At 45.5% G+C, this 144,179-nt stretch overlaps 3 protein-coding genes across 7 annotated transcripts; 2 read left to right on the top strand and 1 right to left on the bottom strand.

The window, feature by feature from the left end:
- Positions 1 to 32,864: 32,864 nt before the first annotated feature.
- NFE2 (nuclear factor, erythroid 2) lies at positions 32,865 to 62,899 on the top strand. 3 transcript variants are annotated; one of them, XM_073546264.1, is made up of 3 exons: positions 32,865 to 33,115; positions 51,520 to 51,680; positions 59,142 to 62,899. In XM_073546264.1, the coding sequence occupies exons 2-3, from the start codon at positions 51,609 to 51,611 to the stop codon at positions 60,177 to 60,179; spliced, it is 1,110 nt and encodes a 369-aa protein (XP_073402365.1). In that variant the 5' UTR covers positions 32,865 to 33,115; positions 51,520 to 51,608; the 3' UTR covers positions 60,180 to 62,899. The 3 variants fall into 3 exon arrangements, with proteins under 3 accessions (XP_073402365.1, XP_073402363.1, XP_073402364.1); XM_073546262.1 differs by lacking the exon at positions 32,865 to 33,115 and adding an exon at positions 39,706 to 39,929; XM_073546263.1 differs by lacking the exon at positions 32,865 to 33,115 and adding an exon at positions 39,706 to 40,040.
- Positions 62,900 to 88,584: 25,685 nt separating this feature from the next.
- On the bottom strand, positions 88,585 to 106,278 carry LOC141049638 (heterogeneous nuclear ribonucleoprotein A1-like). Its single transcript, XM_073546258.1, has 9 exons — positions 106,061 to 106,278; positions 105,740 to 105,856; positions 104,696 to 104,842; positions 104,408 to 104,618; positions 104,202 to 104,300; positions 103,426 to 103,644; positions 103,201 to 103,344; positions 90,441 to 90,522; positions 88,585 to 90,325 (listed from the first exon to the last, which is right to left on the bottom strand). Exons 1-8 carry the CDS (start codon positions 106,067 to 106,069, stop codon positions 90,446 to 90,448), a joined length of 1,023 nt encoding a protein of 340 aa, XP_073402359.1. The 5' UTR covers positions 106,070 to 106,278; the 3' UTR covers positions 88,585 to 90,325; positions 90,441 to 90,445.
- Positions 106,279 to 106,284: 6 nt separating this feature from the next.
- CBX5 (chromobox 5) lies at positions 106,285 to 143,811 on the top strand. 3 transcript variants are annotated; one of them, XM_073546261.1, is made up of 6 exons: positions 106,285 to 106,306; positions 117,400 to 117,456; positions 129,787 to 129,949; positions 140,551 to 140,716; positions 142,227 to 142,324; positions 142,636 to 143,811. In XM_073546261.1, exons 2-6 carry the CDS (start codon positions 117,432 to 117,434, stop codon positions 142,784 to 142,786), a joined length of 603 nt encoding a protein of 200 aa, XP_073402362.1. In that variant the 5' UTR covers positions 106,285 to 106,306; positions 117,400 to 117,431; the 3' UTR covers positions 142,787 to 143,811. The 3 variants fall into 3 exon arrangements, with proteins under 3 accessions (XP_073402362.1, XP_073402360.1, XP_073402361.1); XM_073546259.1 differs by lacking the exon at positions 106,285 to 106,306 and adding an exon at positions 106,318 to 106,457; XM_073546260.1 differs by lacking the exon at positions 106,285 to 106,306 and adding an exon at positions 106,464 to 106,617.
- Positions 143,812 to 144,179: the final 368 nt, after the last annotated feature.

The raw sequence follows: 144,179 nt of genomic DNA, 5'->3' as shown, positions 1-144,179 counted from the left end.
TACACAGGCTCTCTTTACCCTGGGCAGTGGCACCACATGTGGGGGTACACAGGCTCTCTTTACCCTGGGCAGTGGCACCACATGTGGGGGTACACAGGCTCTCTTTACCCTGGGCAGTGGCACCACGTGTGCGGGTACACAGGCTCTCTTTACCCTTGGCAGTGGCACCACGTGTGCGGGTACACAGGCTCTCTTTACCCTGGGCAGTGGCACCACATGTGGGGGTACACAGACTCTCTTTACCCTGGGCAGTGGCACCACATGTGGGGGTACACAGGCTCTCTTTACCCTGGGCAGTGGCACCACATGTGGGGGTACACAGGCTCTCTTTACCCTGGGCAGTGGCACCACATGTGGGGGTACACAGGCTCTCTTTACCCTTGGCAGTGGCACCACGTGTGCGGGTACACAGACTCTCTTTACCCTTGGCAGTGGCACCACATGTGGGGGTACACAGGCTCTCTTTACCCTTGGCAGTGGCACCACGTGTGCGGGTACACAGGCTCTCTTTACCCTGGGCAGTGGCACCACGTGTGCGGGTACACAGGCTCTCTTTACCCTTGGCAGTGGCACCACGTGTGCGGGTACACAGGCTCTCTTTACCCTGGGCAGTGGCACCACGTGTGCGGGTACACAGGCTCTCTTTACCCTGGGCAGTGGCACCACATGTGGGGGTACACAGGCTCTCTTTACCCTTGGCAGTGGCACCACGTGTGCGGGTACACAGGCTCTCTTTACCCTTGGCAGTGGCACCACATGTGGGGGTACACAGACTCTCTTTACCCTGGGCAGTGGCACCACATGTGGGGGTACACAGGCTCTCTTTACCCTTGGCAGTGGCACCACGTGTGCGGGTACACAGGCTCTCTTTACCCTGGGCAGTGGCACCACATGTGGGGGTACACAGGCTCTCTTTACCCTTGGCAGTGGCACCACGTGTGCGGGTACACAGGCTCTCTTTACCCTGGGCAGTGGCACCACGTGTGCGGGTACACAGGCTCTCTTTACCCTGGGCAGTGGCACCACATGTGGGGGTACACAGGCTCTCTTTACCCTTGGCAGTGGCACCACGTGTGCGGGTACACAGGCTCTCTTTACCCTTGGCAGTGGCACCACATGTGGGGGTACACAGACTCTCTTTACCCTGGGCAGTGGCACCACATGTGGGGGTACACAGGCTCTCTTTACCCTTGGCAGTGGCACCACGTGTGCGGGTACACAGGCTCTCTTTACCCTGGGCAGTGGCACCACATGTGGGGGTACACAGGCTCTCTTTACCCTTGGCAGTGGCACCACGTGTGCGGGTACACAGGCTCTCTTTACCCTTGGCAGTGGCACCACATGTGGGGGTACACAGACTCTCTTTACCCTGGGCAGTGGCACCACATGTGGGGGTACACAGACTCTCTTTACCCTTGGCAGTGGCACCACATGTGGGGGTACACAGACTCTCTTTACCCTGGGCAGTGGCACCACATGTGGGGGTACACAGACTCTCTTTACCCTGGGCAGTGGCACCACATGTGGGGGTACACAGGCTCTCTTTACCCTTGGCAGTGGCACCACGTGTGCGGGTACACAGGCTCTCTTTACCCTGGGCAGTGGCACCACGTGTGCGGGTACACAGGCTCTCTTTACCCTTGGCAGTGGCACCACGTGTGCGGGTACACAGGCTCTCTTTACCCTGGGCAGTGGCACCACGTGTGCGGGTACACAGGCTCTCTTTACCCTGGGCAGTGGCACCACATGTGGGGGTACACAGGCTCTCTTTACCCTTGGCAGTGGCACCACGTGTGCGGGTACACAGGCTCTCTTTACCCTTGGCAGTGGCACCACATGTGGGGGTACACAGACTCTCTTTACCCTGGGCAGTGGCACCACATGTGGGGGTACACAGGCTCTCTTTACCCTTGGCAGTGGCACCACGTGTGCGGGTACACAGGCTCTCTTTACCCTGGGCAGTGGCACCACATGTGGGGGTACACAGGCTCTCTTTACCCTTGGCAGTGGCACCACGTGTGCGGGTACACAGGCTCTCTTTACCCTGGGCAGTGGCACCACGTGTGCGGGTACACAGGCTCTCTTTACCCTGGGCAGTGGCACCACATGTGGGGGTACACAGGCTCTCTTTACCCTTGGCAGTGGCACCACGTGTGCGGGTACACAGGCTCTCTTTACCCTTGGCAGTGGCACCACATGTGGGGGTACACAGACTCTCTTTACCCTGGGCAGTGGCACCACATGTGGGGGTACACAGGCTCTCTTTACCCTTGGCAGTGGCACCACGTGTGCGGGTACACAGGCTCTCTTTACCCTGGGCAGTGGCACCACATGTGGGGGTACACAGGCTCTCTTTACCCTTGGCAGTGGCACCACGTGTGCGGGTACACAGGCTCTCTTTACCCTTGGCAGTGGCACCACATGTGGGGGTACACAGACTCTCTTTACCCTGGGCAGTGGCACCACATGTGGGGGTACACAGACTCTCTTTACCCTTGGCAGTGGCACCACATGTGGGGGTACACAGACTCTCTTTACCCTGGCCAGTGGCACCACATGTGGGGGTACACAGACTCTCTTTACCCTGGGCAGTGGCACCACATGTGGGGGTACACAGACTCTCTTTACCCTGGGCAGTGGCACCACATGTGGGGGTACACAGGCTCTGTCTCTGCCCCTGACTGGGTGCTCGGTGCCTGGGGTTGTTTAGGTGCCGGTGTCTTAAGATGTCTGGCCCGAGTCCCAGTGCAGTCACTCTGTAACATGGAGGACAGCCATGCCATGGGATGGAGTGATGTCAGAACACCCCCATATATACCGGGCAATGGCCAGGCCACCGATGCCACCCACACAACACCTTGCCAGGAGCTGGCTCTCACCTGCATCCCGGGGGGGAGAGGGAGTGGAAGGTGGAGAGAAAACATCTCAGCTCGATCCGCCATCTTCAGCCAGAGAGGAGCTGGAGTGAGAGCGGCTCATACACAGACACACCCAGGGGACGGGGAGCAGGAGAGGACGGCAGAGGCCAGAGGATGACGAGCAGGGACAACGCCCAGTGACCGCTCTGCGGAGGAGTCACAGCACAGGCGCCCACATCTCCCTCACAGGGGACCCGCGCTCCCTCCTGCCACCCCGCAGGCTCTGCTCCGGAGGATGGACGTCTCTTCGCCTCTCAGATCGCGATGGCTTCGCTGCGGATTGATGGTCACTGGGCTTGTAGGGAGGCAGACACAGACAGCTAGGCACTAGGCAGGTGTGCCCTGGCTTGGGTGGTGCCCCGGGCGATCGCACCCCCCATCCTCCCCTGAAAACGGCCCTGGCAGGAGCCATCAGACTCTGCGGTCTTCTGGCTCTGTTCTGTCGCAGTAACCCCGTGACAGTCCCATTAGGTGCAAACTAAATGGAAAGGAATGTTGTTGCAGAATGTGGTGGATACTATTATAGGTAAATGTGTCTTGAATTTGGAATAAATCGCCAACAGTATCACCAGCAAGACAGGCCTGCACCATCACACATCCCCCTCAATTCTTCATGGTGGGCACCAGGTATATTCAAAACCATCCACTAACCCTTTCTACATATCACAAAAACATGATGGTTGGTACCAAAAAAATCTCAAACTTTGACTTCCACTAATCTAATGTCCACTCTTGGGCTGCTTGGCCCAATCAACTCTATTTTTCTTGTTTGTGAGTCTCAGTGGAAGCTTTTTTTGCAGCAATCCAACCATTAAGGCTGACTTTTTGCAGTGCTTTATACACAGATGATGATAGGTGTCTTCTACTTGTCTGTGAATCATTTATGAGGGCTGCTAGCTAAGGTGCTGTTATTTAGCTGTCTCGGAGGATGGTAGCTCTGATGAACTTATCCTCTGCAGTAGAGACAATTCTTGTTCTTCCTGTACTGGGATGGTCCATATGAGAGTCACTTTCATTATAGTTGTTGTTAGTTTTAATTTATGCACTTGAGTATACCTTTAAGGTTCTAGCAATTTTCTGGATTGACTGACATTCATTTGTTAAAGTAATCATGGAAATTCATTGCTTTTTACTTTATTGAGTGATTATTGCTGTATTCTAAAGAACAGGAAAAAAAATGACGATCTGAAAGTGTTGTCTCACCAGATATAGTATAAAATTCTGCTTTATTAATAGAAACAGAATTTTATACTATAGCTGGTGAGACTGCACCTTCAGATCGTCATTTTCCTCTTACCTGTTGTTTGAATTTTTTATCCCTGTTGGGATAGACAACAAGTACTGTAGTCTGCCTTTACTAGAGTTGTGCCTGCGAGTGCACAACTCATCCAGGTGGGCCTGTCCATCACTTGGTTTATGTGACGTAGTTATGACACATGAGTTTTGCACTCAATCATAGAATCATAGAATCGTAGAGTTGGAAAGGACCTCCTGGGCCATCTGGTCCAACCCCCTGCACAAAGCCGGATTCGCTAAATCATCCCAGACAGATGTCTGTCCAGCCTCTGTTTGAAGACTTCTATTGAAGGAGAACTCACCACTTCTCGTGGCAGCCTGTTCCACTCATTGATCACTCTGTCAAAAAGTTTTTTCTAATATCTAATCTGTATCTCCTCCCATTCAGTTTCATCCCATTGCTTCTAGTCTTTCCTTGTGCAAATGAGAATAAAGATGATCCTTCTACAATGTGACAGCCCTTGAGATATTTGTAGACAGCTATTAAGTCTCCTCTCAGTCTTCTCTTTATTATTATTATTATTATAATGCATTTATATAGCGCCATTTATTCCATGGTGCTTTACATGTGAAAAGGGGAAATATAGACAAGTATAGTAAACATGTTTAAGACAAGGGACACACAAGTACATAAGGAGAGGGGACCCTGCCCGCGAGAGCTCACAGTCTACAGGGGTGGGTGAGGATACAGTAGGAGAGGGTAGAGCAGGTCTTGCTGTGGTTCAGTAGACCGAGGATCATTGCAGGCTGTAGGCTTGTCGGAACAGGTGGGTCTTCAGGTTCTTCTTGAAGGTTTCCGTTGATAGTGAGAGTCTGATGTGTTGCGGCAGGGAGTTCCAGAGTATGGGAGAAGCACGGGAGAAGTCTTGTATGCGGTTGTGGGAAGAAGAGATAAGGGGGGAGTAGAGAAGGAGATCTTGAGATGATCGAAGGTTGCGTGCGGGTAGGTATCTAGAGACCATGTCACAGATGTATAGAGGAGACAGGTTGTGGATGGCTTTGTATGTCATGGTTAGGGTTTTGAATTGGAGCCTCTGGGCGATAGGAAGCCAGTGAAAGGCCTGTCATAGGGGGGAAGGCTGGGGAATAGCGGGGAGACAGGTGGATTAGTTGGGCAGCAGAGTGTAGGATGGACTGAAGCGGAGCCAGAGTGCTAGAGGGGAGGCCAGAGAGTAGGAGGTTGCAGTAGTCGAGGCGGGAGATAAGAGCATGCACTAGTGTTTTTGTGGTTTCATGGTTGAGAAATGAGCGGATCCAGGAAATATTTTTGAGTTTGAGGCGGCAGAAGGAGGCGAGGGCTTGGATATGTGGTTTGAAAGTGAGCGCAGAGTCGAGGATTACCCCAAGGCACCGAGCGTACGGGACTGGGGAAAGAGAGCAGCCGTTGACATTGATGGATAGGTCTGGTGGAGGGGTAGAGTGAGATGGGGGAAAGATGATAAATTCATGTTCAGTTTGAGAAAGCGAGCAGAGAAGAAGGCTGAGATAGCAGACAGACATTGTGGGATTTTAGTCAGTAAGGAGGCGAGGTCGGGTCCAGATAGGTAGATCTGCGTGTCATTGGCATAGAGGTGATACTGCAAACCGTGGGATTCTATCAGCTGTCCCAAGCCAAAGGTATAGATGGAGAATAGTAGGGGTCCTAGGACAGAGCCTTGGGGAACACCGACAGACAGGGGGCGGGGTGAGGAGGTGGTGTGTGAGAGGGAGTATGATGAGATCCAGGATAGGGCCAGGTCCGTGATGCCAAGAGATGAGAGAGTCTGTAGCAGGAGGGAATGGTCTACGGTGTCGAAGGCAGAGGACAGGTCCAGGAGAAGGAGGACAGAGTAGCGTCGCTTGCTCTTGGCGGTTAGTAAGCCGTTAGTAACTTTAGTTAGGGCAGTTTCAGTTGAGTGATGCGGTCGGAAGCCAGATTGTAACAGGTCAAAGAGGGTTCTTTGACTGGTTTAGCTTCTGCAAGCTAAACATTCCCAAATCCTGCAACCTTTCCTCATAAAACAGGGTTTGCAGACCGGTCACCATTCTGATCGCTCTTTTCTGAACTTGCTCCAGTTTGTTGACGTCTTTTTTAAAATGTGGTGCCCAAAACTGGACACAGTATTCCAGATGATGTCTGACCAAAGAGGAGTAGAGGGCAATCAGCTTCGCTCTGCCCTACTTTGGACGTGTACATAATCAATAGGGAGTAAGAGTGGTGACTGACCATCACTCCTCTTGATTACTAATACTTCTGAAGGCGGGGACACTGACGCCAGCGCTGATTTGGCACAGGAATCACATGATGTAACAACCTCACTTGAGCGCTGGGAACAGTGAGTGCTGACACCACTGGAATGGCGCCGGCACGGATGGTGAGTATAACCTTTTTTCTTTTCACTGGGGCAAACATTCAGATTAAGAAGGGGTTGTCCTTGTACTGGACAACCCCTTTAAAGAACTACAATTCAATAAAACAGGCAAAAGCCTCCAACATGCAGGTTTTCAAGGGGCGTTATCTAAAGCACCAAACACTTTTGGAAATTGGTTGTATTTAACATTTATTTATTTTAGGATTTTAAGCCACTGTGCTATGAATGATATTGTGTGAATAACCATTTAACAATTTAGACACTGCTGCTTTTTTTTGGGTGGGGGGGTGTTTTGCTTAAATGTGTGCTTCACATTATACACTCACTGGCCACTTTATTAGGTACACCTGTCCAACTGTGTGTTAAGACTTAATTTCTAATCAGCCAATCACATGGCGGCAACTCAGTGCATTTAGGCATGTAGACATGGTCAAGACAATCTCCTGCAGTTCAAACCGAGCATCAGTATGGGGAAGAAAGGTGATTTGAGTGCCTTTGAACGTGGCATGATTGTTGGTGCCAGAAGGGCTGGTCTGAGAATTTCAGAAACTGCTGATCTACTGGGATTTTCACGCACAACCATCTCTAGGGTTTACAGAGAATGGTCCGAAAAAGAAAAAAAATCCAGTGAGCGGCAGTTCTGTGGCCGGAAATGCCATGTTGATGCCAGAGGTCAGAGGAGAATGGGCAGACTGGTTCGAGCTGATAGAAAGGCAACAGTGACTCAAATTGCCACCCGTTACAACCAAGGTAGGCAGAAGAGCATCTCTGAACGCACAGTGCGTCGAACTTTGAGGCAGATGGGCTACAGCAGCAGAAGACCACACTGGGTACCACTCCTCTCAGCTAAGAACAGGAAACTGAGGCTACAATTTGCACAAGCTCATCGAAATTGGACAGTAGAAGATTGGAAAAACGTTGCCTGGTCTGATGAGTCTCGATTTCTGCTGCGACATTCGGATGGTAGGGTCAGAATTTGGCGTAAACAACATGAAAGCATGGATCCATCCTGCTTTGTATCAACGGTTCAGGCTGGTGGTGGTGGTGTCATGGTGTGGGGAATTTTTTCTGGGCATTCTTTGGGCCCCTTGGTACCAATTGAGCATCGTTGCAACGCCACAGCCTACCTGAGTATTGTTGCTGACCATGTCCATCCCTTTATGACCACAATGTACCCAACATCTGATGGCTACTTTCAGCAGGATAATGCGCCATGTCATAAAGCTCGAATCATCTCAGATTGGTTTCTTGAACATGACAATGAGTTTACTGTACTCAAATGGCCTCCTCAGTCACCAGATCTCAATCCAATAGAGCATCTTTGGGATGTGGTGGAACAGGAGATTCGCATCAGGGATGTGCAGCCGACAAATCTGCGCCAACTGTGTGATGCCATCATGTCAATATGGTCCAAAATCTCTGAGGAATGCTTCCAGCACCTTGTTGAATCTCTGCCACGAAGAATTGAGGCAGTTCTGAAGGCAAAAGGGGGTCCAACCCCTAACTAGCATGGTGTACCTAATAAAGTGGCCAGTGAGTGTATATCACTGAGTACTTACAATTGCTCATTTTGCCTTTTAAACTCAGCTAATTCTTCCCTTTTCTCTGCTCTATGTAGAAAATTGACATCCTGTTTCTACATAGAGCTTAGAAGTATTCAGCTCATCATTTTTTAACCCCTTCACCCCCAAGGGTGGTTTGCACGTTCATGACCGGGCCAATTTTTACAATTCTGACCACTGTACCTTTATGAGGTCATAACTCTGGAACGCTTCCATGGATCCCGGTGATTCTGACATTGTTTTCTCGTGACATATTGTACTTCATGTTAGTGGTAAAATTTCTTTCAAATAACTTGCGTTTATTTGTGAGAAAAACGGAAATTTGGCGAAAATTTTGAAAATTTCGCAATTTTCCAACTTTGAATTTTTATGCCCTTAAATCACAGAGATACGGCACACAAAAAACTTGATAACTAACATTTCCCACATGTTTACTTTACATCAGCACAATTTTGGAACCAAAATTTTTTTTTGTTAGGAAGTTATAAGGGTTAAAAGTTGACCAGCGATTTCTCATTGTTACAACACCATTTTATTTTTAGGACCACATCACATTTGAAGCCACTTTGAGGGGTCTATATGATAGAAAATACCCAAAAGTGACACCATTCTAAAAACTGCACCCCTTAAGGTGCTCAAAACCACATTCAAGAAGTTTATTAACCCTTTAGGTGCGTCACAGGAATTTTTTTGAATATTTTAAAAAAAATGAACATCTAACTTTTTTTCATAAAAAAAAATACTTCAGGTTCAATTTTTTTTATTTTACCAAGGGTAACAGGAGAAATTGAACTGCAAAAGTTATTGTGCAATTTGTCCTGAGTACGCAGATACCTGATATGTGGGGGGGAACGACTGTTTCGGCGCATGGCAGAGCTCAGAATGGAAGGAGCGCCGTTTGACTTTTTCAATGCAAAATTGGCTGGAATTCAGATTGGACGCCATGTCACGTTTGGAGAGTCCCTGATGTACCTAAACAGTGGAAACCCCCTACAAGTGACCCCATTTTGGAAACTAGACCCCCCAAGGAACTTATCTAGATATGTGGTGAGAACTTTGAACCCACAAGGGCTTTACAGAAGTTTATAACGTACAGCTGTACAATTAAAAAATCATATTTTTTACACAAAAATGATCTTTTCACCCCAATTTTTATTTTCCCAAGGGTAACAGGACCCTAAAAGTTATTGTGCAATTTGTCCTGAGTACACTGATACCCACATGTGGGGGTAAACCACTATTTGGGCGCATGGCAGAGCTCGGAAGGGAAGCAGCGCCATTTGACGTTTTTTGGCTGGAATTGAGATCGGACACGATGTCGCGTTTGGAAAACCCCTGATGTACCAAAACAGTGGAAACCCCCAACAAATGACACCATTTTGGAAACTAGACCCCCTAAGGAACTTATCTAGATGTGTGGTGAGAACTTTGAACCCACATGGGCTTCACAGAAGTTTATAACATAAAGCCATACAATTAAAAAATCATATTTTTTCCACAAAAATGATCTTTTCACCCTCAATTCTTATTTTTCCAAGGGTAACAGGACCCTAAAAGTTATTGTGCAATTTGTCCTGAGTACGCTGATACCCCACATGTGGGGGTAAACCACTATTTGGGCGCATGGCAGAGCTTGGAAGGGAAGCAGCGCCATTTGACGTTTTGGGCTGGAATTGAGATTGGACACCATGTCGCGTTTGGAAAACTCCTGATGTACCAAAACAGTGGAACCCCCCCACAAATGACACCATTTTGGAAACTAGACCCCCTAAGGAACTTATCTAGATGTGTGGTGAGCACTTTGACCCCCCCAGTGCTTCACAGAAGTTTATAACACCCGGGCGTGAAAATAAAAAATTCATATTTTTTCCACAAACATGAACTTTTAGTCACCATTTTTTTATTTTCCCAAGGGTACCAGGAGAAATTGGACCCCAAAAGTTGTTGTCCAATTTGTCCTGAGTATGCAGATACCCCATATATGGGAGAAAACTACTGTATGGGCACACGTCGGGGCTCGGAAGGGAAGTAGTGACGTTTTGGAATGCAGACTTTGATGGAATGGTCTGCGGGTGTCATGTTGCCTTTGGAGAGCCCCTAATGTACCTAAACAGTGGAAACCCCCCACAAATGACACCATTTTGTATACTAGACCCCCCAAGGAACTTATCTAGATGTGTGGTGAGCACTTTGAACCCCCCAGTGCTTCACAGAAGTTTACAACGCCCAGGCGTGAAAATAAAAGATTCGTATTTTTTCCACAATCATGATCTTTTAGTCACCATTTTTTTATTTTCCCAGGGGTACCAGGAGAAATTGGACCCCAAAACTTGTTGTCCAATTTGTCCTGAGTATGCTGATACCCCATATGTGGGAGAAAACTACTGTATGGGCACACGTCGGGGCTCGGAAGGGAAGTAGTGACGTTTTGGAATGCAGACTTTGATGGAATGGTCTGCGGGTGTCATGTTGCCTTTGGAGAGCCCCTAATGTACCTAAACAGTGGAAACCCTCCACAAATGACCTCATTTTGAAAACTAGACCCACTAAGGAACGTATCTAGATGTGAGGTGAGCACTTTGAACCCCCAAGGGCTTCACAGAAGTTTATAATGCCAGGGCATGAAAATGAAAAAATCGTATTTTTTCCACAAACATGATCAATTAGTCCCCAATTTTTTCATTTTCCCAAGGGTAACAGGAGAAATTGGACCCCAAAAGTTGTTGTCCAATTTGTCCTGAGTACGCTGACACCCCATATGTGGGAGAAAACTACTGTATGGACACACGTCGGGGCTCGGAAGGGAAGCAGTGACGTTTTGGAATGCAGACTTTGATGGAATGGTCTGCGGGTGTCATGTGCGTTTGGAGAGCCCCTGATGTACCTAAACTATTGAAACTCCCCACAAGTGACCCCATTTTGGACACTAGACCCCCCACGGAACTTATCTAGATGTGTGGTGAGCACTTTGAACCCCCAAGTGCTTCACAGAAGTTTATAACACTCGAACGTGAAAATAAAAAAATCATTTTTTTCCACAAAAATGATATTTTTGCCCCCAATTTTTTATTTTCCTAAGGGTAACAGGAGAAATTGGACCCCAAAAATTGTTTTGCAATTTGTCCTGAGTAGGCTGATACCCTACATGTGGGGGTAAAACACTGTTTGGGCGCATAGCAGAGCTTGGAAGGGAAGGAGCACCATTTGACTTTTTCAACTCAGAATTGGCTGGAATTGAGATCAGACGCCATGTTGCATTTGGAGAGCCCCTGATGTGCCCAAACAGTGGAAACCCCCAATTCTAACTCCAACCCGAACCCCAACACGCCCCTAACCCTAGCCCTAACCCTAACCCTAGCCCTAACCCTAACCCTACCCTAACCCAACACACCCCTAACCCTAGCCCTAACCCTAATGGAAAAATGGAAATAAATACATTTTTTTTATTTTATTATTTTTCCCTAACTAAGGGGGTGATAACGGGGGGTTTGATTTACTATTTATGGCGGTTTTTATGTTTGGCGGCTGTCGCACGCTAAAAGACGCTTTTTATTGTAAAAATAGTTTTTGCATCACCACATATTGAGAGCTATAATTTTTCCGTATTTTGACCCACCGAGTCATGTGAGGTCTTATTTTTTGCGGGACGAGTTGACGTTTTTATTGGTACCATTTTCGGGCACGTGAAATTTTTTGATCGCTTTTTATTCCGATTTTTGGGACGCAGAATGAACAAAAACCAGCATTTCATGAATTTCTTTTGGGGGGTTGCGTTTACACCGTTCCGCGTGCGGTAAAATTGATAAAGCGGTTTTATTCTTCGGGTCAGTACGGTTACAGCGATACCTCATTTAGGTCGTTTTTTATGTTTTTGTCGGTTTTATGCAATAAAAACTATTTTATATAAAAAATAATTATTTTTACATCGCTTTATTCAGCGAGCTATAACTTTTTTATTTTTTCGCTGATGATGCTGTGTGGCGGCTCGTTTTTTGCGGGACAAGATGACGTTTTCAGCGGTACCATGGATATTTATATGCGTCTTTTTGATCGCGCGTTATTACACTTTTTGTTTGGCGGTATGATAATAAATCATTATTTTTTGCTTCGTTTTTTATTTTTATTTTTTAAGGGGTTCACTAAAGGGGTTAACTAATGGGACAGTTTTATAGGGCGGGTCGTTACGGACGTGGCGATACCTAATATGTGTACTTTTATTGTTTTTTTTTTATTATTTCCAAAAAATGGATTTATTGGGGGAATATTTTTTTTTTTTTCTAATTTATTTGGCGATTTTTTTTTAATTATTTTTACACTTTTTTTTATTTTTTTTTTTACTTTATTAAATAGTCCCAGGTGGGACATCACTGTCCTGTGACAGATCGCTGATCTGTCACATCACAGATCACTGTGACAGATCAGCGATCTGACACAGGCAGTGCAGAAGGCTTCCTCATGCCTGCGCTTTGCAGGCACTGAGGAAGCCAGCTTCCGCAGGCCCCCGTCGCCATCTTGGATTCGGGGGCCTGGAGGAAGGGAGTCCCCCGCAGCAGCGCTGCACATTGCGCTGCCGTGGGGGGCTCAGGGAAGCACGGAGGGAGCCCCCTCCCTGCCGATGTTTCCCTTTAACCCCCGGTACACCGCGATCGTGTTTGATCGCGGTGTGCAAGGGGTTAACGTGTCGGGGGCGGTCCGTGACCGCCCCTGACACATTGTGCCGGGTGTCAGCTGTGATAATCAGCTGACACCCGGCCGCGATCAGCGGTGCTCACCACGTGGGCGCCGCTGATCGCGCCGACGTACTATCCCGTCCCCGGTCATACGGGCCCGGGTACCGTGGACGGGATAGTACGTCGGATGGCAGAAAGGGGTTAATCTTGTGATGTCAGAGCTAATGGAAAAGAAAAGAATTAGCTGGGTAGAAAGGCAAAATGAGCAATTGAGCAATTGTAAGTACACAGTGCTCTATAGTATGACTGCAATATTTGAAGAGAATAAAAACTTTGATGGGAGGAATTCTTCTTTAATTCAAACACCAAACTAAACCATAACATTAATTCAGACACCAGACCCCTAAATTACCATGATTCAGACCTAGAACATACATTAATCAATGAAGACACCAGAACAGACCTCTTAAGCAATGCAGATTTCAAGCTAGATCCTTTAAGGGTTGCAGCCCCCATACCTGGTCCCTAAATTCCTTCCCCAGACCAGATTCTCTATATTCAAGTTGCGTGTGTTGCCAAACACTGCATCTAGGTTGTGGATAGAGTCTGCACCCAATGTAGTTCCTAGGTTGGACTGAAGTCCAGGAAGGTAAGTATTATCGGGTAGTATCTTCTGGTTAAATCTGATAACAATCAACTTAGAAAAAAGCAGTATAGGGGGCTGATTGCCCTTCACTGTCACTTCAAAGGCGTACGATGAGCTTTTGGTGAGTTTTTGACGCTGCATATTTTCACTGCGTCAAATATGCAGGGTCTTAGTTATATTTTAACACAATCTCATAGTTTTGTGGGGCAAAAAGTCCACCAATTAATATATATAGCACACAACCTCAGGTAAATAACATGAAGTGGAGGCGGTTAAATTGCAAACATTTGCAATTTAACCGCCTCCTCCTCATGTTATTTACCTGAGGTTGTGTGGTATATAGTGTCTTAAAGTTGCAGCAAAGTGGATGGGATTTATATAAATCTTATGCCCACTGTGCTTTTTTTTTTTTACTCAGAATGAACTGACCTGACAAATCCATAACAAGCCAATTTCTCTTGTGATTACGCAGATTTCCCCCATAGACTTGAATTAGATGCGGAAAATCCACAGGTAAAAAGTGCACATGAATTTTTAGTGCATTTCCAAGGCAGAAATGCATCAAAAGCGCATGTAATCCACATATGATTATATCAATAAAGTTTTGTCAAAGCCAAATACTAGGAAGCAACAAAAAACAGCTTTATTTAAAATATGACATACCAACAAGAGACAAAAACTCACCGTCCAAAACGCAATAAAAAAATGCAAGTAACCTAGTTTATATAACAAGTGCAGAAATTCTCCGACATCAAACACTCACCAAGAGTTCATGGTGGGAACGTAGCCTCAATTTTATTGAATATTGTGGTAATAATTACCACAAGTGCCTGGATACCAGCTTTATGAAACATACAGAACCTTCCAAAATGAAACGCTGGCACCAAGCAGTGGACAATCTTTGATTCTTGGAAGACCTGAGATCTGAGGTCTCAGTTGTACAACCATCATGATATCTTCCTTAGTAAGTGCCATTATTGGTTAGAAAAGCAACACTCAGCTAAATATAAATCATCTTTGACTGGCTAGCCTTCTCATTACACAATGATGGATACTTGCAGGGGGGAATAGGGATGGGATAATTCGCCCCTGATTCTCTATCAATACGCTAAATTGTATTATACATGTACATGTGCAAGGGGACAGACTATCTTAATCTTTATTTGTCATCAATTTTCTTCATTTAGAACTTTATATAATGGAAAATTACATGTCCAATATATATGCAAGTGTATAGTGGCAAAAAGTACGACACGCTAACACACAGACCTACAGGAAAATTCTTGACTCCCGTGAGGCTCAGATAAGCATGCTCCAAACTAATGGGCTTCAACTGTGCTGATAATGTAGCTTTATCTATGCCTAGCAGTGTGAAAATGCCACTCGTCTGACAGCTCTAAAGCCATAGGCTAATATACCGAATTGGAAGCAGCTAATCCCTGAGTATTATTTCTAACAGTCCATTAACACCATACCATAATAGTTCAAACCTGAAACACTACAAGTATACCTAGTGTGTGTCATATCCATGAGTAAAACATTCAGCAAATCGGCAGGTATCATGTAGTATGACAGGCACACGATACTTGCCGATCGTACAATGTGTCCCGGCACGTTTGTGTATACAGAGCATCATCTGTCTTGCTCATTTCCCAATGTGAAAGTCAACGAGGCCTGACAACCCTTTTAACAAACAGCAAAACATGTGACAAAAAGACAATTTTGCTTTCATCTGACTGATAATACCTTATATGAACAACAGACATATATATCAGGAAAATATTTTCTTGTATAGAAACCAAAGAGGCAAATCACCATGTTATCCTTGCTGATCAATATAGTCGTCCATTAAGTGGCAATATTAATTTGTTCTAGGACTAACACTGTAAGTAGAAACATTGGGCTCGATTCATCATAGCTTTCATTCCAGAAATCTGGCCTAAAAGCATTGAAAAGTCTCAAAAGTTAAAGAGGTTGTCCATTACTTTTACATTGATAGCCAATCCTTAGGATAGGTCATCAATGTTTGATCGTCCGGGGTCCGCCCCCTTGCCAAGCTGTTATTCGTAGCGGCGGCTGCTGGCCAGATGTAGTCACTTGCCGAACTGCACCGTCTACTTTCAGTGGCTGCTACTGGGTACTGCAAATCCACCTATTGATTTGAATCGGAGCAGGAGGAGGAGCAGCTCAGCAAGTGAGCACATCCAGCCAGCGACCGCCAACATCGATAGCAGCTGATCGACAAGGGGCTGGGTGTCAGACCCAGGCCGATCAGACATTGATGACCTATCCTACTGATAAAGCATCAATGTAAAAGTAGTGGACGACCTCTTTAAGCACTATTTGGAGTTACATCTGAATTTTGCAACGTTTGGCGTCTACACTCCAGTTTCTTCCAGCTCTGCTAAAATGGGGCTAGAGTAGGATTTGTGGGGAGATGCACACAGAGGTGTACGCTTCTCATTCATGAAGAGGATCTCAGAAAAATAACTTGGTGTCATAAAGAAGACTGCTCCAGAACTCTAATATAACAATGAGAGGCTACTAGACAGCCAGTGTGTGCATTTCTGTAATATTGGTGCTTAACCAGTGAAATGTCCATGCAGAGTCACTGGACTGTGGGACTGAATTGAATTACTACGGCTCAATAAATATTAATGAATGTAGTTAACATTGTAATGTGAGGGACCATTGTATTTGTATTTATAAAAAGTTCTTGGGTCAGCACTGGGGGTTAAGAAATGTCAGTGTGCCTTTTTGGTAATACTGTTTTGTGAACATAAAGTAAAAAAGGGGAGAAGCCAGCGCTGCTCGTGGGCAGAACGCAATACATAAAGTGCATATGCACATATTAATTTCTAACTGTATTTCAAAATGAGACATCTAGCAAAAAATTGATCAGTCATTTGAGTTACCCCGCCACACCAAGGCAATCTCATATGGGGCAGTCCTACTCTACGTTTTTATATTCGCTGCGCCATTGCAGCCTCCTAAATGTATTAATTCAAGACCATATTAAATGCACACTATACCTGAAGCGTTTCTGAATCACTCCCATGGAGCCAGAAAAGGTGAGTGCAGATAAAGGCCAACCAGGTCCAGACAGACATTTCAGTTTAACCTCCACACTCTCCTGGCCAGCAATCACAGATGAAGGGCTCACCTTTTCTGGCTCCATGGATTCAGAAACGCTTCAGGTATAGTGTGCATTTAATATGGTTTTGCTTTTAATACATTTAGGAGGCCGTAATGGCACAGCGAATATAAAAAAATGTAAAGTAGGACTGACCCATATGAGAATGCCTTGGCGTGGCGGGGTAGCTCAAATGAGTGATCAATTTTTTGCTAAATGTCTCATTTTGAAATACAGTTGGAAATTAATATATGCATATGCACGTTATGTATTGCGATCTGACCACAAGCAGCGCTGGCTTCTCCCCTTTTTTACTTGATGTTATGTGAGCATAATATGGACATATTGGAGCTACTGATTGTATATTATTGATGCTATATAATACTATACAGAAGTGGTAAAATGTTGTTAAGGACCAGCTCCAAATAATCATCATATTATCAGTGAACATTAGACAAAGTTGTTCTTACTTTTTGTACGTTTTTTGCCCGCTCCAATGCCATTGGTACCATATAAAGAGAATTTTTATCGCCGCCACTCTTTTCCAACAGCTTTATTATTAGAAGTTATTTACAATGGAACAGTTGCGACTTTAAGGCTATGTGCCCACATAGCGTTTTATTCCGGACACTAAAAACCTGACTCCTTCCCAGAAATCGCGCGGTTTTACCGCGATTTTACCACGATTATGATCACGATTTTGCCACGATTTTCGCGTGCGCTATTCAAGCACTTTCCAAGCGATTTGAAGCATCGCTTGGAAAGTGACAGGTTGGTCACACTCGTCAAACATAGTGTTTGACAAGTGTGACCAGCTTTTTACTATTGAGGCCGCCTATGCGGCATCAATAGTAAAAGATAAAATGTTAAAATGCTAAAAAAAAATAAAAAATCGGGGTATATTTACCTTCCAGCGTGCAGCATTCCCAGGCCTCAGCGTTCCCAGTAATGCCTTGCGAGACCTGTGATTACGTTGGTCTCGCGTTGCTATAGCGATCTCGCGAGACCGCTAGAGTCACGCGAGACTACATCATCACAGGACCTTGTCGCAAGGCATTACTGGGAACGATTAGGCCGGGAATGCAGCGCGGGACGCCGGAAGGTAAATATACCCCGATTTTTTATTCTGTTTTTTACAGGGGTATGGTGCTCAGGGCCTGGAGGACAGTCTCCTCTCCTCCACACCGTGGGTACTAACCGCACATGAGACGCTTAACTTCGCGCATGGTGGGCATAGCCACATGCGGGAAGCGATTCTCATGCATTCCTATGGGTGCGGAATCGCGGCAATTCTTTGTGATTCCGCACAAAAGAAAGAGCATGCTGCGATTTTTTCCGCGAAGTGATTCCGCCACGGAAAAAAGCGCAGCATTAGCACAGCATGAGCGGAATGCCATAGGAATGCATGGGGTGAGTTCTGTACACGATTCTTAAACGTTTTCGCAGCGTTTTCGCGCCGAAAATCGCGGCAAAAATGCTTAAAAATCGCTACGTGGGCACACAGCATAAGGCTACGTTCCCCCGATGAGCTTTTGGAAAATTTATGAAGCTGCATATTTTAGCAAAAAAAACTATTTTACTTAATTGGTGCAGAAAATTTGCAATATCAAAAATTCACCTAAAGCCCATAGTCAGAACATAGCCTTAAAGAGTATTCTAACCCCATCCCCCAGCTTCTTGGTTACTGGGGGCGGTGCATTCCTAAAGATCAATAAATTGGAGCAGCGACATGGCTGCGTTCCTGGTCCAAACTGAACTCTCACCAATGTTGCTGGCAGAGGTAGTTTGCCTCTGTAGCACCAGAGAACCTTTTTTTTGGTTAGACCTATATGTACAAGAGAACGAGAGACACCAGAAAAGGCAAAATATATTAGGGTATCAAGATACAAGTGTATGTTGGTGTCAATATGGACCAAAGAATGGAAGAACCACTCGGAGAACAAGGAAAACAAAAAAGAGGGGATACCGAGACACAGGTTACTTATTACAGGAATAGAGTATCTGGACAAAGAGGTGTCCATAAAGTAAAAATACCTTTATTAACTAGTACGGTAAGTGGTGGCACAGAAGGCACTCACAAATAACATGAATGGGTAAAAAATATATACAAAGTGGTAATCAATTATCATGGAAACATAGCATCAGAGAAGCATGGGGAGGCTGAAGCTGGCCGAATCCAGTAGCGTGGCCAACTTCAGAGCAGCGCTTACATACTCTTATGCAGGGGCCCCAACCTGTGGCTCGTGGGCTCATGATGTGTGGCTCGTGACTGTCTGCTAGCTTAGTGCATTAGCACCAAGTCGAGCAAACAGCTATGAAAAGCACCTCTCCAGATGGAGATGGGTCGCCCTCCCAGGGCTGTGGGGTACTCGGTACCAGGCCGGTGTCAGGGGAATGTGTCACAGCAGTGGTGACCCGGTCCATGTCCCTGGGCGCCCAAGTAATGGGGAAATGTATATGTAGTTAATGGAATGGAATAGTTTGTGACGCCACCTGTGGTGCTCGGCAAGGGAGGTGTTAAGCCGACGCTGCAGACAGATCCTCTGGGACAGATGGTAGGATGCAGCAGTGGTGGTATAGCCCTCCACAGGCAGGCCTGATGTCCCAGGGCAGTGTAGTTGTAATGGTTGTGGAAAGGCGCAGGCAGTGTAAAGAATGGTACCCAGATGTAGCGGTGCTGAGCAGGTTGGCGCATGAATGAATGGAGGACACCGAGGCTTGCAGTTCCAAAGCTTTACTCACAGTCTGCGGTACACAAGGGTGCCTGCCTCCGGGCCCTGTCCTCCGGGTCAGAGACTCAGCCAACTTCCAGGCCAGATGGAAAGCTCCTCTCCAACACTCCACCAACATGTACCTTTCCTGAACGACTCCTATATTGCGCCTTAAAGTGTGAAGATCTCCAGTACCGTGTTACTCTGGAATTCCTCCTGTCAGATGTTCCTAACAACTCTACTCGTATGGCAGACATCTGTAGCCTCTCTCGGGGACCCCTTTCTCAGGAGTCCTGGCTCTTTATTCAATTGCTGTTGCGCCCCAAGTCTTAGTTGGGAGTAGTGCACTTACAGCCAACTCCTCCACCGGTGTCTGCCGCAGAACCATAAGTGTCCATACAACCTCAGGGACCGGGCCCCGGCCTTGCGCTGAGAACCTATAGGCAGGGTTCCTCTTCCAATCCACGTCTCCTCTCTGTTCTCCTACTCCTTCATTCCGTACTGATCCTTCTCTCTCCTATGGAAGCTTAGGTTGCAGTTCTACGTCTTTCACCTTCTGTTCCTTTCCCGTGCCAGCTGGCTCAGATCACTGAGGCTGCTGCAGCACTCCTTCCTCCATCCCTTCTCCCAGGGATCCCCACTCCTCTCGAGTGGCTTCCTTCCTCACTGACCTTCTGTCAGACTGAACTCGTAATCCTACACTTTCCCACTCTTTTATGTCTCTAAACTCCACCCACCTCCCAACACATCCAGTGTTCCATGCAGGGAACCACAGGAGGTGCTCTGCTACTCTCTAAGCACTGAGCCGCAATGTGGTTGTGCAGAACTACCCTGTTGTGTGGGGTGCGAGTGTTGAAGCGTGGAAAGGAGTTCCCACCTTACCTGGACGGTGGGGCACTACACCTTAGGAGAAGGTGCAGTACCTCTGTGGCGACTGAGCCTCAGGGGCGCCACAGAGACTTTTCTTAGTAGCTCTGTACAGAAGAGCAGAACTGGATGCGCATATATTCGCCATGCAGGTGGAGAGATAAATATTGCAAGCTGAAAAATAGGATGGTAGCATCAGTTGAAGAGTTTAAAGCTAGATGCTATAGTGTAGTAGGGGTGCATGGAGCGAGAATACTGAATGGGAGTAAGATGGGAACACCTGGTTGTAAGTAAGCTGCCTATAAGGGTGTGCGCACACGCCGCGGATTCTGCTGCGGATCCGCAGCGGATTTGACCCTGCGGGTCCGCAGCTGTTTCTGTTGTGTTGTACAGTACCTTTATTTTCTATGCAAAATGAAAACCGCAGTGCAGATGCTGCAGTATTTTCAGCGCGGATTTGCGGCGGTTTTAAATCCGCATAAAGAATTGACATGTCAATTCTTTCTGCGGATTCCGCTGCGGTTTGCCATCTGCTCCATTGTAGAGATGATAAACCACAGGGCAAACCCGCAGGCTAATCCGCAAATAAACTGCAGGTCTTCTGACCTGCGGATTTACCTGCGGATTTTACTAAATCCGCGTAGAAAAATCAGCAGAGCATTCCGCAGCGTGTGCACACACCCTTAGGCGTGTGGCATAAGGTCTCAGTGTGAATTTTGAGGGGAAGCGTTAGCTGTCATTATACCGGTAATGGGGGCAACCTGTGGAGGTTGTGGGATTTCACTACCTGAAGATCTCTGGAAGTGACTCGTGACCATCAGTCAGAGCTGAATTTTGCTGCTAGGGTAAGAAAGGTTGAGGATCACTCCTCTAAAGCATAAAGCCTTTAAGCAGTGCACACTTCCTGCCTAGGTAACCAGCCACTCCTACATGGTGGCCAGTAACCTAAGAAACGAGCTGTATATTATAAAATTAAAAATCCCTCCGGTTATGAGAAAGGAGATTTTTAATAACAGGGACATTGCTAAGTTTCTTGTTTTTACCAGGACTTTACAACTTCAGTCAGTTAAATTTTATTCTGAAATTCTGTGGCATTCCAAAGAAAATATAGATTCAAAAGCTGGGTAGGGACCATGCTGCTCAGGTGACTGGTAAAAAAATAAAGCCCTTGCTGGCTTGAACCCGCTCTGGTCCCCTTGAATGACAGGGATCTCCCTATACACACATAGAGACCTGTCAATCAAGTGAGATAAATCTCCTGGCACCGGTTTCTCGTATTTGTCACCTAAGTGGAATGGTCCCTGGATGGATTTTAAATGTATGCTGATCTCAAAACGCTGCAGACTCCATCATACTGCCTCCTGCTTTGTATAATGAGAGTGACCACTGAGCAGCACATAATACCTAATAGTGACCACAGATATTGTATCTGGTTTTCTTCATAGCAGCATCCATTACCATTTCTGGTGCATTTGACAGAAAAATAGTACAGAAAACTGAGTTTCCACTTAAATGACAGCATGACAGAACCCAACAAACCCCATTATAAGTCACTTTGGACCATCAAATCACATCGGTGTCCATTATTTTTTTAGTTTGCTTAAATTCCAGTTTTCTTCTCCTATGATAAAAAAAAAGAATTCCTGATGCATTCAGGAGGCACGGGGGACATGAAAAGGAATGGTCTGAGGGATGAACACTTAGTAACAACGGTAATTCAGTTATTAGTTTTAAATGATGGAAAACTGCTTTTACAAGAAGAATTAGGATGTAACCAGTAGCTCCCCTAGAATAGTAAGATTTTAGGTACTGATCTTATGTAACACTAGGAAATTACAAATATTAAGTGGTGAAACAAGTGTGCCTGTTGCTGCACCACACTGAAATATTCCAGTAGTTAGGTAGGAATCCTTCTTACCAGATGACAGTAGTTTTTGCATTTTGTTTTTAGAAACTTTCCTTTCTTCATTTTTTCCTGTGTGTCATATATCCAACTGGACCTGTTCCTGGGAAGTCTGCATCAGTCACCTGGTGCCGCCATATTCACTCTGCAGGTGGTGCTGGAAGAGAAATCATGGCCAGTGCTCGGGATTAGTCTAGCTGGTACCTGTGGTGCTGCCCAGCAAAACTAATAGGTATGTGTGCTGTCCAGAAGCCCTGCAGGTATAATCAGCTCCCTGCTACTGGCAAAGTGGAAGTACCACTCTCTCCTTAAACTCCCAGCATATTACTGGGAGTTGCCAGATACTGTACCTGCTTTACTTCTTCAAGTCTGGTATTTTTTCTTGCACTGAAATGCTCGAGTGTTTGGTACTCGAACAGAGCATGTCTGATGCTTGGACCTGCTCAACTCGTGTAACAAGCATAATGGAAGTGTTTGGGAAACGCGAGCATTTTTATGGAGGATGGAAAAAATTTCTCCTTTTCTCTCTCGAGTCTCTACACTCCCAGCATGAGCATTCCCCGCTTTGGCTCAGAAAATTCAATTTAGCTTCTTACATGGACCCGAGCACTCGAGCACCACTCGATACTCTACACTGCTTGATAGTAGATCAAATGCCCTATTGCTTGATCGAGTATCGAGTGATGTCCATGAGCCTCGCCCATCACTAATATTGGTCACATAGACATGTGCCTGAGACCTTTCAGTTATTAATTGAGGACTGTATAGACAACTCTTCTTGCCCAAACCATTTTGGGCAACAAAACATAAAATCTATAAAATAAACTCATAACACAGGTCAACGAAAAAAATTTTTTTTTCTGGTGTCCAAAATATTTTAATGAATTTGGGGTATTTTTGGGGTGCTGATTCTGAATATGTCATCAGTTTTGCCAGATTGGCTCAAGTTTTTGAGATTTTTGGTATCTTATTTATAGCACTTGTTGGTAAATGCGACGCATCATCTCATTAATTTCTTTGGATTAGTACTTGAACTGAGCAGTTCTCAATATAGTTTTGTGTTAATTAGTGTTCTAAAAGTTTGTTCATAGCTTGATTTTTGCACTAACTTTATGTTGTTGTCTGTTTTCCAGTGAAAAGCATGAACTCATCATGAAGAAGTTGTCTTAACGATCCAGACTCATTCTGTTACATTTGTGGTGAATATACACTGCCAAAACATAGAAGAAACATAACACACTTCGTAAAAAAAGTGTATTTTGCCTATTTTGGGGTTATGCTTGGGGACCAAGACAAGTTTTGGGCACCACACATAGTGTGCAAAGCATGTATCGAATTATTACGAAAATGGAGCAAAGGACAAAGAAAAAGCTTCAAATTTGGTGTTCCAATGGTGTGGAGAGAGCCAAAAAATCATCATGATGACTGTTATTTCTGTGCAGTGCAAGTGCAAGGATTCAATAAGCATAAGAAACGAAAATGGGAGTAACATGGAATCTGCAAGAAGGCCTGTCCCTCATTGTGAAGATGTGCCTGTACCTGTGTTTACCATAAATAACAGTCATCATGATGATTTTTTGGCTCTCTCCACACCATTGGAACACCAAATTTGAAGCTTTTTCTTTGTCCTTTGCTCCATTTTCGTAATAATTCGATACATGCTTTGCACACTATGTGTGGTGCCCAAAACTTGTCTTGGTCCCCAAGCATAACCCCAAAATAGGCAAAATACACTTTTTTTACGAAGTCTGTTATGTTTCTTCTATGTTTTGGCAGTGTATATTCACCACAAATGTAACAGAATGAGTCTGGATCGTTAAGACAACTTCTTCATGATGAGTTCATGCTTTTCACTGGAAAACAGACAACAACATAAAGTTAGTGCAAAAATCAAGCTATGAACAAACTTTTAGAACACTAATTAACACAAAACTATATTGAGAACTGCTCAGTTCAAGTACTAATCCAAAGAAATTAATGAGATGATGCGTCGCATTTACCAACAAGTGCTATAAATAAGATACCAAAAATCTCAAAAACTTGAGCCAATCTGGCAAAACTGATGACATATTCAGAATCAGCACCCCAAAAATACCCTAAATTCGATGAAATATCTTTGGCACCAAAAATGCTGTTGACCAGTGTAATAATACACTGGCCAGTAATAATACCGCATAAGTGGTGATCAAGATGTCTTGCACCTATTTAAGGGTGCAAAATATTTTCTTCTCTATACATATCTAAAGCTAAATTCAGATTTCTGCTGGTTTTCTGTGGCCAGTTTAAATTGTACTGAAGGCACTCAGAAAGGATTTATATGGCTAACCTGGCCGTACACTTCAGAGAACTAATCTACCCTAGTCCCTTTGTAAGGGGTTGGTAGTGCTATGGACAGTAGAGACAAGCTGCCCCTTTAAGAGACAGCACCCCCTTGGTTAGAGCAGTGGGACATTCTGCACTTCCCTGCTGAAAAGGCTGTTTGGTTTCATCTGCCAGACTACAGAGGGGAGGGGCTGCTTTTCTGTGTGTTGAAGAGACCCAAGATTATTGCAGGAAGCAGGTGTGCCTGCCTGAGCTGTGAGGAAAAGAACGTTTAGGCTGTGTGCACACGCTGCGGATTTTGCTGCGGTTCCGCAGTGGTTTTGGCCGCTGCGGACCCGCAGCAGTTTTTGCTGCGGTGTACAGTACAATGATTCCCTATGGGAATCAAAAACCGCAATGCAGACGGTGCGGAATTTTCCGCGTGGATTATCTGCGGTTTTCAATCTGCAGAAAGAATTGACATGTCAATTCTTTCTGCGGATTCCCCTGCGGTTTGCCATCTCCTCCATTGAGGAGATGAAAAACCGCAGGGCCAAACCGCAGAGCAATCCGCAGGTAAAACCGCAGGTCTTTTGACCTGCGGTTTCACCTGCGGATTTTAGAAAATCCGCGCGGATGAATCCGCACGTAATCCGCAGCGTGTGCACACAGCCTTAGTCTGCAACTGTGACTTTGTAAACTATTCTGGGGATAACAAGATGGCTTTCCTGTCTTGCCGTGAGAAGCCACGAAGAAAGGGCAATAAAGGAACCCAGAGGAGGAATCCATCATTCCTAGGAGCGTCATTGAACTTGCACACAAGGAGAACAGAGCTTCCAGGAAGAAGTGTGCACCATCATGCAAAGCTTCAGGGGCCCCCGGGAATGGACTGAGATACCAACTACTGTGAGTGTTAACCCCGTGTGTGCACATGTTTAGGGCTTAGGATAGGCTGCAATAGACAGAGCACGGAAGCCGTGCGGCCGAAGTAGCAGCGGCCAGATAGATTATAGTTAGAGTAGCAGCATACTGTACTTTATTGTATTGTTTTGCCTTTTGCAAAATACACTGTTCTGTAATAGTTGGTGAACTGTGCCATTTGTATGGCCCAGCTAGAGAATATCACTTTTGTAAATTGTTTTATGTCATTGCATACCCGTGTTTACACTTTCCTAACACTGCATTCCTTGCCCGTAAATAAATTAACCCTTTGTTGCTTGCACCTCATCTTGTGTACCGTAGTCTCCCTGCATTGTGGTGGTCCCCCGGCCATCACAGCACCTTCATACACATGTACATTTAGCTCCCAGAACATACATGCAGTCTCAGTATGGTGAAGAGATAAAAACCACTGTCAGAAAGCTTTGGATGTATCTTCTTACCCTTAGGCTGAGTTCACACGTGGCGTTATTTTTGCGTTTCCGCGGCGGTTTTAACCGCGCGATTTTGCCGCGAAAACGCGAAAAATAAGCATCCCATGCATTCCTATGGGATTCCGCAATGCTGTACTAATGCTGCGGTTTTTACCGCGGCGGAATCGCTTCGCGGTAAAAACCGCAGCATGCTCATTAATTTGCGGAATCGTGGCGATCCCGCACCCATAGGAATGCATTGTTCCGCTTACTTCCCGCATGTGGCTGTGCACACCATGCGGAAAGTAAGCAGAACATTTGCGGATGGTACCCACGGTCCGGAGGAGAGGAGACTGTCCTCCGGGCTGTGGGTACCATATCCCTGTAAAAAATAGAATTTAAAAATAAAAAATATTGTTATTCTCACCCTCCGACGTCCCGCGCAGCCTTCCCGCTTCTCTTCACGCTCTCGTTCCCAGTAGTCCTTTGCGAAAATGCCCGCGATGGCGTCCGTTCTCGCGGGATCGCGAAGTCTCGCGGTCATTCGCGCGACGTCATCGCGAATTACCGCGAGACGTCGCGATCCCGCGAGAACTGACGTCATCGCGGGCATTTTCGCAAAGGATTACTGGGAACGGATGCGCGGGACGTCGGAGGGTGAGAATAACACCATTTTTTATTTTTTTTTTACATTCTATCTTTTACTATTGATGCCGCATAGGCGGCCTCAGTAGTAAAAAGTTGGTCACACTTGTCAAACACTATGTTTGACGAGTGTGACCAACCTGTCAATCAGTTCTCCAAGCGATGCTACAGATCGCATGGAGAACGCTAGCATTTTGCAAGCTAAATACGCTTGCAAAATGCTAGTTTTTCCGCGGGAAAATCGCGGGAATTTAAAATGCGATTTTCCCGCGGACTGGAATTCCGGAATTCTCGCGGTAATTTCCGCGAGAGTTCCGGTACGTGTGCACTTAGCCTTACAAGGATTTTCCCACAATCAACATTTATTATTTATCCAAAGAATACACAAAACTGTATAATCGTTGGGGGGAAGATTTTCAAAATGGAGACCCAAAGTCTCCCATATGAATGCGATAGTGAGCATGTAAGACCAACACTCCTAGAAACAGTTAATGGAGCATTGGTCACACATAATCACTTGTCTGAATGGATCAGTAGTGAATATTGGGCACCATCATGCACATTAGATAGTCTTCTGGTCCTTGCAAAATAGGACGTTTCAGCCAACATTCATTTAGAGATCCAAGATTCTGTTCTCATCGCTTAAAAGGTATAAAATGTGTTCATTAAAGGGGAATTTCGTTAGGTGGAAGCTATTATCTTTTCACAGCATAAGTGATAACTTGTAGATCAGTGGATGCCTGATTGTAGGTGCCCCACTGAACATGCTGTATTATACTTAATACAGCAGGGTGGCAATGTACATGCTCGATCACCATTCTTTCTCTATGTGAACGATGAAGTGCTGCACTTGGTTTCTTCGGCAGTTCCTTACAAACTGAAAGGAGAGGTGGTCAAGCATACGGAATGCTATTCCATTCTAACAGGGATAAAAGTGGCCCTTTCTCTCAGTCAGTGCGGGCCCCAGTGGTTATACCCTGCTGGTCTTTAAGGTATCATCTATCTTATGGATTGATGATGACATCTGCCTACTGGAATATCCCTTTAACATTAGAAATCTTACTGTAAAAAAGCATGTTATACATTTGGATTGGTTTAAATTGCCACTGAGTTTAGTTTCCATGATCATGCTGTAGAACAGCTACATGTGGCTTTCAGGCCCATGTTTTGAGACTCTCCGCTGTCTGCCAGCTTGGTGCATTGGCACAAGGTCTAGCAATCAGCTCTGAAGAGCAGCTTTCTAAATGGTGACTTTTGTGTGTAGCCCTGCACTGAAGAGCACACCTGGATGTGCATTTACTTTCTTTGCGGGTTAAGAAATAATTTAAGTATTGGTGGGAGTGCTTTATGAGAGAATACTGAATGGGGGTATTGTGGGAACCCCTGGATCTTGGTATACTGTCTCAGCCTGAGCTGGATGTGGTTCGTGACCTCTCTCAGAGCTGGATGTGGTTCGCGGGACCGCCATCAGGACATTACTGCCCTGACTGGCGTATGGGGCCCAATCAGCAGAGGGGGCCCGCATCGGTCCCCGTCACTTCTACCCATCGGGCCCCACTGCCCTGCCCTCAGTGGCAGGATTCTGCCGACCAAGTAACTGAACCTGTTTCCAGGATGCAGGTTCAGTTACTCTATTGCCGTGCGGACCCGCATGGCAATAGTTAAAGCCGCTAGCCAATCGGAGGCTGGCTGATGACTTCAGATTGCACGTCACCGGCGTCTGACGTCATTGTCAGTCGCCGGCGAGTGTGCACTTTCAGGTTGGGGTGAAGATTGCTCGCCGTTGGAGCGCGGCAAGGTAAGGAGAAAGGTGTTTTTTGTTTTTTTAATTACTATTGAAAGTGGCAAGCCAGCAGGATGGAGACGGGGCAAGATTGCATTGGAGACATTGGCGGCAGGATTGGAGACACTGGGGGCAGGATTGGAGACACAGGGGGCATGATTAGCGACACGGGGCATGATTGGAGACAAGGGGCATGATTGGAGACACAGGGCATGACTGGATACAGATGGGGCAGGATGAAAGACATGGAACAGGATTGCCGACACAGGGGGCAGAATGGAGCCACAGGGGGCAGGATGAAAGACATGGGGAAGGATTGCAGACACAGGAGGCAGGATGAAAGACACAAGGGGCATGATTGGAGACACTAGGGGCATGATTGGAGACACTGGGGGCATGACTGGAGACACGGGTGCAGGATTGGAGACATGGGTGCAGGAATGGAGACACAGGTGCAGGATTGGAGACACGGGGGCAGGATTGGAGACACAGGGGGCAGGATTGGAGACATGAGGGCAGGATGAAAGACATTGGGGCAGGATTGGAGACATGGGGCAGGATGGAGACATGGTGCGGGATGGAGACAGATGGGGCAGGATCATGGGGCAAGATTGGAGACACGGGGACAGGATTGGAGACATGGGGGCAGGATGAGAGACATGGGGGCAGGATTGGAGACACAGGGAGCAGGATGGAGACATGGTGCGGGATGGAGAAAGATGGGGCAGGATCATGGAGCAGGATTGGAGACATGGGAGCAGGATGAAAGCCATGGGAGCAACATTGGAGACACAGGGGGCAGGATTGGAGACAGATGGGGCAGGGCTGGAGACAGATGGGGCAAGATTGGAGACAGATGGGGCAAGATTGGAGACAGATGGGGCAGGATTGGAGACAGATGCGGCAGGATGGAGACAGATGGGGCAGGATCATGGGGTAGGATGGAGACAGATGGGGCAGGATGGAGACTGATCATGCAAGATCATGGGGCAGGATGAATACAATGAACACAGATGGGGCAGGATGGGGAGATGGGGAGATCATATGGGGCAGAATAGATACTCATGAGGGCAGGATGGGAGAACATATGGCTGAAGCCAGGAATGAGACACACGGGGGGTCAGGATGGGGGATATTACCACCATAGGGGCTAATAAGGGATATTATTATTGCAGTGATGTATTTATTTTATTTTTTGAGTATACTGTTTTAAATGGTGAGGTGGTCCTGTTACTGTGAAGAGTGATACTATGTTGCCTTTTTTTCTTCATGTGGTGTAATGTAGAAGTTGGGAAAAAAATAAGTAATGTGTTCTGCAAGGGGAGCTCTAGATAACTGTGTTATTTCCTGCAGAGATGAGGCCTGGCTGGAAGAAGTGATGGCGGTCTGTGCTGGATGAAAGATGAAAAGCGAAAATGAAGGACTTCACCTAGAGATGTCACTGGTGAGTCAGTGTGTTACCTGTACACTGACACTATACACTGTATACTATATACAGAGGTCCTGTGTATAATGTCACCAGTGATCACTGTATTACCTATACATTATATTCAGCGTCCTGTGTATAATGTCATTGATCACTGTATTACCTGTACACAGACACTGCATACTAAGTACAGATCTCCTGTGTATAATGGCACTTATGGTGATAGTATTGTGTTTTTTTTATTACTGATCAGTATTGCAGTATTCAGTCACTATGTGGTGGTAATATGTGGTCTGGACATGGTGTGGCGGTATTTGTTCCTTGTATGTGATATAATTTGGTCACTGTGGTGGTAATATGTGGTCTGGACATGGTGTGACGGTATTTGTTCCTTGTATGTGGTATTATAGGTCACTATGTGGTGGTAATTTTGTGTCTGGTCATGGTGCGGTATTTGTCCCTTGTATGTAATATTATTGGTCATTTTAAAAATTGAAAAATAAATAAAGATACAGTGGGGCAAAAAAGTATTTAGTCAGTCAGCAATAGTGCAAGTTCCACCACTTAAAAAGATGAGAGGCGTCTGTAATTTACATCATAGGTAGACCTCAACTATGGGAGACAAACTGAGAAAAAAAAATCCAGAAAATCATATTGTCTGTTTTTTTTTAATTTTATTTGCATATTATGGTGGAAAATAAGTATTTGGTCAGAAACAAAATTTCATCTCAATACTTTGTGATATATCCTTTGTTGGCAATGACAGAGGTCAAACGTTTTCTGTAAGTCTTCACAAGGTTGCCACACACTGTTGTTGGTATGTTGGCCCATTCCTCCATGCAGATCTCCTCTAGAGCAGTGATGTTTTTGGCTTTTCGCTTGGCAACACAGACTTTCAACTCCCTCCAAAGGTTTTCTATAGGGTTGAGATCTGGAGACTGGCTAGGCCACTCCAGGACCTTGAAATGCTTCTTACGAAGCCACTCCTTCGTTGCCCTGGCGGTGTGCTTTGGATCATTGTCATGTTGAAAGACCCAGCCACGTTTCATCTTCAATGCCCTTGCTGATGGAAGGAGGTTTGCACTCAAAATCTCACGATACATGGCCCCATTCATTCTTTCATGTACCCGGATCAGTCGTCCTGGCCCCTTTGCAGAGAAACAGCCCCAAAGCATGATGTTTCCACCACCATGCTTTACAGTAGGTATGGTGTTTGATGGATGCAACTCAGTATTCTTTTTCCTCCAAACACGACAAGTTGTGTTTCTACCAAACAGTTCCAGTTTGGTTTCATCAGACCATAGGACATTCTCCCAAAACTCCTCTGGATCATCCAAATGCTCTCTAGCAAACTTCAGACGGGCCCGGACATGTACAGGCTTAAGCAGTGGGACACGTCTGGCACTGCAGGATCTGAGTCCATGGTGGCGTAGTGTGTTACTTATGGTAGGCCTTGTTACATTGGTCCCAGCTCTCTGCAGTTCATTCACTAGGTCCCCCCGCGTGGTTCTGGGATTTTTGCTCACCGTTCTTGTGATCATTCTGACCCCACGGGGTGGGATTTTGCGTGGAGCACCAGATCGAGGGAGATTATCAGTGGTCTTGTATGTCTTCCATTTTCTAATTATTGCTCCCACAGTTGATTTCTTCACCCCAAGCTGGTTGGCTATTGCAGATTCAGTCTTCCCAGCCTGGTGCAGATCTACAATTTTGTTTCTGGTGTCCTTTGACAGCTCTTTGGTCTTCACCATAGTGGAGTTTGGAGTCAGACTGTTTGAGGGTGTGCACAGGTGTCTTTTTATACTGATAACAAGTTTAAACAGGTGCCATTACTACAGGTAATGAGTGGAGGAAAGAGGAGACTCTTAAAGAAGAAGTTACAGGTCTGTGAGAGCCAGAAATCTTGATTGCTTGTTTCTGACCAAATACTTATTTTCCACCATAATATGCAAATAAAATGAAAAAAAAAACAGACAATGTGATTTTCTGGATTTTTTTTTCTCAGTTTGTCTCCCATAGTTGAGGTCTACCTATGATGTAAATTACAGACGCCTCTCATCTTTTTAAGTGGTGGAACTTGCACTATTGCTGACTGACTAAATACTTTTTTGCCCCACTGTATACCTAAATTGTAGTGCATATTTTAATAAGTATTTCATAGGTTACAGTAGAGTAGAGCTCGGCCAAAAGTGTCTACCGTGTTGTGGCGGCCTAAAAAATCTTTTTGCTAAAACAAAAGCTGCCAGCTATATGTGTGATCTGGTGATGGGAACTGTTAATGTGTGATTGGTGAGAAGTGGAGTTTTTCCAAGAGAGAGTGGTGGGGCTGTGAACAGTTTGAGCGGTGGAGGCGGGGCTGGGGTGGAGCCTGGGTGGAGTCTCAAGGGGGCCCCAAAAATTTTGCTAGTATGGGGCCCCAAAATTCATAGTGGCAGCCTTGGTGGTTTGTGACCCTCTCTCAGAGCTGAATGTGGTTTGTGACCCTCTCTCAGAGCTAGATGTGGTTCGTGAGCCTCTCTCAGAGCTGAATGTGGTCCGTGACCCTCTCTCAGAGAAGGATGTGGTTCGTGACCCTGTCTCAGAGCTAGATGTGGTTTGTGACCTTTTCTGAGCTGGATGTGGTTTGTGACCCTCTCTCAGTGCTGGATGTGGTTCGTGACCCTCTCTCAGAGCTAGATGTGGTTTGTGACCCCCTCTCAGAGCTGGATGTGGTCCGTGACCCTTTGTCAGAGCTGGATTTGGTTCGTGACCCTTTCTCAGAGCTGGATGCAGTTTGTGACCCTCTCTCAGAGCTGGATGTGGTTTGTGACCCTCTAACAGAGCTGGATGTGGCTCTCAAGGTCAGTAAGGTTTGGGACCACTGCTGTAGAATAACATTGAAATATAACTCTTATCCATCACTATTTAGTGTAACCTATAAGCACAATGCCTTAATATCAGTCAAATAAAGTTAATAATTTTAAGCATTTCTGTTGCTATGAACTACATAGAAGAGGTAACATACAAGTTGTTTTTTATCTGACTTTAACAACTGTCCCTAATCTTTACCCATGGCCCTCAGTTACAGCAAAGAAGGTGGCTGCGATCAGGAGGGTGGGGAAAAGAGGGTGGGGAGAGGATGCCACTGTCTCAAGTTTGTGGTTTAGCAGCAGCAAGTGTGGATAAACAGGGTAGACTATATGCCGAGGCCACTTCCAGTGATAGGACAGGATGGGGACTAGAAGGTAAGAAAAGGCGTACGGCAATGTGAGGGGGCACAAGTGACAGAGACTGAGACGTGAGGCTGTGACTATTGGGTTTAGTGTTAGATGACAGGTCTTCAGACTCAGGTTATTAAAATTAGTAAGAAAAGAGTGAAGAACCGATGGGATGGGACAGGAGAACCTCAAATGGCCAAATGTAATAGACAGCTCAGAGGAGTAGACCTTACTGAAGGCAGCTGACTGATGAGATCCGCTTCAGATCAAGAAACATCATAATTATCTATCAACAGGTTGGACTCCACCAAATTCCACATCAAACTATGAATGGTCAAGTAAGGAGAACTTCAGGTAAGACCAAGGCGTTAGCACATTGTGTTTTCTTGAATCTGGCCATTGAAAGACCAAACAGTTGGTAAAGCAATAATGCAAAACACGGTGGCATTAGTACAGCCTTAAACTGGCAAGAGGTTTGTGCCCACCATACACTTCTTCAAGTGATTTAAGTGGTTTGGTGCACCCCCTGTGTAAGTCACAAGATCCATAGTCATCTTGATGTCTGATTATTTTTCTGTTGATATTAGCATAATTGCATAAATTACCCTAATACTCAAAATGCAGAAAGGCTAAGTTCACATGAGCATACTTTATACAAAAATTGTGTCACTTTCATCCAGAGATAAAGGTGTTTTTTTCATTTGTACTGTCACCCATATAGCTCCTGTTTTTACACATCAGCAGTGACTTAAGTGTACAAGACCAAAAAAGTTTCTTATGTTAATAATAGTATTTATAAAAATCGTATGCTCTATGGCTGATCCTTATAGCATCTGATTATTTTTGTGCACTCATAGACTTGAACGGCCAAGTCTCATCCAAAATACGAAGAAACTAATGCATGCTGCAGTTTTTTTCACATGACTTTTGGTCTGTGGAAAAAAAAAGCAAAAGACCTCAACGTGCCTACTAATTACAATTGGTCCAAGTGCTGTCTGTGTCAGTTTTTTCCATGGACAACACTCGGGTAGAATATATGATCATGTGAATGTAGCCAAAGAATGAAGGACAGCTTACTCCCACATTTCCACAGTAATCCATTACTTGCTGGTACAGTAGTTCTGACACTTTCAAAACAAGAGGAGCAGGTGCTATGTGATGACATTTGCATGACTTTCTTCAAGTTTTGATTGTTCCAAAAGATCTAGTCTTGGTTTACACCTATGCTACAGGGCAATATGGGAAGACATGGCGGTATTCCAGATCTGTCGTATTTAAGATCTCAACAGCATCTCATAGACCAGTGATGGCAAACCTTTCTGAGACCGAGTGCCCAAACTGCAACCTAAAACCCAATTATTTATGACGAAGTGCCAATGCCCCATCATGATCCCCTTCATGTAGAAATATGCCCCATCATGATCCCCTTCATGCAGAAATATGCACCATCATGATCCCATTCATGCAGAAATATGCCCCATCATGATCACATTCATGCAGAAATATGCCCCATCATGATCCCATTTATGCAGAAATATGCCCCATCATGATCCCCTTCATGCAGAAATATGCCCCATCATTATCCCATTCATGCAGAAATATGCCCCATCATGATCCCATTCATGCAGAAATATGCCCCATCATGATCCCATTCATGCAGAAATATGCCCCATCATGATCCCCTTCATGCAGAAATATGCCCCATCATGATCCCATTCATGCAGAAATATGCCCCACCATGATCCCCTACATGCAGAAATATGCCCCATAATGATCGCCTTCATGCAGAAATATGCCCCATCATGATCTCCTTCATGCAGAAATATGCCCAATCATGATCCCCTTCTTGTAGCAATATGCCCCATCATTGTCCCTTTCTTATAGTAATATGCCCCATCATGATCTCCTTCTTGTAGTAATATGCCCCATCATGATCCCCTTCTTTTAGTAATATGCCCCATCATGATCCTATTCATGTAGAATTGCCCCATTATGATCCCCTTCATGCAGAAATATGCCCCATCATGATCCCCTTCATGTAGAAATTGCCCATTCCACCACCTCCATCATTTCCTCCTCCCCATCACTGCCCTGTCCCCCACTCCCATCATTGGCCCTCTCCCCATCACTCCCATCATTGGCCCTCTCTCCATCATTTGCCCTCTCCTCATCACTCCCATCATTGGCCCTCTCCCCATTATTGGTCCTCTCCCCATCACCCCCATCATTGGCCCTCTCCCCATCATTGGCCCTCTCCCCATCACTCCCATCATTGGTCCTCTCCCCATCACAATCATCATTGGCCCTCTACCCATTATTGGCCCTCTCCCCATCACTCCCATCATTGGCCCTCTCCCTATCATTGGTCTTCTCCCCATCACTCCCATCATTGGCCCTCTCCCCATCATTGGCCCTCTACCCATCACGCCCATCATTGACCCTCTCCCCATCATTGGTCCTCTCATCATCACTCCCATCATTGGCTCTCTCCCCATCATTGGCCCTCTCCCTATCAATCCCATCATTGGCCCTCTCCATCATTGGCCCTCTCCATCATTGGCCCTCTCCCCATCATTGGCCCTCTCCTCATCATTGGTCCTCTCCCCATCATTCCCATCATTGGCTCTCTCCCCATCATTGGTCCTCTCCCCATCAATCCCATCATTGGCCCTCTCCCCATCATTGGCCCTCTCCCCATCATTGGCCCTCTCCCCATCACTCTCGTCATTGGCCCTCTCCCCATCATTGGCACTCTCCCCATCACTCCCATCATTGACCCTCTACCCATCATTAGCCCTCTTCCCATCACTCCCATCATTGACCCTCTCCCCATCATTGGCCCTCTCCCCATCATTGGTCCTCTCCCCATCACTCCCATCATTGGCCCTCTCCCCATCACTCCCATCATTGACCCTCTCCCCATCATTGGCCCTCTCCCCATCATTGGCCATCTCCTCATCACTCCCATAATTGGCCCTCTCCCCATCACTCCCATCATTGGCCCTCTCCCCATCATTGGCCCTCTCCCCATCATTCCCATCATTGGCCCTCTCCCCATCATTGGCCCTCTCCCCATCATTGACACACTGTCATGATCCATGCTGGATCATGACAGATAAAATGCACTAGTAACCTTTTTTTTTTCCTTAAGCTGTGGTGCTTAAGTTTGGTTTTGCCCCTGGTGGCCATTAGGGTCTCTGCCGTCTCTCTACAATCGTCCCCTTCCTCTCCCGTGAGACCAGCAGAGGGGCTGCAGGAGAGCACGGGCAAGGCTCAACCCTCACCATTGGCCAACCCTGAGAGGCACAGACCTCGTAATAGGAGGGGTTGGAGGGTGGTGTTTCCCTTGGTGAATTGCGGGGGTGTGAGTGTGGTGACACAGGGGGACGCCTCTGTTGTCAGTTCAAGAAAGAGTTCACCCTATTTTGACAAACGAATGTGTGGCAATAAACGTTCAGGTCCGGACCTGTGTGTGAACGAGCATGTATGGGTGGCCACCAAAAACATCCAGTGGAAGTGTGTTGCGGGGGTCTGGAATTCTCAGGTGATCGGGCCGTATTTGGTGTCGGCTATCCAGGGCTCGGAGATTTACCAGCTGGAGTTAACCACATACTTGCCCATACACCTCTCGTTCCCCAGATCGGTGCTTTGGAGATGGGTGTTGCCTCCGGAACATACATTGCCAATGCCAGCGGTGCTCGTTTGTCATAAACCTGAAGTAGTTGCTGGGGTGAACTCTGGACCTGGGCGTCCCCGCTGTAGGTGGTTCCCTGATGAGGAGCGGTCTTGAGGGTCCAGAGGCCCTTCATTAAGGGGAGGGTACTGTCATGATCCATGCTGGATCATGACCGATAAAATGCACCAGTAACCTTTTTTTTCCTTAAGCTGTGGTGCTTAAGTTTAGTTTTGCCCCCGGTGGCCATTAGGGTCATTGCACAGTGGTGTCTTTTGTTCTAGTTTGCCCCCGGTGGTGGTTAGCGTTATTACACGGGAATCACTAACAGGTGTGATTGCTCTGGCTTTGCTATAAAAGAGTGCCAGGTGTTGCAATCACTGTTGGTGATAGTGTTCATTTCCAACCATCCTTGGTGGAGAAAGGAGCTAGAGAGAGAGTTCCTTGCAGCACAGTCAAAGTCCTGGTGTGAAAGGAGTCACAGGGGATTTCCTTGCTGCTCTGACAGAGCTTGGTGGCAGCTATTCAGGAGGAAAGCTGCATTCTGGTGGTGGACTCTGTTGCTGGGAGCAAGAGCAACAGAGCAAAGCTAAGTGGTGTTTCCATTTGCATTTTTCCCTGGTGTGTATTAGTACAGCGGTGGGGCCAGTGCCTGCACCAAACAGCTCCCTAGCAAGGGATAGGTGTAGGGTGTGCTAGGGGTCACAGGTTCCGGCTCGGTGACAGGTGAGGAGCCTGTATAGGGAACGTTAGGAGAGTTAGGGACACTGACTCAGGGGAGTGCAGGAGGTCTCCATGTCCCCGTTCCCTATCGCAGGGCCCACCATTGTAACTGTTTCCCCTTCCCCCGGGTCTTGTTGTTTTAGTTACCGGCCTGTGGGTCGTGTCACACAGGACAGTTACACGTGCCGTGTCTTGTTGTTTCAGTTACCGGCCTGCGGGTTGTGTCACACAGGATGGGTCCACGTGACACACACACCACAGCAGCTTCACTGGCACAGCTGCCACACTCACCTCTCCACGCGCCGGCAGCTTCCTTCCTCTCACTTCCTCTCACACATTGAGCAGCGCGGCAGGATGACATCATCATTCAGCTCCGCGGCCGCACCGCTCAATGTGTGTGAGGCAGGAAGCTGCAGCTCCTGAAGGATGAGGCGTTTTCGTGCGTGCCAGCTGAGAGGGCTCTGCGTGCCCTCTCTGGCACGCGTGCCATAGGTTCGCCATCAGTGTCATAGACCCTATAGCCTTATAATGCAGATGTGAGCATAGCCTTATAATATAGATGTGAGCATAGTCTTATAATACAGATATGAGCATAGCCTTATAATACAGATGTGAGCATCTCTCACTGAATGTGTGTGTGTGTGTGTGTGTATCACCAACCAATCACGAAGCATCTTTCATTTCAACACAGCTGTTCAAAAGAAGCTGAGCTGTGATTGGTTGCTATGAGCAAGTTTTCCCACTTGACAACACCTCAGCAGACACTGACATGGTGGGAGAAATCTAGCATCCAGGGGAACATAAGCTCCCAGCCATTGTCTGCCCCCCAAAAAGGAGCACATAGCACATGACAGAAATGAATCCCCCTTCCTATGCCCATATAGACATCACACATCCTCCATCATATAGGCACATCTTCCCTCTTAAAGGGGGATCATTGGTATGGAAGTCAGAGCAAATCCATCCAGCGCTTTGGTTTTAACCCCAGGCCTCTCTTAAAGGGATCTCCGGTATGGAAGTTCCACTCAGCTCTGTGGTTCTGACCCCAGTTTCTCTTAAAGGGATCATTGATATGGAATTTAGGGCAAATCCACTCTGCGCTTTGGTACTGACCCCAGGCCTTTCTTAAAGGGATCTCCAGTATGGAAGTCAGGGCAATTACCTTCAAATGCTCTGGTACGGACCCCAGGCTCTCTTAAAGGGATGTCCTGTATGGAAGTTAGGGCAAATCCCTCAGCGCTCTGATTCTGACCACAGGGTTCTATTAAAGGGATCACTGGTATGCAAGTCAGGGCAAATCCAGTCTGCGCTCTGGTTCTGATCCCAGGCTCTCTTAAAGGGATCCCCTATATGGAAGTTAGGGCAAATACACTCAACGCTCTGGTTCTGACCCAAGGCCCCTCTTAAAGGGATCCCCGGTATGGAAGTTAGGACCGTTCTACTTAGCGCTCTGGTTCTGACACTAGGCTGACGTGATGATGTGGGATATTAGGGGTAGTAGTCCGGTGGCTCTGGTTGACGGTATGATGTGGGATATTAGGGGTAGTAGTCCGGTGGCTCTGGCTGATGGGACGATGTGGGATATTAGGGGTTGTTGTCCGGTAGCTCTGGCTGACGGGATGATGTTGGATATTATAGCGAATGTGGCTATGCGGAGTGGGCGGGGCTCTACACTCAGCTTGATATATATATATATATATAATATATATATATATATAGATATAATCATTATAATTTGTTATAACTAACCATAGTTAGTTACTATGCCCGGGCAGCGCCAGGCTCTTCAGCTAGTAGCCTTATAATACAGATGTGAGCATAGCTTTATAATAAGGATGTGAGCATAGCTTTATAATGCAGATGTGAAGATAGCCTTATAATGCAGATGTGAGCATAGCTTTATAATGCAGATGTGAACATAGCCTTTAGTCTTTAATGTATTTGATTATTTCATCTAACAATAGGTTTAAGTTAAACAAAGCAATAAAATGAAAAGTACTAAATATTTAAAAAAAAAGAAAAAAAAGTCCCTTATCCCCATCTGCACAGTTTATGTTTGAGTAAATGTTCAATTTCCAGCACCATCAAGATATATTGAATAGACTTACTTTTTGTTGCTTTTACCTGGTGTCAGGCAGAGACCCCTGTTACAGCTCGGGGCGCTGTGTGTTTCCCCTAGGATACGTACGGAGGCGTAATGAGGCTATGAGGATGCATTGCGGTCATAGGCGTAGCTGGGATTGCAATGGGGAAGCAATGACCGATGTCACAGGTAGGGGTCGCTGTGTAGTCTCCTCAGGGTATGCACAGAGGTGTATGAAAGACATAGGTGTGCATGGCAGTCATGTGCGTAGCTGTGACTGCAATGCAAACTGATAATAAAAGTAAGCGTTAGACAGAGACAGAGGTAGGGAAAACCTGCTTTGGATATTGTGTTTGAAACAAATTGCAGTATGATAGTGTTGCGGTCTGTTCCATTCCCAAGACCCAGGTTTTTCATGTGGCTGAAAGCCACAGGTTTCTGTGATAAAAGCCCTCCAGGAAAGGGTTAGTGAGATCTGAGCAGGTCTGAGTGAGTCTCAGGTGTGGCAGGGCCAGAGTGAGGCCTGGCAACCCGCAGCATACACAAAGATGCAAGTCGCCCACGGTGACTGGTCTCGGATGTGGACAGTCCTGTGCCCGAAAGAAGACTGGCATCTGTAATGGTTGCAAAACAGGTGGATATGGTGCCCGGCTGCCATTCGGAGGGTATCCTGGACTGTGTACGGCCGTGTGAGTAAAGAGACTGTGATACAAGCGGTGCAAGACACCCACGGGAACTAGTCAGAGGAGGACTAACGTGCGTAGTGCCTGCAACATGTAATGCTGTGTGAAGAGTCTTGGGTACGGCACATAGACACCCACGGGAACTAGTCAGAGGAAGACTGGCATGTTTAGTGTCTGTAAAATGAAGGATGCCATATAATATATTCTGCAAATGGTGAAATGGATACTAGTTATTCACACTGAAGTTATATGCACTTGTGTGGATTGGACTTTTAATACTGTGAGGAAACACATTAAAGAGACTTTTGTGTTTGAACTTTGTGGGTCACTGCCTCTTCACTGAATACGGTACTATCGCTGTCTTACACTGGACATTACCTGCTGGAATGGCAACAAGTGTATGGGTGATATTATACCCGGCATTCAGAGGGGAGAGAAAATTGTGCTGCTGGTTTATGCTGAATCTGGCCATAATAAAAATTACAGTTACTTAATGGGTTGTTCCCAGCATTTGAAATGATCTCCTATTCATATGTTGTCTATGGAATTGTCGCAAATAGCTGAGTACAGCATTTTGCTTATTCCTACAGTCGCATACACAATAAATGATAGAGCCCTTTCTCGTGATTGCTGGAGGACCCATATGTTATATCCCCAGTTATCAGTAATTTATCCACTATTCTGTGGATTGAGGATAGCTTGAAACTCAGTGATAACCCTTTAAAGTGAACGTTTACCATTGAACCCCATTTTGTTTTTTTTAAATGGATGCAAAGTACATTTTTCAACACCAGTCCAAGCTGTGGTTTCCTAAAACAAAGCTTTGAATTCCCTTTTATAGACATTCTGTTCATTTACTGTTCGATACAGCGTTCATCAGCCCCCACAGACAGCTACACCGAACTGGTTTGCCCGAAATACTAACATTCTGGACAGCAGCGTTTGCCACTAGAGGGAGCTGAAGAACTGATTGTATATTGTTATAATAACGCATTATGCTCCCGCTAGTGTCACCTGCAGGGGCATGAGATGCCCATTAGGAATAACTAGACCAGACTCAAAGGCAGATTATTACCTATTTACAGGAGAGCTAATAACTTGTTGATCAGTGGGGGGTCCGACTGATGGAACCTGCACCGGTGGGTAGAATGGGGAACTTTTATACCTGTTAGAATGTAGCGTAAGTGCAGATGCTCACCTGCTACTCCAGTCATTGCCTATGGGACTGCCAAGCACTGAGCTTTTTGTAACTGTTTCATAGAGACTGAGTAGAGCAGTGTTCAAGCGCCTGACCTGTCACGCATTTCGTTACAAGGACCAACGTTCCCCATAGCTGATAGAAAAAGGTATTTTTATCGATCGGATCCCACCAATGGGACACCCACTGATCAGTAATTTATTACCTATTCTGCAGATAACTTGCTTTCACTTGCCTTTTTCTGTATCTACTGTATTTCTCTGCCATACATTGTCCCTATCACAAGCACACTTGCATCCTCCTTAGCCAAGTCTTCACAGTGTCACAATTTTGCTAGAAAGTTATGTAATAACTGAAACGCTTGTATTTCCAGTACAGACAGCATTACAATATAAACTACATTGTGTCTTATCCAACAAACCACATATAAAAGCAGTAAAGACAATAGAAAAATCAGTAACTGAACATCAATCACATGGTATAGAAGCCATTGGGTCACCGTGGTGATAGAAGCGCAGTATTGGCTTGTAGACATGTATCCTGAATGTGCGAGGATTTCGCAGGTCTTCCAACCTACTTTAGTCTAATATTCTGGTGTTATCTACTTAAGCAGTATTTTCAGAAAATGGAGAAACTTTAGCATGTGCTGGGCCAGCTACAAATACAAACTATGCAATTTCTTGAATCAGCTAGAAGCAATCCTATTATCTGAGCCATCTATGTTAGGAGTCTGATTTCTTCCTTCTCTATGATGAAATCTAGACCCTTACATGCTGCAGTCTCCTGCGTTTCATGTGCGATAGAGGAGATTGCAGAGGAGAGTGCCTTGCGGCAACTCTCTCCAGAGGCTAAGTCCTCTGTTCCCTCCACTGAGCATGCTCATGGGACGAGCTCCCATTGGAGTTCGGGAGTCACATGCTCAGGTCCTGTGTCTAATCCTATTGGCTCCTCCTGGAGCCTTGGAGACTTCCGGAAGGTCCCGTTTGGTATAAAAAGCGCGCATGGCTGTTCCGCCATGCGCTAGTATTTCATATTTGCTGCTGTATGTATGGTGATGGATGCTTGGACTGGTGACTGACTTATTAAGAAACCCCTTCCCTCTGATAATACGATTGTGTGTTTGGGTTCAGCCAGTAGCAGCGCCAGCGCGCATATACTCCATCGTACTCAGCAGCTTAGCGTCTGCATTGCGCCAGCATTATTGCAGCGCCTTGCCAGCGGCTCAGTTCTTGCCGCGCTGCAGTTGCAGCTTTGTCTGTGTCCGCGGTTGCGACGCTTCGCACCTTATTTGACGGTAGGTCTAGATGGTGTAGTCCTGCTAAGGCTACTCCTGTGACCGCAAATACCGCGACTATATCGCTGTGTGTCTGACTCTGAACAGACTCAGCGTTTAATCTGAGCTTATTTGCCTGCAGCTCTGTGAGTATAACAGAGCTTGCTTTTGTGCACTGGGTGGCGTCTAACCCTTGTGCACATTACCGCCTTGTGCTCTGCCTCTCTAGCAGCGGTTTTTCCATCCACCGTTCGGTGGACCCTGGGTGGCGAAGGCACTTTATTTTTTATTGTCTTCCGCCACTCCTAACAATCTACAGCCATCATTTGCCGACAAAGGCGCGGGCTCAGGTTGTGAGCCTGCATCACAGGCAGGGAGACAGCATATGCAAACAACATATGTCGTTAAGGGGTAACTACAACTGGACTCTCTGATATGGGTAAAGGAACTCTGATACTGAGGAGTGCTGCCTTTTTTTATATTATTGGAGGACTTTGAGTTGGGACTGGATCAACACTTACCACAGTGCTACTTGTTTTGTTTTTTTTTGTTTTTATATTTGACTACAGTGTTGTATAATATTATTATCAATCTGTGCTGCTATTGAGAGTATAATCACTAATGAAAGTATAGTGGACACATAATTACACTGTGTGCAGAAATATTAGGAAAGTATTTTGACATTCATCATTTTATGCAGATTTTTCCAGCTCCGAGCTGTATAAATTTGGAAGAAACAGATTAAGTAATGTGTATTTGTACAATAATGGGGATGAGGCCTAAGTATACAACACCCAATATCAAGGTGTGCATAATTATTAGGCAACTTATTTTCCTCAGGCAAAATGGACCAAAAAATAGATTTAAACAAATTTGAAATATAAAAAATTGTTACAGAGAGATGCAGTGCTCTTGAAATTCCTAAGATATTGGGCCGTGTTCACAGAACCATCAAAAGATTTGCTGCAAATATTAACAGGGCCGCAAAAGAGAACATTTTGAGAAAAAAGGACCCACATTAACTGCCAAAGGTTCGAAAAGAATCAAATGTGAAGCGTCCAAGAATCCATTATCCTCCAGTGCTGTCATATTCCAGAACTACAACCTCTCTGGAGACCCAGAAGTACAAGGTACTCGGTGCTCAGACGTGGTCAAAGTAAGGGAGGCTGAAACCCGACCATCCCTGACCAAGACGCATAAGTGGAAATGTCAACACCGGGGCAAGAACGTTCTGAAAACAGATTTTTCAAAGGTCTTGCGTACAGATGAAATGAGTGACTCTAGAAAGACTAGATAGATGGGCCCATAGCTGGATCAGTAATGGGCACAGACCTGCACTTTGTACGAGCAAGATGGAGGTGGGCACTGCTATGGGCTGATATTAAAAATGAGCTAGTTGGACTTCTTTGGTTTGAAGATGGAATCAAAATCAACTCCCAAATCTACTGACAGTTTTTAGAAAATACTTTCTTCACGCAGTGGTTCAGGAAAAAGTCTGCATCCTTCAAGAAAATTATGATTTTTATGCAGGACAATGCTCCATTTCACGCATCAACGTCTCCACTCCTTGGCTGCCAATAAATGCCTTACAGATGGAAGAAAAATGACACAGCCCCTTCCTCACCAGACCTAAACCCTATTGAGAATTTGTGGGCCTTCTTAAATGGGAAATTTACGGAGAAGGAAAACAGTCACCACTCTGAACAGTGTCGGGGAAGCTGTGGTTGGCATTGCTCAATAATTGCTCGCCAACACATAAAGAAACTGACAGACTCCATGGATGGAGCTTATGACTTATTGAAAATAAGAGTCTACAGGGTGGGCCATTTATATGGATACACCTAAATAAAATGGGAATGGTTGGTGATCTCAACTTCCTATTTGTGGCACATTAGTATATGGGAGGGGGGAAACTTTTTTCAAGATGGGTGGTGACCATGACGGCCATTTTGAAGTTGGCCATTTTGGATTCAATGTTATTTTTTTTTTTCAATGGGAAGATGGTCATGTGACACATCAAACAGCACTCAATAAATCACCAGAGCACTTCAGCTGGATCATTTCTTCTTTTATTACTGCTGTGCGGCCAGGGCAGGGCCGGATCCGAGTCTGAGGTGCGGTGAGGTCAGACGTGGGTGAGCTGGTCTTTCAAACCAATTTACACATCAAACTTATTGAGAATTTCACAAGAAAAACAATGGTTGCTTGGTTTTAATGTAACTTTATTATTTCATGAGTTATTTACAAGTTTATGACCGCTTATAAAATGTGTTCAAAGTGCTGCCCATTGTGTTGGATTGTCAATGCAACCCTCTTCTCCCACTCTTGACACACTGATAGCAACACCACAGAAGAAAGGCTAGCACAGGCTTCCAGTATCCATAGTTTCAGATGCTGCACATCTCGTATCTTCACAGCATAGACAATTGCCTTCAGATGACCCCAAAGATAAGTCTAAGGGGGTCAGATCGGGAGACCTTGGTGACCATTCAACTGGCCCACAATGATCAATCCACTTTCCAGGAAACTGTTCATGTAGGAATGCTCGGACCTGACACCCATAGTTGATGGTATGGTGTGGTATATGGGGTACACAGATAGTGGGGCCATTCTTCATCAATGGAAACCTCAATGCCACTGGATATCTGAAATTGCTAGATGATGTGTCGCCCTCTTTATGCACTGAAGATGGCACGTTCCCTGAGTTTTTTTCCAGCAAGATGGTGCATCACCACACTATGGGTGTCAGGTCCGAGCATTCTTACAAGGAAACTGACCCCCCCTTAGATTAGCATTTCTTCTGCATTACGAACAAAGGATTTCTGAGAACCAGTCAACAAGTCTATGATTCTTATACTCAGATGCGGAAAAATACAGGGGCATCCTCTATTCAAAGGAATCAGCTTCATCTGGTTAAAGGAATTATATCAGTCTTGCTGGAGCCAGTGGTCAGTAATGACTATTGAGGTTCGCATTGATCTGATATTTATGGGAGATATATTTTTGGTGTCATAGTGAAGGTACAAACATAATGCAGTCGAACACATCCAACTTAATATCACCCAATTAAAACAGCTTCTGCCCATTCCACAATGTATCTTTTTTACTCTAGATGTTCATAGAATGTTAGATACTGCCCGAACACAATCAACTTAATATCAGCAGATGGATGATGCTATCTATGCCATGTTTCATCTCTATACTAGAGAAAGGTAACGTAGCTACCAAATGAATTCACCAAGGGGAGGCATGTCGGCATAACCTTGATCTAATAAAAATCAGAGTTTGAGGTTCTGTAACTTGTCAGTCCTGGAAGTACAGCATTCTGTAGTTCTTTGGTCCATTTTTTTTGTAAAACAAGTACCTCCCTCTGCTAAGCTCTGAGCCATTTCAGCCACCTGTGACTCAAGTTTAGTACTTTATTTTGTTATTCTTTTTAATCTGTGATTGGATGGATCGTATTGTTTTGTTCCCATTTTGTACCATCTTTGGATATTTTTTTTTTATAAGCACTGACTACCTTTCCAGATTAATAATATACTCCATTCCTCTTGCTCTGTAAACCGCACCCCTGAAGCCATACGATACCTGTAACAGGTGTCCAATCGGCCTGTGTAAACGAATGGTGGTGGCAGTTAGTAGTTCTTTTATGTTATTGTGGAGTTGACAGTGGTCATATCGGGGTATATACAGTGCTTCTCAGAAAATTAGAATATCATCAAAAAGTTAATTTATTTCAGTTCTTCAATACAAAAAGTGAAACTCATACCGTATATTATATAGTCATTACAAACAGAGTGATCTATTTCAAGTGTTTCTGGTTATGTTGGTTGATTATGGCTTACAGCCAATGAAAACCCAAAAGTTATTATCTCAGTAAATTAGAATAATTAACAAAAACACCTGCAAAGGATTACTTGGCATTTAAAAAGGTCCCTTTTGTCAGTTTCAGTAGGCTCCTCAATCATGGGGAAGACTGCTGATTTGACAATGTCCAGTAGGCAGTCATTGACACACCCCACAAGGAGGGTAAGCCACAAAAGGTCATTGCTAAAGTAGCTGGCTGCTCAGAGTGCTGTATCCAAGCATAATAATGGAAAGTTGAGTGGAAGGAAAAAGTGTGGTAGAAAAAGGTGCACAAGCAACTGGGATAACCGCAGCCTTGAAAGGATAATTAAGGAAAGGCCATTCAAAAATTTGGGGAAGGAGTGGACTGCTGCTGGAGTCATTGCTTCAAGAGCCACCACACACAGAGGCATCCATTACATGAGCTACAAGTGTCACATTCCTTGTGACAAGCCACTCATGACCCATAGACAATGCCAGAAGCATTTTACCTGGGCCAATGAGAAAATTAACTGGACTGTTGCTCAGTGGTCTAAGGTGTCGTTTTCAGATTAAAGTAAATTTTGCATGTAATTTCGAAGTTAAGGTCCCAGAGTCTGGAGGAAGAATGGAGAGACCACAATCCAAGCTGCTTGAGGTCTAGTGCGAAGTTTCCGCAATCTGTGATGGTTTTGGGAGCCATGTCATCAGCTGGTGGAGGCCCAGTGTGTCTTATCAAGACCAAAGTCAGCGCACTTCATGCTTCCCTCTGCCGACAAAACTTTTTGGAGATGGAAATTTCATTCTCCAGCAGGACTTGGCACCTGTCCACACTGCCAAATATCCAATACCAATACCTGGTTTACAAACAACAGTATCGCTGTGCTTGATTGGCCAGCAAACTTGCCTGACCTTAACCCCATTGAGAATCAATGGAGTATTGTTAAGAGGAAGATGAGATACCAGACCCAACAATGCAGGTGAGCTGAAGGCTGCTATCAAAGCAACCTGGGCTTCTATAACACCTCAGCAGTGCCATGCTGCATTGATGCAAATGGAGCCCCGACCAAGTATTGAGTGCATTTACTGAACATACATTTCAGGAGGCCAACATTTCGGATTTTAAAATCATTTTTCAAGCTGTTGTTATAAAGTATTCTAATTTACTAAGATAATGACTTTTGGGTGTTCATTGGCTGTAAGCCATAATCATCAGCATTAACAGAAATAACCACTCTGTTTGTAATGACTACATAATATGAGTTTCACTTTTTGCAATGAAGAAGTGAATTAAATTAACTTTTTCATGATATTCTAATTTTGTGAGAAGCACTTATATGTTTTGGCTTGAGCATGCCATTATTTACTCCTCTGATTATACTCCACATGGACATACCTAGCTGTGTTACTGTTTATACACTACTTCTACCTTGATTATTTGTGTAGATGTCTTTTTCCCCTGCTCCTATCATTGTATGATTATATGGTATTCTTGTAGCCTTCGTGTATACATCATATGTCTGGGTTAGTCTACCATTGTTCTGCATCTGTGGTCTTTCCTTGTTTTTGTACCTGTTTGTTATGTTACTGCTTAAAGCAAACCTGTCATCAGGTTTGGCCGATATGAGTTATGGCCGCTGCCTTTCAGGGCTTATCTACAGCATTCTATAATGCTGTAGATAAGTCCCCGATCTGACCTGTAAGAAGAAAATGTTTTATTTTACTCACCAGGGGACGGTCCAGTCCGATGGGTGTCACAGGTACTGGTCTGGTGCCTCTCATCTAGCGTTGCCACCCTCCTACTTGCTTCATGGCTCTGTGGCATCGCACTCCTGCGCAAGCATACTTATCTGCCCTGTTGAGGGCAGAGGAAAGTACTGCAGTGCGCAGTTTCTGGGAAAGGTCAGAGGCCCAGCGCCTGCTCACTACAGTACTTTGCCCTCTATCTGGCAGATAAGTATGCACAGGAGGAGCGCGATACTGGGGAGCCATGAAGCAAGCAGAAGGGCAGCATCACAAGAAGATGGGAGGCACCGGATCAGAACCTGCGACACCCATCGGACCTGACCGCCAACCCCCCCCCCCCCCCGAGTGAGTATAATAAAACTTTTTTTTCCTCTCTAGCAGGTCGGATCGGGGCTTATCGACAGCATTATAGAATGCTGTAGATAAGACCTGAAAGGTGGTGGCCATAACTCGTAGCGGCCAAACCTGGTGGCAGGTTCCCTTTAATATTCTACTTTTTTGTTTTTTTTTAATAAAAACTTTTTTTTCATATCATACTTGGTTCATTTATAAAGTGTTCTTTTGTTTTGATGGTTCTGTATGATTTTCACTTTATGGCCTTAATTACAGGATGAAATTATAGGTGTTTCTGTTTATAAATCATAACAAAATTAACCCTACTAATTTATATTTCATTCATTAAATATGCTAAGATCCTGCCATTTCTGATGTGTTGGACCTGGCAGCTTTACTTCTTTGTCTGTTTCCATACAGATTGGGGACATTATGCAGAGAGCTGGATACTGATTAAATAATCGAGACAGCCAACCCTTCAAGCACATCATGGGGTGCTGCAAACAGTGTGAGGTAGCTAGAAATCTTAGGGCTCGCTCACACGACTAAATTTTTAGTCCAAGTGAGGTCTTTAAAAAATGGAAAGCAGTAGGACCAAAGTTATTCACTATGGCAGTGCAGATGAGCGACTTTTTTCACTGACCAGATCTGCGTATGAAAAAAAAAAAATTGCTGCATGTACTGGTTTCTTCCATGTGTTGGACGAGATTCATCCAATCAAGTCTATGGGTGCGCAAAATAAAAAAATTGGGTGCCATACCGAGCCGCAGTATAGGATCTGATTTTTATGGATACATTGCAGTTCTGTAGCATAGGAAACTGCAAATGGTCCTGTAAAATATTAATAGCTGAGTAAAGAAACGGATTATATACAGACTGGACACGGATGACAAATGAGAAACAAAATTGAATGAAACTCTGACAATTTTTTTTTTTTTTCATATGGTCGCGTGAACCTGGTCTTATTGTGTTAGATAAAACGTGGAAGACGAGCTGCCAAAGCAAGGAGAGGTGACTGGAATGGTGCAATCCGAGCAGAGTTGATCAATAAAGCATATTAATACTTTCAATTTTTAGGGTTTAAGATATTTTACTCCTTCAGCCATAAAATAATAATGGTAATTGATGCCTATTAATGATCAGTAGTGTCATTGATCTCATAGATCTCCTGTAGTGCCTGACTGGTATGCTGAGCCTGTGTGTACGGCACACCTGAGCTGAGCAGAATATTTTATTTTTGTTTCAGCTATTACACATCACATATAGTACATGCGGTTCTATTTCCAACATTTTGGAAACTGCATGACTCCTGATAAGCTTTATCTACTCTGTGCAGTACATGCGGAGGAAGACATGGAAGGAAAAGGGCCTTGCAGGGGAAAGTAATTACCATAATCCGCTGCTTCAAATGGAAAACTGTCTATTTTAGAATGCAAATATTACATGTAATTTTCTTAAATATGCCTCTAACCAGGAGGCTTGTGATGACTGACCTCCATCCTCAAAAAAAGTCACATCCAAAGGGTCGTAATAAGTGCAAGGAGTTTTGGATCGTTTCCCCGTGTTTGAGTGGGTTTCCTTCCACACTACAATGACATATTGAACTTAGATTGTGAACCACAATGGAGACAGTGAGGACAATATCTGTAAAGTGCGGTGGAACTAATGGCGCTATATACGTGAGTAAACTAAGTTCTCATCATGAGTATCTGGTTTGGCAGATTTTCTGAAGCATTTCTGCACCAATTATGTATATTAAGTGCATTGTCCACTGCGTCTTTTTTGTCTTATTTCGTCTCCTTTTGCTGTCATGTTTTTAATGAGCTTCTGAAGTAGAAAAGCAATCCAAGCACGTGTGGTTTCAGCTGTGAATTTTTCTTATCTCATTGAAAGCACCACTCCAGCTGGGGGGTTTTCAGCACTGGAGTGGTGCTTTAATGTAAGCCCACTGACCCTGGTCTTATACTCGCCCTCCGGCGTCTTCCCCACTTTTTGGTGCTGCCCCGGTCCTGCAATGCCAACTTGTGTGCACAGATTTTGAATGGCTGTAAGTCAGAAGTTATGTGATAACCTCTCAATGCAAGTCTATAAGAGCCAGAACAAGGCTCTCATAGACTTGTATTGAAAGTTACCTCAGCGCCGCTCCGTGAAATACTTGAGTTGCCTACAGATCAGTTTTCAACGGCAACCGACGGAAGTGACGCTGGAAAGCGGAGGCAGGTGAGTATGAAACAGTACATTTAAAGCACTACTCAAGTGGTGCAATAAAAAAAACGCTGGAGTGGTGCATGAAGCCCATGAAGAAAATCTGCAAATAAAACACATATTTACATAAAAAGAGATTGATGTATTGCAAATTTCAAAATTGCACCACAGGTCACTGTCTGCAGAATAACAAAAAAGAAACAGTGTGCATGAGTATTATATAAATCCTAAACACTTTGCCGGAACTGTAAGACGCTGCCTTTTTTTTTTTTTTTTGCGCACTAAAATATGCAGCCAAAAAATGCTTGGTTTTGACCAATAGCATTTGTCCCCATGTTGTTCTATGGTGCTGTGTATGTTTGATTATTTTCCTCGGGCCGAATCAGTTAGAAAAAAATATTGCAGCATGCAAGATTTGCCTTCGATAATCGGATAGCACTTTCCCAGTCATGTCTAAGGGTCTTTGGATAACATTGAACCGCAGTCGGATGACATCCGAATGCCAGATGCGGTCCGATTTTGCCAGACAGGCTAAATGGAGAAACTTTTTTTCCAATCTCCACATCCGATAAAGTTGGATCACACTATGATCAGAATGTAATTAGCATAAGCTGACCTACAGTATTTTTTACGGATGTGGAGAAAACTGTCGTCTGCACCTGCCGTAACTGTTCCTAACAAAGATTGGTGATAGAGATGCTCTCTGTTACAGTCTTGGGCAGATACTAAACAGCCAAGACAGCATGCAGTGAACATTCAGTGGATATGTCCATACATGACTGGCATGTGTGCAGAATCATACCATAGAACAGTGTCCAACAAGCAACGTTATCATTCTGTGATCCTATTTGTTCTAAAATTCCACAAATCTACAGGTCTTGCAGTGTCACAGTGTGCCATAAACCATTATATGCAACGAATGTATTGCTAATGTGTTTCTTTTCTCAAGCTTCATTACATAATATAATAAACTTGGAAAAAGCTCAAAACATATTTGTTCATTAATTGTTTTTCAGCATTACACAGAACTAAGATGAGCCCGTCCTGCAGATTAATGCCTGGTTTCCTCAATGTAGAGCCTAGCTTTGGATCACTCCTTTCATAAATGGGACAACCGTGTGAACAAGGAGACATGGATCTCACTTGGCAAGAGATCTTCTCTATCAACGAGCTACAGGTTAGTCCAAGTTTCTATTAGTTCTCATTGTATAATATGCAACCAGGTGACTTCCATACTTTATAAAAGAAATAATTGAGTGATGTAATTTAATGATGTTGGTGGCAATATTTAACCCCTTTAGCGAACTTCTTAAAAAAAACGCAAAAAACAATGCTTTATCATCATACCGCCGAACAAAGTGCATTAACGCGCGATCAAAAAGACGGATATAAATAAACATGGTACCGTTAAAAATGGCAACTTGTCCTGGAAAAAACGAGCCACCATACAGCGTCATCAGCGAAAAATTAAAAGATTATAGCTCACAGAATAAAGCGATGCAAAAATAATTTTTTTTATATAAAATTGTATATAAGCGCCAAAACCTAAAAAATCATATAAATGAGGTATCGCTGTAATCGTACTGGCCCGAAGAATAAAACTGCTTTATCAATTTTACCACACGCAGAACGGTGTAAACGCCCCCCCTCCCCACCAAAAAAGAAATTCATGAATTGATGGTTATTGTTCATTGTGCATCCCAAAAATCGGAATAAAAAGCGATCAAAAAATGTCAGGTGCCCGAAAACAATACCAATAAAAAACGTCAACTCGTCTCACAAAAAATAAGACCTCACATGACTCGGTGGATCAAAATAAGGAAAAATTATAGCTCTCAAAATGTGGTGATGCAAAAACTATTTTTTGCAATAAAGCGTCTTTTAGCGTGTGACAGCTGCCAAAAATAAAAACCCGCTATAAATAGTAAATCAAGCCCTCCTTTATCACCAAAAATAATAAAATAAAAATGTATTTATTTCCATTTTCCCGTTAGGTTAAGGTTGGGATTAGGGGTGTGTTAGAATTGGGGAGTTTCCACTGTTTTGGCACATCAGGGTCTCTCCAAACATGACATGGCGTCTGATCTCAACTCCAGCCAATTCTGCTTTGAAAAAGTCAAACGGTGCTCCTTCCCTTCCAAGCTCTGCCATGCGCTCAAGCAGTGGTTTACTCCCACATATGGAGTATCAGCCTACTCAGGACAAATTGCACAACAACTTTTGGGGTCCAATTTCTCCTGTTATCCTTGGGAAAATAAAAAAACTGGGGACTAAAATCATGTTTGTGGAAAAAATGATTTTTTTTAATTTTACGGCTGTATGTTATAAACTTCTGTGAAGCCCTTTGGGGTTCAAAGTTCTCACCACACATCTAGATGAGTTCCATGGGGGGGTCTAGTTTCCAAAATGGTGTCATTTGTGGGGGGATTCCACTGTTTAGGCACATCAGGGGCTCTCCAAACGTGACATGGCATCCGATCTCAATTCCAGCCAATTTTGCGTTGGAAAAAGTCAAACGGCGCTCCTTCCCTTCCGAGCTCTGCCAATCGCCGAAACAGTGGTTCCCCCCACTGGACAAATTGCACAATAACTTTTGTGGTCCAACTTCTCCTGTTACCCTTGGTAAAATAGAAAAAATTGAAAAAATTGGACCTGAAATTTTTTCTGAAAAAAAAGTTAAATGTTTTATTTTAAACATTCAAAAAATTCCTGTGAAGCACCTGAAGGGTTAATAAACTTCTTGAATGTGGTTTTGAGCAACTTAAGGCTAAGTTCACATGTAGCGGAATTCCCGCGGAAGTTACCGCGAGAATTCCGGAATTCCATTTCACGGGAAAATCTCATTTTAAATTCCCGCTATTTTCCAGCAGAAAAACTAGCGATTTGCAAGCCTAATTAGCTTGCAGAATGCTAGTGTTTTCCAAGCGATATGGAGCATCGCTTGGAGAACTGATTGACAAGTTGGTCACACTTGTCAAACACAGTGTTGACCAACTTTTTACTACTGATGCTGCCTATGCAGCATCAGTAGTAAAAGGATGTAAAAAATATTGTTGTTCTCACCTTCCGGCGTCTCACGCAGCCTTCCCGCCTCTCTCCACGCTTCCGGCATCTTCCGGTCCCAGTAATCCTTTGCACGAATGACCGCGACATCATCGCGGTCATTCTCGCAAAGGATTACTGGGACTGGAAGATGCCAGGAGCGTGGAGAGAGGCGGGAAGGCTGCGTGAGACGCCGGAAGGTGAGAATAACAATATTTTTTTATTTTAATTCTATTTTTCACAGGGATATGGTACCCAGAGCCCGGAGGACAGTCTCCTCTCTTCCGGACCGTGGGTACCATCCGCAAATGTTCTTACTTTTCGCATGGTGGGCACAGCCACATGCAGAACAAGGCTTTCCTATGTGGGCGGAATCGCCGTGATTCCGCTAAATTTATGAGCATGCTGCGTTTTTTACCGCAAAGCGATTCAGCCGCGGAAAAAACCACAGCATTAGCACAGCATTGTGGAATCCCATGGGATTGCATGGGATGCTTATTTTTCGCGGCAAAATCGTGCCTTTAAAACCGCCGCGAAAACGTGAAAAAAAAATGCGACGTGTGAACGCAGCCTAAGGGGTGCAGTTTTTAGAATGGTGTCACTTTTGGGTATTTTGTATCATATAGACCCCTCAAAGTGACTTCAAATGTGATGTGGTCCCTAAAAAAAAAAAATGGTGTTGTAAAAATAAAAAAATCGCTGGTCAACTTTTAACCCTTAACTTCCTAACAAACTATTTTGGTTCCAAAATTGTGCTGATATAAAAGTAAACATTTGGGAAATGTTAATTATTAAGAGATTTGTGTGCCATATCTCTGATTTAAGGGCATGAAAATTCAAAGTTGGAAAATTGTGAAATTTTCACTATTTTCACCAAATTTCTGTATTTTTCATAAATAAACGCAAGTTATATCAATGAAATTTACCACTAACATGAAGTACAATATGTCATGAGAAAACAATGTCAGAATCACCGGGATCCATGGAAGCGTTCCAGAGTTATTACCTCATATAGGGGCAGAGGTCAGAATTGTAAAAATTGTCCCGGTAACTAACATGCAAACCACCCTTGGGGGTAAAGCGGTTAAAAAGGATTTAGTGCCATAAACCAAAAATGAAATCTTTGTTTAAAAAAAATGGAAGTTTCAGTCTAATTTATGAAGGAGGTAAGAACTGACAAAAATTTTGATAAGAGGGACACAGATACACAGACATAAGGAGGGCATCATATACATTCTGTTCAAATTGTCAATAGGTTGTACTCCTAAACTCATAAAGGCTTTGCACAAAGTGCAAAGCCTGACAAAAATTACAAGCAGTGTAACCCATAAATTCTTGAAGGCACCAAATGTAGTGCTTCATGAAAAAATTATGAAAGTGTAGTTGTGGAACTTCTACACTCATAAAGGCTTTGCACACAGTGCAAATCCAGGAAAAAAGGTTAGGGTTTTGAACTGGAGCCTCTGGGCAATAGGAAGCTAGTGAAGGGCCTGGCATAGGGAGGAGGCTGGGGAATAGCGGGGAGACAGGTGGATTAGTGGGGCAGCAGAGTGTAGGATGGACTGGAGTGGTGCTAGAGGGGAGGCCAGAGAGTAGGAGGTTGCACTAGTCGAGGCGGGAGGTAAGGGTGTGCGCTAGTGTTTTTGTGGATTCATGGTTGAGGATCCAGGAAATATTTTTGAGTTTGAGGCGGCAGGAGGAGGCAAGGGCTTGTAGATGTGGTTTGAAGGAGAGGGCAGAGTTGAGGATCACTCCAAGTCACCGAGTGTGCAGGACTGGGGAAGGCGAGCAGCCATTTACATTGATGGATAGGTTTGGTGGACGGGTAGAGTGAGATGGGGAAAGATGATGAATTCTCTTTTGTCCATGTTCAGTTTGACAAAGCGAGCAGAAAAGAAGGCTGAGATAGCAGACAGGCATTGTGAACATTAAATGTTCGGTCTATTAGGCATGATGAGGATAGGGCCAAGTTTGTGATGCCAAGAGATGAGAGAATCTTTAGCAGGAGGGAATGGTCCACGGTGTCGAAGGCAGAAGACCGGTCCAAGAGAAGGAGGAAACAGTAATGTCGCTTGCTCTTGGCGGATAGTAGGTCGTTGGTGACTTAGTCAGGGCAGTTTCAGTTGAGTGATGCGGTCGGAAGCCAGATTGTAGCCGGTCAAAGAAGGAACAGGAGGAGAGGTGGGAGGACAGTTCAAGATATACATGCTGTTCCAGTAGTATTGAGGCATAAGGGAGAAGAGATATTGGGAGATAGTTATACACAGAGGATGGGTGTGATTGAGGCATGTTTGAAGGGTGAGGGAAATACACCATTTGTAAGTGAAAGGTTGAAGGGGTGTGTTAGAGTTGGGATGAACACTGTGGCAAAGTTAGGGATGAGGTGGGACGGGAGCGGGCAAGTGTGCTATTGGTGAGGTGTGATCTTGACAGGAGGGTGGAGAGCTGGTTTTCTGTCATGGTGGTGAAGCTGGTTTTGGAAGAACAGGGCTGAGGGGCATTGGGGGCTGCGGGCCAAAGCTTTCTCTGATCGTATCAATCTTCTGCTTAGTGAAGGAGGCAAAGTCTTTAGCAGAAATGAGAAGAGGAGGTGCTGTGGGACGGAGTAGAGAATTGAAAGTGTTGAAAAGCTGTTTAGGGTTGTGAGACAGGGAGGATATGAGAGATGTGAAGTAAAATTGTTTTGCGGCAGAGAGCGTGGACTTGAAGCTGACAAGGGACTGCTTGTATGCACTGAAGTGCTCAGTAGAATGGGTTCTCTTCCATCTTCGCTCAGCGGCCCTGGAAACCCGGCTCAGTTCTTTGGTCAGCCAGGGCTGCCTCTTGATTGTACGAGTTTTGCTCTGCGTGAGGGGGGCGGCCGAATCAAGTGTTGCTGTTATTGTGGTGTTATAAAAAGTGGCAGCAGCATCTGTGTCATGTAAGGAAGCTATGTCTGTAAGAGGGAGAAGAGACTCAGAGTGATTGTAAATTAAGGTATTTGAGATTCCTTCGAGGGTGAGCGAGTTTGTGGAGTGGGGATTGTGCAGTCAGAGGAGAGGGAAGAGAATGTCAGTAGGTTGTGGTCAGACAGGGGGAGGGATGAGTTGGTGAGATTTGTGAGGGAACAGTGAGACGGGTGAAGATAAGGTCCAGCATGTGACCATCTTTGTGAGTGGCCGCAGAGGACCATTGAGTGAGACCAAGGGAAGCAGTGAGCGATAGAAGTTTAGAAGCAGCCGGGGTGGAGTGTAAATTTGGATGTTGAAATCGCCCATGATGATGGTAGGGATGTCAGCAGAGAGGAAATGGAGTAGCCAGGTGGTGAAGTGGTGAGAAAGGTGGAAATGGCTAGTTCTGGGGGGCGGTAGATCACAGCCAGTTGGAGGTTGGATGCGGGCGGAGTGCACCTCAAACGAGGAAAGAGTAGCGGAGGGTGGGAGTGGAATAGGGGAGGGTAAAGAAGCAGGTATCAGACAGGAGCAAGCCAACTCCTCCACCATGTTTGTTGCTGAGGCAAGGGGTGTGAGAGATGGAATCCGCCATAGGAAAGCGCAGCTGGAGAGGCTGTGTCAGAGGGAGCGAGCCAGGTTTCAGTGATGGCAAGGAAGGAGAGTTTGTTGGTGATAATGAGGTCATGGATAAACGGCTAGTCAGACAGTCATTCCACAGAGCTCCAGGTAGGGGGACTCGGGAGTGGGGGCTGGATGAATAGGTATGAAGTTGTCATGGTTGCAAAAACATGTAGAGGATTGTAGCAGGATGTTAGAAATGAGTGTGGGGATGTGTTGAGGAGGGCCAGGATTTGGGGATACGTCGCCAGCAATGAGGAGTAGCAGAGCGTTAGATGGTGAGAGCAGGATAGGACATGATGTGGCCGTGTGTGTCTGGAGAAAAAGGATTGTGTGTGGAGGATCAGTTCAGAGGAAGAGGTGAGATGGCTGGGGAGGATGGAGGGGGGAAATGACTAGTTCCTTACAAGGTGGGGGGATTACAGGAGTTAGGGAAAAATAGAGTAGTATGGGGGTGATAATAAAAAGCTGAAACATTGTAGTGGTGTTATAGTCCATTACCTTAGTCAATTCCAGTCCAATTCTAGTCTAATTCAGAGCAGTGTAATTAGAAATCTGTAATTTTAAAATATGGAATTTGGCTATGTGCACATGTTGCGGTTTGTAAGCGGTTTTGCCACAAACGCTTACACAATGCAACCCATTGAATTCAATGGCATTCCACAATGCTGTGCTAATGCTGCGTTTTTTTTTCCGCGGCGGAATCACCAATGCGGAAATATATGCAGCATACTCATTCTTTGTGTGGAATCACGGCGATTCCGCACACATAGGAATACACTGATCCGCTTACTTTCCGCATGTGGCTAGGCCCACCATGCACAAATTAAGCGGATCATGTGAGCATGGTACCCAGGGTCTGGAGGAGAGGAGACTCTCCTCCAGGCCCTGAGTACCATATCCCTGTTAAAAAAAAATTAAAATAAAAAATTGTGATATTCTCACCTTCCGGCAGCCCTCGCATCCTTCCCGCCTCTCAGCCACGCTGCCAGCATCTTCCGGTCCTAGTGATGCCTTGCAACAATGACCTGTGATGACGTAGCAGTCTCGCGTGATGCTACGTCATCTGGGGGTCATTGTCGCAAGGCATCGCTGGGAACGGGAGTTGCAGGGAGCATAGCAAGGATTCGGAAGGCTGCGATGGCCCCCTGAAGGTTAGAATATCATGATTTTTTTATTATTATTTTTAACATTATATCTTTTTACTATTGATGCTCCATAGGCCGCTTCAATAGTAAAAAGTTGGTCACACTTGTCAAATACTATGTTTGACAAGTGTGACCAACCTGTCAATCAGTTTTCGAAGCGATGCTACAGATCGCTTGGAAAACGCTAGCATTCTGCAAGCTAATTACACTTACAAAACGCTAGTGTTTAGCAGGAATCCGCATGCGTATTTCATGCTGCAGGGAGTTGCGGAATTGCTGCCAAAATTTCCGTGGCAATTCCTAACGTGTGCACATAGCCTTAAACCTTTGAATGCAGCATGTTGTAAAATATGGAGTTTGCATTAAGTTTATTTCTTCTTGAATATAATAACTACATGTACAATATGCACCTTAAATGCTTTATCAACTACTTGAACAACCCCTTTTTAAATCCCCGAGGCCCACAAATAAAGTAACAAAAGCTGATACTCACCTTTTGAACCGACACGGTTGCAGCGATGCCATTCTTGCGCCATCTGAGCACTGCAGCCAATCAGTGGATGTTGATTGGCTGCTGCTCATCAAAATTCCTTCAGAATGAATGTCCACCCTGACAAAATAGAAAAGGTTGCAACCGGTTAGCAACCACTGATTGACTCATGTGACATATCAAGCAAATGCCTAGGAGATCAGGCGCCGACATCGCTGGAACAGCACCTGTGCCAGAAGTTAGTATAAGCTTTTTCTATTTTACTTGGGGTAATGTGGGATTTCAGAAGGGGTTGTCTAAGTAGTGAAAACACTTACCGTTAAGTATTTTTAGCAAAATGTTACTTTTGGTAAATCACATAATTATCCAATGACACCATTAATTATTTAATTTCTTTGGTCATTCAGGGCTTGGATTTACACCCAGATTCTTCATACGATGTTCAGAATGGATATCAAACACCCATGTTGCCTAATCCAGGATGCGGTTTCGGTAGTGTTCCAAGAGATGGCATGGAACCAACAACAAACAATAATATATCAATCTGTAACCGATTTTATATGGACTGTCAAGCACAGAATGCAGCAACAATCCCTATGACTTCTGGATATATTCCTACATCATATACAGGAATGTTAATCTCATCAAGTATCTCTCAGATGGGGGCAATAAATCACTATCCATCAAAGCACCTACTATCCAGAGCAATGAGTGCATCAGAAGACCAGGTGATTGTGCCTGAGCCTTACCTGGCTAGTTTTAATACTCTGCAGCATCCCACCAAGAACCATGATGATTTTGAATCAGATTCTGGATTGTCTTTAAATTTTAGTGATGGAGAATCAATAGAAATAGAGAATTTAGACAGCCACAGGCTTCACTCAGAATACATGGAAATAATTCCACAACAAGCCTACCAAAACCAGTATACTTTGGTACCAAATCTCACACAACCCATTATGGAAAACTTGGGTGAAACCCAAACATACTTTGCATCAAGGACTCAAGAACTTGTCTGCAGTAGGGATGAGCGAAGGGCAGCCGCAATGCAGATCCCATTCCCCACTGACAGGATAGTCAATCTCCCTGTGGAGGATTTTAACGAGCTTCTCTCTCAGTACACATTGACTGAATCTCAGCTGGCTTTAGTCAGAGACATCCGAAGACGTGGCAAGAATAAAGTAGCTGCTCAGAACTGTCGCAAGCGCAAGATGGAGAACATTTCCACTTTGGAAAAAGAAATTGGGCAGCTCAGATCAGAACGTGAGGGATTACGTAGAGAACGAGAACAGGTCGAAAATATAATTTCTGAACTGAAAAGCAACATGAACTTACTTCAGAAAGAGGTTTACAGTATTCTAAAAAATCAGGACACCCATCGGCACCCAGATGATATGTTGCTCCATCAAACCTCAAATGGTAATGTAAACTTCTCGTTGGAGTAGCATCAATTGTCCTTTTCCAGAGCATGACTTTTTTTTCAAAATGAAGTAGAAAGTGCTAAAAACAAGTTTTGTCATTTTTTTATTCTTGTACATTTTGACTTATGTTGATAAATTCAAAGACTACACATTGCAGCCATTGTATTAGTCTCTGCTCCGTAGTCGGCAGTGGAAGTCACATAATTTATTGAAACTATGGTCAACCTAAGACTAAGACTAAATCTTTGTCTAGAATCTCTATGCATAAGCAAGAAAATATTAATATGCCAAAATTATTAATCTGTGTAGTTAAGCCGTAATTGTACACATGGGGACGGAGGTGGATGCCTATGGAAGAACCGCAAATTGCTAAATACAACTTGTATGATAAAAAGAATCTAACTTCATAAACATTTCGATACAGGAATGTTGTGCTAAACGTTATATAAAAAAAATAAAACACTTCAGTCATATTTTATTAATGTACTTCAGAAAAAGGAAAATGTACAGTTGTGTGAAAAGTGTTTGCCCCCTTCCTAATTTCATATTCTTTTGCATGTTTGTCACACTAAAATTCAAAACCTGCAGGGCCCTGTGTGAAAAAGTGATTGCCCATAAACCTAATAAGTGGTTGGGCCATCCTTAGCAGCAACAACTGCACTCAAGCAATTGCGATAACTGCCAATGAGTCATTTACAACGTTCTGGAGGAATTTTGGCTCACTAATCTTTGCAAAATTGTTGTAATTCAGTCACATTGGATGGTTTCCGAGCATGAACCTCATTTTTAAGGTCATGTCACAGCATCTCAATCGGATTAAGGTTAGGACTTTGACTAGGCCACTGAAAAGTCTTAATTTTGTTTTTCGTAAGCCATCCAGTGTTGGACTTGCTGGTGTGTTTTGCGTCATTGTCCTGCTGCATAACCCAAGTCTGTTTCAGCTTGAAGTCCCAAACAGATGGCCAGATATTTTACTTCAAGATTTTTTAGTAGACAGCAGAATTCATGGTTTTCATAGTTCCATTAGCCACAGCAAGTCTTCCAGGTCTTAAAGCAGCAAAACTGCCCCAAACACCACCGTATTTTACTGTTGGTATGATGTTCCTTTTCTGAAATTCTGTGTTACTTCTACGCTAGATGTAATGGGACATACACTTTCCAAAAAGTTCAACTTTTGTCTTGTCGGTCCACAGATGTTTCCCAAAATTCTTGGGGATCATCAAGATGTTTTCTGGCAAAACTGAGATGAGCCTGTATGTTCTTATTGCTCTGCAGTGTTTTTTGTCTTAGAACTCTGCAATGCAGGCCAGTTTATCCCAGTCTCTTTTTCTCATGATGGAGTCATGAACTGACTGAGACAAGTGAGGCCCGCAGTCCTTTAGATGTTGCTGTGGAGTCTTTTGTGACCTCTTGGCTGAGTTGTTACTGCGCTCTCGGGGTAATTTTGGTCGGTTGGGCAGTCCTGGAAAGGTTCACCATTGTTCAATGTTTTTGCTATTTGTGGATAATACCTCTCATTGTGGTTAGCTGGAGTCCCAAAGCTTGAAAAATGGCTTTATGACATTTTCCAGACTGATCGATCTCAATTACTTTGCTTCTTACTTGTTCCAGAATTTCTTTGGATCGCGGCAGGATATCTAGGTTTTGAGGATCTTTTGGTCTACTTCACTTTGTCAGGCAGGTCCTATTTAAGTGACTTTTTAACTGAGAACAGGTTTTTCAGTGATCAGGCCTGTGTGTTGCTAGGGAATCTGAACTCCCGAAGATGTGATAAACCACAGTTAATTTATGTTTTAAGGGAGAGGGCAATCACTTTTTTACACAGGGACCTGTAGATTTGTATTTACTTTTCTCTTAATAAACATCTTCATTTAAAAACTGCATTTTGTGGTTGCTTGTGTTATCTTTGACTAATATTTAAATAATTTGGGTGATCTGAAACATTTAAGCTTGACAAACATGCAAAAGAATAGGACATCGGGAAGAGGCAAACACTTTCAAGTGCGTGCGTGTGTGTGTGTGTGTGTGTGTGTGTATGTATGTATGTATGTATATATATATGTGTGTAAATATATGTGTATATGTATATATATATATATATATATATTACACTGTATATATCTACAGTGTTTGATTTCACAACTCCAAACAATATTAGTGCCTTAAACACCTAAACAGTGTACGAACAATACTACTTTTTCAAAGTCAGGTTGCTAATTTTCACACATCAGAGCTCATACTTAGCTTTTAGACCATTTCCCAGTGGTTCTAAGGTCACAACGATTTTACCTTCCTTGTTTTCACTCAATGTTTGATAAAAAGAGCACCTTAAGAACTTGAACTTGGTATATATGATCAGCTGGATGGTTCCAGTTTTGCAACCCTGATATGGATACTAACGTGGCTGCCATACACAATGTTAAAGTCATGACAAGTTATAACTAAGTTCCAAGTTGACAACGTGTGATGAGTATCACAAAGTTGATGTAATAAATGGTAAAACATTTTAAAAAATGGATTTTTTGTGGCATACTGGATTGTGAAATATAGGCATTCAATGATCTCTTTGGTGCATGCTTCTTTGCTGCCAAGTAACCTTTTTGACATTAGATTTGGTGATTTGATCAATACTCATATAGAAATCTACAATATGCTTTAGTATTTTCCCGTAGAATTGTAATTTAAAGAAAGATTGGATTGTATAATATGAATGATTCTATTAATAAAAATCTTCTGACTTCTGATTCTGTTTTATGTGTCAGATATTCGTGAGAATGAATTGGTAGCATAAAAAGTAAAGCTTTTGAAGGCTTGCTTTGTGTCATATGCCCTTTAACTCTGTGCAGATCAGAGGGGGTCCAAGTCCTGAGACTCCTGCCAATCGCTCTAAAGAATGTGCAGCTCAGGAGGTGGAAATGTACAGCTTCTACATGTGTGCACACAAAGCACAAATTCAATAGAAAGGCTGTACCACATGTGCGCTCTTTCATCCTCAGCGGTGCACTTCTACGAGGTCTTTCGTGTGAGATCCGCATCCCCATCAATCTGCACAACATTAAGGAGCCTGTAACATGTAAAAAAATGCTTTAACAGCTCCAGCGTTTCTCTTTGATTGCCTTACATAATGCCTTCATTGTTGAAGCGTAGGTGCCTCCAGTAATTGCTGTCTTGTGTGGCATGAATTCTAGTAATTAAACTCCTACTGTATCCCAAAAAATGTTGCCATGTTCTTTCCAGTTGACTACTGGATGCAAAAAATCTTTGGAGTTGGTGACCCTTTGTGCTTCAATTGCACGGACACTTGTTTGGTCTCAGGATCATGCGTAATAATTACCCATAATAATTTGAAAATTTTAAGTCTCCAGAATTTTCTCTGTGCATGTCTAAATTCTCTTGGCTAAATTGCTAGACATATATTTCTTGCTCAAGCGTCAATATTCGTGGCACCAGCCAGGAACTAACCTTTGACATCTACACATCATGAATGATACTGGAAACCGTGCCAAATGAAATGCCAAATTCAAGAGTTAGGTCGCCCTGATAGGGATCATCTTCAGTTGATTACCCACCTCATTTCAATTTTTTGACACAAAAGTTTACTTGGAAGTAGTCATCACTATATACAACAATCATCCATTCATGGATTTCTTTAGGCTTTCTTTCTGTGTAAAGAATTTAATCATAGAACAATGCTCCAAGTCCCTCACTTTCTTTGTATAGCTGCACTGTACTGCACTTGCCATCCTGTCACTTAGTGCTTTCATTACTTCTACTGTGTATGTTGCATGTCCAGACATACTTCAACATGCACAGAAAAGCTCAGCTCTCTAATACTGACAGAAAATGCTGGGGTAGATTTATTGAATGCCTTTCATACACAGTGCGGTAGCACATTGTGATTAACCCCTTTACACCCCCCCCCCAATGGGGTTTGCACGTTAATGACAGGTCAATTTTTACAATTCTGACCACTGTCACTTTGTGGTAACAACTCTCGAACGCTTCAATGGATCCCACTGATTCTGTTTTTCGCTACATGTTGTACTTTATGATAGTGGCAACGTTTCTTAGATATAACTAGCCTTTATTTGTGAACAAAAAAATCCAGAAATTTAGCAATTTTCAAACTTTGAATTCTTATGCCCTTAAATCAGAGATGTGTCACACAAAATAGTTAATAAATATCATTTCCCACATGTCTACTTTACATCAGCACAATTTTTAAGCAAATTTTTTTGTTAGGAAATTACAAGGGTTAAAAGTTAACCAGCAATTTCTAATTTTCCCCAAAAAATTTACAAAAGCATTTTTTTAGGGACCACCTCACATTTGAAGCGAGTTTGAGGGGTCTATATGAAAGAAAATTCCAGAAATTGACACCATTCTAAAAACTGCACCCCTCAAGGTGATAATAACCACATTCAAAAAGTTTATTAACCCTTCAGGGGCTTCAGAGAGATTTTTAGAATGTCGAAAAAAGTGAACAGTTAACTTTTTTTTTCCCAAAATTACTTTCGACTTTTTTTTTTTTTTTCACAAGGGTAACAGGGAAAAATGTCTCCTGAGCATGCCGATAGCCCATACGTGGTAGAAAACCACTGTTTGGGTGCATGGCAGAAATTGGAAGGGAAGGAGTGCCTTTTGACTTTTTAAATGCAAAATTTGCTGGAACAATTAGCGAACGCCATGTCGCATTTGAGAGTCACTGATGTGCCTAAACAGTGAAAATCTCCCACAAGAGAGAATTTTGGAAACTAGACCTCTCAGGGAACAGATCTAGATGTGTAGTGAGCACATTGAACCCTCAGGTGCTTAGCAGAAGTTTATAAAGTTGAGCTGTGAAGAAAAAAAAGATGATTTTCCTCAAAAATGTTTTTAGCCCCAAATTTTGCATTTTCATAAGGGTAACAGAGAAATTGCACCATACAATGTGTTGTGCAATTTCTCCTGAGTACGCGGATACCCTATATGTGGGGGAATACTACTTTTGAGCCACAGTGCAAAGCTCTGGATGGAGCGCAGATTTTCCTAGGAAGAGGCACAATATTGGAGTTCAGATTTTGCTGAAATGGTTTGAGGGTGCCATGTCACATTGGCAGAGCTCCTGAGGTGCCAGAACAGCAGAACTCCCCTGTATAAGTGAACTCATTTTACAAACTACACTCAGCAATGAATTCATCTAGGGGTGCAGTGATCATATTGACACCACATGTGCCTCACAGAATTTTATACCATTGAGCGGTGACGGAAGAATAAATTACATTTTTACCACTAATATGTTGTTTAGCATCAAGTTTTTAATTTTTATAAGTGCTAAATGACATTTGTTTACAACAAACTGAAATCGATTTTTCCTGAGTGTTCATATACCCTAACATGTATTCGGGAAATATTATTCATCAACACAGTGCAAAGCTCAGAAAGGAAGGCGCGCCATACTATAGTGCAGATTTTACTGTTCTGATTTGCAGGTGCTATGACCCACTGGGAGAGTCCCTGAGTTGCCAGAACAACAAACCCCCCCCATAAGTGACAAACTATACCTGTCAATGATTTCATCTAGGGGTGCATTGATCATACTGACACCATGGGTCGGTCACAGAATTTTATACCATTGGGCTGTGAAGAAAAAATAATTGCATTTTTAGCACCAAAATTTTGTTTAAGCCCCAGATTTTACATTTTCACACAAGTAGGTAAAAATTGCACCATAATTTGTCCCCCAATTTCTACTGAACGTGGCAATTCCCCATATGTGGTTGTGCAGTACTGCTTAGCCATATGGAGAGACTCGGGAGGGATGGAGCGCAGATTTTCCTAGAATAGTTTGCGGACTCCTTATACTGAGCCCCTAAGTGCTAAAAGACCAGAATCTCCCCTCAAGTGACTCCATTTTGGAAATTATACCACTTTGGGAATTTATCTACAGATGTAGTGATGATTTTGACTCCATGAGTGTTTTCCAGAAGCAAGCAGCAGTGGATGTTACGGAGTGAAAATTGCAAACTGCCATTATAGTGACCAGTACATTGTAGTGACCAGTACATTAGGTCCAGCTTATTCCTCTGAAGACATGCAAGTTAGTAAGTTATTTGGTTTAGGTACATTATGGGGCTCAGAAGGGAGGGGGCATTTGGATTTGGAAGCTCAGAATTTGCTGAATGTCTTTTTCGGGGCTAGGACCCACTTAGCTTTTCCAGAGCCTTTGTACTACTAGTAACGTGGAAGACCACTATATTTTCGTTGATTTATACTGTAGGAACAAGAGAAGCACAAATAGGGTCTTGTCCGATGGTAAGAGATATATAATTATATATTATCAACTCACCCGCTCCAGGAAAGAAAAAAGCATGTAGGATATGCGTTCAGCTGCTGCATGTCCACGGGTCAAACCAGTGACCGCTAACATATAAAACTTATGGAACTTTTTTATGGACTTTGTGCGATGCCAAACATTAGACTTGGATCCAGTTGAGATGAAAGATTAAAGTCTTATTGTTTTTTGCGGGACGAGTTAACGTTTTTATTGGTACCATTTTCAGAAACGTGACATTTTTTGATCGCTAGTTATTCTGATTTTTGGGAGGCAGAATGAACAAAAACCAGCAATTCAGGATTTTTTTTTTCCGCTTGTGGTAAAATTGATAAGGCAGTTTTATTCTTCAGGTCAGTACGATTACAGCGATACCACAGTTATTTTTTTTTTTTTATGTTTTGGTGCTTTTACACAAAAACTATTTTATAGAAAAAATAATTTTTGCATTGCTTTATTTTGGGAGCTATAGCTTTTTTAATTTTTCCACTGATGGAGCTTTATGATGGCTTGTTTTTTTTGCGGGACAAGACGATGTTTTCAGCGGTAACATGTTTATTTATACTTGTCTTTTTATTGTGTTTTAACCTACTTTTTGTTTGGCGGTATGATGATCCATAATTTCCCTTGGGATCAATAAAGTGTATCGTAAAGCATTGTTTTTTGCCTTGTTTTTTATTTATTTTTATGGTGTTCACTAAAGAGGATAATTAATGGGTCAGTTTCATAGGTCACGTCGTTCTGAACTCGGCAATACCAAACATTGTTTTTCGTTTTTTTCATAAAAACGTTTATTCAAGAGTACACTATATTTTGATTCTTTTATTATTTTTTTTTTTACATTTTCACAATTTTTTTTTCACTTTTTTTCTAATTTTTTTTTTTTTTTACTTTGTCCCACTATAGGACTTTCATTTTTTGCAGGCTGATCGCTTGTAAAGCATGAGGATGCAGGAGCATCCCTGTGCTATGCAAACTGCCAGTGCTGCACTAACAGATAAAGTTGCTGACCATGCACTGAGCATAACACCTCAGCAGCACCACAGGTTGATCGCATCCATGCCATGCCCCATTGATGCAGTAATTGAAGCAAAAATAGCCCCGACCAAGTATTGAGTACATTTACCGAACATACATTTCATTAGACCAACATTTCGGGTTTTAAAATCATTTTTCAAGCTGGTGCTATAAAGTATTCTAATTTACTGAGATGATGACTTTTGGGTTTTCATTGGCTGTAAGCCATAATCATCAGCATTAACAGAAGTAAACACTTCAATTAGATCACTTTGTTTGTAATGTCTCTATATAATATACCAGCTATGAACCCGTTCTGCGCCTAGGGGGGAGAATTTTTATTGGTATATGGTCTCCTATCCTGCTATGTGCTGCCACCCTCCTATCCTGGTATGCGTGGCACCCCTCATTCCTATCCTGGTATGCATGGTATCCTCACCCCCCCCCAATCCTGGTATGCATGGCACCCCATTCTTCATCCTGGTATGCATGGTACCCCTCATCCCTATCCTGGTATGCATGGTCCTCTCACCCCCAATCCTGGTATGCATGGTACCCCTCATCCCCCAATCCTGGTATGCATGGTACCCCTCATCCCCCAATCCTGGTGTGCATGGTCCTCTCACCCCCCCCTATCCTGGTATGCGTGGTCCCCTCACCCCGTATCCTGGTATGCATGGCACCCCTCACCCCCCTATCCTGGTATGCATGGTACCCCTCATCCCCCAATCCTGGCATGCATGGCCCCCTTACCCCCAAATCCTGGTATGCATAGTACCCCTCATCCCCCAATCCTGGCATGCATGGTACCCCTCATCCCCCAATCCTGGCATGCATGGTACCCCTCATCCCCCAATCCTGGCATGCATGGTACCCCTCATCCCCCAATCCTGGCATGCATGGCTCCCTCATCCCCCAATCCTGCTATGCATAGCTCCCTCATCCCCCAATCCTGATATGCATGGTCCTCTCACCTCCCCTATCCTGGTATGCATGGTCCCCTCACTCGTATTAAAAGTACACCAAAAAAAAGTTATACTCACCCTTTTCCTGTGCTCCAGCGCTGTTCTGCTGGATGCCGGGGCAGGAGTGTAGCCGGAATCGCGCATGCCCATAGTGCTGTCCAGCGCCATATTTCTGAAGACACACTGCAAGTGTGTCTTCAGTAAAATGGCGCCGGATCGCGCTCTGCGCGTGCGCGATTCCGGCCACACACGTGCCCCGGCGCCATATTGCTGAAGACACACTGCAAGTGTGTCTTCAGTAAAATGGTGCCGGATCACGCATGCGCAGCGTGATTCCGGCCGCACTCCAGCCCCGGTCTCCTGCCCCGAAAAGAAGAAGTGCGGCAACTCTGCTCCCGGTCAAGTAAGTATGGCGTCGGAGATAACGGTATGCAGTGTGTACAGTACCGCCATCTCCGGCGCCATACACACTCCTCACCGCTGGCTGCCTCACTCTGTCTGGAGCCAGACTGCGCAGGTGCGTCGCGCTTGCGCAGTCTATAAAGGCTTCGGACAAAGTGACGCTTACAGCGTTATATTATAGATGAGTTTCTCTTTTTGTATTGAAGAACTGAAATAAATTAACTTTTTGATGATATTCTAATTTTGTGAGAAGCACCTGTATTTCCATTATCAGGTGACAGACCTGAAGAGGACTTTTTTTGGATTGAGCTGTGGCTTTTATTGGGAACATTTTTCATAAAATTTTAGATCACATTTATCCTGTGCTCTACACTGAGCACTTACATCGGGGTTTTCATTTAAATATCTGAATTAAATCATTCAGTTGAAACCATTGAGGGATCCATTCACTATAATGAGGCAGAAGAGTTATTCTGGACTCCATCTGACCACTGTTCAGCGGTATCCATGTTTTCAGAGGTGCTGTGGTTGATTGCGCTTTTATGCATGCCTAAAAAGATGGACACCACCGGATCATAGGCCAGAGAGAGTCCAAAGAACCACCAAGTCAGGATTTTTTTTTTTTTTTTTTAATGTCGTTCACGGTGTGGTAAAATTGATTTTAGAATCGTAGAGTTGGAAGGGACCTCCTGGGCCATCTGGTCCAACCCCCTGCTCAAAGCAGGATTCACTAAATCATCCCAGTCAGATGTCTGTCCAGCCTCTGTGTGAAGACTTCCATTGGAGGAGAACTCACCACCTCTCGTGGCAGCTTGTTCCACTCATTGATCACTCTGTCAAAAAGTTTTTTCTAATTTCTAATCTGTCTCCTCCCATTCAGTTTCATCCCATTGCTTCTAGTCTTTCCTTGTGCAAATGAGAATAAAGTTGATCCTTCTACAATGTGACAGCCCTTGAGATATTTGTAGACGGCTATTAAGTCTCCTCTTTTGCAAACTAACCAATCCCAAATCCTGCAACCTTTCCTCATAAGACAGGGTTTGCAGACCGGTCACCATTCTGGTTGCTCTTTTCTGAACTTGCTCCAGTTTGTTGATGTCTTTTTTAAAATGTGGTGCCCAAATCTGGACACAATATTCCAGATGAGGTCTGACCAAAGAGGAGTAGAGGGAAATCATGACTTCACGTGATCTAGACTGTATGCTTCTGTTAATACATCCTAGAATTGCATTTGCCTTTTTTGCTGCTGCATCACACTGTTGACTCATATTCAGTCTGTGATCTATTAGTATACCCAAGTCTTTTTCACATGTGCTGTTGCTTAGGCCTATTCCTCCCATTCTGTATATGCTTTTTTCATTTTTATTGCCCAGATGTAGTACTTTGCATTTTTCCCTGTTAAAAACCATTCTGTTAGTTGCTGCCCACTTCTCCAGTTTATTTATATCTTTTTGAATCCTCTCTCTCTCTTCTCTAGTATTAGCTATCCCTCCTCGCTTTGTGTCATCAGCAAATTTAATCAGTTTACCCTCAATTCCTTCATCTAAATCGTTGATAAAGATGTTGAACAATACAGGGCCCAGAACAGAGCCCTGTGGTACCCCACTTGAGACATTCTTCCAACTGGATGTGCAGCCATTTACGACCACTCTTTGGGTCCGATCACTAAGCCAGTTATGAATCCACCTAACAGTTGCCTTGTCCATTCCATACTTAGTCATTTTTTTCAATAAGGATTGTATGACTTTGTCAAATGCTTTGCTGAAGTCAAGATATACTATATCTACAGCATTTCCTTGATCCACCCAATCAGTGATTCCGTCATAGAAGGAAATTAAGTTAGTCTGACATGACTTATTAGTTACAAACCCATGCTGACTCTGTTTAATCACTTCATTCTTATCCAGGTACTGACATACATGTTGTTTAATAATTTGTTCAAAGATCTTTCCTGTTATAGAAGTCAGACTCACTGGCCTATAGTTGCCTGGATCCACCTTCTTCCCCTTTTTGAAGATAGGAACAACATTTGCTCTTCTCTAGTCTTCTGGAACTTCTCCTGTTCTCCAAGAATTTTCAAAGATTATGGAGATCGGTTCAAAAATTTCTTCTGCTATCTCCTTCAGTACTCTGGGGTGTAATTCATCTGGACCTGGAGACTTGAATTCATTTAGGTTAGCTAAGTGTTTCCTCACTATCTTTCTGTTTATAGATATCCTGGATTCTTCTATTCCCTTAATAGGACAGTGAAGAACAGTTGATGTTACATTTCCTTTCTGAGAGAAAACAGATGCAAAATAGGAATTTAAAAGTTCGGCCTTATCCACATCCTGTCTTACCATTTCATCATTTTCATCCTGTAAAAATCCTATAGCATCTTTGACTTTTCTTTTACTTTTGACATATCCCCAAAATCCTTTATTATTGCTTTTGACATCTCTCGCAAGCCTCAATTCATTGTCAGCTTTAGCTAATCTGATTTGTGCCCTGCAGGTTCTGCAGACAGCATTATATTCTTCTTTAGATATGCCTCCCTCTTTCCATTTTATAAACATCTTTTTCTTCCTTTTTAGCATGTGCTTAAGTTCTGTGTTCATCCATCCTGGCTTCCTTAAATGCTTCCTATTCTTCCCTCTTTTCGGAATTGTTAACAATTGTGCTTTGAGAATTTCATTTTTCAAGATTTCCCATCCTTCCTGGACATTTTTGTATCACTATATTCTTAGAGCGATATCGTTATTTATCCACTGATGGAGCCAAGTAGGGACTTGTTTTTTGCATGACAAGATAAAGTTTTCAGCTACCATTTTTATTTACATTTGTCCTTTTGATTCTGTTTTCTTTCACTTTTTTCCAGTGGTATGATGAAAAAGCATAGCACTTTACCACATTTATTATTATTTACAGTGTTCACTGTAAGGGTTAAATAATATGAGTGTTCTTGATCTGCTAATGCTGGATGCAGCAATATAAAGTGGGTAATTTGTTTTTTTTTGTTTTTACATAAATATAAGTGTTTATTAGTAATTTTTTCATTTTTTTGTGATTTGCTTCCATACATACTGATGTATTCTGAAAAGATACCTGTTAATGCACTTCTCCACGCCTCATCATCCCATACGAATTCCACAATCGGAGCCATTCCGATTGGGCAATTTTTACGGATGAGGAGGATCTGTACTACTGAGGAGACGTCTGAGAAACAATCTGTGGACCTGAAAGAAAGATTCCTGGCATGTGGTTATAGCAAAAGTAGTATTAAGTGTGGATATATCCGTGCCAGGAATTCCAAAAGATGTGATTTACTTGCCAGTCGGAAACCTAATAAGATTGAAGATTCGAAAAATCGCTTCATTTCCACATTCAACCATCAGTGGAGGACAATGAGACAGATATTGAGCCGCCATTGGTCGATTTTAAAAACGGAGCCCACCTTATCTAAATATCTCTCTGATGTGCCTCTCATGACGGTCAGGAGAAGCAAGAATCTTACAGATATTCTAGTCCAAAGCCACTATGTGACTAAAATTCCTGACCATTTTGGCTCTGGAAAATGGAAATGGGGTTTTTATCCCTGCGGCGACTGTTTGGCGTGCCGTAACCATGTGCGGACTCTGTCTTTCACTTCTGCTGATGGTTGTAGAAATTTCAAGATTACTGAATACATTTCATGCAGTACTACATATGTAGTTTATCTGGTGAAATGTACCTGTAATTTATTTTACATTGAATTAACCTCACGTGAATTACGGATACGCACCCGTGAACACGTGAGGGACATCGAGGCGGCAAAGGAAGTGGAAGACTTTTCTGCTTTGAAGACCATACCACGTCATTTCAGGCTGCACCACAAATGCAACCCGAAAGAACTGCAAGTATTCGGTATTGATCGTGTCAGATGCGGCATAAGGGGCGGTGACGCAAAACGCACTTTGGCGCAATTAGAATGTCGTTGGATCACAACACTGGGAACTATGAGTCCATCCGGTTTGAATGAACAATTAATTTTCGCGTCCTTTCTGTAGTTGTCCTTGTATTTTCCCTGGCCTTGGATTTTAATTCTGTGTGTTTAGGTTTTGTATTTTATTGGCTATTTCAGTTCATTCTATTTTTCATCTGTCTGATGTCCGGAGTGTCTTTTCGAATATCCATTAAAATCTGGGTGAAATAAAGATATGAAGAAGTCTCATTATCCGAGTTTTTCTACTCCGTGACGAATGGAATCATCATGTGTTCTGTGAATGGGACGTTTCTGTCGATGCGACGTCTGTGGATGCAGCATTTTTTTAAAAAAATTTTTTGTGCATTAGAATTTGTATTATAGATTTTCTGAATAGATTTATTGTATATCTGTATCTTTATTCATTATATATTTTTTGTGTGTCACTTTTTTACTTATTTATATTAATGTATTATTTTTATTGTAAATTTCGTATATATACTTTCTCACATTTTATGCACTTTCTAATTACCTCTGTGGTATCATATTGTGTGGTTACACTTCACAGTTCTCTACACTTCTGCTGCATTACATTGCCCCTATGTATGCCCTTACTCAAAATGCTGAATCCAGCGTACATGCATGCCTGGTGCAGCGGTACACTTCACAGCTTCTTACACTTTCGCTGCATTACATTGCCCTTATGCGTGCCCCTACTCAAAGTGGCGAATTCGGCGTGCGCACATGCCCGATGCGGCGATTCCCATGGTGCATCTCTTCCTGGCTACCAGCAGTGACGCGGAGAGGCACTGACGTCACGAGGGATTTGCCTCCTCCTCCCAAGTCACGTGAGCGGCTAGAGGAGATTCACTATATGGGCCTGAGTCACCGCACATGCGCCGATAATGGCGCTGATTATCAGATACAGCTGCTATATGGATATAAAGACACTCTTTTAACACACACAGACACAGCCCCCCGAGGAAGCCCACACGAAACGCGTGTCGGGGCTGCAACAGGACACAGAAACTGGCAGCTAATTATGGGTAAGATTTATCTTTCCTCACTAAGGCCTTTATCACTACGATTTACAGTTGTGGCCAAAAGTATTGACACCCCTGCAATTCTGTCAGATAATACTCAGTTTCTTCCTGAAAATCCGATATCGCTATGTGTAAATCCCCCTTAACTTTTGGTCTATCGATTGCTCCGAGAGTATTCACAAAGATTATTCTGAAAGTAGCAGCCCATCCACAGGAAAGTAATACGCTAATAATCCCGTACTCAGGCAATTTTCTAGTGGTTGGCAGGTCAATAGAGCACTGAAGTGGTCACCTAAAAAGAATCGGGCTCAACCTGACCAGATTGGTATGGCTGCTAAACCTAGAAAAATCTAAACAGTAACCACAGAGGGCTTTCTTGAGGCTTATTCTGAACGCAAGAGAGCAGACCTGTCTACTACTGGAAGAAAAGAACAACAAGGTCATGGCCTTAGTCTTAAGGCCCTTTTACATTTAGCGATGCACCAGCGATCCGACCAGCGATCCCACCCGGTCAGGATCGCTGGTGCATCGCTAAATGATCGCTAGTGAGCTTTCATACAGAAAGACCTCACAGCGATTCAGCAGCGACGCAGCGCACGATACTTACCATTCACACACAGCGATCCTGACGTCCTCCCGCCCGCCTCCACGCGTCGCTGGACGTCACAACAGGAAGTCTCAGCAGGAAGCGCCCGACGAGAAATGGAGCCGGACATTCTCGCGCGATCAGCGATGGACAGAGGGGGAGCCGGTCGCTGGTAAGTATCACACATAGCGATATCGCTAGCAATATCGCTATAACGTCACAAAACCAGTGACGTTTTAGCGATATTGCTAGCGATATTGCTTAGTGTAAAACCCCCTTTAGCCACAGTCGCGAAACCTGTTTAGACTCTAAGAAAGGCAATGTCACTACTAGGGACAATGACTTCCTGTGTTCCACCGTTTGAATGGGCCCAGACACACTCCAGGCATTTACAGCATGACATCCTAAGGGGTGAAAAAAGACTCAAGCACTGTTTGGAGGGGAAGAGAACACTTTCCCAGGAGACCCTCGATTCCATCACATGGTGGTTGGAGATAGAGAATCTGTCCCAAGGAGTCCCTCGGTCATATCAGATCAAGGATATAATAACAACAGACGCAAGCTCAGATGGATTGGGAGCACATCTGAGAGACTGCGTAGTTCAAGGTGTCTAGTCAGAGACATAGAAGTGTTATTTGTAGAATATGATGGAGTTGTTGATAGTAAAAAATGCAGTAAGGTTCCTTTCAATTCTGCAACAACATAATGCTTACATCATGTCAGAGAACAGTCGCCTACAACAATCATCAGGGGGGCACGAGATCCCACCCTCTAATGTTGCTGGCAGAGGAGATCCATCAGATTACAGAAGAAAATCGGTTGATACTTACAGTGCTTCACATGAAGGGAAAGGAAAACGAAAAAGCAGACTTACTGAGTCGAAATACATTAAAACATGGGAAATGGGAACTAAACCCCGCAATATTCCAACAGATCGTGGATCATTGGGGCCAGCCAGATAGAACTGTTTGCAAACATGCAAAACAGAAAAGTTGTGCTCTATGAATCCAAGAAAGGAACCCTATGCAGGATGCTCTGCAGATTCCTTGGGACTCCCCCCCCCCCCCCCCTATTGATGCTGATTCCCAAAGTATTTAGGAGAGTCATGGAAGAAACAAGCGATAATTAATTGGATTGCTCCTTTCTAGCCCAAAAGAACATGGTTCTCATGGATAAGGAGAATGTCTGTGTTGGATCCGTGGTTCTTCCCGGATGTTCAAGTCAGGGTCCAATCTGCTATCTGCAGAGGTCGGGCTTTCATTGCTGGACTGGAATTTGAAAGGGCATTATTGATTTGAGAAGGGCTCAGCCCAAATTTAGTATCTACTCTGCTTAAAAGCAGAAAACCAATAACTAGAATATATGGTAAAACCTAGGTAAAGTTCTTGGCTAGTTCAGGGCTGTACTTGGGATGTAAAATGCCAATAAAGGCCATCATAGAATTCCTCCAGAAAGGTATGGTAATGGGCTTGACTACAAGCACACTTAGGGATACAGGTGTCAACCCTAGGGGCCTTATATAACTTTAATCTGGCACCTGATAGGTGGATTGTCAGATTCTTTAACACATGTGACGAGTCCAGCCCAATACCTGCCCCAATGATACCTCACTGGAATCTAAGCCTGGTCCTGGAGGCATTAACTAAAGCCCCCTTTAAATCCCTAAAGAAATTGCCAGTTAAGACACACACTTTAAAAACGGTGTTATTGGTGGCACTGATGTTGGCCCGTAGAATCAGCAGCATAAAAGTATTATCAGTTAATCACCCATTTATGCAGGTCACGGAAGTTATATTAAGACCAGACTCAGACTATCTCCCGAAATTGGCCTCCAAATTCCATAGAAGACAGGAACTTGTTCTCCCCTCCCTTTTTTTTAATAATCCTAAAAATGCAGAGGAGCAGAGACTTCACACCATAGATGTTAAGATGGGTTGCTCCACAAAACAGTGGAGGAAGAGTGAGGCCTTGTTCGTTCCTTCCAGGGGGTTAGGAAAGATCTCAAGATGACAAGGTGTACCCTAGCTAGGTATATTAGGGAGGCCATTATGTTATCCAACTCTTCTAGTAATGTCTCAGTTCCTGAGAACTTGAAGACTCATTCTACCAGGGCCATGGCAACATCCTGAGTTGACAAGGCGAAAGGCTCTATCGACAGAATATGGGAAGCAACGTAGTCCGCTCTCCTTCCACCTTCTTTAAGCATTACCAACTTGATCTGTCCTCCTCTGCTGATCTATCCTTTTGGGAGAAAGCTGGTGATCCCTCTGTAAGGGCTCATACTCACTTGCGAGAGACTCGCACAGTTCTCGCGCATGAAAACCTGGCACAGCCGCCGGCACTGGGACCGAAGTGTGCGGCTGCATAGAAATACATGTAGTCGTATGCTCCAGTCCGAGTTCTGGCAGCTGTGCCAGGTTTTCATCCGAGTCTCTCGCAAGTGAAAATGAGCCCTAAGGTGTTTGTTCTATAGAAATCTCTCAGGTGGTGAGGTCATGTGATGAGGGGAAAAAATCTTTGTTACTTACCGGTAATGGAATTTTACAGACCCCATGACAGCACCCTTATACTCCCTCCCTTTTTATATCACTAGTTGGTGTTCACTATGTTAGGAATGTTTAATTGGTGATGGTTGTATTAACAACTGTCTGGAGGTCCTCTCATGCTCTGAAACACAACTGATGCGGAGTAGAGGTACCTCCCTTTTATTTAGGTTTCATGTTCTTGATGAGTGGATACTCTCTTCCAGGTGGTGGGCTCTATAAAATCCTGGTACTGGTCAGTAACTAAGATTTTCGGCCCTAAAACATTTCATCCTGAGATTTTTTCCACCTGCATGTTCCCGACCGCCCGTAGGAGCTCGTCTGGATTGTCAGAGAAGTAATATTTCTTCCCCTCTCGTGGGGGTGGAGGTCTGAAACTATCTCCCCTTCTTCATATTACAACTTGGACCCCCTGATCCCTACTCCAAAGGTAACTTCGAGTCTGGACCGCCTCCTGACATGCCTGTCCTTTTAGGTAGAGGAAAACCACTAAGGGGTCTTTTAAGCTCTTAGGTTTCCTGTCCCTATAATAACGTCTACAATGGTGCTGTCAGGAAAGTCCTGGTGGAAATTGGGGTTTGTATCGTTCCAATATTTATCGGATATAGCTATACGGTGTCATGATGGGACAAATCCACTCACATTACCATGGGTCTACTAGAATCCCTCCAATTGAATATCACTCTGATAGATTGTGTGAACTTGGTCGTTTGCTGTGGAATGGTAAAATTGTGATAGGAAAGATGATGGCAATATCTGCCGACCATTTGACCCTCCTGGAGTGGAGATGTACTGGAAGCTGGGAATCTCATTTTCTGAAACTGAAGCCACATCCCATGACCCGCCCCTTTAGGAGTCATCAGATGAGAAGTAACTTATGTTAATGAAAGGCAAATTGCCAACTATTGGTCCTTGTCAGTTCTTGAAGGTGCAGCTAACTGTGGGTCCTGTCCATTTTCTTTCTGGAGGACCTCTCTCCATAAATATAAATCAATTGCAGCAACATCAGGTTTAGCAGTTTTCTTTTGTTTATCCTTTTAATTTATGTAATTATACTGTATTGTTTTGTCCCCTTTATATAAAAAAAAAAACAACACAAAGTATTTTACAAACACTGCCTACCTTTCTGGATTAAATATAAAATTTAATAGCTCTTTTCGTCTTGGTCTGTAAATCACAATCCAATGCCAAACACTTCCTTGTAATAGATGTCTAATTAGCCAGTAAGATAATTGGGGGTGGCAGCCAATAATCTTTCTTGGTTTAATGTGGAGTTGGCAGCGATCGGACTGCTGAGAGTTCCCAATAACTGGCCTAATCATTAAAGCAACTGTGGTCTCGTTCATTACTAGTCAGACCATTGTGTAGTTGTCCCGAGGATTGAAGGCAACAGAGGTTGTGTTCCTGTGACAGAACGGTAACAGCAGGTGGATCTGCATGACCCCCCCACTTACCCTGCCGGGCTGTGATCTTTTGACAACTGGTCTCAGCAGTGGGATATTATGGAGCATCTGTGATCAGGTTTCGGAAATAATTGCACTCACTAAAAACACACGGTTCTTGCGAGAATTCAGTGCAGAATTTTGAGGCTCAGTTTTTTTGTTTTTTTTTTTTAGTCTGGGACAATACTGTACGTGTAGCAGTTACACCCCATCCGCCCCTCTTGTTTTTCTCTTATCTTTTGTTTGGCAATTATGGCTGCAGTTGGGGAGGCCTGGTAAAAACACCAGACCAAGGAGGTTCTTGCTGTCATCTGTACAACAAAACAGATAGATACTCTACCGGCAAAACCAGGCAGCAAATGATTACAGAACTGTTGCAATTTGACGTAGAGCAAGACAGTCACTTGAGCCCTGATGAAAGGGAGGCCAGCAGTGATGAGCGAGTATACTCGTTGCTCGGGGTCTTCCGAGCATGCTTTGGGGTGTCCTCCGAGCATTTTTGGACGTGCTCGGAGATTTAGATTTCATCATCTCATCTGCATGATTTGCGACTTGTAGACAAGCTGAATACATGTGGGAACTCCCTAACAAACAGGCATTCCTTACATGTATTCAGGCTGTCTAGCAGCCGCAAATCATGCAGATGAGAGGACAAAAACAATCTCCGAGCACGCCAAAATACTCGGAGGACACCCAAGCAACAAGTATACTCGCTCATCACTAGAGGCCAGGCAAGGAGCTGCTGTAGAGGTTCCACCTGTGGATGCAAGCACAGCTGTGGAGTTGGTGAGCCAAACCTCTGACTCAGACTCCTCAATTTCCCTGACTCCACTCCACAGCACTGCCTCACTGAGCATGTACATAAAAGGCAGCACAGATTCATCTCACCTAAAAGCTAAAGCCCCCGTTACACAATGCGATATCGCTAGCAATATCGCTGTAAAGTCACCGATTTTGTGACGTTACAGCGATATTGCTGCATGTGATACTTACCTCCGACCGGCTCCCCCACTGGTTATCGCTGATCGCGCGAGAAGCTCCTGGATCATTCCTTGTCGGTCACTTCCTGCGGCGCTTCCTGCTGTGACGACGAGCGACGCGTGGAGCCGGGCGGGAGGACGCAGGATTGCCGTGTCTGACAGGTAAGTAGCGATCCCCGACCCCAGCGATGTCGCTGGTGAGATCTGCCTGTGTGGCATCTCACTAGTGACCACTTAGGCCTCTTTCACACTTCAGTTTTTTACAATCAGTCACAATCCGCCAGGTTTTGAAAAAAACGGATCCGTAATTTTTTTTTGAGGATCCGTTTTTTTCCCCCATTGACTTCCATTATTGGCGGATTGTGACGGATTGCCGTCCGTTGCATCCGTTTTTTTTGCGGATCCACCAAAAGTTGGTGTCCGTCACCATCCTCAAAGATTTCAAAATGGAGCTTGCAACTTTTTTTCTCTGGCGGATCCTCCAGACACTGTTTTAATGGGTGCCGGACAAAAATAATCCCTCTCCGGGCTGCGATTCCTTTAAAATTCCTCATTTGTCGGATCCGTCAAAAAAAAAACAACGGACGGGTGGCATCCGTTGTCATCAGTACGGATCCGCCATCCGTCCTTTTGGCGGATTATGACTGATGCAAAAAACTGAAGTGTGAAAGAGGCCTTAGCGATGTACCAGCGATCCTGACCGTGTCATATCGCTGGTCGGGATCGCTGGTGAGTCGCTAGGTGTAACGGTACCCTTACATAAGGAATAGAAAATTGAAGTGTTTTAGACATGCTCTGACCTGTGCAGAGGTCACTACAGGAAAGATGTGTATCCCCACCCATGATGAGATGAATTTTCAAGTAGTCATCTGAACAGAATAGTGTAAAAATTATATTGCAATTGTAACTTTGAATGCTAGAGTTAGCCGAAAGCAGAGTTTACATGTAATGGAAAGCAGCATTAAAATTGACAAAATGATATAGTCTATTTAAACTTTTGAGAAAACTAACTTAACAGGTTTAACTTTGTATATATTGCTTGATTCTACATGCCGTTTTTTGTCAAAATGCAATAATAAAAAGACCTTTATATATGATTTAAATTGTTTGTGCAACAAAAGATCCAACAATTTTGTGACTTGAGTGTTTTAATGCCTTTCCAAACCAGCTCTAACAACTTTTAGTAAAGCGGTCAGGGGTGGGGGGTATGACAAGGGTGTGTGTGAGAGGGAACCCAAATAATTTATACCAAGTAGAGTACAATACACTAGAAATGTAATGAAGTTCAGTCCCCGATTGGTGCAACATTTCTGGCTGTAGCACGCGTCCAGTGAAAGATTAAGTGCGTGTCTCTTAAGGAATTAGGCACATATCACTGCAATGCACACAGTTCATCAGGACTGGTATACAAAACACCAGTCTTAATGAATCGGGGTCATTGATCATGCTATTTTTTCCCCGCCAGAAATCCTTACGTTTTTTTTTTTTTTAAGAAAATCACTTGTATGCAGAACATTGCTACCTGTTAATTACAGAATGCAACAATGACAAAATGCATCATATACAACATTTTATTAAAATAAAAAATTTAAAACCAGCATGAAATTTGTACAAAATATACAACATGTATTCCTGGAGTTCACATCACCTGCAGCGAAAGTTGTAAAACATTTAGTCTTCACATATTACAAAGACAGGTCTGAAGATATAGCTACAGAACAGGGATTTACAATTTTATGAAACCAAGTGAACATTCCAGAAGTTCCTTGTAAGAAGGGAGAAAAACCTATCAGGGTCACTTAGACAAGGTAAAAGCGATGGTATTCCAAAATTTAATTCTGAATTGCTAGTGACAATGATGCTGTAACATTAACATCTGTCAAAACAGCCATAAACATATATGGAGGTCAGATTCCTACATAACTGAATTTACACATCATTCCTACATGTCTATAGGCAATTGATGGATCATCCCAACATCCAGGTGTTGAATAGAGCAGCAGGGTTTACGGCAGCCACAATATAAATAGAGCAAAGTGGTGCCCCAATCCGACAATCAGCCTAGTCCTAGTATGACACACACTAGTCTGATGCAAGGAGGAGTATAAACTGTTATTTTGGGGTAAAGGTACAAATGCTTCTCACAAAATTAGAATATCAAAAATTTAATTTATTTCAGTTCTTCAATACAACAAGTGAAACTCATTATATAGAGTCATTACACACAGTGATCCATTTCCAGTGTTTATTTCTGTTAACCCCTTCCTGACATGAGACGTACTATCCCGTCCACGGTACCCGGGCCCGTATGACCGGGGACGGGATAGTACGTCTACCGCGATCAGCGGCGCCCACGTGGTGAGCGCCGCTGATCGCGGCCGGGTGTCAGCTGATTATCACAGCTGACACCCGGCACAATGTGTCAGGGGCGGTCACGGACCGCCCCCGACACATTAACCCCTTGCACACCGCGATCAAACGCGATCGCGGTGTACCGGGAGTTAAAGGGAAGCATCGGCAGGGAGGGGGCTCCCTCCGTGCTTCCCTGAGCCCCCCACGGCAGCGCAATGTGCAGCGCTGCTGCGGGGGACTCCTATCCCCCAGGCCCCCGAATCCAAGATGGCGACGGGGGCCTTCGGGGGCCTGGGGAAGCTGGCTTCCTCAGTGCCTGCAAAGCGCAGGCATGAGGAAGCCTTCTGCACTGCCTGTGTCAGATCGCTGATCTGTCACAGTGATCTGTGATGTGACAGATCAGCGATCTGTCACAGGACAGTGATGTCCCACCTGGGACTATGTAATAAAGTAAAAAAAAATTAAAAAAAAAGTGTAAAAATAAATTAAAAAAAATCGCCAAATAAATTAGTAAAAAAAAAAAAAAATATTCCCCAATAAATTCATTTTTTTAAAATAATAAAAAAAAAAAATAATAAATGTACACATATTAGGTATCGCCGCGTCCGTAACGACCTGCCCTATAAAACTGTCCCATTAGTTAACCCCTTTAGCGAACCCCTTAAAAAATAAAAATAAAAAACGAAGCAAAAAATAATGATTTATTATCATACCGCCAAACAAAAAGTGCAATAACGCGAGATCAAAAAGACGCATATAAATATCCATGGTACCGCTGAAAACGTCATCTTGTCCCGCAAAAAACAAGCCGCCACACAGCATCATCAGCAAAAAAATAAAAAAGTTATAACTCGCAGAATAAAGCGATGCAAAAATAATTATTTTTTATATAAAATAGTTTTCATTGCATAAAACCGACAAAAACATAAAAAAAGACCTAAATGAGGTATCGCTGTAACCGTACTGACCCGAAGAATAAAAGCGCTTTATCAATTTTACCGCACGCGGAACGGTGTAAACGCACCCCCCCCAAAAGAAATTCATGAAACGCTGGTTTTTGTTCATTCTGCGTCCCAAAAATCGGAATAAAAAGCGATCAAAAAATTTCACGTGCCCGAAAATGGTACCAATAAAAACGTCAACTCGTCCCGCAAAAAATAAGACCTCACATGACTCGGTGGGTCAAAATACGGAAAAATTATAGCTCTCAATATGTGGTGATGCAAAAACTATTTTTACAATAAAAAGCGTCTTTTAGCGTGCGACAGCCGCCAAACATAAAAACCGCCATAAATAGTAAATCAAACCCCCCGTTATCACCCCTTTAGTTAGGGAAAAATAATAAAATAAAAAAAATGTATTTATTTCCATTTTTCCATTAGGGTTAGGGCTAGGGTTAGGGCTAGGGGTGTGTTGGGGTAGGGTTAGGGTTAGGGCTAGGGTTAGGGCTAGGGTTAGGGTTAGGGCTAGGGTTAGGGCTAGGGTTAGGGCTAGGGTTAGGGCTAGGGTTAGGGCTAGGGTTAGGGGCGTGTTGGGGTTCGGGTTGGAGTTAGAATTGGGGGTTTCCACTGTTTGGGCACATCAGGGGCTCTCCAAATGCAACATGGCGTCTGATCTCAATTCCAGCCAATTCTGAGTTGAAAAAGTCAAATGGTGCTCCTTCCCTTCCAAGCTCTGCTATGCGCCCAAACAGTGTTTTACCCCCTCATGTAGGGTATCAGCCTACTCAGGACAAATTGCAAAACAATTTTTGGGGTCCAATTTCTCCTGTTACCCTTAGGAAAATAAAAAATTGGGGGCAAAAATATCATTTTTGTGGAAAAAAAATGATTTTTTTATTTTCACGTCCGAGTGTTATAAACTTCTGTGAAGCACTTGGGGGTTCAAAGTGCTCACCACACATCTAGATAAGTTCCGTGGGGGGTCTACTGTCCAAAATGGGGTCACTTGTGGGGAGTTTCAATAGTTTAGGTACATCAGGGGCTCTCCAAACGCACATGACAACCGCAGACCATTCCATCAAAGTCTGCGTTCCAAAACGTCACTGCTTCCCTTCCGAGCCCCGACGTGTGTCCATACAGTAGTTTTCTCCCACATATGGGGTGTCAGCGTACTCAGGACAAATTGGACAACAACTTTTGGGGTCCAATTTCTCCTGGTACCCTTGGGAAAATAAAAAAAATGGTGACTAAAAGATCATGTTTGTGGAAAAAATACGAATTTTTTATTTTCACGCCCGGGCGTTGTAAACTTCTGTGAAGCACTGGGGGGGTCAAAGTGCTCACCACACATCTAGATAAGTTCCTTGGGGGGTCTAGTTTACAAAATGGTGTCATTTGTGGGGGGTTTCCACTGTTTAGGTACATTAGGGGCTCTCCAAAGGCAACATGACACCCGCAGACCATTCCATCAAAGTCTGCATTCCAAAACGTCACTACTTCCCTTCCGAGCCCTGACGTGTGCCCATACAGTAGTTTTCTCCCACATATGGGGTAGCAGCGTACTCAGGACAAATTGGAAAACAACTTTTGGGGTCCAATTTCTCCTGGTACCCTTGGGAAAATAAAAAAATGGTGACTAAAAGATCATGTTTGTGGAAAAAATACGAATTTTTTATTTTCACGCCCGGGCGTTGTAAACTTCTGTGAAGCACTGGGGGGGTCAAAGTGCTCACCACACATCTAGATAAGTTCCTTGGGGGGGTCTAGTTTACAAAATGGTGTCATTTGTGGGGGGTTTCCACTGTTTAGGTACATTAGGGGCTCTCCAAAGGCAATATCACACCCGCAGACCATTCCATCAAAGTCTGCATTCCAAAACGTCACTACTTCCCTTCCGAGCCCCGACGTGTGCCCATACAGTAGTTTTCTCCCACATATGGGGTATCAGCATACTCAGGACAAATTGGACAACAACTTTTGGGGTCCAATTTCTCCTGGTACCCTTGGGAAAATAAAAAAATGGTGACTAAAAGATCATGTTTGTGGAAAAAATACGAATTTTTTATTTTCACGCCCGGGCGTTGTAAACTTCTGTGAAGCACTGGGGGGGTCAAAGTGCTCACCACACATCTAGATAAGTTCCTTAGGGGGTCTAGTTTCCAAAATGGTGTCATTTGTGGGGGGTTCCACTGTTTTGGTACATCAGGAGTTTTCCAAACGCGACATGGTGTCCGATCTCAATTCCAGCCAAAAACGTCAAATGGCGCTGCTTCCCTTCCGAGCTCTGCCATGCCCCCAAATAGTGGTTTACCCCCACATGTGGGGTATCAGCGTACTCAGGACAAATTGCACAATAACTTTTAGGGTCCTGTTACCCTTGGAAAAATAAGAATTGAGGGTGAAAAGATCATTTTTGTGGAAAAAATATTATTTTTTAATTGTATGGCTTTATGTTATAAACTTCTGTGAAGCCCATGGGGGTTCAAAGTTCTCACCACACATCTAGATAAGTTCCTTAGGGTGTCTAGTTTCCAAAATGGTGTCATTTGTGGGGGGTTTCCACTGTTTAGGTACATCAGGGACTCTCCAAACGTGACATGGCGTCCGATCTGAATTCCAGCCAATTTTGCATTGAAAAAGTCAAACGGCGCTCCTTCCATTCTGAGCTCTGCCATGCGCCGAAACAGTCGTTCCCCCCCACATATCAGGTATCTGCGTACTCAGGACAAATTGCACAATAACTTTTGCAGTTCAATTTCTCCTGTTACCCTTGGTAAAATAAAAAAAATTGAACCTGAAGTATTTTTTTTATGAAAAAAAGTTAGATGTTCATTTTTTTTTTAAATATTCAAAAAAATTCCTGTGACGCACCTAAAGGGTTAATAAACTTCTTGAATGTGGTTTTGAGCACCTTAAGGGGTGCAGTTTTTAGAATGGTGTCACTTTTGGGTATTTTCTATCATATAGACCCCTCAAAGTGGCTTCAAATGTGATGTGGTCCTAAAAATAAAATGGTGTTGTAAAAATGAGAAATCGCTGGTCAACTTTTAACCCTTATAACTTCCTAACAAAAAAAAATTTTGGTTCCAAAATTGTGCTGATGTAAAGTAAACATGTGGGAAATGTTAGTTATCAAGTTTTTTGTGTGCCTTATCTCTGTGATTTAAGGGCATAAAAATTCAAAGTTGGAAAATTGCGAAATTTTCAAAATTTTTGCCAAATTTCCGTTTTTCTCACAAATAAACGCAAGTTATTTGAATGAAATTTTACCACTAACATGAAGTACAATATGTCACGAGAAAACAATGTCAGAATCACCGGGATCCATGGAAGCGTTCGAGAGTTATGACCTCATAAAGGTACAGTGGTCAGAATTGTAAAAATTGGCCCGGTCATGAACGTGCAAACCACCCTTGGGGGTGAAGGGGTTAATGTTGATGATTATGGCTTACAGCCAATGAAAACACAAAAGTCATTATCTCAGTAAGTTAGAAAAAAAAAAAAAAAAAAAAAAAAAAACCCTGCAAAGGCTTCCTAAGCACTTAAAAAGGTCCCTTAAGGTACTGTCACACTTGGCGATGTACCAGCGATCCCGATCAGCGATATGACGCGGTCAGGATCTCTGGTACATCGCTAAGTGGTCGCTAGTGAGCTGCCACACAGGCAGATGTCCCCAGTGATGTCGCTGGTGAGGGGGGGTCGCTACTTACCTGGCACACTAGGAGATCCTGCGTCCTCCCGCCCGGCTCCACGCTCGTCGCTTGTCTCTCCACAGGAAGCGCCGCAGGAAGCTGACGACGAGAAACAGTCCTGGACGTTCTCACGCGATCAGCAATAACCAGCGGGGGAGCGGGTTGCAGGTAAGTATCAGACACAGCAATGTCGCTAGCAATATCGCTTAGTGTGACAGTACCTTTAGTCCGTTTCAGTAGGCTCCACAATCATGGGGAAGTCTGCTGACTTGACAGCTGTCCAGAAGGCAGTCACTGACACACTCCACAAGGAAAGTAAATGTTGCCTTTCATTTGGAAATCAAGGTCCCAGAGTCTGGAGGAAGAGTGGAGAGGCCACAATCCAAGCTGCTTGAGGTCTAGTGTGAAGTTTCAACAATCAATGATGGTTTGGGGAGCCATGTCATCTGCTGGTGTAGGCCCACCGTGTTTTATCAAGTCAGTGCAGCCGTCTACCAGGAAATTTTAGAGCACTTCGTGCTTCCCTCTGCCGACAAGCCTTTTGAAGATGGAAAATTTCATTCTCCAGCAGGACTTTGCACCTGTCCACACTGCCAAAAATACCAATACCTGGTTTACAAACAACAGTATCACTGTGCTTGATTGGCTAGAAAACTCACCTGACCTTAACTCCATAGAGAATATATGGGGTATTGTCAAGAGGAAGATGAGAGACCAGACCCAACAATGCAGACGAGTTGATGGCCGCTATCAAAGCAACCTGGGTTTCCATAACCCCTCAGCAGTGCTACAGGCTGGTCGCCTCCATGTCACGCCTCATTGATGCAGTAATTGATGCAAAAGGAGCCCCGACCAAGTATTGAGTGCATTTAGTGAACACACATTTCAGTAGACCAACAGTTCAGATTTTAAAACCATTTTTCAAGCTGGTGTTAAGAAAGTATTCTAATCTACTGAGATAGTGACTTTTTGGTTTTCATTGACTGTAAGCCATAATCATCAACATTAACAGAAATAAACACGTGAAATAGATCAGTGTTTGTAATAACTACAGCCATATGTTAAAGTTTGGGCACTCCTATTAATGTTAACCTTTTTTCTTTATAACAATTTTGTTTTTTGCAACAGCTATTTCAGTTTCATATATCTAATAACTGATGGACTCAGTTATATTTCTGGTTTCAAATGAGGTTTATTGTACTAACAGAAAATGTACAATCTGCATTTAAACAAAATTTGACCGGTGCAAAAGTATGGGCACCTCAACATAAAAGTGACATTTAATATTTCGTAGATCCTCCTTTTGCAAAAATAACAGCCTCTAGTCGCTTCCTGTAGCTATTAATGAGTTCCTGTATCCTGGATGAAGGTATTTGTGACCATTCCCGTTTACAAAACAATTCCAGTTCAGTTAAGTTTGATGGTCGCCGAGCGTGGACAGCCCGCTTCAAATCATCCCACAGATGTTCAATGATATTCAGGTCAGGGGACTGGGATGGCCATTCTAGAACAATGTAATTGTTCCTCTGCATGAATGCCTGAGTAGATTTGGAGCAGTGTTTTGGATCATTGTCTTGCTGAAATATCCATCCCCTGCGTAACTTCAACTTTGTCACTGATTCTTGCACATTATTGTCAAGAATCTGCTGATACTGAGCTGAATCCATGCGACCCTCAACAAGATTCCCAGTGCCGGCATTGGCCACACAGCCCCAAAGCATGATGGAACCTCCACCAAATTTTACTGTGGGTAGCAAGTGTTTTTCAGCTTCCATGCATAACGCCTTTTCGTATGACCAAACAACTCAATCTTTGTTTCATCAGTCCACAGGACCTTCTTCCAAAATGTAACTGGCTTGTCCAAATGTGCTTTTGCATACCTCAGGCGACTCAGTTTGTGGTGTGCTTGCAGAAACGGCTTCTTTCGAATCACTCTCCCATACAGCTTCTCCTTGTGCAAAGTACGCTGTATTGTTGACCGATGCACAGTGACACCATCTGCAGCAAGATGATCCTGCAGGTCTTTGGAGGTGGTCTGTGGATTGTCCTTGACTGTTCTCACCATTCTTCTTCTCTGCCTTTCTGATATTTTTCTTGGCCAGCCACTTCTGGGCTTAACAAGAACTGTACCTGTGTTCTTCCATTTCCTTACTATGTTCCTCACAGTGGAAACTGACAGGTTACATCTCTGAGACAACTTTTTGTATCCTTCCCCTGAAAAGCGATGTTGAATAATCTTTGTTTTCAGATCATTTGAGAGTTGTTTTGAGGAGCCCATGATGCCACTCTTCATAGGAGAATCAAATAGGAGAACTACTTGCAAGTGGCCACCTTAAATACCTTTTCTCATGATTTGATTCACCTGGCTATGAAGTTCAAAGCTCAATGAGGTTACAAAACCAATTTGGTGCTTCAGGAAGTCAGTAAAAAGTAGTTAGGAGTGTTCAAATTAAGAAATGATAAGGGTGCCCATACTTTTGCACCGGTCAAATTTTGTTTAAATGCAGATTGCACATTTTCTGTTAGTACAATAAACCTCATTTGAATCCAAAAATATAACTGAGTCCATCAGTTATATGAAACTGAAATAGCTGTTGCCAAAAGCAAAGTTGTTATAAAGAAAAAAAGGTTAACAATAGGGGTGCCCAAACTTTAATATATGACTGTATGTAATATACGAGTTTCACTTTTTGTATTGAAGAACTGAAATAAATTAACTTTTTGATATTATAATTTTGTGACAAGAACCTTTATGGATGTTTATGCCCATGAAACCGTTCAGACTGACCACTGGGTCTCCAGACCCAACTGCCTCATAATCCTATATAAGGCAATTAGCTCAGGTATACCGATGCGAGCAGTGCGTTTCACGTGCATGTGAAAGTGTAACATATATTTAGTTATGTTATCATGAATATTATAGGTTGGTCACTACTGTACATCCGCTGCCGAAAGAAGACATGTCAGAGGTGAAGTGGGTGCCATACTTACCTGGCATTGTAGAAATGATTAACAATTCATACTCTCCTCCCGCAGTGGCATCTTCAGTGATGTCAGCAATACTATTGCTGGCAGGTCATGAAACATTGTTGTGTCACGTGAGGAACTCTTGGGTGGCTTTAACCTTTAATATATTATCAGAGTGAACATTTGCTCTGATAGAACACTGATGGCTGCAGTGATGGGTCACACCAAGAAAAGTAGCGCCATTACTGGAACCGTGGAAGGAGTATAGCTTGTTTCACTTTCTACAAGACCCTGCCATAACTAAGCAGGGGCTGGAGGTGGAGAACACGTTTTAAGCACTACCATCTCACCATATGTTCTGTAGTCCATGAAAACTCTGGCTCAGCCGTCAGATCAGGTGCACGCCATGTTCAGGTGTCGAATTATCACCTGCGAGAGCGCATACAATTAAATCTCAGACTAATGTACATTTCAGATATTCTTCTATGACATACTGCTCTTTGCAGCCTTTAGCATCAAGACTTGCAGATGTAATACCTAACGATAATGCTGCCTAAAATGAGCCAGCTGTCAAAACTTAAAATTGTTCAAAGTGGAAAAGACCTTAAAGTGCCCCCACTGACTGTCACTGGGTGAGGGGACAGCCACACAAACTACAGCCATTATACTGGCCAATCTGAGCCACTAGTATAAATACTGCCACAAATCAGGGCAGAGTCGTGATGCCGCATACAGTTTGTGAACAAAAAACAAAATTATATACAAGTCCTATACAACAGAACCCACTCCTAGGAATGCTTGACACAAACTCAAAAGTCTTCATAAGTAAATCATGAACCAGTCCTGTGTTTTCCTCACACGCAATTCTGGTTTGCTAACATTTCTTCTTGTAGCAGCTATGCCCTGCCACAACTGTGCTTGGCTGATTTCAACTTGTGTAGTAACCTGTCGCTTGCCTGGCTCTCCTCCCTTGCTAAGCATTGTTTCCTGTTGAACAATATGGGACAAGTATGTTAATCTGCACATACTTTGAAAAATGAAATGGCAGTTTCCTATTCTGTGTGTAGTAAGAACAAGTTGACAAACTGACTTCAGAACATACCTCCTTTAGAACCATGTGCAACCACCACCGTAGTTACCACTTCCATCATCACTGTAGTTACCACTGCCACCACCATAGCCACCTGAGAAAAGATGAAACACTGGTATTACATACCTGGTAATGTGTTTTTTCATGATCCATGATGGCACCACAAGAGAGGGAATCTGCCCTTCAAGGACAGGAGACCTTCAAGATAAAAAGGGCAGCACCTCTCTCCGCATCAGTTGTTTTACAGAGCATGGGAGGAACTCCGCAGATTAGTGTACAATGAAATAATACATCCATGTATTTCTTACAGTTCTAGTTACCAACACCCAAGGGAGTGCCTAACCCTAACAATGCACCGAATCCAATAACGTGATCAATAGGGAGGGAATATAAGGGTGCAGTCATGGATCCTGAAAAAACACATTACCAGGTACGTAATACCCATGTTTTTCCCATCACCCATGACGGCACCACGAGACAATTACAGAGATTTGTAGTTTTTTACGGAGGGATCACCGCCTGTAACACCCTTTTCCCGAATGTGAGGTCATATGAAGCAGACAGATCTAACCTATAATGTCTGAAGAAGGTAGACAGAGACCAAGTAGCCGCTTTACATATCTGGTCGGTGGAAGCAACTGCTCTCTCCACCCAGGATGTTGCCATGGCTCTTGTGGAATGGGCCTTTAGACCTTCTGGAACAGCCCTGCCTGTACTACTATACGCTAGCTTAATGGCCTCTCTCACCCATCTAGCTATAGTTTGTTGAGACCTTAAGGCTCCTTCTTAACCCCTGAAACGAGACAAACAAGGCCCCCTGCTTCCTCCAGGATCTAGTTACCTCTAAGTATTGTAGGAGGTATCTCCTAACATCTAGGTAATGAAATCTTTCCTCCTTCTGTTTACTAGGGTTAGGACAAAAGGATAGTAGGATTATCTCCTGAGCTCTATGGAATCTTGACACCACCTTGGGAAGATAAGTTGGGTCTAACCTTAAAGGTACTGTCACACTTAGCGATATCACTAGCAATATCGCTATAACTTGTGACGTTATAGCGATATCGCTGTGTCTGATACTTACCTACGATCTGCTCCCCCGCTGGTTATCGCTGATCGCGCGAGAACCTCCAGGACCGTTTCTCGTCGTCAGCTTCCTGCGGCGCTTCCTGTGGAGAGACGAGCGAGGAGCCAGGCGGGAGGACGTCAGGATTGCCTAGTGTGACAGGTAAATAGCGACCCCCGACGTCCCTGGTGAGATCTGCCTGTGTGGCAGCTCGCTAGCGACCACTTAGCGATGCAACAGCGATCCTGACCGCGTCATATCGCTGGTGCATCGCTAAGTGTGACAGTACCTTAACAATCCTATCGTCCATGACCTGAGTGTAGGGAGGGTCTGCTGATAATGCTTGCAAGTCATCTATTCTACAGGCCGAAGTGAGCGCCTCTAATAAGGCTGTCTTTAATGTGATAATCCTTTCTGATACCCTATTTAATGGCTCAAAGGGAATTTCTGTTAAGGCCAGTGGCGTAACTACAAAGTTATGTGCCCCCCCCATACCAAAATACATGCACATCTCCGCTCCGTACACCTCGTACATGCGCGGCTCCGCTCAGTCCAAAATTGTACATACACGACTCTGCTACATCGACCTTGTAAAACCCTCCTGACCCCACACAAACTTCACCACATCCAGCACCATGACAACCAGCACAGCAGAGTCCTGCAGACACAGACGTCCCTGATCATGTGACCCATGACTCCTCCCCTTCTGTGATCTCATCACAGGTCCTGTGCGCACATTGGAGAACAGCCTGAGCCTAGCAAAGTCATTGCAGGCTGTGGGGGGCTGTAGTGGGTTTCTGCGGGAGGGGGTGCAATTGGGCGTGGTGGCTTAGTGCAGTGCGGGAAAAATAGACTCCCGGGTCAAAAACAGGACTGTCCCGCGAGAATCGGGACAGTTGGGAGATATGGTCTGACCTGCCGGGCCAATGACTCCCCCCGGGCCGGGTCGCAGTGGTGACTGCTGCGACCGTGGTAGTCACGCCCCTGTTTAAGGCTGATAATACTAGATTTAGATCCCAAGGAGGAGGTGTAGGAGGTGGGACAGTTTGCTCTACTACAGGCTTGGATAAACCTGGCCACCCATCTATCATTCGCCAGGTCACTGTTAAATAATGCCGCCAAAGCTGAAACCTGCACTTTGAGGGTACTAACTGCTAGTCCCAACTCTAATCCCTTCTTGCAGGAATTCTATTATGGCCACATTTTGTACTTCCCACTTCCGTATTGGCCCCGAGACAGATAAAAATCTCCTCTCATAAATTCTGGTGGTTATCAGCTTTCTGCTACTAAGCAGTGCGGACATTAACCCTGATGAGAAGCCCATCCTTTCTAGTAATGAACTCAAATTCCAGGCTGTTAAATGCAGCCCAGACCTCTGAGGATGATGGAAGGGTCCCTGTGTTAGAAGGTCCTGGTCCTCTGGGGAGTATCCATGGATCCGACACAGACATTGTCCTTGGCCAGTAAAACCATGGCCTTTTTGGCCAAAACGGGGCTATTAAGTTCACTCTGGCTTTGTCTTCTCGGATTTTCCTCAGTACTGCCGGTATGGGGCATATTGGAGGGAAAGCGTACAGGAGTACTGATGTCCACTCTATTCTGAAGGCGTCCACCACCAATGGCATGTCCGCTGGACTTAGGGAACAAAACTTATGAACCTTCATGTTGGTTCTGGAAACAAAGAGATCAATTTTGGGCCGACCCCACATGTCCACTATCCGGCTGAAAATGTTTTTTTTTTTTGGGGACTATTCTCGTCGTCTCAACTGATCTCTGTTATCTGCATCAGCGACAGAGAACGGGTGCTCCCCTGGTGATTTAACTAGGCAACTGCCTACTGGTTGTCTGACAGGACTCACACGTTGACCCCGTAAATTTGTTAACAGCCCATTTACTGCCTTTTCGATCGCCAACAGTTCCCACTCGTTTGACGATAGACACCTTGTGGCTCCAGAATTCCTGGACCCAGGAAAAAAGGGGCCTAAGTGGGCTCCCCACCCCCAGGGACTGGCGTTCGTTGTGACTACCCTGGAGGCAGTGCACATCCTTGGTACTCCTCTTGGGACTGATTTGATTTGCAACCACCACCTGAGTGGACTGGACTACGGAGTTCGGTAGGGTAAGCTTCCGCTCTAAAGGCTTCTGTAGTATTAGGTCGTTTTGCAGTACGCACCACTGTAGTTCTCTTGTATGGAACTGAGCCCATTTCACTGCTGCTATGCAAGACGTTAGGGACCCCAACAATGACACTGCTTTTCTGAGTGTCATTTCCTGTTTTCTTTATTGATGTCATGACCAACTGTTTGATCTTTTGCTCTTTTTCCTCTGGGAGGTGAGACTCCTGAGATACCAAATCTATTAGCAGCCCCAAGACTATCTGTACCGTTGCTGGTTTCAATCTGGATTTTTTTAGCTTTAGATGCCATCCGAGAGTCTGTAATGTGTCCATAACAATTCTGACCTGCTCATGACAGTGAGAAAAATTCTTCACCACGATCAAGAAGTCGTTCAGATACAGTATTATTAGAACATCCTTCTCAGAGATCCGCCGTGACCTCCAAAATGAACTTTGTGAATACTCGAGGGGCTATAGCTAATCCAAAAAGGCAGAGCTCTGTATTAAAAATGACGTATTTGAGATCCTATCTGCACTGCCACCCTGAGGAACTTGAGATCCTGCTGCCGGATAGGGACATGGTAGTATGCGTCCTTCAGATCTAGGACTGCCATGTAACATTGTGGGAAGAGGAGTTTTACTGCCGATCTCACTGTCTCCATTTTGAATGCAGGAATTATTAGATAATTGTTGAGACCCTTCAGATTTATGATGGTTCTACAGGAGATGTCCGATTTCTTTATAAGAAATAGAGGGGAATAAAACCCCTTCCTCCTTTCTTCCACTGGTACTTCCTCCAGCACCTGCTTTTTAACAGCGACACTACCTCTTCTTCCAGGCTCTGCTTTTTTTCCCCTTTCGAGGGTTGTACTGGGGTCTGTGTGTGCGCCTCTGTGGTGGCAAGACATGGAACCTCAACCCAGGCCAGGACCCACAAAACCTGCAGAATCCAGGTGCTGGACGAAATCCTCTCCCAGGCAAAGAGGAAGAGAAAGTCTCCTTCCCACCTGGGAGACGCAGTCACTGGGAGGATTTTTTGGTGTCTCAGAGGGCTTGCCGAAGTTAAAGCCTCTCCCTCCCTTGGATCGTTTGTCAGAGCTGTTTCTGTCTATATTGCTGTCCCCTGAATTTCCGACCTTTTTCAAAGGAGCGTTGAAGGGACGGAAATGGCTGTCTTGGAAAACTCTTCATCTCTCCGGCCTTTTCTAGTACTTCATCTATTGCCGGGCCAAACAAAAGTTACCCTCACAATGCAGAGAGAAGAGCTTAATCTTTGCCTGTGTATCCCCCAGCCAGCATTTAAGCCACACCGTGCGATGTCCCGCACTGGCCAATGCTGCTGACTTGACTGCCAACTTTGCAGAGTCTGCTGAGGCATCAGGTAGAAATACTGCCGCTGCTCTGATGGCCGCACCTCTAAGATGGCTTCCCTGGAAACTCTGTTCCACCTGATCTTCCAGATTGTCAACACAGACCTTCAAAGATCTAGCCACACAGGAGGCCGCAATGGCAGGCCTTAATGTCCCTGCCGAGGCCTCCCAAGCCGATTTGTATAGACACAGGGCTAAATGTGCCTGTATGTGAAGGTGGCATAGCAGCAACCGTAATTAGAGTTTAGTCCTGCAAATATGAGCAGTGTATAGGTCAAAGCAGACCAAAAGCAGGGATTTGAAAAGCAGGCGCTGTGCTTAGCCTCTCCTACAGGCACATTTAGCCCTGTATCTATACTTACTCAATCATACAGCAGTCGGGCTGATGAAGGTCCAACTGGGACGGAAACATCCTGTTTTTGTGACTGCCAAAAAAAAAAAAAAAAAGATTTTTGTGTACTCACCGTAAAATCTCTTTCTCTTAGCCTCTAATTGGGGGACACAGAACCATGGGTGTTATGCTGCTGTCCACTAGGAGGCGACACTATGCATAATCTGAAAAAGATTAACTTTGGCTCCTCCTCTGCAGTATACACCCCTGGACGGCGTCAGCCTTCTCCAGTTTTGTGCCAAAGCATTAGGAGGAACGTAACCAAATAACATAACCATGCCTGTAAGAAGGTTACTATGTACGAGCTCAAAGAACAATATGAGAACTCAACCGTAAACAACGGCCCATAAGGGCAACAGGGTGGGAGCTGTGTCCCCCAATTAGAGGCTAAGAGAAAGATTTTACGGTGAGTACACAAAAATCTCCTTTACTCTGTCGCCTCATTGGGGGACACAGAACCATGGGACGTCCCAAAGCAGTCCCTGGGTGGGAAGCAATGGACGAATATTGTGCTAGCAGGTCCCCAAGTTAGGGGCACTGCCGCCTGCAGAACCAGTCTACCCAGGCTCGCATCCGCTGAGGACTGGGTATGAACACTGTAGTGTTTCGTAAACGTGTGTAGGCTAGTCCAAGTGGCCGCCTTACACACTTGTTGTGCCGAAGCCTGATGCCGAATGGCCCAGGAGGCCCCTACTGCCCGTGTAGAGTGTGCAGTGATACCGGCCGGAAGAGGGGAACTGTTAAGTCGGTAGGCCTCATGTATGGTGGACTTGATCCACCTGGCAAGGGTAGCCTTGGAAGCCGGCAGCACCTTGCGACTACCTTCAGGAAGAATGAAGAGGGAATCAGATTTCCGGAAAGGTGCAGTCCTGGACACGTAAATCCGCAATGCTCTGACGAGGTCAAGCGTATGCAGAGCCTTCTCCACTCTATGAACCGGAACCGGGCAAAGGGATGGCAGTGAAATCTCCTCATTGAGGTGAAAGTTGGACACAACCTTCGGAAGGAAGGACGGTACCGTGCGGAGAACCACCTTGACCTGGTGAAAGGCTAGGAAAGGCCGTCTGCAGGAAAGTGCTGACAATTCCGACACTCTGCGTAACGAGGTGATCGCCACTAGAAAAACCACTTTCTGAGACAGAATGGAGAGTGGAACTTCTCTAAGAGGTTCGAAGGGTGGAGCTTGCAATGCTGTCAGGACAAGATTGAGGTCCCACGTATCCAGCGGACGTTTGTAGGGAGGAACCAATCGGGAAACTCCCTGGATGAAAGTCCTTACTTGCGGTTTAATAGCAATGCGCTTTTGAAAAAGGACTGAAAGCGCCGACACCTGACTCTTAAGCGAACTTAAGGATAGCTTGGCATCTAGGCCCGATTGAAGAAAACCTAGTACCTTCGGGAGGGAATAAGGGAGTGGGACTTGTCCATGAGATTCGCACCAAGAAAAGAAAGCTCTCCAGGTACGATAATAGAGCTTGGCGGAGGCAGGCTTCCTTGCCCTGATCATAGTTGCAATGACAGCCGGTGAAAAACCTGCCTGGGTTAGAATCCAGGTTTCAAGGGCCATGCCGTCAAATTGAGAGCCCCTGAATTCTGGTGGAAGAACGGACCTCGAGACAGAAGGTCGTGACGGTCGGGTAGACGCCAAGGGGCGTCTGCTGTAAAGTTGGACGATGTCGGCGTACCATGTACTTCTGGGCCAGTCTGGCGCGATGAGGATGGTCGGAACTCCCTCTTGCTTGATCTTCCTCACGACCCTGGAGATTAGGGGCAGGGGTGGAAAAATGTACAGGAGTCGGAACTGGGACCAGTCCTGGACCAGGGCATCCGCTCCGAGCGACCGCGGGTCATGTGTCCTGGCAATGAAATTGGGGACCTTGGTGTTGAGATGGGATGCCATTAGGTCCACCTCCGGGGTTCCCCAGCGTTGACAGATCTGGTAAAAAATCTCGGGATGGAGAGACCACTCCCCCGAGTCCATGCCTTGCCTGCTGAGGAAGTCGGCTTCCCAGTTTTCTACACCCAGAATGTGGACCGCAGAAAGTACCGACCTCGTGTCTTCCGCCCAGCGGAGGATATGAGCCACTTCTCTCATCGCTTGGGCGCTGCGGGTCCCGCCTTGGTGGTTCACGTATGCCACAGCCGTGGCATTGTCCGACTGTATCCGTATGTGCGAGGCTGCAAGCAAGTGATGAAAGGCTCAGTGCCAAGAGAATGGCCCTGATTTCCAGAACATTGATGGGCAATGTCACTTCCCTCGGTGACCACTTGCCCTGTGCCCTGTGATGTAGGTGCACCGCCCCCCCAGCCTGTCAGGCTTGCATCGGTAGTCAGGATCTTCCATTGTCCTGAGAGGAAGGGCTTCCCTCGTGTAAGCGAGGTTGGTTTGAGCCACCAATGCAGGGACCTCCTGGTTGATGACGTCAACCTGAACTCCCTGTCGAGGGAGAAGGGGTTCCTGTCCCAAGATCTGAGTATGGCTAGTTGAAGGACCCTGAGGTGAAACTGGGCAAATGGCACTGCTTCTATTGCTGCTGTCATCCGGCCGAGGACTCTCATGGCAAACCGGAGAGATCGAGGAGGACTGCGAAGGAGTGTGCGAACACCCAGACGGATGGCCAGTGTCTTGTCCTTGGGAAGGAGCACCAGGCCCCTGGAGGTGTCGAATACCATTCCCAGGAATGTTAGAGTCCGAGTTGGGATAGTCGACGATTTCTGTAGGATGACTAGCCATCCCAGGCGACTCAGAGTGTCTAGTGTGATTGAAACACTGACCTCGCAGTCTTTGAAAGTGGGAGACTTGATGAGGAGGTCGTCCAGGTACGGGACGACTAGAATGCCTCGAGTGCAGAACGTCCATGGTGGCCGCCATGACTTTGGTGAACGTTCTTGGAGCCGTGGCGAGTCCGAACGGAAGGGCGATAAACTGGTAGTGGTTTTGGTTGACCGCGAACCTGAGAAACCTTTGGTGGGCGGGAGCAATTGGTATGTGCAGATACGCATCTTGTATGTCTATGGAGGCGAGGTATTCTCCCTGCTCCATGGATGCAATGATGGACCGGAGGGACTCCATGCGGAAATGACGGACCCGTACGTAATTGTTGAGCTGTTTTAGGTCCAGTATGGGTCGGACGCCGCCTCCTTTCTTGGGGACTACGAACAAATTTGAGTAGAACACTCGGAATCTCTCGTTCGCGGGAACCGGCACCACAACTCCTGATTGAAGGAGAGAGGAAACCGCTTGGTGGAAAGCACGAGCCTTGTCTGGTGGTGTTGGAGGAATAGAAAGGAAGAACCGGTTCGGTGGAGCGGAAGTGAACTCTATCTTGTATCCGGAAGACACTATTTCCCTGACCCACCTGTCTTCTGTAATAGGCAGCCAGACTTGCTGGAAGAGTAAAAGTCGGCCGCCTACTGGTGGGGTGTCTTCCGGAGTTCGCGAGTCATGATGAAGCGAAGTTCTGAGGTTTTCCTCCCTTGGGTTTCGCTTGGCCTACTTTCGACTGCCAAGATCTGTCCGGTCGCTGCTGCCTACGTGGGTTGTCCCTGCGTGGAGAGCGGTTACGGTTTTGCGCTGGGCGCGAAACGGACCAGCCCGAGGAATTCCGAAGGGATCGGAATCGCGTCTGGTTTCTTCGTTTAAACGTGCGTTTCGGTTTTAGTTGAGGGAGAGAGGTACTCTTACCCCCAGTGGCATTGGCTATCATAGTGTCCAACTTTTCGCAGAAAAGTCTTCCAGTAAAATACGGAAGTCGCGTGAGGGACTTCTTCGAAGCCGCATCCGCTTTCCATTCTCGCAGCCAGAGGATGCGTTGGATCGTGATGGCGTTTGATGCTATTCCCGCTACACCTCTTGCGGAATCCAGGGCTGCATGAATCATGTAGTCTGCTACCACTGCTATCTGGACCACTTGGTCCGAGAGCTCAGGATTTGAAGCTTGAAGACCCTCCTGTAGTTTTTTGGCCCAAGCCAGGATGGCCTTGGCCGCCCAAACTGAAGCAAACGCAGGGCCCAGAGAGGCGCCTGCCGCTTCGAAAATAGAACGAGCCATGCGTTCTACTTGTCGGTCTGCTGCGTCCCTGAGGGTTGAGCTATCTGGCAGAGAGAGTAAAGTCTGCGCTGCTAGCCTAGAAACCGGAGGGTCCACTTCAGGTGGATCTGTCCATTGTTTGGTGTCTTTCTGTGGGAAGGGGTACTTCGCTTCCAAATATTTGCGATTAGCGAATTTTTTCTCAGGCTGCGCAAACTGGTAAGTATTTTCTCAAACTCATGGTGATTAGGGAAGACCTTAGGTGGTTTCTGAACACTTTCGAAGCAAATCCTATGTTCTGGGACTTCCGGGGCCGACTCTGGAATTTTTAGCACCCGATGAATGGCAGAGATTATGTCCTCAACTAGCGCTGTATTGCTAGGGGGAGAAGGTACCACGGACCTCTCCGTTTCGTTATCTGAGTCGGAGTCACAGACCCCCTCCGAATCCTGTGCCTCGCTAAGGTGATCCCTGGAGGGCGACCTGGGGCGGGGGTCTTCTGTGGTAAATTGCACTGTCTGTGGCAGGGGACTGCCTAGGAGACCTGGAATGATGCTGTCTCTCCCTGGAGGGGGACGACCTTGTGCTATAGGGCGACTCAGGTGATTGAGACCTGTGGGTCCGCTTACGTCAGTGAGAGTCGGAAGCAGCATGTTCCTGAGACAAGCTGTCCGTTTGCTGTGTAACGTTGATAGCCGGAGCCCGACTCTGCAGAGCTTGCAGCAATGTGGCAGTTAGGTTGTCTATGGACTGTCATAGACTGAGACATCTGAGTTGCCCATTCCGGCGTGGCCTGTGACACTGAAGCGTCAGTAGGGACTCCCTGGGGTTCTGACCCAGAGTTCTGGATGCAGTCCCGGCAGTGCGGATACCTGCTGCCACTAGGGAGCGTGGCTTTGCAGGCTGTGCAGAATGCATAGAAACATTCCTGCCTGGTTCTCTTCCTTGAGCCCGGCATAGTGCACAGAGGCTGGCTATTAGGGATCGTACAGGGGTGGCTACGCAGAGGGAACCCACAGAGAGCCTTATAGGAAGTATAGATTCACAGCTGAGTAATGAGAACCCAGCTGTGAGCTTACCCCACCGGTGTGCCCCTAGGTCCAGCGCCGACAGATCCCAGTTCTGTGCCCCCCGGAGACTGCTATGATGCTCCTCTCCTGATCTCATCCAGAAAAAATGGCCACCGGGACTCTGAGGAGAGGGAGGAGGGGGCGGAGAGCTGAAAAGGGCGCGCTGGGCTGTGTAAAAACGCGCCCTTTCTGCCTCAATCCGCCCCTTCTATGACACTCCAGCGTGTCATTTTAGTCATCCGGGGGGCGGGGAAAAGGCCTGATGCCCAGGAGGGCTCCAGAGCGGCGCGGTAGTCCGGGGGGGGGGGCGCCGGATTTGTACCAGACCCCCCCAGAATGGTCGACTGGATAGCGGTGGGGGTAGCGGTTTCTGTATGGGGGGCCCCTGGAGCGCTATGGAGCCGCCGCTGCAGCAGAGACAGGGACACAGAAAAGCCCTGTCTCTGCTGTGCCATCCAGTCCGCACCCTCCCCTGGCCCCAACAGGATCCCTCAGCTGGTCTGGGGTCCCTGGAAGCTGCGGAATGCTGCCTGTTCTCCGACCCTACCTGAGGCGTCTCAACCTAATGCCCCCTGCGGGGGATTAGGGAGGGTGCGTCTGTCACCGTCAGGGGGTCTTCATCCTCGCCTCAACCTCAACCCAGACCCCAAAGGGGTTGGGGAAGGAGGGGGGTCTCGGCCTCGAACCAGGACCCGAGGGACTGGGGAGGGAGCGACATGGGGAATAGCCACCTCGACCTCAACCGGGTACCCCTAATGGGGGACCGAGGAGGGAGCCATGCCGGGAGTCTCGCTGGAGACCCACTTTTCTTCATCTGTATTTCCGGACGAAAAAAGGAAAAAAACGGAAGAAAAAAGGTGTGCCTCCTTGCGACACTAAGCAAAAACTGGAGAAGGCTGACGCCGTCCAGCGGTGTATACTGCAGAGGAGGAGCCAAAGTTAATCTTTTTCAGATTATGCATAGTGTCGCCTCCTAGTGGACAGCAGCATAACACCCATGGTTCTGTGTCCCCCAATGAGGCGACAGAGTAATCTAGATTTCCTTATCATAAGCTGAGTGCCAAGTTTCTTACTTCTATCTTACTGGCTTGGGAACCTACTTGAGCACCTTCACAGTAGTGCTACGGCTTATTCTCTTGTAATGCCCCAACTGACCTGCAGACCTGTTTTAGGGATTTTAGATTTGCAGATAAAGAGCGAGTCTTCTCAGCAATCGTCCTGTCAATACAGTCCTGACACAGTCTCTTATCCCAAGATGCTGCCAGCTGACGTCTACATAGGTGACATTCATTATTCTTAGTTTTAGACTTGCTCTTTTTAGGGACTCCCTATACTCCACCCCACCAATATATACAAAAAAGGGGAGAGTAGGAGATAGGAGAAAGAGAACAGACATTAGTGTTACTGTACTTTCTCAGAGCTCACTCACCACTCAGACGCTTCAATGGGTACCAGATCTGGAGGATGAATGGTGCTCTCAATGTCTCCAGGAGAGACTATGGACCCCTCCTTTCTGGAACCACGAAGATCTGTCCGTGCGCTGCCCAATCGCCCCCCACTGCTGCAACGGCGTGGCTGATTTTTCTCCTGTGAACGTGACTGCTTATCTGGCTCCTGCTGCTGGTGAGGCTGCAAGTGCTCAGGCGAAAAGTTCTCCATGTTTTCCCACGCCTGCACCTCTGCCTACCCCTTAAATCTCTGCGCAGATTGGCACCACCTGCCTATTAGCCCCCATGTGCGCCGCCAGGACTCATGCTCATGCCCACCCCAGTGCATGCTCCCCGGATACCCAGGGTCTTCTACGCAGCCCATTCAGTGCGCACTCCTGCCCCCGCCAGGTCTCAACTTCTGGAGCACGCAGGATCACTTCTCCCAGGCTGTCTCCGGCTGACATTCAGTGAGCGCTCCCCCCAGGACTGCGCACGCACCCAGTGTCCACGCTGTTCCACTGCTGTACCCGGTCCATGCAGCCGCCGCGCTGCCCCACCGACTGGGCCCGGAAATCTCATCCATGGGCAGGAAGAAGCAGGTAGTCTCAAATGCTGCGGTCATCATACCAGAGAAAGCAGCTTTACCTCTGGATTATTTACAGATACTCCAGGGACGGCGCAGTCCAGGAGCTTCCACCCAGGCCTTGACCAGCTGGTTGCCTAGTGATCCAGCTCAACAGGGAGGACACGATAATGTGGCCTCCGTGGAGCCAATTTCACCCGGGCACCGATGTGTCTCACAGGCTGCATGGCCACCATGCTCAACAGGGAGGGAACGAAAAACATGGCCTCTGAGGACCTTTATCGTCACCCGGGCCTCTCCTCACAGGTTGTCGCCATGCTTTCGCTCAGGGAGGGCATGGTGAGACATGGCCTCTGAGGCGACTACCGGCACCTGGTGACAGATGCAGCAGGCCGTTGCCTGCCAAAAACCATCTGACCCAGGCCTGGGCATCCTCTTCTGTCTTGAAGCTTTCATCTTGAAGGTTCCCCACCAAGGACAGTAAACTAACTGATGCGGAGAGAGGAGCTGCCCTTTTTGTCTTGAAGGATTCCTGTCCTTGAAGGGCGGATCCCCTCTCTCGTGGTGCAGTCATGGGTGATGGGAAAAAAAAAAATATAAGTGAGACTATCCAAAATATCACTGCCATTAAGAAATAGAATGAAAGGGAACTGTTGACGTTGTCTCAGGCATTATACCTCCTCTACATCACATATATGAGAACAAATTCATTACTCACCGCTGCCGCCACCATAAGGTCCAGAATTCCTTCCACTGAAGTTGCCCCTTCCTCCTTTCATGGGTCCAAAATTGGAAGAGGACTGGTAATTGTAGCTGCTGAAGTCATTGTAACCACCACCACCGCCACTGTTGACAAAGTTACCTAAAATATAATACAAGAGAATAAGCACTAGAGTCGCAGAAAGTAATAAAGATGTACCCAAATTTCAGTACCTCTACTTACCATTACCTCCACCAAATCCACCACCACCGCTTCCTTCTCCATTATTGTAACCATCATAGCCACCGCCATTTCCTCCATATCCACCACCTTGACCGCCTCTATAGCTTTGGCTTCCACCATATCCACCGCCATAAGGTGGGCTGTTGCCATAACCACCATCATTACTAAACCCATTATTGTAGCCATAGTCTCCATATCCACCACGTCCACTAAACCCACCTAAAGAAAAACATACTTTATAAATCTCCGAAAAGAATTACGTACTTTCCCAAAGTCAGAGGTCAGCTGTAACTATGCTACTACAAAATCAAACAGTTCTGGTAAAGGCACCATATTAGTTAATACAGGTTAGGACAGGTTCACATAGCATTAATGCAGTCTGCTCAACGCATAGCGTTGACGGACTGCATTAACGCTACTGTCATACTGTGATCGAGTTTACCGATCACGCTAGCGAAGCTTCTCCATCTGCGCTAGCTGTGACGGACCCCCGAACGCTGCAGAGGGCGTCCGAGGGTCTGTCACAGAATGACGGCACATCGCTAACGCATGCCGCTTAGGACATGCGTTAGCGATGTGCTCGGCAATGGGAGTGAATGGCAGCGTTAATGGATGCGTTATATTACGTTAATGCCGCGGTGTAATGCTATCCGTTAAACGGACCTGCCAAACGCTATGTGAACCCAGCCTTGTGGAGATGCCTACAGCAGAGGAGACAGTATTCCAGCTCTCAGTGATACTACAACAAAAGTAACCGAACCCAGCAGATAACTCACCTCCTCTCTGGCTCGAAGAGGCTGGTGTCATTTCTACTTCCTTGGACAGTTCCTTCCTTACTTCACAGTTGCAATTATTGATTGTGTGATATTTATTAACTACAAGATGTAAAATACCAGGTAAGCATGGGGGGGGGGGGGGGGGGGAGAAACAGTATAAAGTGTAATAAAGTGTATGCAAGGTTATCAGGAATGGCTGCACTTACTAACAATCTTATCAACTGAATCGTGGTCTTCAAATGTGATGAGAGCAATTCCCTTATTCTTGCCATTGGCTCGGTCTTTCGGTATCTCCATCACTTTGATTTTTCCATACATTCCAAAGTAGTCTCTTAAATGATGTTCCTCTGTGTCCCCCTTTATACCTCCAACAAAGATCTTGTTTACAGTAACAAGTGCTCCAGGCCGCTGAGACTCCTAGAAAACATGATCTTATTAGATCAAGCAGCAGAAACCACAATCTCCACCTCTAAAACACAAGTCGACAAAATTACCTTTCTGGAAACGGCACGTTTAGGGTCCACTAAGCGACCATCTATGATGTGAGGCCTGGCGGCCATAGCTGCATCAACCTCTTCCGATGTTGTGTATGTAACAAAGCCATAGCCTTGAGACCGCTTTGAGCGTCGATCCTTCATAACCTAAAATAAATATTTAGGTTGATTCCAATAAACAAAATAAATAAATAGATGTCTGTGGCAACATCAGAACCAGTTATAGGCAGCCATCCAAGGCCGTTAGGACAGTGCCACCACCAGTAGATCAGGTAATCCTTCACAGCTGTTTCTGAACCTAATGCATGCCAATGGGGTCAGAGATGGATGGCCCAGCGTTAGCACAGGCCATCATCAGATCCACAATGCTGCCTACCAGCCAATCACAGGGGCTGCAGCCTCCTCTGCTTTACCTCAACACCTCCAATATCAGGAATCAGTGACCTTCAGCACCTCAGCTGTTATTGTGCCCCCAGCAGCATTCCCTGACAGCCACAGGCGGTGATTCAGCTGTTTGGGCATGTTGGGAGTTGTAGTTTGACAACAGCTGTTGCACTGAAGATCACTGTGCCCTGATCTAGATATTAGTGATTCTGCATCGCTGCAATGTGTCACTGAAGAGAGACGAGCTGCAGTTTACAGCACAGGCAGTATGCAGACAAAATGTACAGGGGGAAAGTGCAGCGCTCACTGAGCCCTGCAGCCCCTTCATCTGACCGGCAGATGCTCGATCAGTTGTCAGCGGCCTGTTCTAAGGTCATCTATTACATAATCCATTTGAGTATGGGGCAAGGGTATGTCCTGGACCATAAAACGGGCGAACTATGGTGATGTCACACGAGCCCCGGAAGATCCAGTGCAGACACAGCGAGAACAGCACCGGAGATTACAAGTGTTACTGGGAGGACGCGCAGATTCAGGAGGGGCTGTCTCCTGAGTAGTAGTGCAGTGGACAATCCCTACAAAAACATCCAAATATGGCCATTGTGTCCTGGAAGAAGCATGTGAGCCATCTCTGGGGCCCTCAGCCCTGGCGCCACTCACCACACAGTCTGTTAGGGTTCCGTATTGCTTAAAGTGCTGGCAGAGACTCTGGTTTGTGGTCTCGAAGCTCAGGCCTCCGACGAAGATCTTGCGGAGCTTCTCGCGCTCCTTAACGGTCTGAAATAAAGAGAAAACTGCTGTAACCACAAGCCCCGACTAGGCCGCACAAAATGGCGGCAGACAAGGCCGGCCCACACCTGTCGAATCACCGGCATCGACCCCCTCACTCCGCGCCCAGGCTGCTGAACGCACGGTATAGAAACTGAAGGACACGCAGCTACTAATACAACACAGCTGACGAGCCGCTCCCGGTCACCTCACCTTGGGCATGGTGCCGGACCGCTTCCTCCCTGCAAGACCGACCGAGAAGTACAAGCGAAGCCAAAATCACACAAACCCACTCGCTCCGTCCGGAACTTTTCCTATTGGATGTTATCGATTTCCGCCGCTTGTGAATGGCTAAAGCTTAACGAGACCCTAGTCTCTGATTGGAGGATCAATGATGACACGCCCCTTCCTTGCGGGCAGCGCGTTGGTGACGCCCATTAACGATCCGTAATTTTATTGGTCCGTTGGCGTGTCAATCAATCTGCTAACCGTCCGGCTTTTGTATGGTGTGAGGCTGGCGCCGAGGCCTTGTCTGTTTCTGGAGCGGATCGCGCCCCCGGGGCGGCCTGTCACACGCGCTCCTCAGTCGCACCGCGCTCCTACGTTTATCGTAAGGAAACAGTACCAGAGGAGGTTGCGGGGGGGGGGAGGTTCTGCGCATGCGCTCCTCGGGTTGTTTTTTGGCGGGGTTTGGTCGCTGCGCAGAGCTCTCTCCGGTACAGGTATTGGTTTTCCGGTGCGGCCGAATCTTACGATTGCCTTTGGGAAAGGTGAGTCAGCGGCGCGCACTGGCTGCCCCAGAAAATGAGGGGACGCCTGTAATGCACGGCCCCGCTCCTGGGCCTCGTCAGAGCGGACAGTGCCGGGTCCAGTGCGGAGGGGACCAATCACAGGGCGGCAGTGGGGGCGGGGCAAACCGGTGCCGGGGAGCAGGTACCGAGGCCTGAGGGGAGGCGAGGGCGTCCAAGGCGGCACGTCCTGGGGACTACTCCTCCCAGCATGAAGCTCTGCAGTGGGCTGTCCACAGGCCGTGTGTGCTCGGCATTGTCCACGGCTGGTGGTCTGCACTTCACCTGTGTGTGGCCCCTGGAGTGTCACTGGTGGTCTGCGCTTCACCTGTGTGTGTGGCCCCTGGAGTGTCACTGGTGGTCTGCGCTTCTCCTGTGTGTGTGTGGCCCCTGGAGTGTCACTGGTGGTCTGCGCTTCTCCTGTGTGTGTGTGGCCCCTGGAGTGTCACTGGTGGTCTGCGCTTCACCTGTGTGTGTGTGGCCCCTGGAGTGTCACTGGTGGTCTGCGCTTCACCTGTGTGTGTGTGGCCCCTGGAGTGTCACTGGTGGTCTGCGCTTCACCTGTGTGTGTGTGGCCCCTGGAGTGTCACTGGTGGTCTGCGCTTCACCTGTGTGTGTGTGGCCCCTGGAGTGTCACTGGTGGTCTGCGCTTCACCTGTGTGTGTGTGGCCCCTGGAGTGTCACTGGTGGTCTGCGCTTCACCTGTGTGTGTGTGGCCCCTGGAGTGTCACTGGTGGTCTGCGCTTCACCTGTGTGTGTGTGGCCCCTGGAGTGTCACTGGTGGTCTGCGCTTCACCTGTGTGTGTGTGGCCCCTGGAGTGTCACTGGTGGTCTGCGCTTCACCTGTGTGTGTGTGGCCCCTGGAGTGTCACTGGTGGTCTGCGCTTCACCTGTGTGTGTGTGGCCCCTGGAGTGTCACTGGTGGTCTGCGCTTCACCTGTGTGTGTGTGGCCCCTGGAGTGTCACTGGTGGTCTGCGCTTCACCTGTGTGTGTGGGGCCCCTGGAGTGTCACTGGTGGTCTGCGCTTCACCTGTGTGTGTGGGGCCCCTGGAGTGTCACTGGTGGTCTGCGCTTCACCTGTGTGTGTGGGGCCCCTGGAGTGTCACTGGTGGTCTGCGCTTCACCTGTGTGTGTGGGGCCCCTGGAGTGTCACTGGTGGTCTGCGCTTCACCTGTGTGTGTGGGGCCCCTGGAGTGTCACTGGTGGTCTGCGCTTCACCTGTGTGTGTGGGGCCCCTGGAGTGTCACTGGTGGTCTGCGCTTCACCTGTGTGTGTGGGGCCCCTGGAGTGTCACTGGTGGTCTGCGCTTCACCTGTGTGTGTGGGGCCCCTGGAGTGTCACTGGTGGTCTGCGCTTCACCTGTGTGTGTGTGGGGCCCCTGGAGTGTCACTGGTGGTCTGCGCTTCACCTGTGTGTGTGTGGGGCCCCTGGAGTGTCACTGGTGGTCTGCGCTTCACCTGTGTGTGTGTGGGGCCCCTGGAGTGTCACTGGTGGTCTGCGCTTCACCTGTGTGTGTGTGGGGCCCCTGGAGTGTCACTGGTGGTCTGCGCTTCACCTGTGTGTGTGGGGCCCCTGGAGTGTCACTGGTGGTCTGCGCTTCACCTGTGTGTGTGTGGGGCCCCTGGAGTGTCACTGGTGGTCTGCGCTTCACCTGTGTGTGTGGGGCCCCTGGAGTGTCACTGGTGGTCTGCGCTTCACCTGTGTGTGTGGGGCCCCTGGAGTGTCACTGGTGGTCTGCGCTTCACCTGTGTGTGTGGGGCCCCTGGAGTGTCACTGGTGGTCTGCGCTTCACCTGTGTGTGTGGGGCCCCTGGAGTGTCACTGGTGGTCTGCGCTTCACCTGTGTGTGTGGGGCCCCTGGAGTGTCACTGGTGGTCTGCGCTTCACCTGTGTGTGTGGGGCCCCTGGAGTGTCACTGGTGGTCTGCGCTTCACCTGTGTGTGTGGGGCCCCTGGAGTGTCACTGGTGGTCTGCGCTTCACCTGTGTGTGTGTGGCCCCTGGAGTGTCACTGGTGGTCTGCGCTTCACCTGTGTGTGTGTGGCCCCTGGAGTGTCACTGGTGGTCTGCGCTTCACCTGTGTGTGTGTGGCCCCTGGAGTGTCACTGGTGGTCTGCGCTTCACCTGTGTGTGTGTGGCCCCTGGAGTGTCACTGGTGGTCTGCGCTTCACCTGTGTGTGTGTGGCCCCTGGAGTGTCACTGGTGGTCTGCGCTTCACCTGTGTGTGTGTGGCCCCTGGAGTGTCACTGGTGGTCTGCGCTTCACCTGTGTGTGTGTGGCCCCTGGAGTGTCACTGGTGGTCTGCGCTTCACCTGTGTGTGTGTGGCCCCTGGAGTGTCACTGGTGGTCTGCGCTTCACCTGTGTGTGTGTGGCCCCTGGAGTGTCACTGGTGGTCTGCGCTTCACCTGTGTGTGTGTGGCCCCTGGAGTGTCACTGGTGGTCTGCGCTTCACCTGTGTGTGTGTGGCCCCTGGAGTGTCACTGGTGGTCTGCGCTTCACCTGTGTGTGTGTGGCCCCTGGAGTGTCACTGGTGGTCTGCGCTTCACCTGTGTGTGTGTGGCCCCTGGAGTGTCACTGGTGGTCTGCGCTTCACCTGTGTGTGTGTGGCCCCTGGAGTGTCACTGGTGGTCTGCGCTTCACCTGTGTGTGTGTGGCCCCTGGAGTGTCACTGGTGGTCTGCGCTTCACCTGTGTGTGTGGCCCCTGGAGTGTCACTGGTGGTCTGCTGGTCTCTGTCCTGGCTCCGGTCCTGTCTCTATCCGGTGTAATGTTCGATTTATGGCATCTACAGGAGGAAAGGAGAGCAGCGGGCACGTGAGCGGCCATCATTCTGTAGTCTGAACGGGACCTTAGAGGGCTTCTCCACCAGTAGTATTCTATGTTCAGGCATGGTGCCCGGCGAACTCGCTATCCAGCTCTGGGGACGGTCATTCTCTCAGCAGCACCGCTGCAGTCTGTCATTGTCTGCAGCGGTCAGGTGACCAGAAGGGCTCATTGGTTGCTTCTCTGACGTGCTCTTCTAGTCTCCTAATTATGGTGTACCTACTGTGAAAATGAACGCAGTAATGGCCGTATTATTCTCGGGCTCCATTCACACCTCTGCATGCTGCCATTTTTGTCCTCAAGCACATGTAGCCATAGCTTCAAGGTTCCCTACACATACATCAGAATGACTGTCCACAGTGAGGGCTGTGGCTCGGGGCCGCTCCTCATCCTCGTTTGCGGATCCGTCTCGGCCGTACAATTCCACGTGGATTCGTGAAACATGGACGCTGATGGGAATGCTTCCAATTTGCTTCTGTGTCTCATGAATTTGTTTCCTAGTGATCAACTTGAATGAAAAAAATAAAAATCTTGTATCAGATGAGGAATGAACATCTCTTCGTTAAGAGAAAAAAAACCTGATGCATCTAGGATGATTCCTGAGGGGGGAAAACTCTTAACGAATGGTAAAATGTGCATGGATATGAGAATGTCGCCTTGGTGAAAGTTTACCTGTCTAATATTAAAATGAGTATTCTCAGTTTAGCCCTTGCTGGACTCATACAATGATCAATTTAATTTGAAAATGATAAAGTATACCGGCCTCATCAGGTCTGAGTTCTATCGTTAAGGTATGTTGCATAAATTTTGATATTTGAGACCCCCTAGCGATCTGATATCCATGACCTATCTTCAGTATAGGCGATCACTATCTGGTGGCTGGATGACCCCTTTAAGATGCCCATTCCTAGATGTTAGCTGAAGAAGGGACTCCCATATACGTACTCCTGCCTGACTCTACTGGGCCTCCAGTGGGAAGAGGAGAGTAAAGGCCCTTTTACATTTAGCGATGCACCAGCGATCCAACCAGCGATCCGACCCGGTCAGGATCGCTGGTGCATCGCTAAATGATCGCTAGTGAGCTTTCATACAGAAAGATCTCACAGCGATGCAGCAGCGACGCAGCGCACAATACTTACCTTTCACACACAGCGATCCTGCGTCCTCCCGCCCGCGTCCAGCGTCGCTCGTCGTCACAGCAGGAAGTCTCAGCAGGAAGCGCCCGACGAGAAATGGAGCCGGACATTCTCGCGCGATCAGCGATGGACAGCGGGGGAGCCGGTCGCTGGTAAGTATCACACATAGCGATATCGCTAGCAATATCGCTATAACGTCACAAAACCAGTGACGTTTTAGCGATATTGCTAGCGATATCGCTTAGTGTAAAACCCCCTTAAGCTGTGGGCAGACAGTGGTTGATCTCCAGGGAGAACAAAAGGATCAGACAATCCAATTCAGTTAAGGCCCTTTTACATTTAGCGATGCACCAGCGATCCAACCAGCGATCCGACCCGGTCAGGATCGCTGGTGCATCGCTAAATGATCGCTAGTGAGCTTTCATACAGAAAGATCTCACAGCGATGCAGCAGCGACGCAGCGCACGATACTTACCATTCACACACAGCGATCCTGCGTCCTCCCGCCCGCCTCCACGCGTCGCTGGACGTCACAGCAGGAAGTCTCAGCAGGAAGCGCCCGACGAGAAATGGAGCCGGACATTCTCGCGCGATCAGCGATGGACAGCGGGGGAGCCGGTCGCTGGTAAGTATCACACATAGCGATATCGCTAGCAATATCGCTATAACGTCACAAAACCAGTGACGTTTTAGCGATATTGCTAGCGATATCGCTTAGTGTAAAACCCCCTTTAGTCTGCTCTGGATCTGTTTTTTTTTTTTTTTTAAAACATTGAAGTCTATGGACAATGGATCTGTTATCTGATGGCTAATTATCTTCCATTTGAAAGGAATCCTGTAAGCGAAACATGGATCCTACTCAAATGAAAGAAAATCGGATGGTTAATTAATTGACCCGTTGTCCATAGACTTCCGTGCTAAATAAAACCGATCCAGCTGAATTTCTTTTTTTTTAAATGGACAATTGTCTGTACAACTGTTTTGCTAACGGACTTCTGCTAGATCCGTTTTATTGTATGACTGCTAGACATGTGAACATAGCCTTGCAATGTGCATTCTGGACCCAAAGTTCGAGAACGTGACATAACATTTAGATAATACAGTTTTAGGAAGATCTGGGAATCAGCTCTGCAGCAGTGACTCCTCTGGGAAATGTCTCACCACTTTCTTGTATTAGGGTAAGTTCTCACAGGGCTTTTTTTTCTGCAGAAAAGAAGCTGCGGCAAAAACGCAGGTTTAGGTGCGCTTTTTATGCGTTTTGGTGCAATTTTTTTTCTCTTTGTCCATGCTAATGTCAATGACTTTTCTGCAGCAAAAACACTGCAAATAATGACACCTGTGTTTTTGGTGCATTATTGCGGTGTTTTTTCAACATCCATTCAAGTCAATGGGTGAAAAAAACGCTGAAAGAAGTGACATGCTCCATATCCAAAAAACGCAGTAAAGCACAAAATCCTGATCACACAAAAAACCAATGTGTGTGCATGAGATTTCTGAAATCTCATAGGCTTTGCTGGTAATGGAAAAAGCAGCCTAAAATTAGCATTAAAAAACATGAAAAAAAGTAGCAAAAAAAGTCCTGTGTGAACTTACCCATAAGATCAGATTCTGGTTTGTTCTACCTAAGGGTATGTGCACACGGTGCGGATTCTGCTGCGGATCCGCATTGTTTCTGCAGCTGCGGGTCCACAGCAGATTTAGGTGCGTTGTACAGTACCATTTTTTTCAATGGTAAACTGGAAAACGCTGTGCACATGCTGCTGATTGTAAACCACGTGGAAAAATCCGCAGCATGTCAGTTCTTTTGTGCAGAAACGCTGCGGTTTCACACCTCATCCATTATGAGGTGTGAAACCGCAGGGCAAATCCGCAGATAAACCGCAGGACTTTAGTGCTGCAGATTTTACTACAAAATACACACTACCAAAAAACTCAGTGTGCACATACCCTTAGGGTGTGTGCACACACTGCGGATTTGCGGTGTACAGTACCATTATAGTCAATGGAAAGCAAAAACCGCAGTGCACACAGTGCTGAATTTTCCACGTGGATTTGCTGCGGTTTTAAATGCGCAGCATGTCACTTCTTTGTGCGGAATCCGCAGTGGTTTTACCCCTACTCCATTGTCCAGGTGTCAAACCGCATGGAAAATTGCAGGCTAATCCGCAGATTTACCTGCGGATTTTGCGAAATCCGTAAGGAAAATTCCGCAGCGTGTGCACTCACCCTTAAGGTGAGTGCACACAGTGCTGATTGAACTGCGGATTTTTCCGCGCGGATTTGCAGGTAAAACCGCAGGTAAAGTGACCTGCAGTTTTTCCCTGCGGTTTGTCACCTGGACAATGGAAAAGGTGTCAAACTGCTGTGGAATCTGCAGAAAGAATTGACATGCTGCGGATTTAAAACCGCAGTAAATCCGCGCTGAAAAATCCACAGCATGTGCACAGCGGTTTTGAAAACCCATTGAATTGCATTGTACTGTACAATGCCTGCAGATCTGCAGAGGCAAATCCGCTGCGGATCCACAGTAAAATCCGCACCGTGTGCACATACCCTAAAAGTACCGTAGTACAGCCTGATAGTTGTCTCCAGTAAGTTGGTTATTCTCACTTTAGACACTTCTATAGTAGCCACAGAATGCAATATACACTTATGATAGATTCATGTCCTTAGTGAGACTTGCACCCATTTTCAGAACCAGTGTCCCCCCAACCATCTTTCTGCTTGCACGAAGCAGCTGCGATCGGCTTCAACAAGTGGATAATGAAGGGAAAGAAGGCTATGCATGTCTAGCACCCTACGTTTATTCTCTGCCTGGATGTGGTGGCCTCTGTTCCAGGAAGGTAGCGTCAGGGGACCACTTTTGAGATAAATGCCAGTCCCTTAACCTTTAGGTTTGACTCCCAGTGGATATGCTACAAATGTCTACATTGGGCATATCACTCTTCTGCCACAAAGGAACAGAAGAAACCAGAATATTATCTACATCGCGCGCTCTGATGGCATCCATCCTTTGTCAAAAAATAAATGGATATGATTATTGGACTAGTTTACAACGCCCTACGTATTCAGTCAGTTTGATGAGCTGGCGTTCATATTTACTTAACTCGCCAATTTCATAGAAAGCCAATTATCCTCTTACACAGTTTTTCAGGTGTAGGAGAAAACTGGAGAACGTACAAACTTAATGTTGATTTTGCTTTTGGATGGATGTGTTTTGCAGTGTTGCACTGCTAATCCGCTGTGTTGCTAGGCTGCGAGGTTGCTAACACTTCACTTGAGCACCCGTGACCCTCGGTTCATCACTAGTGATCACCTATCCTCACTATCTGTGATGGCTTACATATTGCTATGGACACCAAGAAGTCCCCTAGACAACGAATAGCACAATGGTGATCATGTGCCACCAGTGTGGTATTAATAGTGAAAATATATATCTTTTTTTAAAACAGTTGTCAGCCATTGGCTTATTCTGTCCAAATTCCACTTAATTATGAGCTGATTGTTGGAGGCCTCAGAAACTGGACCACCCACAATACAAGATCAAGGTCCACCATTCATTTCTCCTGCAGTGATAAATTATTACATGACATCTACAGGTTTCAATGTGCATTGAAATAATGCATTAATCGGAGCAGGGGACCCCATGACAAATTGAAGAGATACAGAGCTGAGTGACCAGATCTTTTAACATCATATAGACAGGCCCTTTAAAAGGTGCTGGGATATTTTGGGGATATTCATTATGCAGAAATTTAGATGTGACAGTCAAGAGTGTGAGCAGGCCAGCCTGTTTCCTAAAACCATACGATTCTGGACACCCTTCTTTCAGAGGTTTAAACATGCAGCACCCAGGGGATTCAGCAGCTAATTAGGAAGTTTTATACCACTCAGCACTTCTTTACTTGGAAGAGTGGGGCCTAAAAATTCACTGTAATCTGACTCAAAATCAAATTGGTGTAAAATATAGTGCTAGTGTCCACATGTCCATAGCTGGCATACATTTACTTTTCTGGTGCACAGGAAAGTTAAGATGCAACAAATTTATTGAGGTTGCTTCTATGGATCTGTATGAAATGCCAATCCAACAATGGTTTGATCGACATCTACAGTCTGTCTCCCATAACACAGGAGCTGTGTTCTCGATCAGAGCCGCAGCCAGAAATCTGTGGCTTATCTCTTGTGCTTTATTCACCCATCAGTATTTGTATGTCAAAACCAGGAGAGTCTCTAAATCGCAGAACAAGTGTAATTCTAGTCTGCAAGTTCCTCTCCTTACTTTGGTATACAAACATGGATGAAAACTACTGACCCAAATGCTGACTTGTGAATAAGGCCTTAGATAACAAAAGGCTCCGCAATTTGAAATGGAAATACATTATTGACTGAGGCCTTCAATATTCTCGTTTTTGACTAATATTGGTCAAAGGGTAGATTCATACACTCGTGAAAGTATTACCATCCGAGAGAAATGGGCAGATTTCCCCCCACACCCTGGTGTCATCCTAGTTGCTTCTGTTTTTTTTTTACCTCACTGAAACTGTGCTTGCTTCCAAGCAAATAAAAAACCATTATCGGGTCACGTGATTTTATTGAAATTTATCTTCTAAGCAACAGCACCATCAGACACAGATGCAAAACGGTGCAAATCGGAAGCCTTCTAATTTGCATTTGTGCTTTATGGATCTGATGGGAAAATTGAATCTCTATAGGATCTGCTCTGAGTCCTGCAAATCTCACTCTCAGATCGGTGATTCTACAAGACGTGTGAATAGATCCATGCTACTCTATGGATCAGACAGTACTCTGTCATGTCACATGGATGTGTGAATGTAGCTTAAGTTTAATGTTACCCAAAATATTTATCTACAGATGATTGACCGTTCCAGTGAAGTTTGGTGAAATAAGCTTCTATTTAAAATAGCAGGATCTGTGAATGATCTGCTACCCAACTTCCTTTTCAAATGTTTTTGGCACACGCCTTGGGTAGTGGGGTAACGCCTTGGGTAATGGGGGGCACCTGCTGTTACTTATTTCCGATTGCACACAATTTGGCCAGCGTGTATCTGTGTCATACATGGCATGTAGTAGAAGTGTTGGCTGTGTATGTGGTGTATTGTTCTGTGCAAAACATGAGCGACAGTGGTGTTCAGTCCTGCATAGTATAAATTGATTTTTAAAGTTTAAAAAGTTTTCGGTCAAATATATTCCACCCTAATATGACATATTATACATGGTTTTGTTCAGAATTCAATTTTGCGTTCTGCCCCTTTAATAGTTTTACCTTTTTGAAGCAGTTTTGCCTGCAATTTCTGCAACAATATGGGGATTAAAAGCACAACTAAATATTGTACAAATTGATATCCAAACTTAGCCAATCACATATGATGATTGTGTGACCACCCATAAGCTGGATGGGATAGCCACATCACATTGCGGTCACATCTGTTGCTTTAATCTTTATTTTATTTGTTGGTCAAGCTAGGGAAGCGAACTGATCATGATGGGAGCCTTCAGATTTTTGTCAGCAGAGGATCATGTGCAAGTTGTGTTACTGCATGAAGAGGGTTATTCTGGCCCACACATTGCGAGGAAGGTCGGCTGTAATCATAGTACAGTTGTAAGAATTTTGCAGAAACCTAAGCAGCTTGGAACAACTCTGGACAGGCCCAGATCTGGTCACCGAAAAGGGAGGATGGAGCGCTAATAAGGACATCCCTTGCCAATTGAAAGCTTGCCGCTTCTGCCAGAATGGCAAGAAAAGTGTAATGTGGAGGTTGCAACATCAACTATTAGGAAGAGATGTGTGGAACAGGGCTGTGGAGTCGGTATAAAATGGACCAACGCCTAAAATGTATAGTCAATTGGGTGCAGTAGTACAAGGCAGGATGTGCTGCAAATGTTTTCATAAGAATTTGGGAAAGTTATGAAATGTGCTGTAAATGTCTTTTCTGTTTCTGATGTAAGGATCTGGGCTTTTAGTCGAGATGAATCTGTGCTGCCCTTTATATACATGCTCAGTAGTGACCCAGTGCATAGAAAGACAAAGTATGTCTCGTTACGTGTCAAAAATAATTCTTTGTCTTTTTGACGTGTGAGAGTCTGTCCTGCTTCTGTGTTGTTCTGGACTAGTCTCCTTTGTTTCATTTGTTCTGTGCTACACCTCACCCAGAAACTTATTCTTTTGGTAAATTTCCCTTGAATAGGATTTGTCTTTATTTTTGATTCAGAGAAAACTTCAAGTCCATGATCAAACTGAGGCGATAACACCTTTTAGTTCTTAGTGTCAGTAATCTACATTATCAGGACTGAAGACTTGCCGACATAATTTATTTTTTGCGAGTTCACCTCTAGTATTCTACAGTCCAGGTTTTTTGCTCCTAGAGCTGCAGTTTGTACTGATGAAGGTGTTGCTGTGTTTACCTGTGATAACTGGGCTGGTCTTATTCAATATGTATTTTAATGTATGTCTATAAACTGGAGCTCTGACTTGAGTCCGCTATAACTAGTTTATTTGGGAATTGCAGTGTGTGCAACGAAGCCTGGAGCCTATATGGTGTCTCCACGGCTCCACTTGGTGGATCTGTAGACACTCTGTGTCTGTGCTGCCATCCTTACGACATGGATCAATAAAACAGCACTGCAAGCACTTTAGATTCTCCATTATTGCCCTGCTCTATTGCAATGCAATTCCCACATTCAATAGTTAAATCGGCCCCAGTACTGAGCGGCACCTTAAATATGATAAACTTATACCAATCACATGTGTATATATGTCAAATGTTTTTCTTTCTTTTACAATTTAAGTTTTCCGGCTCAACTGATATCAGACGTACATAATGGACGCCACTGAGACTTCTACAGGTACAACACACTGGCTGCAGATTTTATGCAATGCTTTATAAAATAGTGATGTTTTTCTTCCAGATCCTGTCGGCAGTAAATGTAGAAGATCTGCATTGGCATCTACTTTGAATATACTCATTTTCATTGCCTACTGTTTTAGATAATGAGTTAGATGTTGTTTGGGACAAACCTATTTATGGCCTATCCATAGGATATTTTATGAAACTGACAACCGGTGCCCTTCCTCCACAGATTAGCTGATATATGCTCTCGACGTAATTAGGAGATGAGACATAGTACCTGATAGTGACCACAAAACCATGTTACAGGGCTGCAGTGTTGGGATGCGCAAGGCTTCCACTGGAGCAGATATCAGATCAGTAGGAGTGCCTGGTGTCGCGCTCATACCAATCTCATGTTGATGACCTATCCACGGAAATGAATTCAGTAAGTTAGTCCTGGACACCCCTATAAATTAGGCTTTATTTTCCCTTCTCTCATAACAGCACCACCTGAGACAGGGTATCCGCCCATCAAGGACAGGAACCCTGCTGAATAAAAGGGCGGTACCGCTCCTCCACATCAGTTTTTGGTTTCCTGTCCTTGTGGGAACCTGAGAGAGAACAAAGAACCATATTTTATCAGCCGGAATACCCTGAAGCAGGGGAATGGGAACTGGATCTGCTAGTTTTTCAACAGATTATGGATTGATGGGGAAAGACAGAAATGGACCTGTTTGCCAACAGAAAAAAAAGGAAAAAAAAATCTTCTGCTCTTTGAACCCAAGAGAAGGACCTATGCAGTGGATGCACTACAGATTCCTTGGGATTTCAGGCTGGCTTACGCATTTCCCTTGTTGATGTTGATTCCGGCAGTCCTGAGGAAGATTGGGGAGGAGGGGGCAAGGGTCATCCTCATTGCTCCTTTTTTTGGCCCAAGAGGCCATGGTTCTCATGAATGAAGAGAATGTCCTTATCAGATCCCTGGACTGTCTCCTCAGGCAGGATCTCATCCTCAGAGGTCATGTCTGCATTTGACGGTATGAATTTTGAGAGGGCACTATTAATACAAAAAGGCTTCTCCACGGCCTTAGTTACTACCCTGCTGCAGAGTAGGAAGCAGGTAATGACTAGAATATACGGCAGGATATGGGCTAAATTGTGATTTAGAGGCTCTATCTATTAATCACCCATTCATTCAGGTATCGGATGATAGGGTTATTCTGAGGCCAGATTCAGCATACCGTATATACACGAGTATAAGCCGAGACCTCCTAATTTTGCCACAAAAAAGTGGGAAAACTTACTGACTCAAGTATAAGCCGAGGGTGGTGCTGCACAAGTGTTTATGGTGGTCCAAAAAGATGCTCCATAGATAAATACCCCCCATAAAATGCTTCACAAAAGTTAATGGTGGTCCAAAAAGATGCTCCATAGATAAATACCCCCCATAAAATCCTGCACAAGGGTTAATGGTGGCTCAAGGAGATGCTCCATAGATACATATGGCCCATATATTGCTGCTGCAATTAAAAAAAAACAAAAAAAAACCATACTCGCCTCTCGTCGCTGGGGGCCAGGTGCCGGTGTCCTGAGCAGGTGGGGACAGGTGTCGGTGTCGCCGCTGGCTCAGGCCCCCGGCACTGGCGATTTTTCACCTGTCCCCGCTCCATCGCCATGCGCCACTCTGTCTCTCGGGTCTCTGCAGTTCAGCAGAGGGTGCGCACTTATTACGTCATTGCGCCCTCTGACCTGAACGTCAGGCAGAGGACAGAGCAGCATGCGGTGGTGGAACGGGGACAGGTGAATGTTGCACTGACTGCTACCCGTCCTCCCCCGTCATACTCACCCCCTCCTGGTGCGGTCTCTGCAGCCCCTCTTCTCCCGTGGTCTCGGCGACACTGCTCTTCCAGGTTTCAGCGGTCACGTGGTACCGCTCATTAATGTCATGAAAATGCGCATATTCATGACTTTAATGAGCATGACCGCTGAACACAGGAAGAGCAGGGACGCCAAGATCATGGAAGAAGCAGGGAGGCTGCAGAGACCGCGCCAGTAGGGGGTGAATATGATCTGACACCCCCGCCGACCCCTGGTATATGACTTGAGTATAAGCTGAGAGGGGGACTTCAGCCTCAAAAAATGGGCTGAAAATCTCGGCTTATACTCGAGTATATACGGTATCTTCTGAAGGTAGCCTCGAAGTTTCATAGAAGCCAGTAGATAGTACTGTAGAGTGAGTCCTTATTTGTGTCATTTCAGGGAATCAGGAAAGGTCTTAAGGTTACGAGGGGGACTATAGTTAGATGGTTTAGGAACGCCATTAGCCTAGCATACACCTTTAGTAATGCACTGATTCCTGAGAACCTGAAGGCCTATGCCATCAGGGCCATGGCGACCTCCTTGACTGAGAATGCGGAGAGTGGATCGACAGAATATATAAGGCGGCAAAAAATGGGCTGAAAATCTCTGCTTATACTCAAGTATATACGGTATCTTCCGAAGGTAGCCTCGAAGTTTCATAGAAGCCAGTAGATCACTCCTACTTTTTAAGGGACCCGAAAAATGCAGAGCACGCAAGCTTTATGCATTAGATGTTAGGATAGCTTTGGTACAATACTTTGATTTTTAAAGACAGTGGAGGAAGAGTGAGTCCTTATTTGTGTCATTTCAGGGAATCTGGAAAGGTCTTAAGGTTACGAGGGGGACTATAGCTAGATGGTTTAGGGACGCCATTAGTCTAGCATGCACCTTTAGTAATGCACTGATTCCTGAGAACCTGAAGGCCCATGCCATCAGGGCCATGGCGACCTCCTTGGCTGAGAAGGCGGAGATGTGGATCAACAGAATATATAACGCAGCAACATGGTCTTCCCCTTCAACCTTCTATAAACACTACTGTCTTAAGCTGTCTTCCTCTGTTGACCTATCCTTTGGGAGAAAGGTGTTAAAAGCGGTGATCTCTCCCTAAGGCTTTTGATCTATATAAATCTCAGGTGATGCTTTCATGGGAAAAGGGAAAAAAATCTTAGTTGCTTACCGGTAACGGGATTTTACAGAGCTTATGACAGCACCCTTATATTCCCTCACCGTTTTATCACTAATGGTGTTCACTTTTAAGGATGTTTTAAGAAACAATGTTTTTGGTGATGGTTGTATTACTAACTGTCTGGAGGTCCTCTCATACTCTGAAACCCAATCTGATGCAGAGGAGAGGTACTGGCCTTTTTATTCAGTAGGTTTCCTGTCCTTGATGGGTGGATACCCTATCTCAGGTGGTGCTGTCACGGGCCCTGTAAAATCCCATTACCGGTAAGTAACTAAGATGTTTCCTTTTCTCCCATGACAGCACCCTCTGACAGATTTATATAAAACAAACAATTACGGAGGGATCACCACTTGTAACAGCTTTCTCCCAAAGGACAGATCAGCAGAGGAGGACAGATCAAGTTGGTAATGCTTAAAGAAGGTGGAAGGAGAGAGGACCATGTTGCTTCCCATATCCTGTCAATAGAGACTTCCGCATTATCAAATCAGGATGTTGGCACGGCCCTGGTAGTCTTCATGTTCTCTGAAACTGATACATTACTAGAAGAGTAGGCTTACCTAATGGCCTCCCTAGTATACCTAGCTAGGGTACCCCTTATCATCTTGAGACTTTTCTTAACCCCCTGGAAGGAAACTATCAAGGCCCCACTCTTCCTCCACTGTTTTGTGGAACAACCGGTCTTAACATCTTTCACGCAAACAATAGTAGTGATACTGAAGTAGGTGACAGTCACCCCAGTATAATTGCCCCACAGTTGACCAAGGCTGTTTTGAATAATCAAAACCAACATTTTTCACTCAGGTCTTGAGGAGGCATGCTGGAGTTAGATGCTTCTGATTCATTAAAAGGAATCGGTCACCTATTTTTTTTTCTCATATAAGCTGCGGCCACCGCCATCAGGGGCTTATCTACAGCATTCTGTAATGCTGTAGATAAGCCTGAATGTAACCTGAAAGATAAGAAAAGAGAGTTATATTATACTCACCCGGGGGGGCGGTTCGGGGCCTCCCATCTTCTAGTGATGACATCCTCTTTGCTTCCCGTCCGCACATCAGGCGCACTGATCTGCCCTGTTGAGGGCAGACCTGAGTACTGCAGTTCACAGGTGCCGGGAAAGGTCAGAGAGGTCCGGCGCTTGCACACTGCGGTACTCTGCTCTGCCCTCAGCAAGGAAGATAATTACCCCTGTACCACGGCAGAATTAAGGAAGAGGACGTCATCGCTAGAAGATAGAAGGCACCGGACCGCGACACCCATCGGACCCGGACCGGGGGTTTATCTACAGCATTACAGAATGCTGTAGATGAGCCCCTGATGACGGTGGCTGCATCTTGTATGTGAAAAAATAGGTGACAGGTTCCATTTAAGGCTGTGTGCCCACAATGAGTTTTGGATGCTGTGTATTTTTGCTGCACACAAAAGCAGCATCTTACAATTCCAGCAAAATGGGATTTATAGAAATGCAGTGGTGCACACCTCTACTGAATCAGGATAGTCGGACAAGTGGTTTTCACTTCCACAGCGCCACTCGAGAAGTGAATCAAGATTCGTGGCGTAAGGAACATTGCCATGTAACATGAATTTGACAGGTGGAGGTTGCTATGCCCCAGTCCCACCTGAGCTTTTTTAAAATGGGTGAGAGCTCTAAAAGCTGTAAAATTTTAACACTGCTTCACACGCTAAATTTTTGCCTTTTTCTACACCACAATTTTGTGTAAAAGCTTTTGTAACTCAGGTCCCCAAGTGTCCAGGTGAGTGTTTCTCAACTCCAGTCCTCAAGACCCACCAACAGGTCATGTTTTCAGGATTTCCTTAGTATTGCACATTAATGCTTGAGCAGGTATTGAAATCACCTGTGCAATACTAAGGATAGCCTGAAAACTTGACCTGTTGTTGGGTCTTGAGGACTGAAGTTGAGAAATACTGGTCCAGTTGGACAGTCACTTAATGTTGGGGATAAATGGCTACATTTACACTCAAGTCCAACATCCTTTATCACAATGACTAGTAGCTGCAAAAGCAATCAAGCAGCTAGTCGTGGTAATGGATGTCTAGATCGTTTTCAGTTCACGCTACCTCTTTTTTCTAATAGCATTAACATGAGTACGACAGTCTGCTGTAATAATGCCATTACAGTCTAATGGAGTGGACATCAAAACGGCTGACCTCTTCTCCGTTTAAGGCTATGTGCACACGTAACGGAACTCTCGCGGAAATTACCGCGAGAATTCCGGAATTCCATTCCGCGGGAAAATCGCATTTTAAATTCCCGCGATTTTCCCGCGGAAAAACTAGCATTTTGCAAGCGAAATTAGCTTGCAAAATGCTAGCGTTCTCCAAGCGATCTGTAGCATCGCTTGGAGAACTGATTGACAGGTTGGTCACACTCGTCAAACACAGTGTTTGACAAGTGTGACCAACTTTTTACTACTGAGGCCGCCTATGCAGCATCAGTAGTAAAAGATAGAATGTAAATAAAAAATGGTGTTATTCTTACCTTCCGACGTCCCGCGCAGCCGTTCCCAGTAATCCTTTGCGAAAATGCCCGCGATGATGTCCGTTCTCGCGGGATCGCGACGTCTCGCGGTCAGTCGCGATGACTTCGCGATCCTGCGAGTTCGGACGCCATCGCGGGCATTTTCGCAAAGGATTACTGGGAACGAGAGCGTGGAGAGAGGCGGGAAGGCTGCGCGGGACGCCGGAAGGTGAGAATAACAATATTTTTTATTTTATAATTCTATTTTTTACAGGGATATGGTACCCAGAGCCCGGAGGACAGTCTCCTCTCCTCCGGACCGTGGGTACCATCCGCAATTGTTCTGTTTACTTTCCGCATGTTGTACACAGCCACATGCGGGAAGGAAGCGGAACAATGCATTCCTATGGGTGCGGGATCGCCGCGATTCCGCGGAATAATGAGCATGCACAGCATTGCGGAATCCCATAGGAATGCATGGGATGCTTATTTTTCGCGGCAAAATCGCGCGGTTAAAACAGCCGCGGAAACGCAAAAAAAAGGCACGTGTGAACTCAGCCTAACTGTTTGGGACATACCGAACTGACGGGAGGCGAGTACTAATAGTTTATTTATTTATCTTTTTTAAGAAATGCGACAACTGAATGTCTATCAAGCCAGACTAGTGCAATCTGCAACTTTTTTTTTTTTTTTATACATAGCCCATCAGTCTGTATGAAAGAACTGATATGCAAAGGTACCATGGTTATTACAGGATTAGAGTGCTGTCAGTGGAGCACATTGACAACACGATAACCAAAAATTAGAATATCATCAAAAACTTAATTTATTTCAGTTCTTCAATACAAAAAGTGAAACTCGTATATTAGGCTGGTTTCACATTAGCGCATTTTCAGCGCGCGCACGGCCGGGGGTAGCTCCGCCCCCGAGCCGGCTCTCTGCCCGGCGTGCCCGCCCCTTGCTTGTAGCGCCGCCTACTAGCGGACAGCGGCGCCTGCGATCGGCGCACCCTATCTTTAGCATAGGGTGCGCCGATCGTGCGCAGGCCGTGCGCTAGTTGCGCTTTGACCTGCGCTGCGCACTTTTGACGGTGCGCCGTGCGCGCCAAAATCCGAAAAGTTTGATTTTGGCGCGCACGGCGCACCGTCAAAAGTGCGCAGCGCAGGTCAAAGCGCAACTAGCGCACGGCCTGCGCACGATCGGCGCACCCTATGCTAAAGATAGGGTGCGCCGATCGCAGGCGCCACTGTCCGCTAGGAGGCGGCGCTACAAGGAAGGGGCGGGCACGCCGGGCAGAGAGCCGGATCGGGGGCGGAGCTACCCCCGGCCGTGCGCGCGCTGAAAATGCGCTAATGTGAAACCAGCCTTATGTAGTCATTACACACAGAGTGATCTATTTCACGTGTTTATTTCTGTTGATGTTGATGATTATGGCTTACAGCCAATGAAAACCCAAAAGTCATTATCTCAGTAAATTAGAATACTTTATAACACCAGCTTGAAAAATGATTTTAAAATCCAAAATGCCTGTTGGTCCACCTGGAACAGGATGAATAGGTGCAGATATCCTAGTCTTTTCAGTGTGGGCTTCCTGTCGTATACTGCTGTTTCTAAGTAGTCTCAGTATACCTGGGAGAGTGAGGTTAGGAACAAATTAGTGCTGTTTTAGGTGTAGCACATATGGTGTATAGAGGACAACAATGAACAAAGTATATCAGATGTGTGGTATCCCTGGTGCAGTATATGGAGTACTCGGTGAAAGATGGCAGCAATGGAAGGAGTGTCTGGGGTATGTAGCAACCCCAGTACAGCACCACTTGTGTAAGGAGTAACAGGGCACAAATGTAGTAAATTTGTAAGGCATGTGGTTGTCCTGGTATGGCATATAGGGTACATAGGAAGTACCATGGGAACACACACAGGAGAACTTCGACAGCACTATGTGTCCAATAGCATAAGAATGTTACCTAAATGCCGTTAAAAAGGAGGAACCCAGTAGGCTAACGCATGGTATATGCAGGCTGCGTCACTGTGGTGAACGCTGTATGCCCGGCAGGTTTCCCTGGTTTATTAGGTGTTTGATCCTGAAGTGCAGGTGTCACGTGACAATGCCGTGTCATCAGGTCACGTGATTGCGCCGCGTCAAGTGTTCACGGAGCATAGGATCAACACTAGTGAGATGACGCATGCGCACTATAGTATAGTGTTGGTGACGTAGCGGTGGGTATGTAGCAGCTGTTCGTAGTCCGGGATGCAACATAAATGTAGGAGAATGGAAAAGAATGCTGTGTGCACTGTTATATCCAAAGCTGTATAGGGGCACTGTGGAGGAAGGTTTTCCAGCTTGATGGAATTGCCTGCACTGTTATGGGTATTCAAAGCATGTGGGTAGTATGGCCAAAATGGGATATTAAGATTGTATGTAAAATGCAATATGATTGACAATATGGGATGTGGTTGTGTATTATGTGCATAGAAGTATACAATATCATAGGTAGTCAGAAGTGCTCAGGACTAGGTGAGAGGATATTTAGCGATTCTAGGAGGAATAAGAGAAATAATTAGTCCATCAATTGAAATACAGTGGTACAGTACACAGCATATCACTGCTATGGGGAAAACACAAAAGTGCAGGATATAACATTAGATGCAAAACAGTCTCATCTGATGTAGGTCTTTAAAGAAAACTTTCTGTATTGCAGTCTCTATTGAGGCCCTTAGGCTCCAATGTCTGTAATGAGAAGATCCAGAATGCTTCTCTTTTCTTGAGAATTTTGATCCCATTTTGCCCCCTTCTGCACGGTTCAATCTATTCTAGAACTTGAAACTTCAGCTGTGCAATGTTGTCTCCCATTTTGTGAAAAGGTTAGGGGAGGGGAAGGTAGACCTTATTACACCTGATGTTGGACTTATGTTGGGAGATCCTGTCCCTCACAGCCTGTGTTGTTTCCCCAACGTAGACGAGGTCACATGGGCACTTGATGGCATAAATTACAAATGTGAATTTGCAGGTCAAGAAGCCTTTGATAGGAATGCCTTGGCCTGTGTGGAGATGGAAGATGAGGTGGCCTTTCTGCACATTGTTACTGTAGGCAACCTAGGCAAGGGAACGTACCTCGTTTTGTGTTTGATGAAACGTTTTTCTGGGAACTACTGTCTTGGATCCTACATTGACTCTGACTAGTTTGTCTTTCAGAATTGTGTGATGACGGTAGCAGGGAAGAAAGGGTTGTTGAAATTCACTTACATTGGGATAGCTATTACATAAAATAGCCCAATGTCTATGAATGCTGGCATGTTTCCAGTTGGAGTATCGGTGGTATATGTGAACAAACGCCATGTGTTTGTTAGATCCCTTAGGTTTTGAGATTGAGGGATTGTTCCTGATGGTTGACAGCAACTTGGTGGAATAGCCCCTGGTGAGGAACTTGTTTTCCATCTCACCCAGTCTGTGCTGTTTTGTTTGTTTGTGCATTACTATCCTTTCCATCTGTTCTAATTGGAATATGGGAATATTTTTTTTAGTGGCAGGGAGATGGTTACTCGTGTAATGGAGTAGACTGTTGCAGTCTGTCTCCTTGGTGAAGAGATCTATGGAAAGTATACCCTCTTCATCCTTGCATACTAAAGTGTCCACAAAGTTGATTTTGTCTTTGTTGTATTGTGAATTTGAGTTCAGGTCATATGGTATTAATGTAGGTGTCAAAGGCCAGTAGTGTTTACAGGGGTCCATCCCAGATGCAAAATATGTTCTCTGTTTCTTCGCCACAGCGTTGAGTGTTGCTGGAACAGTGGGTAAGTGTATATGATGTCCTCCTCAAATGCTGACATATATGCAGTTGCATACGGGGGCGCTGCCTTCGACCCCATAGCTGTGTCCTGTATCTGAACGTAGAACGTGTCTAGGCAAAGGAAGTAGTTCTTTGAGAACAAGTTCCAACAGATCTGAACAAAATTTCCTGGTTTAATTGTCAATCCCGGCCTCACTAAGTAGTCTGTCTTGTGCCCTAAGGCCCTTGTCATGAGTAATCGATGTGTAAAGACTGCTTACATCCCAGGTGACAAGGGTGGATGATGTGGTTAAAGAGCCCAAAGACTTAGTCAGTCCTATGAATTCACTTGTGTCTAGCAGAAAAGATTTTGTTTTTTGGACTAGTGGTGTAAGAATTTTTTCCAGAACCATCGCCAGCAGGGATAGAGTGGAATCTGTAGAGGAAACTGTCGGCCCGGGGCTTTGTTCAAACTTTTATGTATTTTGGGTAAGATTTAGAAGTATTCCCTCAACTTTTTATCTATAGTGCCCTGTTGCATGTGGTGATCTAGGACGGTTTTAATTTTAGCTTGTATAGATGCTGTTGACTTATGGGGGACCATCCAGTACACCTGGGAGTCACCCAAATGGAGGTTAATCTCTGCCATGTAATCAAGTTTATCCATTATAGCAATGTCTCCACCTTTATCAGCTGGTTTAATGATGAATGATTTGTCCATGGATATAACTCATCCATGGTTTTACGTTCCGCTGCTGCAAGCCCTGGTTAATCTCCCTGGTGTTAACGTCCCTTTAAATGTAGTCTATGTGGAGATTCATGTTGTCTGAGCCACAGGTGGCTTCATTCCTATCCCCATCCCCTTGATTGACAATATGCTCACATAAGGAAAGTTGCAAAATCCAAGGATAGATGGCGGCCACCGTCACATAGATCCAAACCGCTTAACCGTACTTAGTATGTGTGTGAGAGACGCAGCCGGCAATTAACTTAACCCTTAGGTGCACATTCATGAAAAACAAGCAATTCCAGATTGCCAAAATGTAGACAGAATGGCACTCACCGGGTAAAGTAGTCAAGGCTTTATTATAAAAGCATGTTAACGGGAGAACGGGTGCTGAAAGGAAGTAACGACGATCGTTTCGCGCAGAGAAGGCGCTTCCACGGGTCACATGGTGAGCTGAAATCGGCGGAAGAAGAAATACCCACAAACAGGAGCAAAGACACCTCCCACCAGTGTCGCTCACCTGCTAAGCAATCAACAAAATTCTACAAAGCCAGCAATCCATATCGTTGTCGGGATCGCTGGTGCTTCGCTTAGTGTAATGGTACCCTAACAGGCAAGGGGGTCCCTAGATGAATTAATCATATGAGAGAGGAACATGTTGGTAATCCTGGTGCGTTATCTTTTACTGGTATTAAAAGGGTTTTTTTTTTTACCTCCTCAGGGAGGTGATTTGAATAGAAACCTATTAAAACGAGAGGCCAGGTGGATTATACAGACTCGCGCATTGGAACGCACGGGACTTAATGAGAGGATTGAGTTGCCTGCTTTCTTGTGAAATATGCTTCACTGTGGGGGGTTTTTTTGTTGTTTTTTTGTTCTTTCTTGCCTATATTTTCTAGTGCTGTTATATTTAAAGTATTAGGTGTATGTTTTAATTTTATGATTTTCACATGTGTATGGTTTTTTGTATAATTTTGTTGATTGCTTAGCAGGTGAGCGGCACTGGTGGGAGGTGTTTTTGCTCCTGTTTGTGGGTATTTCTTCTTTCGCCGGTTTCAGCTCACCATGTAACCCGTAGAGCTGCCACACAGGCAGATCTCACCAGCGACATAGCAGGGGTCGAGGATCGCTACTTATCTGTCAGACGCGGCGATCCTGCGTCCTCCCGCCCGGCTCCACGCGTCGCTCGTCGGCGCCACAGGAAGCTGACGACGAGAAACAGTCCTGGACGTTCTCGCGCGATCAGCGATAACCAGCGGGGGAGCGGGTTGTAGGTAAGTATCACACAGCGATGTCACTAGCAATATCGCTATAACGTCACTAGTTATAGCGATATTGCTAGCGATATCGCTTAGTGTGACAGTACCTTAAGTGTAGGAGGATCCCTGAGCCCGGGTGGATGCAGATGTGATATAACCTAGTATATTTATTTCTGGAAAGCAGGAGCCCTGTATGAATTAGTAACCACACTGCCGCTGTATCCTCATAGACTATCCAGCATCTCTCCTCTCCCTCCCCCACCGGCCTGTGGGGGAAGGGAGGCTCAGTCTCTTCTGCAGCTCTTCTGTGCTGCTGTACAGCCAGATGGTGGGGGAGGGGAAACATCCAGCTTAACCCTTTTAAGTCCTAACATCAGTATTTTACATCTAGGCTACGATGTGTCTAGCGAGCATCAGTTGATATAATATCTTTTATGTAGTGCCAGTATTTATATATAATGCATACAAAAAGACAAAGCAGGAGGATCCAATCCCATTATGCTATGTGACTACGTACTACAGGTGTGAGCTAGTTTGCATTCTGCAATATGAGCCAGTTATTGGACAAAAAGCTTTCTTAGGCTTACTACATACTTGTGACTTTGGCTGACCATTTTCTGCTGATAATCCTGGAAAAGCATGCCAGATACCAGCTTATGACAGATATCTGATGAGAGGTTGATCTGTCGCACCGGATTATTTTAGTCCTCGTCTGGTTTTGCAGTTGATTGTAGTTCATGCTGAATGACAGATCTGTATCCCATCAATGAAAGTCCAGACCAGGCCACAGATCACAGCAGGGATCAGATTGCAGGAATAAAGCGGCCATGGTACTCCTGGAGCAGTGCACAGGAAGCATGTGGCTCATACCTACACAATATACTGCATTCATATGGGAGGAAAACACATCCCATACTTTCAATCCAAAATGCATCCCATACTTTGGAGTTTTGTCCTCCGTAACTGTAAGAATTCCTTCTCATTTTTTTCTGTCCCTTACCTTAGCTTGTTTTACCTTTGCAATTGTATAGTTAAAATCTGTATTCTCTTTTTATTTCAATTGTTTAGAGGAGAAAGTGAATAGCAGTAACAACATGGAGAAGAATAATAAAACTGCATCAGATGCCTCCTCTTCCTCTGAAGAAGAAGAATACGTGGTGGAGAAAGTTCTCGATCGAAGAGTAGTTAAAGGACAAGTAGAATTTCTCCTCAAATGGAAAGGATTCTCAGAGTAAGTAATTACATCAGCAAATCCTCATCCACACCGTAGATAGCTGTAGGAAAACAATGGTTTGTTGTTCGTTCTGTCGGCAGCTGAGTGGGCCGACTCTCCCATACACATCAGTACTCCCTCTATCCAGCCCTCCGGGTCGCATGAAACAGACAGGCTCCGTTATGGCAAATATGTATGTTCCACTCTTAATGGGGTTGTTCTGGACTTTAACATTATTGACCTGTTCGTAGGATAGGTAATAAATGTCTGATTGGTGGGGATCCGACACCAGGCACCCCTGTTGATCAGCTGTTCCCAGTCTCGGCGGCGCCCAGAACTGCTTAGTTGCGAAGCAGCACAGCTCTGTCAATGGAATAGTGGTCGCGGTCAGCTACTGCACATCCACTCCCTATTGATTTGAACAGGGGGCATATGTGCATTTCCTGGCCACGACCACTGTACAGTCAACGGAGATGTGCAGCTCTGCAACTGAGCAGTTCCAGCCGATACTGGGAACAGCTGATTGGTGGGGGTGCAACACCCAGCACCCCTAAATAATCAGACATTGATGACCTATCTATGGATAGGTCATCAGTGTCTGATGTCCTGGGCAACCATTTGAAACGCTTAAAGACCTCTCTTTTACCGGCTTTTCCACACACAGGCCTGTAGGAAACGGTTTGTCAATCTACTCAACTGTTTTCAAGTATTTTTCTCTAGAACGTTGCAGAATATCGGAGAGAAATGCACATACAGCTCTGACAAAAATTACGAGACCACTTTCAAAATTTTCAGTTTGTCTGATTTTTCTCTTTATAGGTATATATTTTTGAGTAAAATGTAAATTGTTCTTTTAGTCTACAAACTTCTGACAACATGTCTCCGAATTTCCAAGCAATACATTTTTTTTTTTTTTCTGAAAAGGAGAAATGGTCAAAATTAAAAAAAAACAAAACAAAAAACCAGGGATTTCAGACCTCAAATAATGCAAAGAAAACAAGTTCATAATCATTTAAAAACAACAATACTAATGTTTTAACTCAGGAAGAGTTCAGAAATGAATATTTTGTGGACTAAAAATGATTGTTAATCACAGCTTTCATGCGTCTTGGCATGCTTGCCACCAGTCTTTCACACTGCTTTTGGGTGACCTTATGCCACTCCTGGTACAAAAATGTAAGTAGTTCTTCTTTGTTTGATGGCTTGTGACTATCCATCTTCCTCTTGATTACATTCCAGAGGTTTTCAATGGTGTTCAGGTCTGGAGAATGGGCTGCCCATGACAGGGATTTCATGTGGTGGTCTCTTAATTTTTTGCCAGAGCTGTATTTGCTTTAGTGGAACCTGTACATACTTGTTATTCCTGTGGTTTGGACAGTGAATCTGATAAGTTCCTGCCAAGCATTTAAGGTGTTTCAGAGAGACAACCGGTTTTAAAGTTGCATTTATAGATAATATTTTGCCTCTTGGGTCAAGAGACATTTGGATAATGATGGCATTATTTCTCCTCTGCACGTCTGTGCAACGGATGTGAATATGTACACTTTGTGCTTTTAGTTCACGGGGTCTACTAAAAATACTGAATTTACCAATTCAAAGTTGTTACTTTGTGAGCCACTAAAACTGGAACAAGTCAACTCAGCATAATTAATAAAATAATTTTTAATACTTGGATGGAAATCCTTAGTAGTCGGGTGACGTCTACATTCACTAACTGCCGTTTTCTTCCCAGAGATGCTAGGTTTAGCCTCTAATGCTGCCGTCTCCAGTTGCTGCTTGTTGTGAGTTGTCTGCCTTCAGTTTTGTCTGTCCTTGATCTGAATGAGCGCTTTTCCCTGACTCGTTCATTGAAGACTCTTCCATTTCTCTGCGTTTGGGCTCTTGGGTTGCCTTTGTGGTTTTACACCATGACCAGTCTGTACAAGCTCTGTCCTATCACCTTGTAGTAGTTGGAAGAATCTAAGCAGAAAATATATATTCTTAGACTACATACTGGGGCAGCGATCACAACCAAATTGTTAAGCCACATACACACCTCTGTATTATGTGTCTTTTCTCCTTCGTCTCATTGGGGGACACAGATACTGTGGGTGTATGCTTCTGCCGCTAGGAGGCTGACACTAAGTGAAAAAAAGAGGTTAGCTCCTCCTCCGCAGTATACACCCTCGCCCCTATTGTGGGCGGAAATCAGTTTTTGCTTCGTGTCCTATGGAGGCACACACAGTCTGGATCTCTCCAGTCTATTTTTTTCTAGTTTACTATGAAGATGAGACAGGGGCGACGGATCCTATTGAAAGGGTCCGATCTCCCCAAACCATCAACGGGCGAGCACGTGCTAGTATCCCTCCACGTATCCTTTCCCACACCGAGGGACATATCTGGGACTTTTTCCCCAGACTTCTATTTTTGTTTGTTATTTTATGAAGATGAGACAGGGGCAACGCATCCTATTGAAAGGATCCGATTTCCCCAAACCATCAACGGGCGAGCACGTGCGAGTGTCCCTCCACATATCCTTTCCTGCGACGTGGGACATTATGCCAGACTTAGCCCTGTCCACCCCTAGGTATTGAAACCATGGGCTTGCACAGAGGCACAAGACTAGTCTGTGCGGCCCCCACTGCTCCACCAACGCTGGACGGCGGTGCTGCAAGGTGGCGGACGGTCCCTCTCCTCACCCCCTGAAGGGGTTAGATGGAGCTAGGGTGCCTGCACCATCCTGTTTTTTATCAAAGACCTCCTCACATACCTGCGCTAAGGCTGAAGAGGATCATCAGTAAGGAGAGGGTCGGGGAGGGCTCCTGCGAAGATTTCGGGCTGGAGCCCACAGCCGCAGAAGGCGGCGTCCACTAGCATACAAGAGAAGGACTGGATCCGTCAGGACAAGAACGATGCGCCGGTCAGTAGCGCCATTTTTGGTACCCCCCCACCCCGGCCGGGTAGGGGAAAAATTGAGGCCGTGGCTTCGGCAGGAGATAGGCCGCGGCCGGAAGTTCCGCCCTCGGGGCCGCGTGTCACTTCCAGCAGCCCGCCCTGCACTCGGCGGCGAAAAAAAAAAAAAAAAGATCGAGGCCCCGACTTCGGCGCACAATTTAAAGTAAGCATCCAGGTCGGGGGGGCGCAGGACTGGGGTAAGGGCTGCCCAAGAGGCCATGCTAGGGAAAAACGAGGAGCTACCTCTTCCCCATATCCCCAGCAGCGGACAGATACACCATGTCCGAAAAAAGCAAAGACGCACACGTTCTTTTACGTGGCATTCTTCTCTTGTTGGACTGCGTTTCCGCGGGCGCAGAGCAGCGTTTATGCGAAGCCTGCGAATCCAAACGCGCCCAGGAGCCCTCCCCTGCGACCGCGACCAATGTGTCAAATCCCCCGGAGTGGGCCCGATCACTGTCACAGTACATGGTGTCGCTTACGAGAGCAATAGAATCCCTTTAAGCCCCAGATAGGGGCAGGGACAGTGTCGCCGCCTTTAGAGGGAACATTCACCTCACAGGAGCCTCCGGCCTGCAGGGGCCGCCCTCCAGGCAGACCCGGGGGGAAACAAATCCACACGGTGTCGCCCAGTCCATCCGGTGCCTTTGGCATCCGTAAGATCTGCTTCTCGCTCCCTGTCACCAGTGGTTGATAGCGAGCAGACCTCAGATTGCGACTCAGACGAGCCCATTGACCTGGACATCCAGAGTCACGTGAAACGATGGACAGCCTCATAGAAGCCATCAATCAGACCCTGGGGATTGAGGATGATACCGCAGCGGCTACGGAGCATAAAGGGCATGTAAACGAGTGAAGCGGCCGCACAGAATTTTTTTTCCTCTCACCCTGAGTTTGAGGACATAGTACAGCGGCACAGAGAACGTCCAAAAGGGCGTTTTTCTCGGGTTAAAGGGCACTCGAAACGCGTTATCCGTTTGCTCCGGACCTCTGTAAACAATGGATGGAATCCTCGATAGTGGATCCTCCGGTTTCACGCCTGGCCACTAAGACCCTGTTATCTGACCCTAGGATTTCCTCGATTAAGGATCCCACGGACTGACTTATTGAGAGCCTAGCTCGTTCAGTATATGAGGCGTCAGGGTCTGCACTCGCTCCCTCGTTCGCAGCCAAGGCTATGATATCATAGTCAGAAACATTTACCCCTTCGTGACCGGGCCAATTTTTTAAATTCTGACCAATGTCACTTTATGTGGTCATAGCTCTGGAATGCTTCAACAAATCCCAGTGATTTTGAGATTGTTTTTTCGTGGCACATTAGAATTTATGATAGTGGTAAATTTAGATTGATATATTTTGTGTTTTGTTTATAAAAAAATATCAGAAACTTGACAAAAATGTAAAAAAAATTGCAATTTTCAAACTTTAAATGATTATCCCTTTAATCCAGATAGTCATACCACAGAAAAACATTAATAAATAACATTTCCCACATGTCTGCTTTACATCAGCACCATTTTTAAAACGCCAATTTATTTTGTTAGCCTTTTAGGAGGTTTAGAAATGTAGCAATAATTTTTCATTTTTTCAAGGAAATTTACAAAATTTATTTTTTTGAGGGACCTATCCAAGTTTGAAGTGACTTTAGGAGTGCTATATATTGGAAAACCCCAAACATGATACTATTTTAAAAACTGCACCCCCTGACACATTGAAAACTGCTGTCAGGTAGTTTATTAACCCTTCAGGTGATTTTCAGGAATTAATGCAAAGTGGTATAGCCGGAATGAAAAAGTGCTTGTTTACCACCTAGATGTCACTAACTTCTGAACTGACCACTGTAGCCGGGAGCCTCTAAGGACGCTATTTGGCCATGAACTGCTATGGAATACATCAGGACCACACAATCATGATCTCCGTGTGTCAATTAGACTAAAGTGCAAGCCCCTACAATCTATTAACCATTTATTTGATGTAGTCACTTTTGACAGCAGCAACTAAGGGGTTAAACAGATATGGATGGTGCCAACACCGATCATTTGTGATACAGAAAGTTGTCAGATATAGTGGACAGCCGACAGCTGCTGGATTGTCACCTGTATGGGGATGATATTCCCTTATATCTCAGGTCAGTAAATATACGTATAGGCGGTCATGAAGGGGTTTTAAACAGGGTCGCGCAGGAGCAGGATCTACCTGCAGAGAACTCGGAGGTCACAGGTCAGATGACTATAGCCGGAGATTATGTAATGAATGCGTTTTTGGATGCAGCCAATTGTTCAGCACTTGCTGCCGCTAATGCAATCTCTATCTGTAGAGCCCTATGGTTGAGGACATGGCGGGCCGATTCTACTTCCAAGAAGTCCTTGGCTTCCCTGCCTGATCAGTGCGGCCGCCTATTTTTGGATCAACTTCTCTCCGACTCCACAGGAGGAAGGAGCGGGTTTCTCTCCCAACAGAAGGTTAGATCGTTTTTTTTCGTCACCCGCTTCAGGCACGTTTTCGGGCCTTTCGCAGTGCCACCGGCCATTCTAGGCCGGGTGTGACGGCAGTGGTCAGGTGGCGGCTGGTAAGCAGCCTGAGTCTGGTCCGGGACCCGAATAGGAGACGGTCTGGGGTCATGTGTTGAAACACTCCGGGTAGGACTACGGGGCCCAATTCCGCCACCTCAGGCCGCCCAAACCAGGATAAGGAGCGGCAGGTCATATAGAGCCAACCCATTGGGGAGAATGCATGCTCAAGAGGCCAGATCGCGGGGACCCAAATCCTAAGGATCATCGGCCAAATTACTCGAGGGCTTTACCAGACGACACCAGCAAGTGGGCGGCTGCCTACTCTGTTTTCACCACGTCTGGGCCAACATCGCTCACGACGCATGGGTAAAAGAGTTGGTGTCCTCAGGTTACAAAATAGAATTTGTCGGATACCCTCCAAGAAGGTTTTTTTCCTTCCTGGCTTCCCTGGGTGGATACCCAGGTAAGGGCTCTATTGGGAGCCATCAAGTCACTCCTGCACAACGGAGTCATTGTTCCAGTGCCGGAACATGGAAGAACTCAGGGGTTCTATTCAAACCTTTTTGGGTCCCCAAAAAGGACGGGTCTGTCAGGCCTGTTTTGGACCTAAAGCTTCTGAACAAATTCATCAGGATCAGACATTTCCGGTTGGAGTCTCTCCGTTCAGTCATAGCGGTCATGGAACAGTGAGAATATTTGTCCTCAATTGACAGCCATGACGCTTTTCTGCATATTCCCATTTTTTCCTCATCAGAGGCGGCTACGCTTAGCCATCAGCGTTCAGTATTTTAAGTTCGTAGCGCTACCCTTCGGGCTAGCCACGGCTCCCGGAGTGTTCACGAAGGTTTTGGCAATTGTCAGGGCCACACTGCATTCTCGAGGCATAGCCGTCTTGCCTTATCTGGACGACCTCTTAGTCAAGGGCCCGTCAATACGGGCAGGTGAGGAAGGTGTCAACATCACGCTAGATACTCTTGCCGCTTAGATGGTTGGTCAATGCAAAGAGATCATCCCTTGTGCCAGCTCAGAGGATCTCCTTCCTAGGGATGATCCTCGACACTTGCTGAGGGTTGATAATTCTCCCTCAGGAAAAGGCGCTAGTCTCCGGCAGGGAATCCAGACACTACGCCAACCTGTCCCTCATACCATCCGATCCGCGATAAGGATCCTAGGGAAAATGGTGGCAGCAATCAAAGCGATACCTTTCGTCCAGTTCCATCCTTCACCCTCTGCAGCACGCCTCATGTCAGCCTGGGACAAGAATCCTTTCACGCTCGATCGGCGGTGCAAACTGGCCTCTCAAGTCAGGCAGTCGCTTGGATGGTGGAAGGCCAGAGAGGAACTGGTTAATGTCATGGGCTGATAATGACAATTGACGCCAGTCTCCTCGGTTGGGGAGCGGGGTTTCGCCACCACACAACCCAGAAACGGTGGTCGCCACAGGAGGCACGCCTCCCGATCATCTTATTGGGGGATACGAGCAATTCGGCTGGCTCTGCAGAGGTTTCATCATTTGCTAGCAGGCCGTCCTGTCCGGATTCTATCGGACATCACCACGGCGGTGGTTTACATAATTCGTCAGGGGGGCACCCGCAGCAGAACAATCATGCGCGAGGTGGAGCACATTCTTCAGTGGGCAGAAGCAAACCACTCAGTGATTTCGGCTGTCCACATCCCAGGAGTGGAAAATTGGGCGGCAGACTTCCTCAGCCGGCAGGGTCTTGCATCCGGAGAGTGGTCTCTACATCCCGAAGTTCTTCAACAGATTTGTCAACTGTGGGGAGCTCCGGATGTGGACCTGATGGTTTCCAGAGTGAATGCCAAGGTGCCCACATATGTCTCTCGGGCCAGGGACCCGCAGGCATTCGCGGGGGACGCGGGGGTTCTGCCATGGAACCAGTTTCGCCTCCCATATCTATTTCCCCCACTGCCACTACTCCCGAGAGTCAGCAAAGGGATCAAGACGGAAGGGGGGCCGGCGATTCTGCTGGCCCCAGACTGGCCCCGTCGAGCGTGGTACGCAGATCTAAGGCAGCTGCTCGCCGACGTTCCTGGGCGCCTGCTAGAGCGTCCAGATCTACCGTCTCAAGGGCCAATTTGCCACCCGATCTCAGGGACCCTGTGTTTGACGGCAGGGCCGTTGAATTTCGGATTCTAACCCAGGCAGGGTTCGGGAGCAAGGTGGTCGCTACAACGATTAGCGCCCGGAGGCCTGCTTCAGCATGAATTTACCACCACACCTGGAAGGGTTCTTTGCTTGATGGCGAGGCGCGGTGTTTCTCCGCTAAGATTCTCGATCTCCAACATCTTGGTTTTTCTCCAGTCGGGCTCAGAGAGCCTGGAGAGCTCAGTCGTTAGAGCAGTAGACTCGGGCTTTGCCCCAGGTGTCCGCAGGAGACAAATGTCGGCCTTATCCGTCCTGTTCCAGTGCAGGGTTACTGCCTATTCGCGGGTGAGAACTTTTCATCCACGGAGTGTTCCACTTGATACCTCCCTATATGGCGCCGATGGACGCCTGGGTTCTGAACATGGTCTTAAGCGTTCTGCAGGAAGCTCCATTGGAACTGTTTCAGGATACCTTTCCTGGAACAATTGTTCCCCTAGTGGCCATCACTTCCATCAGGCGGGTTTTTCAGAGCTGGCGGCTCTATCCTGCTGAGCTCCGTTCCTCACTTAACATAAGTATAAGGTGGTCCTCAGACCAGCCCCTCTTTTTCTGCGAAGGTCATGTCCTCTTTTTCACATCAATGAAGATGTTGTTTTGTCTTCATTTTTTCCAGCACCGGTGCACCGTGTGGAAGAAGGCTCTTCACACGTTAGACCTGGTAAGAGCCCTCCGGAGGTACGTATCACGCACGGCACCCTTTCCTCAGACGGATATGCTGTTCGTGCTCCCTGAAGAACGCAGGAAGGAACTCGCTGCCTCAAAGTCGATCATAGCCAGATGGATTCGTTTGACTATTCAGGAGTCCTACTGCATTAGAGGCACGCCGATTCCAGCAGGGATCAGAGCGCACTCTACTCGGGCAGTGGGCGCCTCTTGGGCGCTTCGGCATCAGGCTTCGATGGAACAGGTTTGCAAGGCAGCAACCTGGTCCAGCCTGCACACATTTGCCAAACATAATATTCATGCTCAGGCCTCGGCAGATGCAAGCCTGGGTAGAAGGATTTTCCAAGCAACGGTGGCGCACCTTTAAACAGGAGGTGAATGTAGCTTGGATCGGTGAGTCAATCTCCCACCCAGGGACTGCTTTAGGACGTCCCACAGTATCTGTGTCCCCCAATGAGACGAAGGAGAAACATGGATTTTTGTGAGTACTCACCGTAAAATCCTTTTCTCCGAGACGCTCATTGGGGGACACAGATACTGTGGGTGTATGCTTCTGCCGCTAGGAGGCTGACACTAAGTGAAAAAAAGAGGTTAGCTCCTCCTCCGCAGTATACACCCTCGCCCCTATTGCGGGCGGAAATCAGTTTGGTGCCAAAGCAGTAGGAGGACAACAAATCAGCCTTAATACGGTACAACATGTCCAAAGGAAAACACCACCTTTATATCAAATAAGTAAACACACTCATTTAAACAAGAGCCAACTGGCTAATAGGGTGGGTGCTGTGTCCAATGTTTCGGTGTGACACTGCACACTTTCAGCTACTTCTCCAATGTATATCCTGAGACACATTTCTGCTGGTAGGAAGTATAAATCAGATTCTGCTGAGCCCCTGAAAATTAAAATAAAAGGCAGAATGATAAAATAATGTATTATAATCCAGATACTTCTGAAATGCGGTTTTCGGTTTCTGCATCCCTGCACTTTAAGTTGGGGTCTGAAAACCCGACTATAGTTTTTATAGGTCTGTTAGACACCATCGTTGTGTGCAGAGCCTTTTATGCATGGTAGTTTATTAGAAGGCAAATAGTTCTCTAGCAAGGTGGGATAACAATGCTTTTTTTCTGGAGGACTGAGTAGTAAGTATTGTTGATCATCACTCAATAATATCAGAAGTGTCATTTGTTGAAATGTCTGAATCACTTCCCTCTAAGTATGCTTGTACTGGTGCCACTGAGACTGTCTGCCGACGATCGTCTGCACAACACCCTGCATTTTATCACACTGGATAGAAAGCCATCTTGGCCTGATTTACTGTACTGATAGAACGGTTTTAAAGGGAATCTGTCACCTATTTTTTCGAGTATAAGCTGCGGCCACCGCCATCAGGGGCTTATCTACAGCATTCTGTAAAGCTGTAGATAAGCCCCCAATGTAACCTGAAGGAGAAGAAAAACGAGTTATATTATACTCACCCAGGGGCGATCCGGTCCGGAGGGTGTCGTGGTCCGGTCCGGCGCCTCCCATCTTCTAGCGACGACGTCCTCTTCTTTGCTTTCCCGTTGCCGCTCCACAGTACTGCAGTGTGCAGTACCCTGCGCCGGAGCCGCGACGGGAAGAAAAGAAGAGGACGTCTTCGCTAGAAGATGGGAGGCACCGGACCACCCCTGGGTGAGTATAATATTACTAGTTTTTCTTCTCTTTCAGGTTACATTGGGGGCTTATCTACAGCATTACAGAATGCTGTAGATAAGCCCCTGATGGCGGTGGCCGCAGCTTATACTCGAAAAAATAGGTGATAGATTTCCTTTAATGTGGCTATTTATGTAGGATTTATTTCCACTTTTTCTGCTACATTGGTGTATTTTCCAGTGTGGCTATTGACTCCCAGAAAACTGTGCTGTGCATAGCGATTTATTAGTCCCTATGCAAATGCATCACAGCCCATGGAGATGAGCTGCAACACTAAGCAAAGTACATGGCTAGGAGAAGTGTATTTACTATACAAAAGTGTTCTTGTATTTTGCTTAAACTAGTCTCACACAGCTTCAACTGTTACCATATATAACCACAGTAAATCCATAACTAGGAGGTGACATAATCATTGGCTACAAGTGAGCAACAACTTGGGTTGCATGGAAAGCAAAATTGTAAATGCATAATATGCACATGTTAGATTTTATATAAAATAAGTTGTATAACTTGTTGGCCATACTGAAAGCCAGAAAATCCCTTTTGTTCTGATTGAATAGCGGGATTATGAGTGGGAAGAAAGTAGTTGTCGTGAAAAGTCTTTACTGCAAATTTCATACGAGATAAGTTATTCATTTCTCTCCAACTCCAGAGAACATAACACATGGGAGCCCGATAGAAACCTGGACTGTCCAGAGCTGATCTCTGAATTCATGAAAAAGTACAAGAAGGGTAAAGAGGCTGAACCCAAATCTAAGACAGAAGCCACCAAAAGAAAAGCTGCAAGTGATGAGAGTCGAGCGAAAAAGAGGAGAGAGGTAAAGTCAAATGATAACAATATCCCTGTACATGCGAAGATATTTTCCCTGATTTGACAATATCTTAAATCTGGCATAATGTAGAGACTGAGACACTGATTCCAGTATTGGATCACTTTCTGATCTTTGGTTATTTGCTCCAATATCAGCTGAGCCAAGGAGTCCTCTCCATGGTGTGCCCAGAAGAGTCCTTGTATGAGGAGCTGCGGTCTCTTCCCACCCACCCCCACTGGTTCTCCACTTTTTCCCTATGAACAGTGTAGGGAGAAAGTTGTCAATCAGTGGCAGGAGGGAGCCGCAGATGAAGAACACATGAGCTCCAGTGCTAGAGTAGAACTGATCAACAGGGAATTTATGGAAAGTAAAGCCAGACCGGCCGGCAATAAGGTGGATGAAAACTTTGATGGCATATGGTTGCTGCTGATTTTAAATTGATTAGTAAGGGAGCATGTGATTTTTATCAATGAAACAGACATGATTGTATGTTGGAAGAATAATTGCCAGTGAATTTAAAAACCGCAGCAGCTGCGTGCCAATGCAGTCTGCTGCATCGCAATTGCATAATTGCAGTCTTGTTTAGCCATTCTCTTAGAGGCAGGCGCCCTGTAAGATATTGTAGTACCCAGTTTAGTTGCAGCTCCCTTGTTATTGATTACTGTTGGTCCTGCTTGTTTCATCCTTAAAGAAGCTAATTAAAGATAGATATAAATACTGTATATATATATTATACTTGCCGATCGCTGTCTTCTCTGGTATCCTGCGCTGCTCTGTGCCTCTCTGAATCTTGCGATTCATGCTCTGCGCCCCACACTGCACTGTGTGCGCCAGAAATCTTTTTCGCGATGTAAGCTTATGGGGCCTGATTCTGACGCTCCATAGACTTAGTGTAAAATCCAAATCCATGTCACATAGAGCGCAGTGTGACCTGGCGAGTCTGAATTGCCGCCACATTACTCAGAAGAGGAACAGGGCTAGATACCAGAGAACATGGCCATCGGTGAGTATACTTTTGTCTCAAGCCTGACCAGTCTACTCCAAACATACTCTCCATGCATGTGTTGTGACTATCATGCAGCTGCAGCGCCGATCAGCTGATTATCGGAGCACTCCAGGTATCCGTGTTCCCACTGCAGCTGCTTCGGTAAGCGCTATAGCTTGCCGAATAAGGAGGGATCCGACGGTATTCACTCATGTCTAGTCAGCACCTGACTACAAATATACAAATGTCACACGTGGTCATGTGACTGCTCACACCAGCAATATAGGCGAATCGTAAAAAAAGCGCACCTCATGCTGTCACCGTTCAGCACTCTACAGTAGTATGGCAGCGGCAGACTTTTAATCCCAAGCCTGGACTACCTTTTTAATGTAGGAAACGTTAGACTGGCATTGAAGTGCAGCAAGTATAGTGTGGTTATACTGGGGTTGCAGTGCATTCAATGCTGTCTGTGTACCGCAATTCCTGTGTGCCCTTGTCTTCTATCTTTTTCTGCTCTATAATCTTCTCCAGAGTACTGACATCGCAAGAGGATTTGAAAGGGGCCTGGAGCCCGAGAAGATAATCGGGGCAACGGATTCCTGTGGTGAGCTCATGTTCCTAATGAAATGGTGAGTATCTGTTGTTGACATGTCCAGCCAAGCAATATTCCCGCTATCCTTTCATCCATAGGAAAAGTGCCTGCTACACCAAGTACACAACCCATTGGGAGGATTTTGTACGGTCATACTTTGTTTCCGAGGCAGACATGCCGCTAAAATTACATGAAGCTTTAGTGAAATGTCCTTCACGACTGTATCACAGGTGGCCAATGAGGGCTGATAAACTGATTTTTATTTTTTGGTGCATCTTGTGGTTAACATAAGTAGCATATAGTAGTGACTTCCTTTACTATTAATCTTCTACGTGTTTTGCATTGCAGGAAAGATTCTGATGAAGCCGATCTGGTACTAGCGAAAGAAGCCAATGTGAAGTGTCCGCAAATAGTTATTGCATTTTACGAGGAGAGATTGACTTGGCACGCTTACCCTGAAGACATGGAAAGCAAAGAAAAAGAAGCTGTGAAAAGCTAAAATGCCCATTAATGCGCGTGTGTGTAATATACCTCCCCTCATATAAATGCATACACACATTCTCCCCACACTCTTCATCCACCCTGGTCCAAGTGTTATCAAGAGGGAATCTTGCCTTTCATAGATTATTTTTTGATGTACACTTAACCCCTTTACTCTGAAACACTCCAAGTGGCATTTGCACAAAATCTGCCTGCCCTACTTTACGAGATGAGGCAGCCATGGCATATTTACCACTGATTGAGGAGAGCACTGTAGACATTACTTGCCGAGTGCTGCTAAACTTCCACCATGGTGGGGAAGGGGTTATGTCAGTAATTGGTTAGTGTCTAGTAAGTACTGCCAGGAAAAATGGTGAAGGGACCTCCCTATACTAACAGTGACCAAGAATGTTGCTGCTTTCTCCCGTTCTTGGACACTTGTGTTTTGAGGGAGCAGACTGTTGTAATTGTTTTAATATATATATTTTTTTTTTTTATTATTTTTACATTTTATCTGTATCTACCTTGATTGGGGTCTCTCTGCGTATTACTTGTTTTTGTATCTGAAGATATTTGCTAAAAACAACAAGGAACTTCTCAAGTGACAAGTGCATCAGCTCGGGAGTATTTATATGTTCACATCCAAAGTGTCACTGAGCAAACGAGCACTTTGTGAAAGACACTGTGTGTGGGTCCCACCACCTGCACTTTATAGAAGACCTCATCAGTCCTTTGTATGGGGGTGTTACGAGACTGTGTGGCTTTTGTATATGTTGTTTTATTCCATGTGCCATAACTAGTAATAGAACGTCACGTGTGAGACAGAAATCCTGCCATACAGTATTGGTCCCAAGTACAATGCTGAAGTGAAGCTTGGTAGCGTTTTATATATATTTACTCTTTCCATCTGTATTACATTGAAACCACTTTGTGGGTTTTGATACAAATTTTCTTAAAGGGGGAAACTACAAATGACACATTTCAAGTTATGTCAGTGACAAAATGAACTTGTGTATAGTACAGTAAAAGAAACGGTTTCTTTTATTATCTGCTTGATGGGTTTTTTATGCACGAGATCTCGGAAATGTAAGTGGTTGTGTTTCTGTGATTGTAATGCAAAATTAAGTTTCTTTTAAAGAAAGTTCATTTTCTATAGTATGTGTTTTTTTTATATATATATATATATATATATATATATATATAATACACACACACACACGTGTTGGGTGACTGCAGGCACTAACATTAGGCTATAACATTTGCTTGAAAAAATAAAATACAGATTTGATCATGGGACAAACTGCAGTAAAAGGGGTTATTGCAACCTAGATAATCCAATCCATTGGGCGATAACGAGTCCCAGCCATGTATACGTCATCCGTACGGACACTTATGTCTGTAGTGCAAGATGG

Source organism: Dendrobates tinctorius, unplaced genomic scaffold (genome assembly GCF_039654945.1).
Source record: "Dendrobates tinctorius isolate UK_male_01 unplaced genomic scaffold, ASM3965494v1 ptg000145l, whole genome shotgun sequence".
Lineage (NCBI taxonomy): Eukaryota > Metazoa > Chordata > Amphibia > Anura > Dendrobatidae > Dendrobates > Dendrobates tinctorius.
This window is presented reverse-complemented; position numbering and strand designations above follow the sequence as displayed.

Bases quoted from the DNA above. Each gene is read 5' to 3' on its own strand.
- NFE2 (XM_073546264.1), top strand. From the start codon at position 51,609: ATGGGACAACCGTGTGAACAAGGAGACATGGATCTCACTTGGCAAGAG. The intron at 51,681-59,141 runs GTTAGTCCAAGT...TTGGTCATTCAG, and splicing joins TCTCTATCAACGAGCTACAG to GGCTTGGATTTACACCCAGA.
- LOC141049638 (XM_073546258.1), bottom strand. The intron at 104,301-104,407 runs GTAAGTGCAGCC...TACATCTTGTAG, and splicing joins TTCAGTTGATAAGATTGTTA to TTAATAAATATCACACAATC. The intron at 103,645-104,201 runs GTGAGTTATCTG...GTTTTTCTTTAG, and splicing joins CTCTTCGAGCCAGAGAGGAG to GTGGGTTTAGTGGACGTGGT.
- CBX5 (XM_073546261.1), top strand. From the start codon at position 117,432: ATGGACGCCACTGAGACTTCTACAG. The intron at 140,717-142,226 runs GTAAAGTCAAAT...AATCTTCTCCAG, and splicing joins GAGCGAAAAAGAGGAGAGAG to AGTACTGACATCGCAAGAGG. The intron at 142,325-142,635 runs GTGAGTATCTGT...TTTGCATTGCAG, and splicing joins CTCATGTTCCTAATGAAATG to GAAAGATTCTGATGAAGCCG.